At 45.8% G+C, this 144,179-nt stretch overlaps 2 protein-coding genes across 2 annotated transcripts; both read right to left on the bottom strand.

Annotated features, from left to right (window-relative positions):
- Positions 1-52,524: 52,524 nt before the first annotated feature.
- On the bottom strand, positions 52,525-65,676 carry LOC146009181 (glutathione S-transferase omega-1-like). Its single transcript, XM_083149291.1, has 6 exons — positions 65,535-65,676; positions 63,673-63,781; positions 62,926-63,148; positions 60,963-61,064; positions 55,019-55,125; positions 52,525-52,766 (listed from the first exon to the last, which is right to left on the bottom strand). The coding sequence occupies exons 1-6, from the start codon at positions 65,563-65,565 to the stop codon at positions 52,610-52,612; spliced, it is 729 nt and encodes a 242-aa protein (XP_083005417.1). The 5' UTR covers positions 65,566-65,676; the 3' UTR covers positions 52,525-52,609.
- A 26,330-nt stretch (positions 65,677-92,006) lies between these two features.
- LOC146009180 (glutathione S-transferase omega-1-like) lies at positions 92,007-124,839 on the bottom strand. The gene is made up of 6 exons (XM_083149290.1): positions 124,773-124,839; positions 112,334-112,442; positions 108,749-108,971; positions 100,277-100,375; positions 98,074-98,171; positions 92,007-92,664 (listed from the first exon to the last, which is right to left on the bottom strand). The coding sequence occupies exons 1-6, from the start codon at positions 124,801-124,803 to the stop codon at positions 92,484-92,486; spliced, it is 741 nt and encodes a 246-aa protein (XP_083005416.1). The 5' UTR covers positions 124,804-124,839; the 3' UTR covers positions 92,007-92,483.
- Between the last annotated feature and the right edge of the window lie 19,340 nt (positions 124,840-144,179).

Raw genomic sequence — 144,179 nt, 5'->3', positions numbered from 1 at the left:
TGTGTAACATATTGTTAACTAGGGTTGGAGTTGAGGAGGGGGTGAGGCCCAAATTACACCTGGGCCAACCACTCATAATTTCCGCCACTGTGCGGCAGCACCTGTGTGCATTCTGCAAGATGTCTAGAGAAGTGCCATGGGGGTTTTGGGTGCTGTAGAAAAAAAGGAGGGTGGGGGTGGCAGGGGCCTGCCCACTGCCCAGGGCGCAAAAATAATACCCAGATATGGAACTGATAAAATATTTGCATGTGCCCAGCGAGAACCAGATTATTTTTAGATTACATTATTGCACTATATTGATTTATTCCAAGACAGCTTGGAAACATTAACCTCCTACACAGGCACAAGAAGTACTTGATAGCCAGTATAATAATAACACCTCATAACTCTCCTCCTGTGCTTTCAACTGACGTTCTCAGCAGATTCTTTTCTGCCTGAACCGAATCATTTAGAGATCTATCTCTGTTAAAATGGATAAAAGTACATGGATTTTATCCCACGATTACCATGCTCAGGGCCAGATGTACTAAGCTTGAAAAGTGATTTTATCAGAGAGTGATAAACAGCCAGCCAATCAGCTCCTACCTGTGATCTCACAGGCTGTGTTTGAAAAATGTCAGGTAGTAGCTGATTGGCTGGCTGTTTATCACTGTCCATTTTATCACTTTTCAAGTTTAGTACATCTCACCCTCAGTCCTTATACTATAGGACCTAATTCAGTAAGGATGGTATATGCGAAGCTGCTCGCAATACAAATGCAAATAGAGGTGCATACTGCCCCCTGCCTGCATAGTGCCCCCTTCCCGCATACCACTACCTGCCTGCATAGCACCACCCCCAGCCTGCATACCACCCCCTGCCTGCATACCACCCCCTGCCTGCATACCACCCCCTACCTACATGCCACCCCCTGCCTGCATACCACCCCCTGCCTGCATACCACCCCTGCCTGCATACCACCCCCTACCTACATGCCACCCCCTGCCTGCATACCGCCCCCTGCCTGCATACCACCCCCTGCCTGCATACCGCCCCCTGCCTGCATACCACCCCCTGCCTGCATACCACCCCCTGCCTGCATACCGCCCCCTGCCTGCATAGCACCCCCTGCCTGCATACTGCACCCTGCCTGCATACCAACCCCTGCCTTCATAGTGCCTCCAGCCTGCATACCACCCCCTGCCTGCATACCACCCCCAGCCTGCATACCACCCCCTGCCTGCATACCACCCCCTGCCTGCATACCACCCTCTGCCTGCATACCGCCCCCTGCCTGCATACCACCCCCAGCCTGCATACTACCCCCTGCCTGCATACCACCCCCTGCCTGCATACCACCCCCTGCCTGCATACCACCCCCTGCCTGCATACCACCCCATGCCTGCATACCGCCCCCTGCCTGCATACCGCCCCCTGCCTTCATAGCGCCTCCAGCCTGCATACCGCCCCCTGCCTGCATACCTCCCCCTGCCTCCATAGTGCCTCCAGCCTGCATACCGCCCCCTGCCTGCATACCACCCCCTGCCTGCATACTACCCCCTGCCTCCATAGTGCCTCCTGCCTGTATACCACCTCCTGCCTGCATACCACCCCCTGCCTGTATCCTGCCTGTATACCTCCCGCTGACTGCATCCCACCCACAGTCTGCATACCATCCCCTGTCTGCCCCTTGCCGGCATACCACCCCCTGCCTACATACCAACCCCTGCCTTCCTACCACCTTCTACCTGCATACCCAGTGTCTTATTAACCAATAGGCTGATTAGGCTGCAGCCCCCCCCCCCCCCGGTAAAATCTGCCACTGTAGTGAAGCCAGATGCAGTCTGTGAGACTGCACTGGCTTCACTATGACTGGCAGTGACTTCCAATTGGAAGTCCAATCCATTCCCATCCAAGTCCGACCTGCCAGTCACAAAGGCAGTCCCATTGGGAGGTGTTCCCTCCCTCCGGGACACCTTTGTGCAGGCTGCCGTACAAAAACGGCGATTGTGCATGCAAAGTACTTATATCGGTACACGCTGGTCCCGGTGCCATTTGTGTTGTACAGGTGCCGGGACCAAGATTGCTTCTATGGGCTGTTGCCCAACAGCCCATAGTAGCTGGCCGCATGTGCAGTACACATGTTTGTCAGTCCCACAGCACAGGCGCCGGGGATGGGAGGAGAGGAGGTAGCGATAGCGGTGACAGGGGGATGGGGGTGCCGGAATCGCGGTACCCCCACTGTGGCCAGAGCCAGCCCCCTCCCCCAATAAGATACGAGCCGCCACTGGTTAACCCCCATGCAGTAGTGGAGCCTGGACAGCATTCTGCACCTGGACTGCAGCCTTAGAATAGCCCACAAGCAGGATGTAAGAGTTATTCTGTAAATGTGTAATAGAGGTAGAATGCTTAGAACCAGATTCACTAAGCTTCAAAAGTGATAAAATGGAGAGTGATAAACAGCCAGCCAATCAGCTCCTGTCTGCCATGTCACAGACTGTGTTTGAAAAATGTCAGGCAGGAGCTGATTGGCTGGCTGTTTATCACTCTCCATTTTATCACTTTTGAAGCTTAGTGCATCTGGCCCTAAATCTTTACCCGTGTACAAGCAAGTTTGCACCTGCCCTGAGGATCATATCATTTCCCTTTGTCTTAAGACATATGTATTATGAAGAATAATGTTCAATAACTATAAAATAAGGCATAAAAAGTACAGTTTTGAGATATAAATAAAGCTGTGTACACACGGGGGCGATAGGGGCTGAAATCGCTGGAAATATGGTCGCTGGCGACCATATTGGCAGTGATGGGAGTGTGCCCCGGCGATAAATCGCTCCCGTTTTCAGCCCCGTTCTAATCGCTGGTCGCAGGAGCTTGCTCCTGCGACCAGCTGATTACCTCTGCGGCACCGCTGGCAGAGGTTCCCTTTCATCAGCAACCATCTCTGGTCGCTGATGAAAAGGAGACACTGGGCAATATATCTCCCCCGTGTGTATGGCTTAAACGTTTAAACATAGTCTGGGAGCCCCTTGAGGTGAAATATAAGGATATTAGAAACCAGCAAGGAGAATATTATTCCCAATATTATCTCTTTATCTGCAGATAAATTATATACAAGGTAAATGAACGAAAGAAAAATGAGACATAAAGAAGGAAGAATGCAACTGTAAAAATCTATCTGGCTTCCATGCCATTGTGGTGTCACATCATCTACAAAACATCCCTTATTGCTCTCACTAGGTGGCCTTGTGCCAAAATTACTCTTCAATATGTGCGGTAATTCCTCTGCCAATGCTCACTGCAAGATTGCAATTATTGATGTATTTGACAATTTAACAAGTAACCTCTTGAATTGACAAATCTATTTCTTTTTCGTCATATATACACAAATCCATTCAATCAGCAGGATCCAAAATGATTTTCCTCCCATTAATTACAAATGTATACCTTTTTTATGTTACATTTAGTTATTACCAGACAAAAGGGGAATTGTATAACCAGGAATTAAGCCTGTACATCCCTTGTGCTGATAAAATTACCATAACACTTACACAAGCCGACATACAGTACAATATGTGTATGCTGAAATTTGAATTTTTGTTTGCAAAAGGGCAAACAGAAGAAAGAAAAAGCTTTGTGGGCGCACTCTTTATATCATGTATATGTTATTAGTTTAAAACAGAACTTTTATTTGGATCTTCTAAAATAGGGTGACAAAAGCAAAAATGAAAAAAAAAAAACATGAAAAACCAAATGTGGCGAAAATTCTACATAAAAGGAAAACATGTAGTGTGATTGGCTCAATTTCCATTTGGCGCATGACGTCTATGTCATCATTGATATTGGTGCAATGTGACCTTTTCATGTTTTTTGCATTTTTGCTCTTGTCACCCTAGACAATCTTTTTCTCTTTTATTTCTTGAAATATTTGTCAAATCTATTGTTGTCTAGTGGTAGCGCACCTCCTCATTTGTTGAAATAAATATATATCAAACCTCTGGGGGGGTCCGATTTGTCCCTCATATGAGAGGAGAGTCCTGTGTGAGTGACAAACAGCCCAGTCTTTAAGTAGCTCTCTACATTGGTTCCTTTTCACAATTGCTACAATTTATGTTTTTTGCTGTCTGTGCGGATTCTACCACATTCTTTAAGTTAGTATGTGTATGCTACAATAAGGACCTTATTCTGAATGACTCACAAGGCTGCGAGTTTCGCAGCCTTACGAGTCCATGAGACGCCGCCCTCCACCCGCAGTGCTGCCCCCCCTCACATGCAGTACCCCCTGCACGGCTACGAATGGATGATTTACATAATCATCCATTCGCAGACGGGGAAAAATCATCGATGTTCGCCGACCATCGAATGATTTCTCCCGCGCACGCAGTTCAGAGAGACCTATATAGTCACTCTAAACTGCGGGCACCCTATGCGAGGACAGGGCGGGCAGCTGACATCCGGTGATGTCAGCTGTCCGCTCCCCGCATGCCCGTGACGGCCTCATTAGCCTGAGAACGCCCAGCATTCTCATGGGAACGCCCATGAAATTCTGGGCATTACCATATGCTAATGGGGCTGCCCGGCGCCCCCGCCCTTCTCCGCCCCTGCTCGGCGTGTGGGGTGTGTGCACCCGGCGAACCGAATGTTCATGCATGCACCCCACGTCTGCACATGCGCAAAAACACGCCTGTGCATGCGCAGATGCTCAACATCAGTCCTCCGTGCAAACGCATGGAGGACCGAATGGATCTGAATAAGGTCCTAAGTGTATGCATGTTAATAAGGGATAAGGAATGAAAAAACACTATTTTAATTCATATCTCCTCATAGCCGATCAAAAAATCAAGGGTGTCTATGAGGATCCTTGTTGTACTTAATGCAGGTGGCTGTGGAACTTCTAGGACCTCACCTTTATACTTGCCCTTGAGGCATACTTCCCTACTTTGCTGCCACCCCTCCTTGAACTCTGTTTTGGGTGGCAAAGGGAGGCCTCTAGGAAAAGCAGGAGACTTGCCCACCTTCCCAGGGGGCTGGGAGGGCCACTTGTTTTTTGAGACCTCCCTGCCATTCCGGAATGTTAGGTAAATATGCCTTAAAGGGTTGGAAAGTGGGTATTAGTGGCAGCGCCCCAGGCGGGGGGAGCCCCGGTGCCCCGGCGCTCACCCGCTCCGGGGGGAAGGGGGTGGTAAATGCGGTGCTCCGCTCCGTCAGGGGAGGGATTAATGCGGACGCCGGGGGATTAATGCGGCCGCCACTATGCTCTGCTCCGTCTGTGGGGGTTTGGTGGAGGGAGATGCGGGTACGGGAGGGGGTGGGGGTGGTTAGAGCTCCACGGGGGTCAGTGTGGGCTCCAGGGGTGGGGGTAGGCTCACTCACCTGCTTCCTCCTGCTCTCCTCGGTGTCGGGACCCTTCCTCCTGCTGCTGCTTCTGCTGCTCCTCCAGGCAGCTCATTACCGCCCCCTCCAGTGGCCGGCACCCTAGGCAAATGCCTAGAGCTGCCTAGTGGTGGTGCCGGCCCTGATTAGTGGCCGCAGAGGGAGGGGGGCGCAGTAGGTTGAAGTTTTGCCTAGGGTGCTGAGAAGTCTTACACCGGCCCTGACACTACCTCTGTCAGCTTACTCATTGGCAATGACAGGCAACTCTTCTGAGATAAGCAGTTCCCTCTGTAATTCTGCAAGTGTACTTTGGTAAAGAAACGTGCTGGAGACAAGCCCCCAGCACAAAGATGTGAAAGGAATACTATGGCAGTCCCAGGTCTACTCATGCTGTATGCAAGAGATTCTGGAATTATGGCGTCTATTGACCAAGCCCTGGAGTGAGATAAAGTGGACAGCGATACCAGCTCCTAACTGCCATGATACAGGCTGTGTTTGATAAATAACAGTTAGGAGCTGGAGGGCCTTGAAAAGTGATAAAATGGAGAGGGATAAACCACCAACGGTACTTGTTTCCTAGCACGGCCACAATCTTATGGATCGTGTACCTTTAAGTTAAGGTACACGATCCACTCGATGGACCCGATTTCCTTTGAAATCAGGTCCATTTTGCCGGCTAAGTGACAATATCGGGGGCATCGCGTCGGTCGGGACCATTAACATTGGTCCCGACGCGACCGACGCGATGCCCCCGATTTCCCCATAGGCTTCAATGTTAAAATATTTTTTAACATTGAAATCGTGAGGATTGCGTCGGTCTTGTGCCATTATAATGGCACAAGATGAGATGGACAAGATTAAGTCCATCTCACCTTTAAAAAAATGTGAAAAATGTGAAATGGGCCAATATGACCCATTTCACATTATAGATGTCCCCGTCGTCACCCCACGATAGACGCCAACCCGAAGCGTGGCGAGCGCAGCGAGCCCGCGAGGGGCGGCGGTGCGCGTCCTCCGACCTTTTCATTCCCCTACTATCCACTAGGGCGTGGAGTGAGAATAGAATAGTGTGGCGAGCGCAGCGAGCCACCGAGCCCGAAGCGTGGCGAGCGCAGCGAGCCCCGCGAGGGGACGCGGATACCTGCACAGGTAAACGCGTCCCTTCGCGGGCTTCACAGGTATCCGCGTCCCCTCGCGGGGCTCGCTGCGCTCGCCACGCTTCGGGCTCGGTGGCTCGCTGCGCTCGCCACACTATTCTATTCTTACTCCACGCCCTAGTGGATAGTAGGGGAATGAAAAGGTCGGAGGACGCGCACCGCCGCCCCTCGCGGGCTCGCTGCGCTCGCCATGCTTCGGGTTGGCGGCTATCGTGGGGTGGGGTTTACGTCGTTAAATTTGGGGGTCTAGGGAATATTTTACATTGAAACCAATGTAAAATCTGGTCCCAGGGACCCGATTTACATTTCATTCAATAAAAAAATCGGGTCCAAAATCGGGTCGGTCGCGTCGATCGCATCGCATGCGACCAAATCGCATGCGATCGACCCGATTTTTCCGACACGACCACCCCGATGTAAATCGGTGTGGCCGTGCTAGGAAACAAGTACCCCACCAACCAATCATCTCCTGTCATTTTTAAAACAGGCCACGGCATGACAATTAGGAGATGACGCTTTATCATTTTCCATTTTGTCACTTTTAAAGCTTAGTACATCTGACCCTCCAAGGTTTAGGAAATATACCAATTCCACACCACACGTTGCCTTTACAGGTCACAACCCAAAATATAAGCTTGGAACTGTCTGGGACAGAATTTAGTTTATAGGCACTGTATAGTACAGATGCAGTGGTGCCGGTGGCTGGTGATTGCCAACAGTTATTGGTCCTGGACCTTATCAAGGGGCGCACTGCAACCCCTTTGGGGTGTCACCCTCAGGTGGCTGCTCTGTTTGAATGTTCCCCAAGTCCGTCATGCACGGTTTCTGATAAGGGTGGTCCTACAATAGTTACCTGGCAGACTGGCTGCTTTATCTGTAACATTGAGATTTCTATTGAAAGACTTCCATCTCTAAAAGAAGTCCCTAAAACTAGCAATTTTCTTGCATCTAGCATGGAATAGGAGTAAGTGCAGACAATACTGGTGATGACTGGGTATCTTATGGAGTGGTGAGAAAAAGTTGGGGCAATATAAAAAGAAACCTTTATGTGTGTTTCATAGCAAACACACATACAGTAAAGGTTTCTTTTTATACTAAAGTAAGGGGTGCATACCCATACTCACGTCGTCAATGGTGTGTACACTCCTCAAAAGGTATCTTATGTTGTTTGTTTAAAAACATTATTTTATTTACTCACGCAAATAAATATACTAAAAATACATAACATGATAAATACTTCTGAAGCACCGTTTGGAGGGTGGTGGTGACTCGGGTCTTTGGTTAGGACCCCATAGTATGAAACTGGTGTAAACTAATGGTTGGTAAAAGTTAGATCATACCTTAAATCCGTGTCAGCCAACACCACAAACTCCAAATCTCTCTACAAATGGAGAAAGCAATGTGATGTCCTCTGCCAGCAGTTTTTCACAGGGCCCCAGGACAGCTGAAGGAGCGTTGCGGGGCCCCAGATCAGTAGCACATTGGGCAGGGAGAGATACGGAACCACTGCCGCTCAGAGACAGCAGCCTCTCAATCCAGCACTTTGCTGCATTCTGGGCTGTGGAGGTCCAAGGGAGGCAGCAGTCTCTCCTCTTTCCCTCCATTAGTCCTCCCCCCTGGATCTGCCTCCTGGCCAAGGAGGACAAATGCACTCGTCTTCGCGGCACTGTGCATAGTACTGAAATTAATTGAGAGGGGGCATTTCCAAGCCTCCATTCTTTGGCTATGCCCCCTCCTCCCAGTAGTTTGGCCCATCACTGCTCTGAGTGGCCCTTGTTATTTATCCCCTGGCTCTAAACTCCCCTTATGTTGCCTCCATATACAGGTGAGGCATGCCTCCATAAATGTAAAACTTAAATCACATGAATACTGATACAGCTTGTCTGTATCTATTCCATACTATAGCTGCTCTTTAAGAGGGAGATGTACTAAGACTTAAGAGAGTGATAAAATGCAAAGAGTTTAAGTACCAGCCAACCAGTTCCTAACTGTTATGTCACAGGCTGTGTTTGAAAAATGTCAGGAGCTGATTGGTTGGTAGATTATCACTCTCCAAGGCTTAGTACATCAGCCCCATAGTGTGGTTGGGTATAGGTCATTGGGTCGACCAAATTAAAATTGACATGAATTGGGTTGACCACTAAAGGTCAGCAGGGCGTAGGCCAACACATGAAAAAGGTCCACATGGTTAAGATCGACAGGGGGCAAAAGGTCAACACAAGCATTAGGTCGACAATGGGATGGTCGACAGTCATAAGGTCTACATGAATTTTTCAACCTTCAGCGGTCGACTCAATGCATGTCAACCTTTATAGTGTCGACCTAATAACAGTATACTGTGTGGTTAATGTAAAATCATTGACAGAAGGGTATGAGTTTGCACGGAATTAGATATTAACACAGGGTTGCCTACCCACCCGGAATGGCTGGGAGGCTCACGGAAATCGGCTCCCCCTTCCTGCACCCTGGAAAGGTGGGCAACCCTCACGGATACCAGAGGCACACCGAATATCCCTGGCCTCAGCGGTAAATTACCGCGATTTGCGGCTCTTTTGGGAGGGAGGGCTAAAGATGCAAATCGTGTCATTTAGCCCCACCCCCTCCATGAAGACCAACAAGCTGCAGGATTTACAGTACTGCTGGGGCGGGGCTTGATGACTTCTACAGCAGACATCAGGCACCACCCCTGAAGTGCTGCTGATAATCTCCTTTCCGGGCTTCTCCCGGAGAGGAGACTTTAAAAGTAGGCAACCCTGTATTAACAGAATCTGATATCACTACTTTAGATTTTGCAATAAATTGTTAAACATTTTGGTTGTCTACATTCCCACAAATCAGAAGTAGTTTCTTCTTATAATATGTTCCTGGAAGTGTGTAATCAATTATCAGTACAAACCATCATGTGCTTTACCTCCATGACCCTCACACATTATTCATATTTGATCAAAAGTTTTTTACACAAACAGAAATCCTATTAATCTGCATTTAATGAAGGTATTTGAGGTTTCATTGACCCTTATAACAGTGCAGATTTAGGATAACTCTCAGGCTTGCAAAAAAAATACAAATTAAACTAGAGCCGTGAGATCATTTAAAAGTTCATGTATATAAAGGTGTTCCAATGCAGGTATGCCTTTCCATTTTTTAACGAAGATTTTGGTGGTTTCAGGTTTCTCACGCTCAAAAAAACACTTCACAATTTACAAAAACAAAACACATAAGCCACGTAAATGCAATTGTTGTGGTTGCCTCTCATATACTGGTGTAATGACCTGCGACGCAAACAGTACGAGAGGATACTTCCAACTGACACATCATTTGCACTTGCATTTGGGCAGCTTAAGGCAAAACATGATGCTAGTTATATATTATGTTCCTCCTGTTGCATTTGTAGAGTTTAGCAGGAAGTGATACAACTGTGAAGCTTCTGCACTTACTGGGGGCTTCGCTGCCGATGGAGGATTTATATTGCGGAGGCTGCAGCCCTGTCAAGGTAGAATCCTCTCTGCTGGAAGGCATATGAAAAGACGAAGGAGAGTGGAGGGGTAAGGGGAAAGTAACCCTGGCATAAGCTAGGCTCACAGACAGAAAAACACCTCTCCACAGTGGCTCTAGATGCAGCCTACGTCTGTTCCAGTCTCCACATTTAGAGCCTAAAGTGATCCAGGAGAGGTGGTGGAACTCATTTCCCCTGTCACCTACCCCCTCTAACCCCTCGCCCCAGTAGGAGTAGCTATTGCTAGGACTTTCAGGACCCCTCCCCCTGCACACCATAAATTGGTGCCCCACCTCCCTTTCTTTATAAAGGGACAATCAAGGTCATTCCGATCCTCTCGATCCCCCGCACATCTGGCCAGTGTTGAAAATCAGCATATCAGTGTCTGGCAAGTGTTTTCAAATTCAGCAGCGCTTCACGCGCCACCACCTGGCGAATAGCGCTAGTTAGTTCTAAGTCACCGCATGGACCCGCTGACTTAATAAGCAGCGTTGCAGGGACCCCGCTGCCCGCCCTGCGCCTCAGGGACCCTGCTGCCCACCACACGGACCCGCCTGCCTTCCCCCTGCCGCTGACAGCTCCCCAGGGGAGCTGCCGGGGGTCTTTCAAGGGCAAACTGGTCCGACTTGTCCTTAGGACTAGTTGGACTAGTGTATGGGCACCTTTACTGTGTCCCTCCAGCCCCCTCTCACCTTGGGTTCAGCATGCACAGAGCCTGCTCCACTTAGTGGCTCTTCTTCACTACACTTCAGTGACGGTGATGAAATGACAGCGCATGCCAGAAAACTAAGCTGCTGCGGATGGAATGAATGTTGTCTGACAGACACACCAGGAGAGGAGGGTTGCAGGTGAAGAAGAACCATGGAGCCTCCAGGATCTGAGGAAGGCAGCTGCAACTCATCAGTGAAAGTAGAACCACATGTATCATGTATTGATGTGGGAAGTGGAGCCAGAGGCGTAGCTACGGTGGAGCCGGCGGAGCATGTGCTCCAGGCGCTGCAATGTCACCTGGCGCTGGAGCCATGCACTCTGCCACCGGCTCCCCCGCCCTGCTCGCCCGCTCCCCGCTGTTTAAAAGAAAAAAATCTGGCGAGCGCTCTTACTGCGCATGCGCCGAATTGGGACGCCGGTGCCATGGGTTGTGGCGCCATGACGTCACAACGGCGCTCCCTCCTTCCCCTGCTCAGTGGCGGGCTGGGCCGGCCCCGGCTGTTTCGGGAAGTACAGAAGTACCTGTCACCGCACATTTTCCTGTGCGCACACCGCGGCCCGGGTTCCTGTGTGCAGTCAGTGCTGTACACAAAGACACAGCAGATGCCACTGCCACCCGACTCGCCGAACAGACCAGCGGAACTAAGGAGCCAGAAGCAGGCCCATCAAATGAAGCAGCTGCAGCGCCATAAGAAGCAGGGAGATGATAGCACTGCAGGCTTCCAGTGGTAAGGGGAATGAGTGCTTTCTGTTAACTGAGTTAACTTGTTGGTGTTTGCAATTGCGTATGGGCAGTGGCGTAAGTTCATCCCAGGGGCCCGAAGGCAAGATGAATGCCGGTGCCCCCCCCCCCCCCCCAAAAAAAACTCCCATTTTTATACATATACATACACGTATGGGGCTTGGAGGGGCGCTAGCATTCATATTGCCTGCGGACGCCCTGCGAGAGTATCCAGTGCAGCAGAAGGGAAGGGGAAAGTCGGTGGTAGCAGGCAAGAGCCGGGCGCAGTACATGAAGACGCCCGGCGAGGGGAGGGGGAGAGCCAGCGGGGACCAAACAAGAGAGTCCAGCGGTGACCCGGCAGGTTAGAGAGACGCTATATAAAATATGTCTCAACCTCGGCTCACTGGCTGCCACTGCAGCGTCTCTTACCCGGCTCCCAGGTCCTGGCCAGGCTTACTGCTGCATCAGTGGCTCGCTCACCCGCGCTGGATGTGGCCTGCCTCCCTCCTGGCTCATCGTCGCTTTCGCTGGCTCTCACTAGCTCAGGCGGATGTCAGGCCCTTCCACGGAGCAGTGAGCAGCCAGCGACATTACAGGTGACAGGGTGGATCAGGGGAGGGGGGCGCTGCGCGGTGCCGCTTCGCGGCCACTGACTGCAAGGGGTGGGGGGCATCCCCACCAGCACCACTAAATCAAGGGCTGATCAGCGGAACATTGTGACTCGGAGGCAATGGAGCCAGTGCCCCCTTTGAGGCTGGCGCCCGGCGGCACATGACTCCATTGCCTCCGGGAGTTCCGCCACTGCGTATGGGGCTGCACTGTGGTTTTGATGTATTGGTGGGGACTTAGGGGGGGGGGGGTTGTATATATATTTATGGAGCTGGAGGAGGTGTGATGAGGTATATATGATTGGATGTATATATGTTAGGCAGTGTATGTTTGCATATATGTATGGTGAGAGTGTATGTATGTATGTATGTATGAGAGCGACAGGGTGTATGTATGTATGTATGTATGAGAGCGACAGGGTTTATGTATGTATGCATGGGAGCGAAAGGGTTTATGTATGTATGTATGTATGTATGTATGAGAGCAGCAGGGTGTATGTATGTATGTATGAGAGCGAAAGGGTTTATGTATGTATGTATGTATGTATGTATGTATGTATGTATGTATGTATGTATGTATGTATGTATGTATGTATGAGAGTGGTGCTCACAGTGTGTGTGTCAGAAATAAAAGGATATTATGTGTGTAAAAGAGAGCAAGAATGAGAGACACAGAAAAAGGAAAGAAGTGAAGGAATATCAGAGGGAGAAAGAAGGAGACCTATATAAGAAACAATTAATATGGGGGGGGGCGCGAAACATGCCCTTGCTCCGGGCACCATGGCACCTAGCTACATTGCTGAGTGGAGCAGGCTTTTCTGCTGGAATTACTGGGCAGTGTGTTGGAGATTAAATTAGTTCCACCTACCTTTACAGGTGATGAAACTTAACCCCTTTCACAATTGCATTCTGCATGTGACTCACCGGCCTATTTATCATGAATATTCAATGCAATATTAGCACCAGAATCGCATTACCATATGCAAGTACATCAAGGCTAAGAAGAACTCACAAGGACAATGGATTTGAAAGGTGCCTGTTCCTACAACATGCTCAGTGAGCTGACAGGGCTGCTGTGCATGAGTGGTCCCACTGACCACATACTGTATGCACTGGAGACATTTCCATGGAGGATTCCGGTAGAACCCACTACATAGGAGGTGCGTAGGCCCTCTTCAGGTGGCTGGAGCTGTAGGGAGATTCCTAAATTAGTAAATCCGTTAACATAGCACCCTGCATAGAACTGTATGGGGAGTGTGGCTACCATCATCTGTAGCCTGCTTCCATTAGTGCACAGCACTCAGTACCTACATCTCCTGCAGGCTACCACAGGTACTACAAGTACTTGATTCCTATATCATCTGCAACCTGTTGTACTGCAGTCCTAAATCCAGCCTTTCCTGCAGTGTCCATCTATCCTGTTACTGGCATTCACATCACTATTTATATATTCAGACTCTACCAGGAGTTGTAGTTGTAGTAGTTGAAGAACTCAATGTTTTGAGGCTAACCATAAAGTGAATTGAGCTTAACCACAAGGTTAATACAGATCACAATTGTGGTTATCTTCAATTAACTTTGCAGAATTTTCATAACATTAAGGTCTATGGAAAGCGAATAGCCAATCACTGGCTGAGCTCCTCTGGAACTGTAAGGTGTTTGGCTCAGTGGTTTCCCATAGACACGAGTCATCCGGGTCCCCATCATTTGCGCAGAGGAGCGGCATGTGGAAATGATGGGGACCTGGTTCAGACTGGATTGTGTGTGGTTTGTAATTTTATAACCCCTTGGGATGCATACATGGAACGGACATAATCTGCTCTGTAATAGGTGAGTATTTCCTTTTTTGTATTACAGGTGACGTGGATTACTACTGGAGAAGAAGACGTGAAGGGCAACAGAGGATGTAGGTAAGTATGTGTACAGTAAGTGTGAGTGTATGTATGTGGATGTGCAAGAATGATTTATTAAGGTGTAGCGTCACAGAGTGTGTGTATTGTCTAAAGTGCAGTGCTTAAAGTGGTCCTAGAGAGGTGGTGGAACTCATTTTCCCTGACAAGGTCCTCCACCCATTGCACACATTTGGCGCCCAGCCCCAAAAATGGGTGTGGCTTCGCAAGAAATGGGCGTGGTCACTAAATAGCACAATCACATTTGTCATTGCACCATGTGTAGTGTCCCTATTGGAGGAGTCTATGGCTGCCTGTTGCTCCAGTGGCGGTGGGCTCCAGACATGTCTGTCAGTGACTGTAGTGTAGCTCTAGGGGAGGGATGTGAGCAGTGTTCAGGACCTGACCACAGGTGCAGTGCAAGCTCCGCCAGGGGGTGGGACAGGACTGCTTTGCTTTCAGGAGGCAGTCAAAGTTTATCAAGCCAAGACTGTCTGTAGTGCTACCCACCTGCTTCCCCACACGTCACATGATACATCTTTATGGAGCGGGGAGGTGGAGACAATGGTGCGCAGCAGAGAGAAGCCAGCCTGCTGCCCCCCGTCAGGCTGTTCAATCGCTCCTGCGCGACTGTTCAACATTGCTGTGTGCGCAGTGTGCTGTGTCCTGGTAAGGTGGGTGGACGTTCCGGCCCACTTTAACCCCTGCTAAAGTGTAATATTTCTTTTACAGGTGGAACTACAGGTACATATAGGCCTTTTAATGCCCCACATGCTGAATATTGTGGTTCTCCATGTACCAGAATGCAGGGAAGGCTTGCTGGTACCTGTATATACAGCTGTAAAAGACCGTAGTAATTATTTTTTTAACACTTAATGGACTATCACCTCGGCACACACATCCCAGGGGTGACGGGGATAGCAGCCACATGTTTTTAGAACTAGGATTGGTCCAAAAGCCTTGTGCTGGTTGATAAAATACACCAAAGAGCCAGGGTCCGGTTATGCTTGAGAGGAAGACCGCACATCATTGTTTGTAACATTCTCTAGAAATAAAAATAAAAAATGTATTTCACTTAAAGTCACCAGAAATAATGTACAATTTGTGTTTCACCCTTTAAAACTTGCTACATTTTCAAGTTTTGGTACAAAAAAAAAAATTTGATGCAATTTTTATGGCACATCAAAGATCACTATTACATTTGGCCCTAGGTCCCAATTGCCTTCTTCTTCCTAAAGCAAAGAGGTGGAAATGTCCTGCTCGAGCCGACTTATTCTGCTCCTCAGTATAAACTTTCATTACTAGAAATAAGCGGTTAATTGGATTTTCGAAGTAGCTCTCCTGAAACCGGACTATACTGAACTTCTTCTCTGCTTACAAATCCACTGCTGCAACTTGTGGCCCCAACAACAAATAGGCCTCACAATGTTCTGCTACTGTATTCAGCAAAATCAACTAAAGAAAAAATAGCAAACAAAAGCTACTGCATCCTAATATAAGTCAATGCATACAAAGGGGCTTGTGAAGTCCAGGAAAATGTGCTAGAATCCATAGCAAACAGATTTTTAAATTTCACATGAAAAGTGACAATTACGAAGCATCTGATGGTGGCCAGAGGGACACAAATCAACATTTTATTAAGTCAGACTCAAAAAAGGTCCAAACTTATATTAGACACTTTGAAGTTCTGAACACATACAGTCCTGACCTTGGATAGAACAAATTCACTTTAGTACTGAAGCCAGTAGCCAGCCAACGCTGGCAGTAATTACTTCATCAACCGATATTTGAATCAATTTATCCTTTAAAGCAGCAATATGGAAAATGCTAAAAAGTCAAAAAGAGCAAAGGATAAAAAAAAAAAGATCAGGAGCTGTAAAAGTGAATACCTATTTAAAAATCAGAAAACTGGGTCACTGACTATCTGAAATGGCTAAATCAGAATTGAGCATTCAATTTTATTCATTTTTTTTATTGTTATTAAGATAGCGCATAATTAAAACCTTTTAAGGGATATCAGATATTTTGACCCAGCAAAGATGAATTTAACCTTGTCCCACTATACTAATTCATGACTATATTCTCCTCTGCTCCAAAGTAACTCTGATTACAGATACATAACGTAACATTTTCTCATCACCACATTTAATAAATAGCGTTTGATGTCTTCCTTTGAAGTTCTATTCGATTCTGAAAGCTTTCATATTAGTAAATGCGCCAGGCAGTGAAATAGCACTGACTTTGTGCTTCTGTGAACTACCCTTATCTACTTGACACACACAGTAATACATGATGCTATCTGTTGTTTAAATATCCCGCTTCCCTTGCCGAACGGACAGTGTTATCCAGTTACAGCACAATTAATAGACACCGGGAACCGAGAACGATCATTCACTGTCTAATATTAGTATTTTATAGCTTTCACAACCTAATTTCACTTTGATATATCAATTAACTGTCAGCATTTATCCCCCAACCCCTCTTGCTACTTTTACATACTGATGTCCAGAACAAAGTAGTGGGGAATAGAAATTGAATTCCTAATAATTTCTCTTTGGCATTTGGAGGAATACAGTAATGTCAGTAGTTATTCATGTTCTGTTTGCAATACTGAACTTAGTAAACTTTTAAAAATGTTCCTTATTAAAGAGTTATGGGGGCCTACACGCGTAGCGATCCCCGGGCGTTTTCTAAGCAATCTCACTAGAAAATACCCCTACAGATGGAACGCCTCTAAGTCAGCGCTGGGAATCGCCAGATTCCCTACGCTGGTGAGAGCTGGCATCTGAAGGGGTGAGAGCTGGCACCTGAAGGGGACGCGTGAGCATCTCACACGCACGTGCGTCCCCATCAACATGGCGGTGGGGAGCACTTTCCCTGCCCGTCTCTGCTTAAGGGAGAAGGGCAGGGTTAAGCAAGGGTACGGGGAGGTACGGTGGAGCGGCAAGGAGGCAATGGGAGGCGGCGGACTGCTCAGAGGGTATGGGGTGCAAGCATCTCTTGCACGCGTGTGCCCCCTTCCATCTGATGGCGGGTCGATAGAATCACCAGCACCCGCAACAAAAAGAGGCGCTCCATCTGTACAACTCTGGGTGTGTAGGGGCATAGCGATAGCGATGTGCAGCCCGCACGTCGCTATCGCCACGGCACCGCCAACCGGGCTTCATTCCTCCACTACAACAGTGGTGGTATGTTTGAGTTTTGAGAAACGGAAGCTATTCCCGCCCCCAAATGACATCAGACTGTCAATTACTGACATGTACAGCACAGATCAGGGGTATGCTCAAAGTACTGAACATTGGCACCAGAGGTCGGTCGGAACCTGAATAAGGCCCAATATCAGAATCTGCTACCATTCACTTTGAATTATTTATGACCAATGGGTACTTGTGGAGTATCATGGCATCCGATGCGATGCGATGGCATCCGATTTTGCATTGAAATGCATCAGAATGCATTGAAATGTGTATTAAACTTGTGAAATGCCCCCAAATGCCATTTTTCATAGTGCACCACCCCCACTCTCAACGTCAACGACCTTTTCATACCCCCACTATCCACGTCGGCGTGGAGTTGAGAATAGAATAGTGTGGCGAGCGCAGCGAGCCACCGAGCCCGAAGCGTGGCGAGCGCAGCGAGCCCCGCGAGGGGACGCGGATACCCTTCACAGCTATACGCGTCCCCTCGCGGGCTTCACAGGTATCCGCATCCGCTCGCCACGCTTCGGGCTCGGTGGCTCGCTGCGCTCGCCACACTATTCTATTCTCAACTCCACGCCGACGTGGATAGTGGGGGTATGAAAAGGTTGTAGGACACGTACCGCCGCCCCTCGCGGGCTCGCTGCGCTCGCCACGCTTCGGGTTGACGTTGATAGTGGGGGTGGTGCACTATGAAAAATGGCATTTGGGGGCATTTCACAAGTTTAATACACATTTCAATGCATTCTGATGCATTTCAATGCAAAATCGGATGCCATCGCATCGCATCGAATCGGATGCCATCGTATGGCATCTGATGCAATCACATACGATTTTTGAGCTAAAATGCTCAAAAATCGGTAAAACATCATATCGCATCGTATGCCATCGTATGCCACTACATATGGCATACGATGCCATGCGATGGCATACGATTTTTGAGCAAAAATGGTCAAAAATCGGTAAAACATCGTATCGCATCGTATGCCATCGTATGCCACTACATATGGCATACGATGCCATACGATGGGAGCCGTGATACTCCACAAGTACCGACCAATGTTATTATTCTATATCTTAAACACAGCATATTGTCTTAATATAGAGAATTTAAACTAAGATTAATTCTAATCTTCTTACAAATAAAAAAAACACATATAAAGCTAAAAGTACACTACAACATAAAAAGTGAATAGCGAACATAGAAGGAATTTAGCTCCATGGTCTTATCCCTATCAGCACAAAGCTAGGTAGAAATCTATTTTTCTTTTGACTTTTAATAGTAAAAAGATTGCTCCGTTGAAGCATGCATCCCACATTACTTACCAGTCAATGAGTCTACACATATTTAAAAAAAATATTAAATTCTCAAATGTAAGATTTATTTTGTAGCTTATAAAGCAGTTTTGCACATTTTGTTAATGCGAGCATCAAAAGAAATGAATTGATTATAAGAAATGAGCACATTACACATAGGGATTACATAGATGATCAAATCATCCAACGTAAATTGACCTAATAATCCTTTCTAATCATCCCATGTGAGCAAAAATTATAGTTCTCTGGTGTCACCAGTTGTTTCCTAGTATGTGGGCAAGCAGTCAAGTGCGGACTCTAAATCCCTTGATGATACACTGGGCAGTGTTTAAAGTACTTCTCCGTTTGGTGTGAGCTTATTCACATGGCTGGATAATACTCGATGATAGCATACTAGGTATTTGGCATGGTATTTGGATGATCACAGGACAAGGTGACCTGGGCAAAATTTGATTAGAAGAATTGTAATAAGCCCCTTCAGGTACATTATTAGAGTTGCAATTTGTTTTTCAAGTTCTAAAAGCAATGGATACAATAAAAAATAAGGATTGCAGGTGCAGCCAGAATGTGGTCCTGGTGGTCATTTACTGCACCCAAGCACCACAATATTTTATACCTTTGTGCTTTTGGCATGGACCTCTATTGATTTTCTAACCACACATGGCTCTCAAAGGGGTGCTCAGTGGCATGAGCCAGTTGCTGCACTGTAACTTTGCATGCAGCGCCTGTGTAGAAGCCAGCACTACAGCAACAGTGCTCCCTGAGGGGAGTCTGCACCTCCCGGACCCCCGGTACGAAAAAAAAAACAGGGGTTCAGATCATGAGGCTATGCCCACCTCCGCAAAGTCACAAACCTCATTTTGCGATGTGTTTGTTTATAACTTGTGTGTGCCGCACTGGTTGTCATCAAGGAAAGTGACACCCGCAGAGGTGGAACTACCATTGGTGTAGCAGGGGCATTGCACCGGGGCCCCTGAGAACTAAGGTGCCCACTGCTGCCACCCACTGCTCTGCGGCACATTGTGAACTTGGGATGGAGGGGAGAATCTGGGCCCAACTTATATTTTTTCACCTGGGCCAACCACTCACAAGTTCCACCACTGGACGCTCCTGCTCCTATCCAATAACTCCCACACATACCCCCAGGCTTCCAATCACCACCACTTTATTTCCAATTCCCTCAATGTCTTTTCTCTCCCAGAAACCTGACTCACCCCTACCAACATCACATTTCTTACTGCTCTCTCATGTTCCCACAGTCACCAACTTGATGCTCAGAAAGATGTTGGCAGGGGAGTCCGTTCTTTTTTTTTTGCAGCTGCTTCCTCCAGATCCTGCCCAGGGCCGGATTTGTCACTAGGCCCATGATGCATGGGCCTAGGGGTGGCACTCATTATGGGTGGCAGGCTGCCTGTGACCATGGGCGAGCGGGCAGCAGCAAGTGACAAGCAGCGTGGCCCCCCTGTGCCCCCTCCCCTGTCAGCAGATCTGGTCTCCTCCCCTTGACCTGCTGCCACAACAAAGTGGAGACCCAGCAGGGGCACTGTTCCGCCAATGAGGAGACCCATCAGAGGCACTGTGCCGCTGCTCAGGAGACCCCATCAGGCCACGCCATCACCATGGGGAGACCCAGAAGGGGCACTGATTCGCCACTCAGGAGACCCAGCTGTGCCACTGTGCCACCGATGAGGAGACCCAGCAGGGGCACTGCAGCGAGGATCAGGAGACCCAGCAGGGGCAATGAGCTGCCGATGAGGAGATTCAGCCGGGCCACTGCAACACTTCAATGAAGGTGAGGTGCACAATGGGGGAATTGGAGACAGTAAGGTACAGCAGCAGCAGTAGTGTGTGTGGCTGGGGCTTAGTGAGGGGCTGGTGAGGTGTGCAGTTGGATCTGCAACTTCCTGCAAGGAGAGAAAGGGAGTTGGGTGGGGAGGAGCCTGCACTAGAAGTGGAAATAATTGAAGGTAATTATCGAAGGGATAGTAGGTTGGGGAAAAAACTGACGATAATTAAGAATGAAAGATTTCTAATATAGCATCACCTACCAGCCTTATGCCCAAGGCTATGACTTTAAGAAAAGTGATGGTCAGTGGTTCACCCCCGAGTATGGATACGTTTGATTGAAAGAACAAAAGAGAAAAGAAACTCGGGTGGGGTGCACTCTTAATCCCCAATCTGAGACTTGCTAAACTGCTGGAAAAAAGATTTTTATATTTTTTTAGATATTTTTTATATGCCAAGTGAATTAATTAAATTTAATAAAGAATAATATTGTGCAAAAATATTAGGTGGTAATTCATATGTTAATTTATGCTGCTGTGGCGATTTTGTATGAATAAATATCATAAAAATTTTTGATATATTGATTTGAGCAGAGTTTATATACCCTGATGGTAAGACAAAAATAATTGCCTCTCAATAGCGAATTATCTGAAAAAGATTATAATGGGGCTGGTAAAGGGGATTAGCTGACCTTCATATATCCTAAATGCCTTTGTCATACGGGCATTATAGATTTTTTCTCAATTAAATGAGATGAGGATTATAATCATTAGTCAGCAAAATTAAATCCGAAAAACCAAATGAAGTATATACAATACACACCTGCATAGGTTCCCCTCATATTCCGCTGGCTTATATAGAGCTTATAATCAGAAATGCCCTATGATATTATCAGCACAATTGTATCAATTGGAGAAACGTTAGTTGTACAACAATATCCCAATTTGGCAACAATGTATGTATGCAGCAAACAAGCCACTCAATCCTGCACATATATTGCAAAGGATGTCTCTTTCATACATGCAGTATCAATCACTCAAAACCACATTAAGTATGAGAACTCCTCAATGAGGCAATAAACCACAAAAGTGGGAGACACAGTATAGATGGATATAAGAGTAGCTAATTAACAATTAAATGCATGTGAAATCACCTTGGCGGGCTCAAAACAGAGCGGTATATAATTATGAAAGGTGCTTAAATGGTTAATACACCTATACCTTTAAATGGTATCGCTATCTAAAGAGAATTTCACAGAAGCATATGTTGTATTTATAAGAATGCCGCAAATTAATGGATGCAAAGGTACTTGCTAACAACAATTAAGAGCCATGTCAGGGACAGGGGGGATAGCAGGTGCACAGTTTAAGCATGAGAATAAAAAGTGTTAAGACAATCAATCAAAATTGCCTGTAACAGAAGCTGAGCCGGCACCAGAGGCGCACGGCCGCTTTGCAGGCAAGAGTTTTACGTTACCAGCCTCGAATCTCTGGGGCGCAGGGACACACAGGAGCGCTTGTCTCGTATTGACGCTCCAATCTGGTAGCCGCTCCACGTCCCTGACCGCCTGTCTGGACGCACGTTTCACAAAGAAAGCTTGATCACCTGGCAATCCTGCAAGGATTCATTAAAATATGTTAAAATGGGGGAGGTGTCCAAAAATGATGTGCCTAGAGGCAGCCTGACCCCTACATCTGGCCCTGATCCTACCCTCACATCCTACAGCCTCTATACACTTCTCCTTTTGAAAGTCCAATCTATCTAACTGACTGCAGTCCATGTTCCGAACATCGTGGTCATTTACCATCTCCCTAAACTGACTGCCCACTAGCATTTATTGGATCTACAATCTGGCGCAGGCATTCATGAATTTCCATTAAGAAATGTTCCTCACTGATAGGTACATTAAAGTACTGTAATAGGCACATTCGTTCCTTCTGGTGGCAATACAGTATACAGTATACTATTAAAGTGCCACAAATTAGCAAAGTAGTGTAAAGATCATGCAAGTATCAAACTAAAGGGTCCTATACACGGGGCGACACTGCTGTGTGATCTGAGCAATGTAGATCACTCAGCAAGATCTCTCAGCGCACACAGCACTGCACAGCAATGTGTCAGTGATGTGTACTGAGCGATCGGTCAGGGCAAGTGTTCTCCGGTGAGATGTGTCAGCGATGTGTGCTGAGCGATCGGTCAGGGCCAGTGTTCTCCGGTGAGATGTGTCAGCGATGTGTGCTGTGCGATCGGTCAGGGACAGTGTTCTCCGGTGAGAACACTGGCCCTGACCGGCGATTAACTAGATTTATCCAGCATGCTGGATATTAATCGCCGGGTGATAGCGAAATGCAGGGTCGCGCATTGCTATCACTGCGGCCCCTATACAAGGTAACGATCTAGTTAGATCACTTAGAAAATGCCCTGAAATCACCCCATCTGTAGGCCCCTTAAATCACACAAAAAATCCAAATATACATTCGCACTCAAATACATATATATTGTACATTCATTAGAACTTTGTTTTATTATTAATTTATATTCCACTCATTTGGGAGTGGTGTACATCATTGAAGCTTGTGTGCCTTCCATGGGTCCTGTTCTAGAAGCCATCTCTCATATATTACTGGGCATTGTAATATTTAGTAGCTAAGCCCCAGCTGCTGAATATCATCTACATTTTCAGAAAGATGTTCATGTAAGGTACAGACAAATCCTAAAATATAGATTCATCCCTACTGGATATTTCAATTTATTTGTATAATGAGAGCATATTATGCAGCGATGTACATAGAATAGCTATGATTCAAATATTCTCTCGGCAGCGCAGTATAATATGGTAGGACATTATAAATAAGTTATAACAGATTCCCTAAGAGACAGTACACAGACAGACACACCTACAGTAATTGTATGTGACAAAGAAAAAGCACCTGAAGAATGCTAAGCAGATATGGGAAGAACATCCAAACTCTAAACAGTAGCTTCCAATTTTGTGGTGCCACAAATCACAACTTCAATCGTAGTTACACCATACTTGCCTACTTTTGAAAACTAGTTTCAGGGAGATTATAGTTGGTAGTATAATTTTGCACCGCACCCTATTGAGGGGGCGAGTCATGCTGCACCCAAAGGGCGTGTCTAGTTCCATATATGGAGAGATTTTAAAAAGAGATTGTGAACGTGGCACCTAGAAGCGTGGGTGTGTACTGCTACATATGAAATTAATCTTTTAAAATGACTTACAGTATATCCAAATGTAGATGAGCCCCAAAGCAGTAAGTAAGAGCTACTATACTTGGTAAAGTGCCGGGAAATGGTGCTGATAATTCAATATAAATATATCTGTCTCTCATTGCTTTTTCCCCCAAAAAAATGTAACAGTGTAATGTGGGCTAGGTGAAATGAGGGAGATTGCTAGACTAATGAGGGAGAGAGGGAGATTCCTGCTATTTCAGGGAGTCTTCTGTAGGATGCAGGAGGGTAGGCAACTATGCATTATGCTCATCTTTGCCACACCATCCGCCATGTGCACCATTTTTGGCAATTAGCAAGATTTATTTTCCCTGCTCGTGCATCTACTTCACTCGCCCCACGGCTCATAGAAACACATTGAATGGTTAAGGCGCAGCATAGCTATTTTGCACAGCGGGTGCGACATTGGAACACCAAACCTGCACCAGCTGTTGTGGCGCAGCAACGATGAGCGTGGCTATATCCAGTGCGGCGGGGGGAAGGGGGGTGTGCCGAGTGATGTGCCGGAGGGGTGCGATTCGGCCGCCGGGTGCAGACAGCTGCGGGAAACTTACACCTGCTTCTGGCGTCCTCTGCTAGGGGGTGCCGGGTGATGCGGCGGTGAGGGCCACCAAGTCACTCCATGGGGGGGTGATGCGGTGGTGGCCATCGTGTTGCTGGGGGGGGGGGGATTCACCTCCGCTCATCCTCCGGAACTGGGGTGAGCATTATATCTATATACTGGGCAAGTAATCCCCGCACCCCATAACCTAAACCTATATCCAGCATCCTGGAAGAGAGAATGTCCCATCCCGTCAACCGTCCCCCCCGGAGGCCACCTGCTTGTGTTGCCCCCCCCCCTGGCTGAAATATGCCAGCCAGCCAGTGGATGCAAGAACCAATACTATAACCATCAGTGGTGGTTTTTAATTATGGGCTGCAGGACTGCAACCCCCTTATGTAAAATCTGGCACTGTGCTCTTGCCTAAGTGAAGCCATCTGCAGACTGCACTGGCTTCACTGGGACTGGCAGTGACTTCCTATTTGAAGTCTGACCTGCCAATCACCCAAGGCAGTCCCATTGGGAGGTGTTCCCTCTCTTCAGGATGCCTTTATGGGCTGCTTCGGCTGCAGCCCATAGATTCTGCGGTATGTGCATGCCGATACTGCGCATGCACCGGTCCATGTCATCTAATTTGAACAGGTGCCAGGACCATGATTTAGCTTTTATGGGCTGTTGTCGAAGCAGCCCATAGAAGCTGGGGGGGATTCACATGCACTGTACCGAGGACAATAATGCGCATGCACCAGTCCCGGCGGAGGCAGGGTCTAGCAGCGGCAGCGAAGGGAAGGCGGCATCATTGTCAACGGCAGCCACAACCACAGTTGCAGATGCTCACATAAAATCATGCTGACGTCAACGGATGTCAGCTGCCCGCCCACTTCCCGCACAGGGAGCTCATAGATGTGAGACACCAGAGAGATGTCACATCTGCGATCAATGAAGAAATCATTCGATGGTCAGCAACCATCGAATGATTTCATCCCCGCATGCAAGCTGCGAATGGATGTTTATGCTAAACACCCATTTGCAGCCTTGCAGGGAAACTTGGCGTGCAAGGGGCATTTGGTGGACTCGCAAAGCTGTGAAATTCGCAGCTATGTGAGTCAACCAGAATAAGGACCTTTGTCTCAGAATGTACCATTTACTCTCCAATGTTGAACAGTAATGTTAACTAATAATGTTATATCAATTAACTACATTTTAAGCAGGAACAAAAGGGGCATGGCCACAGCTCACAGCGGAATGCCAAGAGTCTATCTTTATGCTGGCCATGGACAGGCAAGAGAGCGGTCCAACAGAAAGCCAGGAGGCTATAATATGGCCGGTCCAGTCCAATAGGCCATTGCCCTTCTGGCTTTTGCCAGAAGTCCCAAATGGCCTTTCCGCCCCTGACTGTAAGTGTGTGAAGGCCTCAGAACCTTTTCTAAAGCTCAGTTGCCCCATTATGTGTTTTTTTGTGTTCTATTACATACAGGCACTGTATAACCACAATACATTATTCCCAAATTGTACCAAACATTCCCGTTTGGTGCACCAAAGGTAGTGTATATGAGCTGCACCATGTGTCCCGCCATACACTTTGGTATTGAATATAAGTTGCAGTCAGAAGATTAAATTCCGACTGGTGAATTGACGTCGGAAACAGACGATATTCTGACGGTTGAAAACATTCTGACAGTCGGAGTTAAGATTGAATACACCCCTATTAGTATGGTTATATAGTAGGTAGAAGGTCATCTTGTGTTCCTCCATAGAAACGCAATTCTGCTGATGAGATCCTGTATGCTTTTGCTCTCGAAACTAATTGTCATTCAATCGGGTATTTATATATTTATTTATTACCAGTTTCTTGTATAGCGGACACATATTCCGCAGCGCTGTACAGAGAATAGTTGAATATTCACATCAGTCCCTGCCCCAGTAGAGCTTACAATCTATGTTCCCTACCACATGTACATGCACACACAGACATTCTAGGGTTAATTTTGTTGGATAGCCAATTAACCTACCAGTATATTTTTGGAGTGTGGGAGGAAACCGGAGTACCCGGAGGAAACCCCTGCAAGTACAGGGAGAATATACAAACTCCACACAGTTAGGATCGAACCCATGACCTCAGTGCTGTGGTCATAACCATTACACCATCCGTACTATGGGTCATTGGGTTGACATGCATTGGGTTGACCACTGAAGGCCGACACCAGAAATAGGTCGACATGGGTAAGGTCTTCAGGGTCGGAAGGTCAACAGACGACAGTCAAAAGCTCAACATGAGTTTTCATGTTTTTTCGTACCGAATGTCGACACAGTCGACAGTGTATCGCAGCACTCGTCATGCTTCGGACATGGTGCCGTGCTGCCCCCGGCACACTATTTCATTGTGTACAGGAAACAGTCATCATAAGAAGAAACGGTACTTATGTAGTATCTGGGCTGCCGATTTTTTGATTGTATGCCTTAAGTTAAGGCATACAATCAGATGCGATGCGATGCGATATCGCATCGCATCGCATCCGATATCGGATGCGATATCGGATGCGATGACCCGATTTTTCCATAGGAATCAATGTTAAAATGGACTGAGTCCATTTTAACATGGAATTCAATGGGAAAAATGGGTCCTTTTCATACCCCTACTATCCAAGTGGGCATGGAGTTGGATATAAACCTGTGGCGAGCGTAGCGAGCCACCGAGCCCAAAGCGTGGCGAGCGAAGCGAGCCCCGCGAGGGGACGGTATTCGTCCCCTCGCGGGGCTCGCTTCGCTCGCCACGCTTCGGGCTCGGTGGCTCGCTACGCTCGCCACAGGTTTATATCCAACTCCATGCCCACTTGGATAGTAGGGGTATGAAAAGGACCCATTTTTCCCATTGAATTCCATGTTAAAATGGACTCAGTCCATTTTAACATTGATTCCTATGGAAAAATCGGGTCATCGCATCGCATCGCATCGCATCGAATCGCATGGTCGCATGCGATGCGATGCGATCTCCCGATCCGACCCGATTTAGAAATCGGCAGCCCAGATACTACATAAGTACCGAAGAAACTACAGAACCAGATGACCCTTGCCGATCCTATGTCACAATCCTTTATAACAGGTGTTCTCAAATCCGGTCCTCGGGACCCCAGACAGTTCTTGTTTTCCTGGACACCTGGCAGGTGCACAGGTGCATTCATTACTCACTGACACATTTGTAAAGATCCACAAGTGGAACTAATTACTTCACTTGTGATTCTGTAAGGAGACCTGGAAAACGTGCATTGTTAGAGGTCATGAGGCCGAGTTTGAGAACCTGTGCTTTATCCTATCTTTCTACTGCACAATAACCTCGCTGGTGGTATGGTGGTCTATCTTTCATTGCTGAGTGCTCAACCATGCTTTTTTAAAGAAGTTAAATAAACTCAAATTAGCCTTGGAACCATCTGTCCTTTAATGTGCCCAAATCACTCCCCCGTCTTCTCTTAGTGCTCAGCCAGGCGACAAGTTTCAGAGAACCTGGGAAGATCTTGGTGTAGAGGGATCAACTCTCACTGTGCACTATTGGAAACTAACTGAACATAAGGAGAATGGAGAGGCATGTGAGGCTGTTCTCTGCAGATGGATGCTTTTTCAATCATTATCTTTGTTTCTTGCACTGCTGTTACAAATTTGGGGATTAAGCCAGTCCTCATTTTGCACACCTGCATCTGGCATGTGTGGCAGGTGGAATATTACTAGTTTGCCAATTTCAATGACTTTTTGGAAAGGTGGCCATTATTGATCTGCTAATTATTGCATGTTAAGTTTATAATTTAGCAATAATGTAGACCTTGGAGTCCCTCAGTGCCAATGGGCCACCTGTGGCTCTGCAGCTGCAGATCTTGGAGCCTCAGCACAGAATGACTTTTGAGAGAAGAGCACAGATTAGGAAGGCTGATTTTGTAGAGATGGGAAACTCTGTAAGGGATTCTTTGACAGAGTGGAGGAACTTGGAAGGAGTGCAGGAGAAGTGGGAAAAATGTAAAAGTGCAATACTAAAAGCAACAGAACTTTTTGTCAAAAGAGTTAGGAAAAACACAAGGAAAAGGAAGCCAGTGTGGTTCGGGAAAGAAGTAGCATGTATTGTGAAAGCAAAAATGTTGGCCTTTAAGAAACATAATGCAGAATAATGAGGACAAAGTGGTGTAGCTTGATAGAAGGAGGCTAAGAAGGTAATCAGATGTGCAAAAGCTCAGGCTGAGGGGAAAATGGCCCAGTCAGTGGATAAAGGAGGGAAAACTTTTTTTAGGTATATAAGTGAAAGGAGAAAACAAAAAGTGGAGTAATTAGATTAAAGACAGAGAGGAAGTCTTCTTGAGGGGGACAATGTAATAGCAGATCATATTAATAGTTATTTCTGCTCAGTATTCACTGCTGAAAGAAAGGGGGAAGGGGCCACAGTTAATTTGCAAGTATAGTCAGAAAAATGAGGGAGAAACAAGTACATTTACAGAGGAAAAAGTCCTAACAGAACTTTCAAAACTGAAAGTGGATAAATCATTGGGGCCAGATGGGATACATCCAAGGATACTAAAAGAGCTTAAAGGCGAGTTGGTAAAACCATTAACAGAATTATTCAACCAGTCACTAGCTACTGGAGTAATCCCAGAGGACTGGAAAACAGCGAATGTAGTCCCGCTGCACAAAAGTGGAAGCAAGGAAGAGGAAAGCAACTATCGACCAGTGAGCCTTACATTAGTAGTAGGGAAATTGATGGAAACACTCTTAAAACAAAGAGTTGTAGAATATCTCAAAACAAGCAATTAACAGGATCAAAAACAGCATGGGTTTACTGGGGGGAAGATCATGTCAAACAAATCTTATTGACTTTTTTGACTGGGTGACTAAAGTAATAGATCAAGGTGGGGCTGTAGATGTAGCTTATCTAGACTTTAGTAAGACTTTTAAAACTGTCCCACATTGCAGACTGTTAAGGTGCCCATACACTAGTAAAGCTGGCCATACACGGTCCGTTTTGCCGGTCCGTTTTTTACTTTTAAAGTACACATCACATCGCTTTGCTTGTGCATGCTCTGTGCATGCAATGTGATGCAATGTGATGCAAACCAAGTACAAAAAGTATGTGCAGCACATACTTTTTGTACTGTACTATGAGATGCGCAGGAGCGCGCATCGCATAGTACAAAACGGAGCCGCAGCAAAACAGAGCGTGTATGGGCTCCTTTAGATTTATCTTCAGATCTGGCTGGTTTGAACAAAAACATGGTTATGGATGAGTGACAGTTTGTCACGTTTTCCAGCATCTCCAAGCAAATGGTCAACTGTCATTTGCTCTCATCCATGACCAGGTTTTTGTTCCAACCAGACAGATCTGCAGATAAATCTACGTGTGTATGGCCACCTTCAAATAAACTTCAAAGCTTGTGATTGGATTCTAAGATAGTTGAATGGATAAGATCTTGGTTGCAGGACAGAAAACAGAGAGTTGTAGTAAATGGAGTACAGTCAAAGGAGGGAAAGGTTACAAGCTGATCTGTACTTGGACCAGTGCTTTTTAATATCTTTATTGGTGATATTGCAAATGGAATTGAGAGTAAATTGTGCCTTTTTGCAGATGACACAAAGGTATGTAACAGAGTAGACACACCAGGAGGTGTAAAACAAATGATTGATGATCTAGGTCAGGCATGTCCAAACTAGATGTTGTAAAACTACAAGTCTCATCATGCCTTGCCACAGTTTTGCTATTAGGGAATGCTAAAACAAATTCAAGGCATGTTGGGATGTGTAGTTTCACAACAGCTGGAGGGCCATAGTTTGGACATGCCTGTTCTAGGTAGATTAGAGGATGATCAAGGTAGATTAGAGGCATTAAACTGGCAACTACAGTTTAATGCCAAAAAATGCAAAATCATGCACTTGGGTCTCAAAAATCCAAAGACTAAATATAGTATAAATGGCACTATAATGAAAACTACTGAGGAAGAGAGGGATCTAGGTGTCACTATTTCAGGGGACTTAAAGGCAGTTAGGCAATGTAACAAAGCAATGAAGAAGGCAAGTCAGATGCTTGGCTGCATAGGGAGAGGTATCAGCAGTAGAAAGAAAGAAGTAATAATGCCACTGTATAGGGCGTGGGGGCGGGGCTACAACGGAGCGGGAGTAGGAGAGGTGTGTGAGCTCCCCAGCAGGGAGGAAATATCCGTCTCCCTGCACTGCGCTAAGCCTGCCCGACTTCCCAGGTGAAAGCCTTACAGAGTGGGGAAGAGGAGGACTGAGTGACGGCGCGTTCACCGGGTCCGGAAGTACCTGAGCCTGGTGTCTTTCCGGCTGAGTGCATCCACTGCCCGGGGGATAGACGCCGAGGTGCCGGCGAGGATTGTTGCCTCTACGCCGTTGGGGTGATTGTGCTGCTGGAGCCGCGTGTTGCTGTGCCGTTGAGCCGTAGGAGACCAGGAGGGAGCACGTGGTAGCAGCCGGGTGAAGGCGCCCCCGTGCTGCATAGTGTCGGGTGAGAGCTGACCGGAGTGGCAGCGTGGGTGGCCTGACCACCTCTACAGTCACGCTGCCGGCAGAATTCCTGTACCAGGCTGGAGAAGAGTTGTTTGCTGCTTACTGGGTCCAACTGGCCGCTGCAGCATGAGAGCCCTGACTGGATGAGTGTTCTGGACCTGCTTGGCAGCCAATAAAAGGACACAACCCTGGAAACTGGTGCAGTATAATTCTGATTTACATAACTCTATTCCTTTCTTAATCACTATTATAACTGCTTGACTCTATATCAGTGCAGCACAATCCCTGTATTGCCGCTGACTAATACTGACGCCCGGAGTATCACCGCCCAGTTATCTGGAAAAAGTGGGCCCAGAACTTAGGCTTTAATTTCAGGAATCACTCAGAGTTTAATTCAGCAAGGGATAATACTTTAAATCCCTAAGCCCTCCTGCTCCAATTTAAAAAAAAAATAACATGGGCAAAACAAATAATGCCACGGCTGCTGCCCGTTTGGAGAAATTCGCCAGATCCCAGACAGGCAACCCCGCACAGACCCCATCTACTACCCCTCAGGCTACCCCGACGAAACATAAAAGTCCTGATAAAGCTGCTGCTCCCACTTTACAGCAGGTACTCGATGCCATCACTAATTCAGAACAGCATCTTTCTGGCCAGATCACAGATCTTCAAGCCGATATTCTGTCTATGAAAGCTGATCTGAAAGCCGTTAATGAGCGTATGGATGAAGCTGAGAAACGTATATCTCTTCTTGAAGATATAAATACACAATGGCTCAAAAAGGTGAACAACTGCACACAGCAGACCTCTGAGCTAAAAGCTAAACTCATAGAGATGGAAGGAAGGCTGAGGCGCAACAACCTTAGGTTTGTGGGCTTGCCAGAACACACTGAGGGATCAGACCCCAAAAAATTTGTTGAAAACTGGCTGAGAGATACAGTAGTAGTAGTAGTAGTACGTTTATTTATAAGGCGCCGCAAAGTGTCCGCAGCGCCGTACATAGCAAACAAAAAAAACAAATTACAAGGTAACATACAGGGTGTGTTGAAAAATACAGTATAAATAGGGGTATAGCTGGTAGAACTAAAATCAGCATCAGTTTAGAAGTAGATGTGGAAATTGTCGAGGAGACTGAAGATGAAGTAGAGGAAGGGAAGAACAGGACAGGAGCACAGGTGAGGTAATGAGGTAGGGTGAGTACGTGAGGAAGGAGGACCCTACTCATAAGAGTTAACATACTAAAAATAGGTGGGTGGACGAACAAAATACAATAGGATAAGTAGGAACGGAGGGGAACGGAGGCAGGATAGGAGGATCAAAAGAGGTTAGGAGGAGGGATAGGCTAGTCGAAAAAAGTGGGTTTTGAGGGAGCGCTTGAAGGAGGTAAGGGAATCAGATAGCCTGATGGGTGGCGGGAGGTTGTTCCAGTGCAGGGGGGCAGCGCGAGAGAAGTCTTGGACACGGGAGTGGGAGGAGGTGATTAAGTGAGAGGTCAGTCGGCGGTCAGCGATGGAGCAAAGAGGACGGGAGGGAGTGTGGATAGAGATCAGTGAAGAGAGGTAGGGAGCTGTGGAGGAGGAGAGAGCCTTGTAGGTGGTGGTGAGGAGTTTAAAGAGAACTCTGAAAGGAATGGGGAGCTAGTGAAGAGATAGACAGAGGGGGGAGGCGGAGGTAGAGCGGCGGGAGAGGAAGATGAGCCTAGCAGCAGCGTTAAGAATGGATTGGAGAGGTGCGAGGCGGGTGAGAGGTAGCCCAGAAAGAAGGATGTTGCAGTAGTCAAGGCGGGAGATGACAAGAGAGTGAATGAGAATTTTGGTCGCGTCAGTGGAGAGGAATGGTCTGATGCGTGAGATGTTGCGTAGGTGAAAGCGGCAAGACTGTGAGAGAGCACGAATGTGGGGAGTGAAAGAGAGGGAGGAGTCAATGATGACACAGAGGCAGCGCGTTTGGTCGGTGGAGGTGATCTCGGTTTTACCAATGCTGATGGAGATAGTGGGAGAAGAGGGGATGTTCGGTGGATGGAAGATTAGAAGTTCAGTTTTAGCCATGTTTAGTTTCAGGAAGCGTTGGGTCATCCAGGCTGAGATGGCCGTGAGGCATTCGGAGACCTTGGACAGGAGTGATGGGGATAAGTCGGGGGAGGAGAGATAGATTAGGGTATCATCAGCATAAAGGTGGTAATGAAAACCATAGGAGCTGATGAGGGTGCCCAGAGAGGTGGTGTAGAGGGAGAAGAGGAGAGGGCCAAGGACTGACCCTTGGGGAACACCGACTGGCTGCGGGGTAGTAGGAGAGGAGGAGCTCGGAGTGGAGACGGAGAAGGAGTGATCGGAGAGGTATGAGGTGAACCAGGAGAAGACCGTGCCAGTGATGCCAAAGGAGCGGAGGGTGTTGAGCAGGAGAGGGTGGTCAACAGTGTCAAAGGCAGCCGACAGATCAAGCTGGATGAGGATAGAGAAGAGGCCTTTGGATTTAGCCGATAGTAGATCGTTAGTGACTTTGGTCAGGGCAGTTTCAGTGGAATGTAAAGGGCGGAACCCGGATTGGAGGGGGTCTAGAATGGAGTTAGCAGTAAGGTGGCTTAGGAGACGATTATAGGTCAGACGTTCTAGGAGCTTGGAGGCAAAAGGGAGGAGGGAGATGGGCCTGTAGTTGGATGGAGGGTTGGGGTCCAGATTTGTTTTTTTGAGAATTGGGGAGACAAGAGCGTGTTTAAAGGAGGAAGGGAAGATCCCATAGGTACAGTCGGTAAAACTACATTTACACCTCAATTTGCGGCTGAACGTGACATAGAGTACCGCCCAGACCTCCCCCTCCAGGGGCACCGCCGAGAACTTTCATTGTAAAATTCCTAAGCTTTGTTGATAGAGACGGTCCCCTGCTGTACAATGGAAACAAGATTTCTGTTTTTCCTGATTTTGCTCTCAAAGTGCAGCGTGAGAGGGCAAGGTTCGGGGAAATAAAGAAAAAATTACGTGAACAGAACTTAAATTACTCCATGATATTTCCCTCTAAACTTCGGGTTGTGGACAATAATTCTACACACTTCTTCTCTACTCCCAATGAGGCAGCTCAATAGCTGGATGCAAAATTTCTGGGAACCAGGCAGATGGCGCATGTGTAGAAATACTTATAGAAAAAATGAATCTGTAGCCTGCTGGGGAGTCTCCCACTCAGGGGTGGCCCTATATGTTTTTTAGCCCCCACATTGCGATTCTTCTTTTGTTTTTGTCAGCTAATTTGTGTAATTTTTTTTGTTTTCTTTTTTCTTCTTTTTTTCTTTCTCTGTTGGGGATGGGGGATAGGTATGCCTATAGGGAGTGGGTATACAGGGTGGGGGGTGGATGGAACCCGCTTGGGGGTATGTAAAATTAGAAGATGTACCATGAATGGAAACTGCCTTGCCTATCACTTTCTAGGCCTTTATATTGTGTAAATAATTGTTCTGTATCCTAAAAAGTGGAATAGAATGCTAGATTGTAACGTACGACTATTGGGAACATATAAACAAACTAAAGGATGGTTAAGCTCTTAGCATGGAACGTTAGGGGTTTAAATAATAAGAATAAACGTTCCCTTGTGATGAATCAGATACAAACCTACGGGGCAGACATAGCCTGTCTATCAGGAACCCACCTTGCCGGTGGGAAACCATTGGCACTTAAGCAGCGTTGGGTAGGATGGGCTTTCCATGCCCCGTTCACAACCTCCTCTCGAGGAGTCTCTATACTTATAAGTCCTTAACTTTTGTGTGTAACCGGGTTGAAGTGGATCAGGGGGGGGGAGGTTTGTCTTTTTGGACTGTGTAATTAACTCTTCCCCACTGGTACTGCTTGCAGTATATAATCCCCCTCCCTTCTCTTATGAGATACTGGTAAAGGCCGTCACCTTTGCGGCAGGTAACCCCTCCGCATCAGTAATTTGCACAGGGGACTTCAATAATACTCTAGATCCGAATATGGATAGATGGAGAAGTAGCTCCGCTACAGTCTCTGGGGGTGGCGGCGCTTTCTCGAATTTCATACGGGACTTAGGTTGGGTTGATATTTGGCGTGAGCGGAACCCAAAGACCCTGCAATACTCCTGCTATTCCCTATCATATAAAACCTTCTCCAGAATTGATTTGATGCTGTCATCTAGGTCCTTTATCCCTTTGGTCAGGAATATAGAGTACAAGCCCCGGGGCATATCAGATCACTCCCCCATAATGATGGAATTTGTAGTTGGACTAGAAAGGGGTCAGGGATTTTGGAAACTAAATCCATATTGGTTACATCAGATGGGACCAGATGACAGCATTGACAACGTCTGGCAGGAATATTGGGTGAACAATAGGGGATCGGCAAATGCCGCTGTGGAGTGGGATGCCTTCAAAGCTTATATGCTTGGTTTATTAAAAAAACGAATAACGGAAATTAGAAAAGTAAGCAGGGAATGATTACAGGCCATGGAAGTAAAATGCCTGGGTCTAGAATCTGAATATATACTAAATAAATCTGAAACAACACGGCAGAGTTGGCAAAATGCCCACCAGTCCTGGCTGGCGGCAATACAGGACAAAAACACAAAACTGATGATATATCGGTCCTGTAAGGCCTACCAAACAGCGGATAAAACAGGGTGATATCTTGCCTATCTGGCAAAAGCCGAAGCTCCTCCCTCCTGTATAGGTCCCATAAAAGATGTACAAGGACAATTGATATCAGACACACCACAGTTGGGGGGGGGGGGATGTTTTCTGATTATTTTAAAGAGCTATATACCTCTGAGTTTAAAATCACCTCAGATGAGTTAAAACAACAGATTGAGGGGATTGGTCTTCCCAATCTCTCTCGATCTGGAAGTCAAGACTTAGAAAAACCGATAGATATTAATGAGGTCCGCCAGGCAATAAAAGAGTTGCCTGGAAGCAAAGCTCCTGGCCTAGACGGAATCCCTGTAGAGGTCTTCAAGAAACATATAGATATAATTGCTCCTCTATTGCATACCACCCTGACTCGCTGCTTTGAGGAAGGTGCGATTCCCGGATCAATGGCCGAGGCAAAGATAGTATTGATACTTAAACAGGGGAAGGAGGCGTGCAATCTCGACTATTACCGCCCAATATCTCTCCTATCCAATGAGGCTAAAATCCTCGCTAAAATTCTTGCAAATAGATTAGCAAAACACATCCTTAAAATTATACACCCCAACCAATCATGATTCATGCCAGACAAATCCACGGCTGCAAACTTGCGTAGATTATACACACATTTGCAGTTACCTATTGAGTCTGAAAGCCAACCTGTAGTTGTGTCTCTTGATGCTACTAAAGCGTTCGATGTCGTGGAGTGGCCATATTTATGGGCCACCCTGAAGGCATTCGGACTCGGTACCAACTTCATTAAGTAGATACAGCTTCTATATAAATGCCCTACCGCCAGGGTATCCCTGAACGGATGGACATCCCCGTACATGTGGCTTCATCATTTTTCTGCAACACTAGGATCCAACACCTGCTGATCCGTATCCCGACCATAGAAGAGGTGCTGACATAGCTGACAGACAGATCAGGCGTGGAGCTGGCTGTGAGTACATATATAAATAATGTTTGTCTGTTATAGCCAGCGAGCCACCTCTCCCCCCACTGTCTTCTACCTTCCCTTCTATATTGTCATATTGTTGTGTTCTTCCTGACCCCACTGCACTGATCTGTCATGTCCCCTTGTCCTGGCACCTCTATCCTCACCTCAATGTCATGTACCTGTCCCCTCTATATGTTGCTGTCATTCCTCTCTTATGTCCCTTTCCTCTCTATACCTGTCATGTCACCTATGTACTGTCCCTGTCACTACTCCATTGTTGCCTACCTGACTCTCTCCATGAGGGAGAAAATGCTCGGTTCCTGGACTTCCCTGGTAATGTATGACTGCCATCACCTGTGGGGAGCTAGGTAATGGATAAGAAAGGTGTCACCACAGGTGATGGCAATCATACATTACCAGGGACGTCCAGGAACAGAGCATTTTCTCCCTGAAGGAGAGGGTCAGGTAGGCAACCCTGCACTACTCTATCCTGCCCCCTCTGTCCTTTCTCTGCTCCATCTTTCCTGGTCTTGACACTGTTCAAACCCTTCGGGTATGCAGTTCACACAATATAAACGAGTGTGGCAGGCGCTTTGAAAAATATTCCTAGGAGAGGTCCATCTCTGGACCGAGGTGAATCTTGGTGTCAATACGTGGAATAATTAAGACTGTAAGAACTAAGGACGATTCCTGAAGGAAGCATAATTGGGATTTTCATTATGGGTCAAGTCATTCCCAATTAGGTGCCATCAATTATTTGTTTTGTAATTTAGTTTTGTGGTAGTGGGTGAATATCACGGGCATCTAGCTGCACCTGCTTTTGAAGCGCCAGAGCCCAACAAATGTTATTTCACTTTACAGAGAATATTTGAACATTCACATCAGTCCTTGCCCCAGTGGAGCTTACAATCTATATTCCCTGGTACAAAGAAAGAAGAAAAAAAGAATTCCCAATTCGGGGCACTCACTCGACTGATTTAATGTATAAGAGATCCTGTAGAGAGTGTCCACCGACAAATTTCAAAATTAAAATTTAACTTTTATTAATATTATCTGAAATTGCTGAAAGCCAGCGAAGTATAAACAGACATATATAGGTGCAGGGAAGGAAATAATGTGGTTAAAATGTATTGCACTGTGTAAGTGTTTTATTCTATTCCATCCTCCAAAAATGTACTGTATTTTACCACTGAAATGAATGGCCAAATGGTATGATTTTTTCTATCTTAGATATAAGGTGTCAGTGGTACACAATAAAAATTGTTCAAGCCAATCCTGTTTCTCTAGTTTAATTTCTATCAGTCAACTTCCAAAATTAAACAGTGTTGCTTTATAGGTTCTATGTGTACACTGAAATACAATCTCTTATATATTTGGCTACATCTGTCACTCAAAGTGTGTGAGTGTGTCTGTAACGCTGGGTGGAGCCTCTGACTCACATGACAGAGAACCAGCCCAGTGAGCCAACAGTGCCAGACACCTCTGCCTCCCCATGTTGCCCAGGAACCTACTCCACAGCCACCAGGTGAGCGCCCCCCCTCCTGCTCCTGATTGGCTGGTGGGCGTGACTAATCCCCAGTTTTGGGGAGGAGCCAAGAATGTAAACACAGTCTCTACTCCTGTCCCAGGAATCCATACAGGCTACGAAGCGGACTGCTCTTTACTGGAGGCGGCGGGTGAATACAATTTCCTTCTACAAATACCCTGTACAGACTTCTACTGGAGAAGGGAACAGGCCAGAGTTAGACCCAATAGGTCAGTATATTGTGTGTATGATTGTAGTATGTAATAAACCTTTACTTTTCTTATGTGTCCGTGTTGTCTTTAACTATTTGTTATGTTGTGGATCTTGTGTCCTTTAATGCCCTGCATGCTGGGACTTGTGGTTCTCCAAGTCCCTGAATTCAGTGCAGGCTTGCTAGGACTTGTAGTTCCACAACAATGCATAATAGTTTAATCTATTTTTTGCAATTCAATCAGCCCGATGCCCACCCCCCTGGGGCACCAGGGACAGCCCCAGGCAGGGTTAACTCTGGAGGGAGGGAACTCTTCATTGGGAGGTCCCCACTTTCCCAGGGTCCATGCCCAGGCAAACCAGCCACAGGGATTAATACTTTGGTTTAGGGAACTTGCATAAAAGTGTCCCCCGGCTGTGGTATTACCCTGCTGGCTGTTTGGGCCCAGTGCTGGTAGCCAAAATAGGGGGGACCCCCACTTAGTTTGTCCCCTGTATTTTAGGGAATCAGAACTGGCCCTTGAGCCTGGTGCATGCCATTTTTTATTTTTACTTTTACACGTTTTTCTGGACTGAACCATGCACAGATCTCACTGATTTATGCTAGGTTCAGTCAAATTTGCCAGCCAGAACCTAGTCTATATGTAGTGTGATTTTGGTAACGTTTACCAAAAATTGCACCTTATTGCATTTGTGAATTGTATACTTTATAATGAGAAAATATCTGGATGCGAATTGAAGTGTGATTAAAAAAAAGATAAGTCAAAATGTACGAATTTCACTGCAAAAAGTGCGATTTTTACTACAATTCGCTTCCTATTACATGTGCGATTTACACAAAACCGGCGTACTCGGCCGTCTTCTCACTAAAACTCTCAAAAGTCTAAAATTCTCATCCTATTACATCTCGCCCAATGTCTTCTAAAACTCCATCTATCCATTTGCAAACCTCTAAGAAAAATATCTGCTGTGCCTTCAATGCTTCTCTGTTCTCCTGCTCCTGTGAATAGAATAACAGCTATCAATATTTATTTCACATTTAAATATCTTGATAAGTTTCAAAAATTAATTATAATATAGCTTTAATATATAGAATAAACAACCACTTGTTAAATTGAGTGAGTCCCATGTACCTAAGTACTGTACAAAGGTGTTGTGACTGATTTATCAAATTTTGACATAAAGGGGGAAATTTACCAATATGAAAAACCTAGTTTTTCGTATTGGTATTTCCCCTACGGCTGCATACGACTGTTTTAGTCGTATGCAAAGTCGTGTTCCGGAGGGGAAATTACAAAGCAGTCAGATACGACTGCTTTGTAACCCTCCGATGGTGTAACCATTCGTATTAGCTGGCCATATATAGGGCCGCTAATACGAATTCGTACAGGCAGTCTGCACGGATCAGTCAGATCCGTGCAGGCTGCAAGGTGTAAAAAAATAGAAAAAATTAAATAAAAAAAAAAAAACGGCGTGGGGTCCCCCCCACAGCTGTAACCAGCACCAGGCTGAAGGAGCCGGGGCCGGTAATTAAAAATCAGGGAACCCGACAAATAGGGGTTCCCCGATTTTTAACAACCAGCCCCAGGCTCCAGGTCCGGGGCTGGTTCCCAAAATACGGGGGACAAAATGACTAGGGGTCCCCCGTATTTTAAGAACCAGCCCCAGGCACAACCAGCCAGCAGGGTAATGTCACAGCCGGGCGACACTTATAATATAAGGTCCCGCGGCCAAAACATTAACCCTACCGACCAGTCAGCCTGGCCAGGGGCCCTGGGGGAGTGGGGACCCCCCCAATGAAGGGGTCCCCCCCCTCCAGGACTTACCTGACCAGGCTGAAGCCTGGTGCTGTGCCCGATGCCCCTGGGCGCTGGGCTTCGGGCTGATTCAAGTGTAAAAAAAAAGATTAAACTATTGTTTTTTACTGTGGCACTACAAGTGCCAGCAAGCCTCCCCAGCAAGCTGGGACTTGGAGAACCACAAGTCCCAGCCTGCTGGGCATTAAAGGTTCAGCTGGCACTTGTAGTTCCACAGTTAAAAAAATAGTACAATAAACACACTGACACACATGAAAAATAAAAGTTTAATACATACAAAGCCCACACATACGAATACTTACCTATCTTCTTTCCGTAGATAGCCCTGGTCCTGTGTCGTCTTCTGGTCCTCCTGTGTCGTCTTCTGGTCCATGTCGACGTCGCTGTCCATGTCGGCGATGGCGTCCCCGTCCGGATCCGCCGAAATCCATGGAGGAAGCTGTGGAAGGAAACCATACTCACCTGTCCCAGCGCAAGGCGGCCAATAGCGGCATTCGGGGCGGAGCCGCACGATATACACAAACACCGTGCGGCTCCCTGCTGTCCGGTCTGGTTTCGGGTGTTCGGTTTGTTTTTTTGCCAAGACAATTACCTGGACTACGTCGCGCTGGGACAGGTGAGTATGGTTTCCTTCCACAGCTTCCTCCATGGATTTCGGCGGATCCGGACGGGGACGCCATCGCTGACATGGACAGCGACGTCGACATGGACCAGAAGACGACACAGGAGGATCAGAAGACGACACAGGACCAGGGCTACCTACGGAAAGAAGATAGGTAAGTATTCGTATGTGTGGGCTTTGTATGTATTAAAGTTTTATTTTTCATGTGTGTCAGTGTGTTTATTGTACTATTTTTTTAACTGTGGAACTACAAGTGCCAGCGGGCCCTTTAATGCACAGCAGGCTGGGACTTGTGGTTCTCCAAGTCCCAGCTTGCTGGGGAGGCTTGCTGGCACTTGTAGTGCCACAGTAAAAAACAATAGTTTAATCTTTTTTTTTACACTTGAATCAGCCCGATGCCCACCGCCCAGGGGCATCGGGGACAGCACCAGGCTTCAGCCTGGTCAGGTAAGTCTTGGAGGGGGGGACCCCTTCATTGGGGGGGTCCCGACTCCCCCAGGGCCCCTGGCCAGGCTGACTGGTCGGTAGGGTTAATGTTTTGGCCGCGGGACCTTATATTATAAGTGTCCCCCGGCTGTGACATTACCCTGCTGGCTGGTTGTGCCTGGGGCTGGTTCTTAAAATACGGGGGACCCCTAGTCATTTTGTCCCCCGTATTTTGGGAACCAGCCCCGGACCTGGAGCCTGGGGCTGGTTGTTAAAAATCGGGGAACCCCTATTTGTCGGGTTCCCTGATTTTTAATTACCGGCTCCTTCAGCCTGGTGCTGGTTTCGGCTGTGGGGGGGACCCCACGCCGTTTTTTTTTTAATTTATTTAATTGTTCTATTTTTTTACACTGAAGTAAATCTGACTGATCCGTGCAGGCTTAAAGCAAATACGACAGGAAAATGGTGTTCTATTTTTCTGTCGTATTTGCGTGGGTGTTTCACACCACTTAGCAGCCGTATTATCAATACGGCTGCTTAGTAAATCAGGAACCACCATTCTTTTGAATGGTGATTTCTGTCGTATCCTATCGATGGTGTAGACATTCGTATTTGTAAATACAAATACGAATGTTCCATCTTTAGGACTACGAATTGTTGTATTTTTGGGATTGTAAATCCCGAAAATACAAATTCTTAAAAAAAAGGTGTATTTCTCCCTACGAATACACCTTTTTTCTACGAATCCATTTTGGTAAATGTCCCCCAAAGCTTCATTCTATAGTATTCTACTACTCTGTACAATGGAGCTCAGGCCTTTGCACAACCCTCTGGCCTGATTGAAGCTACTGTTCTTCCATCACTATGGACATGACTAAGTGCTTGTTCCTAGGGATATGAATAAGTGCTTTGGCCGAAGCATGGATCTTAGATGGGGTCACATGACAGCTCTGAGTCTTCTCATTGGCACTCATATCTTATATAACATGAGTTCATTCATTCACTGCCCATTACCAGTTCTAGATACAGGTATCTTGAGAGTTATATTTTCCTTGTACTGCAGTTTTCTTGTATCTTACACTATACTGTTTGTTTGAACTCTCCCTGCCCTAATTCTCAGCCTATGACCTAATTGCATTTCAAGCTGCCAACCTTCACCTTCTGACTGGTACCTAATTAACACTTCCTACCAGTGGCGTAAGTTCATCCCAGTTGCCTGGAGGCATGATAAATATTTGTGCCCCCCAAATAGCTCAATCAGTAAGGTGTCTGTCTGCAGTAAAACAAGTCTTGGGTTCTAATACGGGTGTGACACTTGCAACAATGATGTTGGGATGGGGAGTCAGCCACAGAAGAGATAAAGATTACTTTTAATTAACTGATTCAAACTCGCAGGGAAGGAGAGGTGCTCCCCTTAGGAGCAGGAGCCCGCCGGCAGATGACTGATAAATAGCATGTAAGGACTCCCGGGGAGAAGCTGGTGGGAAACAAGCCGCGATAGCAGTGGGCGGCCAGGAGATTTTAAAACTCCCATACAAATAAATGGGTGGCCGCTGATTGGCTGAAAGAGCTCTCTCAGCCAATCAATGGCTGCACATTCATGTGAATGAGAGTTTTGAAATCTGCCCACCCAGATCTCTCTCTGTCAGTGGCATGGGAGGATGCAGAGCCTCTCCTGCTCGGCGCTTCCCTGCTATGTAGACTATAGGTGCGTGCCTGCGGTGTGGCACCGCTGGTACACACCTATGGCCCTGATCGGATGTGATACATTGTGGGTGCTAAAAAAGCACGTGCCATGTACTACACTGATGCATCCAATTTCGATAGATCATACACGCTACCCTATGATCTACACTATCCAATCTGATGGGCAGATGAATGCGCATTGGGTCGGATCGATGTCAAACATGTCCGATTTGGCCAATTTTCATCAAATATATCGGCCCGATGCATTGGAATCAGATTAAAAAAGCCCAAATAATACCTGTGTATAGAAACCTATACTGTACACATGACCTGTGATTGCCCACTTTGGAAGGGATTCCGGTTGGATTGCTAAGCAACGTAAAATCGCTGCTTAGCGAGCCATCTAACAGCTCCCACCAGGCGAGCGAATGTCCACCCCAGCCGCTGCGCGTACATTCCTGGCGCATTGCAAATTAATGTTTTGCATAAATATCCATTCCTAAGGGAGCATATTGGTGCGAAATCATTCAATATTTGCCAACCATGGAGTGATTGTGCCACCCGTTTGCAAATATAAGTCAGCCTAGACTGACTTAAATTTGTGGGTGTCTGAGATGCAGATGGGACCGGCGCTGACGTCCTGTGATGTCAGCCTCCCGCCCCCAACAGGCAGCTGCCCGCCTGCATTTGCATGGGGAAGTATTTTCCTGTGTGCACCCACCGTTTCTGTGGGTATGCCCAGAAAACACTGGACGTCCACACAGCAGCCCTGCACATGCGCAGACAACAAACATCAGTCCCTGGTGCGAATACACCGGGGACCGATCAGATCAGAATGACCCCCTTTGTTTCCACCAAGTGAGGCTGTGCACTGGCCTTTTTTCAAGTTTTGAAAATTACAGAATTTGGGGGTGTTGTTTTTTTGTTATTAACCTCAAATACATTAATTTACTTTCCCTTATTTCCAGTCTATTCTGAACACCTCAAAGCTCACAATATTGTTTTGGCCAAAAGGTTGCTCAGATGTAACTGGACGACTAAACTAAGCGACACAATTCTCCAAAGAGCCCACAATGCAAAGAAAGGAGGTGCACAATGGAATTGTCCTTAGGTTGTTGGCCCCTATAGTAGTCCCCCGCAGTAGTGCCCCCATAGCAGCCATAGTAATTGCCCGCATTGCAGGAATAGTAGTGCCCCATAGCCGCAGACAGCATGGGCACATCCGTGCTGTCTGAATTCAACTGCGAGAATGAAGATGGCACCAATCACTGGTTCTTATATAGATCAAGGTCTCGCGAGAATCCGACAGCGGGAAGATGCCGTTCAGCCTCGGTTTGTTTCAGGGAAAATGGCGCCAAGATTTGAGCAGCTCGCGAGTCGCCTTGGATCAGGTAAGTTCGGGGGGGGGGGGGGGGGGGGGTTTCAATTCTCTAGGAACCGAACCAGCTCATCTCTACCAATAAGTGGTGTTTGAGTATCTTTTAGAAAATGTTAGAAATTGGTGTTTTGATTTTTATATTAGCAGGGATAATAATAATAATGTAACTTTATAGATGCTTACTACAGATAGACCCTTGAATGGGAATGTGTGTCATGCAGAATGTGCTTACATTGCTGCCCTCTTATGGATGATTTTGATATGACCAAGTTTACTACCTCAACTTGCTCTAAGCAGCCAACACAAATATAGTCCAAAGTGGTAAAGGTTAAACACAAAGCGCTAAAATTAGAGAGGAAGAAAGGAGAAGAAACAAGTTAGAAAATTAAAAGTAAGTAGAAAAAGAAATAAAAATAAATAAAATATGTACTACCAGAATGTTTACACTGTTTTGTACCTGTTTCGGTGACCGGGTAAATGGAATAGAATATTTTATATTGAATTTATTTGCCATAGTGCAGTGGCAGGGCGCCAAACCTTTTAAGTTAATTTGCCGTAGTGCAGAATTTTTTTTTTTTTTTGCTAAGATGTATTAGCAGTGAGCCGTATTGGGAGGCCGTCCTATCTGTCCCTTACTGTGTACTTGCGGGTCAGTGGCTTCTTCTGCTCCGTGCGGCTTCAGTCTGGCCGCGGCTTCCGCTCTGTGCACGTCTTCCGGTCTATGGCTCCGTACTTCCGGTCTCCGTCCCTTGCTTCCAACGTGTTCTGAGCCTAGGCTTTTAGTAATGGATGTAGAATGTTGGTCCTTGGTTAACTTTATATGAAAAGGTTTCATTAAACTTTATTTAAACTTGTTTAAAAAACGGAACTAATGGGCCTCATACATCAGCAATCACAATTTATGGATTTCCAGATACAGGGATTTTTTGGCCAGATAAATGGATTTTACAATCTATCTGACTTTGCCCACACATTACAGATTTATTTCAGTGATCGGCAGATTTTTCCATCTAACGATTGCATCTTCATATCTGGAAATTGCCCAATCGATTGCTGTTCATAATGTAAATAGATGAAGAAGACGAATTGGGAATGCCCACACATATAAAAAAGATCTGCAGATAATACCAGATTATTAAACATGTTTAAAAACCTGATTAAGCAATCGATTGGCAATTTTGATTGGGATTGCCAAAAGGGGGAGCCCACACATCTAAAATTAATTGTGGCAATCATCTCCATATCTGAAAATTGTCACAATTAATTGCTGATGTATGGGGCCCTTTACTGTCCTGAAATGGAGACTTTTTGCCGGCAACCATGTGTCTCAATAGTTATTGCATAAAAAGAAAAAGAAAAGATAACAGAATTTTAAAATTAGGTTTTAATGTTTTTTTTTTTGTTTTTGTTTCTCCTTTATGGATGTTAGTTTAGACTGAGGATAAAATTAATTTATAAAAAGCTTTTTAAATCTATATCTATAGTCCAAAGTGGCATTACACCATGCTGCAACCTTATTAGTCACACTAGATGTTTGCTGGCATTTGCATTCTTAGTACAGCAGAAATGGATGACTTTACAATATAATATACAATTAAAATGACAGAGGGTTTAAGCATAGCTGCCTACTCTCCTGCATTCCACAGGAGACTCCCTGAAATATCAGCAATCTCCCTGTCTCCCTGACAAGTCTAGCAATATCCCTGATTTCACCTAACCCACAGTATGCAGCTGCTATTTTTTTTTTTTTTTGCGGGGGGACGCTGACAAATCAGATCTATACATTTAAATGGAATCATCTGTGCCATTTCCCTGCATTGTTTATAAGGCCCAATTATCCATATGGCTACATGCATTTTAAATAAGGCTTTCGTGTCCACTTACTTAATATGGAATCACTTGTAAAACACAATGGGGGGAATTTATTAAGATCGAATAGCTAGGAATGCCCGCAATCATAGCCATTCAATGTCAATTACCGGCCGTAAATGATCTTTTGAAAATACGTTTGTTTTATCTGTTTTACGGACGGTAAATTCATTTGTATTTTTTTTTATGAATTAATACACCATCGAAAGAACACAAAACTTATTTCACCATTCACTTGAATGGTGAATCCAAATTTACTATCGGGTCTTATGCTGAATACGGCCGGTAATTAAGCATAAAATACACCTGGGAAATACAACTCAGTTTCCTGGTGTATTTGGCTGAAGCCTGATCAGTCCGATTTGTGCGATATTTCTTAGTGTAAAAAATAGAATAAATAAATAAATCATTTAATCATTTAAAAATCTGAAAAATAAACATTGGGTTTTGTTGTGGAACTACAAGTCACAGCAAGCCTTTCCTACATTTTATGATGCACCTCTCAGATGTTGCAGCACCTGTCTGCGCTTCTAGGTGCCACCTTCACAATCTCCATGAAATGCCTTTTCAAATGTAGGCAAGTATGGGTTTAAGTTGCTTTAACCATTGAATTTTAACCATGTACAGTACTCAAAGATATATTCCAAAAGTGCATCTAAATCTCTCAGGGGTGAATTTATGAAGCTTGGAGAAGTGTTATCTATTTCCATAAAGAACGTTATGAGCAAGGTGATAATGGTTCAGCCAATCAGCTCTTACCTGTCAATTTACATATTGTAGCTGATTGGCTGAACCATTATCACCTTGCTCATAACGTTCTTTATGGGGATAGATAACACTTCTCCAAGCTTCATAAATTCACTCCTCAGTCATATATGAAAAAAGAAGCATGTATGGATATTTTCAGCTAGTGAATATTCCTGCATATATGATGGGAAAAACAGTATAATAAATCTGGAATTTAAGTCTGTAATGACGTCTTAAGATGGCCACGCAGATGGCCCAATCTATAACACTGGCCCATAAGTAATGGCAAAACACCCTGGGCAATGAGCACGTAACTCCCCCTAGGCAAGAGGCAGGTAACACCCCCTGGGCAATGAGCATGTAACTCCCCCTGGGCAACGAGCGTGTAAATCCAGTAGAAAAAGAGTGGTTGAGCGCTAATGAGAATGTGATCAATTGGGTATTACAATTAAAATATGTTTATTTACTATCCTCTTAAACTTTTACTTTGACAAATAAAATATAATAAAATGAGTCGTCATAAAAAAGAGAAATAACATAATATAATATACTATTAAGAATAATACAAATGTTAGCACTTCAGACAAATTGAAGAAAGACAATGAAAGGCTGCTGAAAAGGACATTGGAAGAATATTGATGCTCCGATGATATAATGGTCCCCCAAATTAGTCCATTTCAGCTAGGGTATCCATAAACCTGACTTGGTGTGTATATTGCTGCAAAGTGGTTATTCCCAAATGAGGGAGGTATCCTCACAGGTTTTTGCAAAAGTAGGCAATCCAAGGTTGGGCAAGTAGTGGTGTCCTAATTAACTGTGAGCAGTTTATGAAATTGGCCTCTGCCATCCCGGCAGTAATACCTGGTTTAATGCTGGCAATCATACATTACCCGTGAAATCCAGGAACAGAGCATTTTCTCCCGTATGGAGAGGGTCAGGTAGGCAAGTATGTTAGCTAGTATGTGTGTGCGGGCAAGGGGGACTTTCACTAGCCAGAATGTACAGTATGTGGGGGTGATGGGAGCAGCGGCGTAGCTAGAATTTGTGCGCCCCCCGCCAGTATCGGCAGCGCCGCCGCCCTCCCACCCACCTTCCCAAGTTAAGTTAAAAAAACCCTTACCCCTCCGCGTGCCGCCGCCGCATTCAGGCTCCGTCTCCGTCTTCTCCTGCAGTTCTATAGCGACCATCAGAAAATGGCTGCCCCCTAACAGCAGACAGTTTTTAAGGATGCTAGAGGAGGCCCGTGCCTCCTCTAGCATCCCAAAAAACTGTCTGCTGTTAGGGGGCAGCCATTTTCTCATAGTTATTTTTCATTAGAAGTACTGCAGGAGGAGACGGAGCCAGGACAAGATCTGCGCTGCGGCCGGGAGTCAAGACCCTGAATGCGGCGGCGCTGGCGGCGGCATGCGGAGGGGTAAGGGGGCGTTGTTAAATATAGTTGTAACTATAGCCCCGCAGATCAGTGCCCACAGCCCCTTAGCGCCTCCCCGCCACCGTGGGGGCTGCGGGGCTATAGTTACGCCACTGGATGGGAGGCAAAACGGGAAGGGTGTGGGGGGACTGATTGGTTATTTTGTTCCATAATATATTATGTGGCATAGTACATTACACTTAAGGCCACAAACCCCGTGTGTGTGGCCACACCCCCTTTTGTGTGACCATGCCCCCTTTTCTGGCGCTGAGTTCACTCTTTACTTTTCCATACCCCAATTCAAAATTTCCTGGCTAGCCCTTCCTCGTAACCCAATGACTCTAAACTCTTAATTATTTTTGTAGCTTGTCTCTGAATCACTTTAATGTTGAAAGATGTATTTTTTTGGAAAGGTGGCCAGAACTGTACACTGTACTCTAGATGAGGCCATAACAACAACATATACAGAGGGAAAATCACACTGTCTTCCCTTGTGTCTATGCCCCATTTTATGAATGCTAATACCATATTGGCCTTTGCTGCTGCTCCATGACATTGAACACTGCTGCTAAATCTACTGTCAATGAGCACCCCAATATATTTTTCCATTTACGCTTCCTCTAGATCAGGCTTGCCTACCCTCCCGGGTCCTTCTCCCAGCCCCCCGGGAAGGTGGGCAAGTCTCCCACATTCTGCTAATTGCCCCCGATCCCCCCTTGCCCGCTGGTGTAATTACCTGAAATCACGGGTCCGCGGAGAGGGGACGGGGCTAAAATGACGCAATGGCTGCATTTTGCGTCATTTAAGCCCTCTCCGCGGCCTGCGAATCACAGAGTTTTCCGGCATGGGGGGGGGGGGGGGTGAAGTGATGTCAGACTTGCTCCCGCCCCCCTGACGTGTTGCCTCTCCGAGCTTCTCCCGGAGAGGTGAAATTAAAAGTTGTCAAGCATGCTCTAGATTGACCCCCATTTAATTTATAGATTGCACACTTTTTTAATGGTCTCAAAATGCATAATTATCTATGGTGAGCTTTGCCTCAAAACTTGCTATTCACATTGCCTCACTGTAAATTGCTTAATTACAAGAAAAGAGCCAATAGAATATACACAAGCAGAATGCACATCATCGGATTAGATGTATCACTCTAATAATAAAATAACCAATGTTGGAGGTAACAAATGACAGATGAAAGAAATTAGCCAATGAGCCAATAGTAATAGAAGTTACAGTCTGTGAAGGTACAGGGATACCGTTTATCTACTGTAATAGGCAAAGCCAGATGACATCATAATGTACTGTTCCCCACATTGACTTTTATCGATAGGGGCGAAAATTATACATTTATTTTTTAATGTACGCAAAGAAAAATTCGAATTACTTGGTTCTTTGTGTATTAGCAAGATTGGAAGTGTAATGAAAACGATCAGCTCTACAATGCATTGTTATTGTGATAGGTATACAGTGGTAATCTGTTCAATGACCACTAGATGGCAAAATAATCTCATCATGCAAATTCTTACAGCAACCACAGAATCAATAGAGAAAAGAAAACTCCATGTAAATCGCTATACTATACTTCACAAATTCCAGCACTAGAAGTTTGAAGAGTTGGGTTAGGGTAAGTGGGGGGTAGTGGTTAGGCTGTGGGGGGTAGTGGTTAGGCTGTGGGGGGTCACTATAAAAGGAGGTTAGGAAGGATAAGGCACAGGCAGAACTACCATTGGTGCAGCAGGTGCATTGCACCAGGGTCCCTAAGGACTAAGGCGCCCACTGCTGCCAACCACTGCTGTGTGGCATATTGTGAACTTGGTTTGGACTAGAGGTGGGAGGCCTAAATTATATTTTTGCACCTGGGACAACCACTCACAAATTCTGTCAATGATTAGGCACTAAGGGGTAGATGAATGAAGCAGTGATAAGGGAGGAGAAGTGGCCCATGGCAACCAATCAGCACTGAACTAACATCTATAATTTGCATATATAAAATTATACAGAGCAGCTGATTGGTTGCCATGGGCCACTCCTCCTCTGGCTCACTTCTTATCACTGCTTCATACATCTACCCCTAAAGCTGGCTATAAACTAGAATGACCTACATATGACCTGATCAATCGCACGATTCGGGCCTGATATCGGTCTAATGTATGGCCACCTTAAGAGTCCTGTTTATTTGGTCCTGCTGTCCAACCTCCTCAAGTAGCACGTGGGGTTTTGGGAGGTCAATCGCACAGGATCACAAGATAGTGATAGTTCATTTAGATGGGTGGCCCCACTGGATGTGATGTGGGTATCCCTATTAGATCCCAGGGGGTGTGCTACCACAGGACAAGTTGCCCTGAAGAAGAACTGCGAAGTGTACGCCGGCCTCCACAGCCGTGCAGACGTTCGCTTAGCCTCCTTCCACTGTCTGACTGTTTGATTTCCAGTCCTTTTAAGGACTCTAATGTTTTTTGTAAACGTGTACTTGTGTTCAACTGTCATACACCTTGCACATTGGCGGTAAACACGGCGACCTGACAACGGTCACCGTGCATATCCCAGCGCACGGGTACACGGGCATCCACACCTGTGGTTCACCCGATCACCCAGCGTATCTCACCTTTATATCAGTACCGCAACATTGATTCCGTCTATACTTATAGTAAAACTGTGTCCACTACTGGCCTGAGTACCTGTAACAGTGTTATATACTCTGATATCACTGCAGGACAAGAGAGCAGAGGTTATTGTCAGTTTGCTTATGTGTGTTACCACAGATTGAATCGTTAAATGCAGCACACACCAGGCGATTTCTGCCGGCTGCTGTAAGGGGAAACACACCCACCTATCACCGTATTGGTCTGCCAATAAGACCTATACGCTACATAGCGAGAACACCAGAATTGCAACCACATCGCAACATTGTATGACACTAGCCCCTCACCCTGCAGATCTCTGTGCCCTGAGTACCTGCAACAGTGTTATATACTCTGATACCCCCGCAGGATAAGAGAATAGAGGTTATTGTCAATTTGTCAATGTGTGTTAGGTGATCCCTACAGATTGAATTGTTAACGCAGCACACACCAGGCGATATCTGCCGGCCGCTATAAGGAGAAACACACCCACCTATCACTGTGTTGGTCTGCCATTAAGACCTATATGCTACATAGTGAGAACACCAGAATTGCAAATTATATTGCAACATTGTATGTACTTTTCCCTATGGGTTTCTCCAGCAACATTCCCCCTGTGTGTCTCTCTCTCCAGCACTATTCCCATATGTTTCCAGGACCATTCCCCCTGTGTGTCTTCAGCACTATTGTCCTGTGTGTTCAATACTTTCCCCTATGTGTTTCTCCAGCATCATTCCCCCTGTGTGTCTCCAAAACCACAACCCTGTGTGTTTCCAACACCATTCCCTCTGTGTGTCTCCTGCAATACACCGTTGCATATCTCCAGCACCACACTCTGTGTTTCTCCAGCGCCATGCCTCCTGTGTGTCTCCAGCGCCATGCCTCCTGTGTGTCTCCAGCGCCATGCCTCCTGTGTGTCTCCAGCGCCATGCCTCCTGTGTGTCTCCAGCACCATGCCTCCTGTGTGTCTCCAGCACCATGCCTCCTGTGTGTCTCCAGCACCATGTCCCCTGATATGCCAGTTTTGCTCAGCATCCAAAACTGGTTCCCTAACAGGCCACTTGGAGGAAGTCTATTGGCATTAATAATTAACTTGTATTTCACATTTCATATTATGCCCTCAATAGGCCCTTGATTTTAGATGGTCCTATAGCATGTGTGTCAAGTATATTTTTTTATGACTGACAGACTAGTGGTAGCCAACCACGGTCCTCGAGAGCTACCAACAGTTCACATTTTCCAGACAACTTAGCTGCTGCAAAGGTGCACTCATTACTAGCTGAAACATTTTCAGAGCCACAGGTGGAGCTAATTACTTCTGTGAGGAGATCTGGAAAACATTAACTGTTGATAGCTCTCGAGGACTGGAGTTGGCTACCCCAGGACTAGACTGTGCTCAATGCCATATATGGGAAAACAAGCACTGTTCCTTTCATCAATAAATAATGGTAAGAATGCAACTATCACCTAAGCAAACTGTGGAAACAATTTATTGTCTGAATAATGATCATGAAAATGCAGCCAATCAGTGTTTAGGATTCCATGCATGAAGTGCCTCACTGTTGTCACTTGTTACTAGCAAGGCTCGGACTGGCCTGGCAGGGAACTGGGGGATTCACCAGTAGGCCCCAGTGTTTAATGACCCACTTTTAGGTAAGTGGGGCCTAGCACAAACCTTTAATGTAGTAGTGGATGACCGGGTCGCTGAATTTTTTTTTCTGAATAGTGCGCAGCTCCCTCCATGGAATCTCCCCTCCCAGTAACACACTCACTGACGTATTTGCAGGTGCCGGGGGGGGGGGGGATGTGTTGCCAATTCTCCAGCCCATAGCGGTGACAGAGCACCCCATGTCCCCACATGACTGGTGTCGCCTCCTCTCTGATGGCCACCTGCAGCCTTGGCACCACAACCAGAGGCAGACTGAGTTAGTCGAGTGTCGAAAAAGCAGCAGTAGCTGCTGTGACAGGTGGCAACTGCGGGCTAGGAGCAAGAAGAGGAGCAGTGCAGGCGGCTGGGTGGCCTGATGTCATGAGGTCCGCTGCGTCATGACGTCACACACACTGCCCCCTTCCCCCTGGTGATAAAGTCTGTGTTCTCCAGTAATCACTTCAACACACAAACATTTGCTTCTTCTTATTTATAAGTAATGTATTTTATTATTTAAAAAAATCAGATGGTTTTAAATAAAAAAAAGGAAAGCATACTGGTGATCTAATCAAGTCCATAATCAACAGCTCCCAGATCGTTCTCAGCGAATAGTTTGAAGAAGGTTACGAGAACATCTGGTTTAGTCAAGGTGGCCTTCACAGCTGGGTCCTGCAGCATGAGTTTATACCAGGCATTGAGGTTTGGTGTCTTCTCCAAATACCTACAGGAAGGAAGGAACCAAAAAATGAGTAACCATTTACATAAAAGGGACCCGTCCCGCATTATCCCAAAAAGTGCTCCAATCAAATAAGTGTTTTTTGTTTTTTTCTACAATCATTGGCATATCTATAATTGGTAAAAGGTGTCAGGTGGATTCAATGGGCTCACGCACTAGACACCCTACACCCATTTAATTATACTCATCTCTCCAACGGTCTGGCGCTGGCTTTGCAGCTGCAAAATTCACTGGGAAGATGGGCACCGCTTGTAATTTGACTGGTGAATGAGTAATAGAGGTTTCCCTGGGATTACGGCACTGGTACCATTTTCCCGAATTCGTATTTCCCCGATGGCATAGTCGGCCATATGCCATCGTATTCGTATTTAACGGCTCTTTGGGCTACCGGCGTAATTACGTTTTATTTTTCTGATGTGTCAGTGTGGTTATTTTGGTTCTGCTATGGAACTAAGAGTCCCAGTGTGCCCAGTAATGTCCCGAATGCTGGGACTTGTGGTTCTCCAAGTCCAAGTATGCTAGGGAGGCTTGCTGGGTTCCACAGCAGGACCCGATAGTGAATTGTTCTTTTTTTTACACTAGGATCAGCTCGGTGCCCACTGCCCTGGGGCCCCGGGCTTAAGCCTGAACAGGGTTAATCCTGGAGGGGGGACCTCTTTATTAGGGGTTAATGCTTCGGCTGGGGGAACCAATAGGGTACTTGTGTATTATCACGGCGCCGACGATGTTGATCTTAGTACATTGCATGCATCGCTTTCTACCGATTTCTAATTGTACAAGCACCCTGTTGGGTGCTTACAATGTTAAATGCACCCCCATTGTCAAAGCCACCCCACTGTCAACGCCAACCCGAAGCGTGGTGAGCGCAGCGAGCCCGCCAGGGGAGTCGGTACGCGTCCTCCGACCTTTTCATACCCCCACTATCCACGTCGGCGTGGAGTTGATTTTAGATAGTGTGGCGAGTGCAGCGGGCCCCGCGAGGGGACGCGGATGACTTTACATGTATTTCGCGTCCCCTCGCGGGGCTCGCTGCGCTTCGGGCTCGTGTTCCGCTATCTAAAATCAACTCCACGCCGACGTGGATAGTTGGTGTATCAAGAGGTCGGAGAACGTGTACCGCCGCCCCTCGCAGGCTCACTGCGCTCGCCATGCTTTGGGTTGGCGTTGATAGTGGGGGTCGCATTGATAATGGGGGGCATTTAACATTCTGGGGGCATTTAACATTGTGTTCATCAGGGTGCTTGTACAATTAAAAATCGCATGCGACCGCATCGCATGCCATTTGCTGGCATGCGATGCGATATTTAATTGTACATTTACCCCTTTTCACCCGAAAATCGCATCGCCTACCCTATTTAGTGGTATGCAATGCGATGCGATGGGCGCCGTGATAATACACAAGTACCACCAATACTGTAGATATGGTTTTCCCCAGCTGGCTGGTTGGGCCAAGTGCTGGTTCCCAGAATACGGGGGACCCCTATTCATTTTTGTTCCCTGAATGTTTAAGACCAGGACCGCCTCTTTGAGCCCGGGGCTGGTTACAGTCGTGGGGGAAGAGGGGGTGTTTAAATACTTATTTAATTATTTTATTTTTTTTAACTGAGGCCTGCACGGATCTGACTGATCCACGCAGTTTGAAGCCAAATACTGTACGCTTGGAAAATGAGGAGTATTTTCCAGGCGTATTTTCGATGCAATTACCGGCCATATATCACATACGGCCAGTTAGTTAATTAGCAATCACCATTCAACTGAATATGATTCCTACTCGTATTCTTTTGATGAAGTATGCATTCGTATTCAGAAATATGAATATGAATGTGCCATGAATACTAATGCCCATATATCGGCCATTGTAATTTCGAAAATACAAATTTACGGCCATGAAGGGGTATGAATGGTTCCGAATAGGCGTATTTGTAGCCCTTTGTATTTTAGTAAATTTCTCCAAATGCCTATAAATGCATATATCATCCTCCAGAGGGAGCCACTCTGTCAGATGGGAACAGACGGGAACGCGCGTGCGCCTCACTCGCTCGCACGTCCCATTGCTGAGAATGGGGCACGCAAGCCCCATTCTGGCGGATGGCGAGGGCGGCACAGGGAGTGCTGGAAGGTGCTCTCCTGAAAGCGGCTCCATCTGTATAACTGATTCACCCCATGTGACATGAGCAAATACAAGTCTGGATATTGTGGTGACACTGTACTGTATGTTATATATTGTATTCTCTTACTCTTTCACACCAAAAACAATGAACCTCTCGAACCAAGGCCAGATCATGTAGTCGGTCATAGACACAGATTTTCCAGTGAAGAAGGGAGTCTTCCTTTTAGCGAACAGCTGAAATAGACATCAGACAGGGAAGTCAGGATAGTGCATAATTCATATAGCAATATCTACATTAGATAATAAAGTGTCAATATTAAACAGTAGGACATGTTATCTAGATTATACTATAAAGTGATTGTTCATAGTGACAAGAGCACACAGCATAGCACGTGACCTACTTACTGTCTCCTACCGATTATCACCTACTCATGGTCACTTACCTATTGCAGGGTTGCCAACCCTCCCGGAATGGCCGGGAGTCTCACGAAAATCGTTCCCCCCCCCCGGAAAGGTGGGCAACCCTCCCGGATTCCGGTGGACACCCCCCCCCCCCCCCGCATGTCCCCGGTAGCATAAGCTATAAAATGCCACGATTCATGCCTTTTTCGGCGGAAGGGACGGGGCTAAATATGCAAATCGGCCCCGCCCACAGAAGTGCTGCTGACATTCTCCTCTCCGGGGTTCTTCCGGAGGGGAGACTGTAAAAGTCGGCAACCCTGACCTATTGTGTATTTTGGCTTCCTGCTATAGCTGTTTTCTGAGTCACTATTACATTTATAGCTATATAAATACATTATAAAAGAAAACAATATTTTAGGAGAGTCAGAGCGGGGAGTCAGGAGGATGAGGAAGTCCTGTGCTCCCATGACAAGTGCAAAGGGCAGGGCCATAGTGGACAATGCTCATCCAATGCCCAGGAGAGAGAGAGTGGGGCAGCCTGCAGTGAGAGGGATGCAAACAGGTCCAGGAAAATCAAAAGGTCAACAAGCAGTATGGGGATCCTGGATGGAAGTGCCGTGATATCGCCAAGTGTAAAACACTAACGGTGCCCATACACGGTACAATTATTGAATACAAATTTGACTAGATCACATCACAACGCATACGGTTTGAAATGCAATAAGATGCAATCTAGTACAAAAAGTGAACATACTTTTTGTCGTGTGCGATGTGCTGTGCACGGGAGCGCGCATCGCACCGGTTAAAATGTACCGTGTATGGCAGGGCTGGGCAATAGTGGCCCTCCAGCTGTTGATGAACTACACATCCCAGGATGCTTTGCATTAGTTTTGCTATGTGGCCATGCTGAAACTGATGCAAGGCATGCTGGTATGTGTAGTTCATCAACATCTGGAGGGCCGTTATTGCCCAGCCCTGGTGGATGGGCACCTTTAATGTTAAGTACTGGCTGAATTCTTATCTGTAAGGTGCTAGTTCCTATTTAAACTGAGCTAGGGAGGGGGGAAATTTACAGCTGAGTCCGCCCCCAGAGTGATCCGCTGCATCTCCTGTGCAGACTCTTCCGGTCGGCAAACAGGACTAACTATGAATGTAGATGTAGTAGGAGGAGTAAGTAGATGCATACCCTCCAACATGACCCATTCCATTAGGTACAAAATGCTCTGTTCCTGGACTTCCCTGCCAGTGACAGTTACAGATGTGAGCCTGCAGCACAGTCCAATATTCAAAAAGGGGAGCCACACCAGCTGCCATCCCAAACATCACTGAGAGTTGATGTGACCCCCCCCCCTCTTTGAATATTGGACTGTGCTGTAGGCTCACATCTGTAACTGTCACTGGCAGGGAAGTCCAGGAACAAAGCATTTTGTACCTAATGGGATGGGTCATGTTGGAGGGTATGCCTATACATAGTATTTACATACTGCAACCTATTGTACGTCATGTGCTGGTGTGGAAGTATAGCACTATAAAGTTGAACTGTTTTAAATTTATAAATAAAACAATAAGTTTAAGCTTAAATAATGTCTGAAATAATATCATTTTCTGCTTTTGATTCACTTGCAACCAAAACACCTTCAGCGGCCATTTTGCTGGTGTGCACTTATGTACTGTAGAAAACAGCAAGAATAAATTCTGACATTCTCCCGGGTACAATAGGTTTTCTTCTAATTTAATTGGGTTTTGAAGGGCTATTAGCACGCATAATACATACGGGACCTTATTCTGGTCCGTGCATAGCAGCTGCTCGTCCGCACGGGGACCGATGTTATGCGTATGCGCAGCAATATTTCTGCACATGTGCATAAGTCAGGTGCGTGCTTCCACGGGAAACAGCCTGTTCGCCGGGTGCATGCACCCAAGATTGCGGGCGGAGGGCGGTGGCAGATAGTCACGCCCATGGGTATTTCATGGGAGTTCCCATGGAAATCGCCCAGGGACATGGGCGCCGGGGGGGGCAGGCAGCTGGTATCACCGAATGTCAGCTGCCGGCCCATTTCCTTCAGAATGTCCATGCAGATCTATGGTTACCTCAGAGTATCCTTAGTTGTGTGTGGGCCTTCCACATCATTCTATGGTCGGCGACCATTGAATGATGTGGCTGTTCCCCCAGAGCCTACGACTGGATGTTTATGTTAAACATCCATTCGCTGCCCATGCATACGAACGCGGTGTGTGGGGGGGGGGGCGTGCGTATAGACATTTGCAGGGCGCCGTCTGGTGGACTCACAAGGCTGCAAATTTGCAGCCTTATGAATCAACCAGAATAACCCTATAGCAGCCTATAGCAGTTTCCCCAGTCTTATAAATGAATCACTCCACAATCTGGAGGCATACATACATATGTGGGCTTAGCCAATATTAATTCAGTAGCTAGTAGCAACCAGAGACACAACAGAGGCAATCTGTAGGCACACTACAACCTTACTAATATTAGTACAGAGCACAAAGTACTATAGCTGTCCACACATCGCCCTTATTCAGATTCAGAGCCAGATTAAGTTCTAAATGGGCCTGGAGCTGAAAATGATCAAGGGCCTATTATGCACAATAATGTGGGGGGCGTGACCAGTGTTCTGGTTGGGTGGTCTGCTCATGGGTGTGTCTTTATTTGTGTAAATGCTTTCAACTAATTATATATGCCTGGAAAAGGCAGGGGGCTGGCATAAGAAAAATGCATGGAGATATATTGGCAGGTGCCCTCCAAAGGTACACCCGCAGGATGCCGATGTCCTCAGATACTTGCGGGGTGAGGCGGCACTCCAGTCATAAAAAAAATACTGAAAGCCGAAACTTGGTAGACAACATTTCAGCACCTTTTATGTGGTCACCTAAAGTTACCACACCGTATACCCCTTATACAAATCATGTAACACAATAGTAACCCCCTTATACTGTACTTGCCTCTTACATATTATGACATATGGAATGAGCCAAAATTCACACCGATTGAGCCAAAATTCACACTATGGCAAACAGATTGAGTCAAAATTCACGTTATGCCACACAGATTAAGGCAAAATTCACATTTTGCCACATGGATTGAGCCAAAATGCACACTATACCAGGCATGTCCAAACAGTGGCCCTCCTGCTGTTGTGAAACTACATGTCCCAGCATGCCTTGACATAGTTTTAGCATTCCCTAATAGCAAAACTGTGGAAATGCATGGTGGGACTTGTAGTTTTACAACAGCTGGAGGGTCATAGTTTGGACATGCCTGCACTATACCAAACAGATTGAGCAAAAATGCACAATATGCTCCATAAACAGGGGCATTTGGCGCGCATTAAAAATTGACACCATAATGCCCATTACATGTTAAGCCACACACCATAATGTCCATTAGGTATTATGCCAAACACCATAATGCCTATCAAAAATGATGCTACATAAGTGTTGCTTACCTACATGTTCATTGCCAGGGGTTCGATGCTCATTGCCAGGGGTTCCATGCTCGTTGCCATGTGGGATTACATGCTCATTGCCAAGGGGGAATACATGCTCGCGGTAACTGGGGGACAGCCACCGCGGGGCAGAAATGACAGCCATTGACAGCAGGGCCAGATTAAAGCAGGGGCAAAAGGGGTCAGTACCCATGGGCCCCCTCTAGCTAGGGGCCCCCTGTGGTTGGCATGTATTTTTAACAAAAACATTATTATTATTTTTTTTAGCTAAAGGTTTGGTGCATGGGAGTGGGGTAGTGCTGCAGCTTCACCTATCTGCCAATGTGACATTGATTAATGGTGCTGAGCATCGGGAGCCAAGGCACACTGATTGCACAAGTGTGCAGTGCATTTCTGGGAGTTGACACAAGTCCCATGACACTTTGCACAAGAAGGCAGAGGCTGAGAGGTTTATGCTGAGCTCTGATTGGTGGAGCTCATTACATGCTTCTCAGGCCTATGGAGGACAGCAGCAGCAGCCTAGTCATGGGAGGGTTTTTAATCAGAGGCACTGACACTGTGAGGTCTCCTACAGTCCTACAGAGTAAGCAGTTACCCATTGACCAAGTTTATACTGTCTTTACTCTGTGTTTTGACAGTATAATATTCTCTCATGCAATTTGTGGCCAATAATGACAAGTGCAAGGGGGTCCCCCTTTCTAAAGTGCCCCGGGCCCCCCGAAGGCTTAATCTGGCACTGATTGACAGCCGGGCAGAGAGCAGGGGGCTGCCCGGCTGTATTCAGAGCACTGCATGTCCCGGCTATTTGAAATAATACCCCTTTCACACCAGAAAATGCAGGGACTTACCCGGGAATATGATCCCAGGATCATGCAAGGACATTCTCGGACTGGCCCCTTTTACACCAGCCTAATCCCTGCATTTTCTGGTGTGAGGGGGAGAGAAAACCACCGCCGCCCCCTTTAAACAAACAGCTATATCTTCGGAACCAACTGACCCATTTAAATGTAGGCTTCGAATGATTTTGGTCCCATGAAACTGGGCCGTTTGGTTCCAGAGAATTCTGACCTCAAACAACATGAACAGCCATGAAATTACATTTAGAAAAAAAAAATTTGGTTTACCCACAATATCTCTAGAACCAATGAACCCATATGGACCAGGTATCAGATTGAAGGCCCAGCGATTTGGGTTCGACTGAGATCAACCTCGAGCTTCTGTAATGCCGGAGTGGGAACTGACAGCCGTTGGAACCGGGTGGAGGTCGGAATTAGCAGGTCCCATGTTATCCTATGGGGACAACGTTCCAGGTTTGCCTGGCGGTATCTCTGGTTCCCGGGGGACTAGCGACACGGGGCTGGGCTCGTTGGAAAGCCCTGACCCTCAGCTACAAAATGGGCCTATTTGGAGAGTGGGCCTGGAGCTGTAGCTCCATCAGGCCCATTGTTAATCCGGCTCTGTTCAGATTTGATTGCAGTACAAATTTGTTTGGGAAATGGGCAAAACCATGTGCACTGCAGGTGGGGCAGATGTAACATGTGCAGAGAGAGTTAAATGTGGGTGGGGTGTGTTGAAACTGAAATCTAAATTGCAGTGTAAAAATAATGCAGCCAGTATTTACCCTGCACAGAAACAAAATAACTCACACAAATGTAACTCTCTCCGCACATGTTACGTAGTGCACATGGTTTTGCCCATTTTCCAAACTAATTTGTACTGCGATCAGATCTGAATAAAGGCCAGTGTGTAAATAATACTATAATACCGCTTTCACACTGCCTAATCGTTTTAAAAACCGGTATTTTGAAACGGTATTTAAAACGGGTCTGAGCCTTCACATTGCAGTAAGTTACCATTTTAACTACCATTCACATCAGTCAACCCGTTGACTGAATTTTCTGAACAAGTTTCAAGGCAGAATGCAGGGGACAGCCTATCACAGGTCTGTAATCTGTTGATTTGACTAAATACCGTTTCAGAGCCATTCTCACTGCATAAAAAACTGCTCTGAAACGTGTAGGACTCTGCTTTTTAAACGTTTTGAAATACCGGTTATCTTTAACTACTAAATGAACTCTGGCGCTTTCCCACTGCAGCCTTAAACGTTCTAAAATGGAAAAAAAAACGGCAATGTACCGTTTAACAAGTGCAGTGTGAAAGGGGTATTAGTAATCCATATAGATAATGGTAAAATGTGGTTACCTCTTCAAGTTTTGTGAATTTCTCCGAAAACTGTGCCTTTAGTTCAGATGTGTCCTCCTTACTGTTCGTTGCAAACAAAATCTTGTACAACAGAGTTATAATCTGTATAAAAACAGGATACTAATTTAGTACTTCGCAATAAGCCTGCCTTACATGTACCATTATATGCTGGGTAATGCTCATGCATGTGCCAAAATAGGTGTGAAAATTGGCAAGCATTTGTATTCATCATAATGACCTGTAATATTTACCTTATATAGGAAATATAATCTTTTTAAGGCATTTTTAGACAATTATTCTGCATATATATCATAGAGATGTTGCCACTCAAAGGGTTAAATACAAAACAGGTTAAACCTACAATATAAAAAAGGACCCCCCTTCCCCCCCCCCCCCCCCCTCAGTTTCTCTATCCCCTGCCTTTGACTCTCAAGTCAACACCCATCTCCTTTATCTTCCCCACTGAATTTTATTTGTATCTTTTTTTCGTGTGTGTGTGTGTGTGTGTGTGTGTGTGTGTTTTGAGAGTTTTTACACCATCTTTTGCTACACCACCTGCAGCAACCACAGATTTCTTCTTGACACCCCTTTTTTTTTATAGCATCTGCCGATATCGGTTATCCACCTTCAGCACCTTTCCCCTTCACAGTCACACCACCAGCTTCTATTACCAATGGAATCACAGCCCCTTTTTGACAGCACACTCCACTAACTTTGATGCATTACTTCTACATTGCGCCTTCACTCCAAGCACGATTCCTCTACACCCTGTATCATAGTGAAAGATTCCTCAACTACCTGTATCATACCCTGCCTTTATTCCAGAACCTCCTGCATACAGTATGTAAACCAAGGTTATTTTAGACCTTTGTTAATAATGTCTCAAGGCTCCATCCATGCCAGTGATCGGTTAAGGTGCCCATACCCAGGTACGACTTGTCTGAGGCACAAGTCGGACCTGTATTCCCCGACCACTCCCCGGGAGGGCTCCATCCGACTTGGCACTTGATGTGTCATTTTTAACATCCGATATATCGCATGATATTTATCGCATGTAAAATTGCTCCCGGGGAGCTCCCAGGATTCGGCACGAAAAGCCGGCGGTCGGGATCCCGGCGTTCAAAATCCTGACACCGGAATCCCAAACGCCGAAATCCCGACAAGGGGGGGGACGTGGATCGGACCCCCTTGCGGGCTCGCTGCGCTCGCCACGCAGCGGGCCCGGTGCCTCGCTACGTTCGGCACACTAATTTATTCTCCCTCCGAGGGTGTCGTGGACACCCACAGGGGGGGGGGGGGGAGAAAGTGTCAGGATTTCGGCGTTCGGGATTCCAGCGCCAGGATTTTGAACGCTGGGATCCCGACCGCCGGGATTTAAACTGCATCCCAGCTCCCATTCGAGGTAAATCGGATAAAATATTTTGCAGGATCTAAAGAGCACCCGTGATGGTCCGCAGATGGTCCGATTCCAATTTATTTGCTGCACAAAAATTAAATCCAGTCATTTGGCAAACCCCTCTGATTTGACCAATTTTCCTCTGATATTCCGGGCCGATCCATCAGAATCAGATAAAAATAGACCAAATCTGACTGTTTATGGGGCCTTTACACAGCTGCACAAGCAGCACCAACAGACTTTTCAGACAGTGCAGTTTCTTTATTGCTTGTGTTAAAACTTAAAATAACACATCCAATAGATGCCCCCCTTCCAAAAAAAAAAAAATGATATTACCATCTATAATCTCACTGAAAATATCATCCTTCTGATGTTACGTACCGAATTTTGTCTCTATAGCTATATTACATGTGAATCTTAATTTTCTAAAATTTCTTGGGCTAAGATTACAAAGAATAGTACATTTACCTGTTGTGTATATGATGTGTATATCTTGTTTGTAATTTTATGAAAACAAAATTGTATTAAAAAAAAATAAAAACCCACATAACTCCCAGTAAGTCTTACCGTGGAGAAAAACTCCAGTAGAATTTTTTCTTGTGCCTTTATATAAGGGTCTGTGGGAGTCAGCTTAGGGCCAGGAAAAGCTTCGTCCAGGTAGTCACAGACAATTGCAGATTCATATATTATTTTACCATCAGAAGTTTCCAGTGAAGGTACCGCACCCAGAGGGCTTTTTTCCAGAAACCATTCCGGTTTGTTCTTTAAATTAATATTCACAATTTCATGCCTAAAATTCAAATAATGTTTTTAAATTTTTTTTGCCCATGTCTAAAATAAAAATAAATTGTTATAGCCAAACCACTTGTTGCATATGTGCTCCCTTCATTCCACCTACAGTATTTGGATTTAAAGGAGTTCCTTTTTATTTTCTAAACCCACTGTGGATCACGTAGCAGTATAATTAAAACAAGCATTTCTGTGATTCGTAGGGCTAAATTTACTAAAGGTCGAATTTGGTCTGTTGGGCATCTTTCCATTGGTTTTGCAATCTGCCCAGTTACTAATAGCCAAACCCACGGAAAACTCGACCAAATGGCCGACTTTAGAACACATTAGTACATCGCCTCTTATTACCATAAAAAATAATTATGCAATTATGCAGATCATCCTACATAACCCTTGAAGTTAACTTTGCTTTAGAAACATTCAAAATTAAAATGTGCATTTGATGTGACCCAGAGCAGGTTTCAAAAGCACGGAACGAGAACAATCTAACATCTATATCAATGGCATATGCAGATAATGGCTTACTTTATTCCCTTGGCACTGAGGACAAGCCTGGCTCTCTGGGCAAAGGGGCAGAATCTCATGCTGTAAATTCGAATGACCCCTTTTGGTACTGGCCCCGGGACATTACTGCCTGAAATAATAAATAGCTTTCATTCAGTATGTACATTACACACATAGCAGAGGTAAGATATAAATCACTATTACTATTATATATGGCCGTTAGAGATTAATATCACATGGATCAAAAGTTACAATTAAGCTTTCACCACTATTCAGTGTGAACCTCTGGAAGATCCTGTCATACATACGGGTGTATCAATAAGTAACTGTAAGAATGAAGACAAAAAAAATTCACACATTTTTTTATTTCTTTTTCAAAATAATCTCCTTTCATGGCAATACACTTTTCCCAACGTCACTGCCATTTCTTTAAACCCTCCAAAAACACGATTTGTCAAACTCACGTAGGCTTCTGTATGGACGGTGGCCTTCTTGTTTGAGTTGAATTTTTTCCCCACGAGCCACGTTTTCAGGTTAGGGAACAGAAAGAAGTCGCAGGGAGCTAAGTCGGGCGAGTACGGTGGATGCGGCAACAATTCATAGCACAATTATGCAATTTGGGCCCAACAATGCGGATGGGGGAGCTGGTGCATTGTCATGGTGTAAACAAAAACCTAACCTATGAATCAATCTAAAATTTGGTATGGCGTGGTTTGATAGATGGTAGTACACGATAGTAATACCAACTTTCCTCAGCAACGCCACCTGTCTTCAAACACAGGTACTTATTGATCCACCCTTGTATGTACTAATATTCCTGGCAGTTACGGCTGCATTCTCAGAATGAGAGCCATGTGATCAAAGCACGGGTATTAGCTGGGGATGATGAAGTGCACCGGGCAGCCATAACTGCTGCAGTAATCAGTATGCCAGTGTACACCACACTGAGGCCAGCTCAGCTTTCACTAAGGGCCAAATGTATCAAGCTTCAAAAAGTGATAAACAACCAGCCAATCAGGTCCTATCTGTCATTTTTCAAACCCAGCCTGTGATATGGGAGTTGGGAGCTGATTGGCTGGCTGGCTGTCTATCACTTTTATCACTTTTTGAAGCTTAAAACATCTGTATTTAGCACAGCAAGAGCTACAAAATGATAGGCGCCAGAGCAAAACACTGAGCAGGTACCCTAATATACTGTATATACAGTAAGTTATCATCATAGTAAATATCAGGACCAAAGGCTTCACAGTAACGGCAACTTTAATTGGGACCATAACGTCTTAAGATCATTATATAGATAAAAACAAAACAACAAAACTTTCTAAATATATATAAATCAGTTTCTGTTTACTAAATAATTATGGATCGGGACTCTAGAAGATTATCATAGAATAACCCCATACTGTACTGTGTAGAGCAGGGGTGGCCAAACCGGTCCTCAAGATCTACCAACAGTTCATGTTTTCCAGACAACCTGTGGATCTACAAGAGGAATTAATGCAGCATGTTTGAAAATGTTACAGTTAGTAATGACTACAGCTGTGTACCAGCTAGGTGGTGTGGGGAATGTGACAGTTAGTAATGACTACAGCTGTGTACCAGCTAGGTGGTGTGGGGAATGTGACAGTTAGTAATGACTACAGCTGTGCAGCAGCTAGGTGATCTGGAAAACGTGGACTTTTGGTAGATCTCGAGGACCGGTTCGGCCACCCCTGGTGTAGACTAGTATGCAATTAAAGTTATTCAGGGATAATAATAAACCATAGGTGATGATACACAAGAAATGCAATATCATTCTGCTTCTCTTCTCCTTACCCAAGCATCTCTCCTCTTTCTAGCAATTATTGCAGTCACACACAAGCTCAGCCCTACAGCACACTTACCCTTCCCCAAACTTCTCTGTGAGCTGGTCATTTCTGGAGACTGCTTCCACCAAGGATCCTGTAATACAGCAGAAGCACAGAGATTACTGGCACATGCTACTAATACACCTCAGCAGTTCTCTGTATACAATCACAGGCCAAGCCTGACATACCAGAGGAGGGGGTGTAAGTAATGTATGCTGAGTAACTGGATTCCCTACAGCTTATATAGATCTGCCTGTATAGGACCAACCCCTCCCAACTAATGATCAACCAGAAACACAGCTTTGCTTGCTATGCATGACTGGCAAACAGATAGTATAGACTGACATGTACTGTAGGTAATAGTATATTATGTCATGGTGATAATATGTTAACCAAGGGCGTAACTTCCATTGTAGGGGTTGCAGCTGCTATGGGGCCCTCTGCTGAGGGGGTCCTATCTTCCCTGTGTAAGTAACATGTGCTATATACTTTTATCACCACTGGTTTGTATATAGGAGCCCTACAAACTTTTGCAATGGAGCCTACAAACATATAGATACACCCCTAACACTATTAAGTCCCCCCCCATACGATAGTCGGACTTGTCTAAAGGACAAGTCAGACCCAATTTTCCTTGAGCTCCCCCCGCAAGCTCCCTGGAGGTGCTCATTTATGATTTGACACTTAATGTGCCATTTTTACATTTAATAAATCGGGAAGCGGTCATCTATTAGAATGAACTTAGGTCTTCAGTCATTAGGTCGACCCCACTAGGTCGACTGGCAGGAAGGTCGACCTGACTTAAGGTCGACATGGGCCAAGGTCGACATGACTTAAGGTCGCATTTGCATAAAGGTCGACATGAGGAAGGTCGACTGGTCATAAGGTCGACATGGGGTTTTTCACTGTTTTTTGAGCCGACATGTGCCGACAGGCGGTATTTCATGCCCTACCATCCACTAGGGCGTGGAGGAGGTTATTAAAGCTGTGGCGAGCGAAGCGAGCCTCCGTGCCCGATGCATTGCGAGCGATGCGAGGCTCCGATTCTCATTGCCAACTGTGTCCATGTCGACTGTGTCGACATCCGGATAAAAAAAACAGTGAAAAACCCACGTCGACCTTATGACCAGTCGACCTTCCTCATGTCGACCTTTATGCAAATTCGACCTTAAGTCATGTCGACCTTGGCCCATGTCGACCTTAAGTCAGGTCGACCTTCCTGCCAGTCGACCTAGTGGGGTCGACCTAATGACTGTAGACCTAAGTTCATTCTGATAGATGTACCGATTCCAATAAATCACATGCGATTTTGTTGCATGTACTTCCAGGGAGCTGCAGGAGGGAGGCAGGAGAATTAAAAAAATGGGTGGCTGCTGCTATTGCTGACCCATTGCTTTGTATAGTTAAAAAAAAAAATATCCTGCTCGCTGCTCGCTGGGGATGCAGTATGGGGGATGGGAGTGTTTCTCCTGTCCGGCGCTTCCTTGCTCTGCAGATAGATGTGTGTCAGCACTGCTGGCACACACCTACGGATCGCACACGATGTGACGGTACATCGCAACGTGCCGGTGACGGGCTGCACATATGACATCATAATGTTTTATCATATTCGCATATGCGCATGTGCAGGCCACGGGGGGTGGGGGGGGCAGGTTGGAGGTGGCCAGGGGGCAGTCACTGAAGGTACCCAAGAGAACACTGGCTTCCGAAGGCGGCAAAGACTGACTTAGATTTGTGAGCACTGTAGAAATCATTTGATGGCAACCATGGAATGATTTTGGTCGCGCATGATAGCCTGCGAATGGATGTATATGCAAATCATCCATTCGAAGTGCGGCAGGGATATTTGCAATATTTTGCATTCGTTTGCCCAGTGAACGGTGTTACAAGGCTCGCTAAGCAGCAAACTAACGCTGCTTAGCTAGCTGACCAGAATGACTTCCTTAGTCCACTGTCTAAGTGTGTGCTGTTGAAGAACCAATACTGGCTATATACTGTATACAGCAGTGGGAAAGTCGAGTAAGCTAAATGGGATATGGTCATTAGGTCGACCCTATGAGGTTCGGCTGTGGGGAGGGAGGGTTTGGTGTAGGCTGTAGGCTGCAGGGATTAGGTGTAGGCTGTAGGCAGCGGTGGTTAGGTGTATTCTGTATGGGTAGGGGTTTGGATGGTTAGAGTTAGGCTGCAGATAATAAGGGTTAGGAGGAAGGAGGGGACAATTCTTACCCTAGAACTGTTGGGTGCATGGCTGTTGGGATGCCTGGATCAGTATTCTGACTGCGGCATTCTCGGTGCTGGGATCCTATATACAACTTATCAGCGTCTCTAAAACTCTACAGAATTATTGTCGGATCTGGCTGGTTGGAACGAAAAAACTGGTAATATCTGAAAGACGTTTTGTCAGTTTTCCAGCATTTTGAAGCACATGTTGTAATTTTATCTGATTTATTACCAGGTTTTTGATCCAACAAGCCAGATTGGACAATAGATTTGTAGATGGCTAGCGTTGTTTCCTCCCTACACACTTCCATGTGCTACATGAGCTGGTCACTTTTCCATCAGATGGTCCCCAGGATATTGTGCAGGCTTGGTGTGATATGTTGGCCATGCACACTGGGGGGTATCGGTACATCTGTCAGAATGAACTTAGGTCTACAGTCATTAGGTCGACCCCATTAGGTCGACTGGCAGGAAGGTCGACCTGATTTAAGGTTGACATGGGCCAAGGTCGACATGACTTAAGGTCGAATTTGTATAAAGGTCGACATGATGAAGGTCGACTGGTCATAAGGTCGACATGGGGTTTTCACTGTTTTTTTTTAGCCGAATGTCGACACAGTCGACATGGACACAGTTGGCAATGAGAATCGGACCCTCGCATCGCTTGCTTCGCTCGCAATGCATCGGGCACGGTGGCACGCTTCGCTCGCCAAAGCTTTAATATCCTCCTCCACGCCCTAGTGGATGTTAGGGCATGAAATACCGTCTGTCGGCACATGTCGGCTCAAAAAACAGTAAAAAAAAACCCATGTCGACCTTATGACCAGTCGACCTTCCTCATGTTGACATTTATGCAAATTCGACCTTAAGTCATGTCGACCTTGGCCCATGTCGACCTTAAGTCAGGTCGACCTTCCTGCCAGTCGACCTAGTGGGGTCGACCTAATGACTGTAGACCTAAGTTCATTCTAATAGATGACCGCTTCCCCACTGGGGGGGTAGATTTATTATGCTCGGTGAAGTGATAAAGTTTCAGTTTTTTTATCACCGGCCAATCAGTTCCTATCTGTCATTTTTCAAACCAAGCCTGTAACTTCACAGGTAGGAGATGATTGGCCAGTGATAAAGACCAGACACTTTATCACTTCACCGAGCTTAATAAATCTGCCCCTGAAGGTGTAATGGTTAGCATTACTGCCTCACAGCACTGAGGTCATGGGTTCCATTCCCACCATGGCTCTGTGCGGAGTTTGTATATTCTCCCCGTACTTGCGAGGGTTTCCTCCATGTACTCCGGTTTCCCCCCACAATCCAAAAATATACTGGTAGGTCAATTGGCTTCCAACAAAAATTAACCCTAGAATGTCTGTGTGTGCATGTGGTATGGAATATAGATTATAAGCTCCACTGGGGCAGGGACTGATGTGAATGTTCAAATACTGTATACTATGTAAAGCGCTGCAGAATATGTGTGCGGTATATAAGAAACTTTTAATAAATACATAAGGCATAGTTAGTTGTAAGGCCAGAATAAAGCCCAAATTCCCGCAGGTTCTCTATAACCAATGGTAGATAATTAACATAGTCTGTCATACCTACCAAGAGGTCATCCGCATATAAAGATATAATATTACTTCTCGGGCCCTCCCTCTCACCCCCACTGCCTAATAACGCCCTTAATTTACACGCAATCGGTTCTATGGCGACCGCGAACAGTAGGGGCGAAAGGGGGCACCCTTGTCGAGTGCCTCTTAAATGCGGGGCTGAATCACATATATATCCTTTAACTGAGATTCTTGCCCATGGGGATTGATATAGCAAGAAAACCCAGTTGATAAACCTAGGGCCAAGCCCGAATGCAGACAGAACATGCCTTAAATAAAGCCATTCCACTGAATAAAAAGCTTTATTTGCATCAAATGATGAAATCGCGACATTTCTGCCCACGGAGTCGGCCAGCTGAAGGTACATAAATACTCTACGCAGGTTGATTGCTGTAGATTTCCCACTCATAAAACCGGTTTGGTCCGAATGAACAATCTTTCTGATCACCCTAATCTGGTTGCCAGAATCTTGGCATAGATCTTAGCGTCTGTCGTGATCAAGGTGATTGGCCTATAGGAATCTACTAGGGAGGGGTCCTTACCACTTTTTGGAATGACAGTAATGATAGTCTCCGTCATTGATCTGGATAATTTACCTTCCAATTCCATCTCCTGAAAATATTGTAACATTTTTGGGGCTAAGATGTCCCCAAATTTTTTGTAAAGCTTCCAGGCAATCCATCTATCCTGGGGGCTTTACCAGCCGATAAGGATTTAATTGCTGCTTCCACCTCCTCAATTGAAAAGGGGGAGTCCAGTAAGCTCCTATCTTCAATGGAGATGGAAGGAAGCTCAATACTATTCAAATAATGTTCTATATACCTACTCCCATAGTTAAGTTTTGATTTATAAACTTCACTAACCTCAGCAATTTCCGGAGTGGTTGTCTGCATAACCCCTACACCCATATCGATTTTATTCATTATACATCTATACAGCTCATCATAATTTGTAGATGTTCCACCCACCCCCGCTGAGCCGCTAGCCACTCTAATCTGGATGCTTCCGTTTGCTCATGCAAATATCTCTGCTCCATTATGAACACCAAGGCGCTTCGTAACAGTTCCGCTTAGCTTGTGCAATTTTTTTTAATAAATACTCCTCAAAGAAAGGCTTTAGAGGTATCCCAGACCACTGTTGAGCTGGCAGAGTCCATATTTCCCCCAAAGAAACCATCTACCATCACCTGTACTTCCTCAATATTATCGGTCTGATCAAGCCATGAGGGTTGATGTCTCCAATATGTAAAACCCACCCGAGGATCTGAGTTTATTTGCATCAGCACAGGTGAGTGGTCTGAGATTCCCCGAGCCTTATACTCTCTCCGAGAGATATTCTTAAGCACATTTCTAAAGACAAAGATAATATCAATTCTTGAAAATGTATTATACAGGGGAGAATAAAAAGAGTATTGATTCACATTAGGATATCTTTCTCTCCAAAGGTTCCACCAGTCTATTTCAGTTATAAATTCGGCCAAACCAGTTTTTTTATTTACCCCGCCTTCTTGCTGTTCCACCTATCGATACTGGAATTCATCACCGCATTAAAGTCACCTAGACAGACAATATGGCTGTCCGGTCGAGCAGTTACAAAGTTAACCGCCTGACGCAGTACCTCAAAGGAGAAGGGGGGAGGAATATATACAGCCAAAATATGTTTAAAATAAGGTTGGATAAACATTTATTGGTTAAAAACATCCACGGGTATGAATAAGTAACAATCTGTCTTTAAAATATCAGAACATACTATACAACAAGGGATTATCTACTATAAACATAGGTTGAACTAGATGGACGCAAGTCTTTATTCAGCCTCACCTACTATGTAACTATGTAAGGCATGGGAGAAGGTTGCCGGGTGGGGCAGAGGATGCCTGGTTATTATCATAGACACCCTCATCCTGCAGCTGTGCTCCTACAGAGAGAGACATGATTTTATATATATATATATATATATATATATAATGGGAAGGAAACAAATGGCGGCACTCGTAGGTGAAAAAACTTGATTTTCAAATACGTGCAAAAGATGTCCGACGTTTCAGGGATGTCCCCCGTTTTCAAGGTGCAGAACACAACAACAGTGACATGTGTAAGATCTCTTACCTTTATGGGGCTAGAGAAGGCTGAGGCGGGAGCCTGTCCCCCACGTCCATGGCCGGCGTCTAGCAGGAAGCAGCTGGGCCAAGGTCGACCCTATGAAGTTCGGCTGTGGGGAGGGAGGGTTTGGTGTAGGCTGTAGGCTGTAGGCTGCGGTGATTAGGTGTAGGCTGTAGGCCGCGGTGGTTAGGTGTATTCTGTATGGGTAGGGGTTTGGATGGTTAGGGTTAGGCTGCAGAAAATAAAGGTTAGGGAGAGGCAGGGGACAATACTTACCCTAGAACTGTTAGGTGCATGGCTGTTGGGATGCCTGGATCAGTATTCTGACTGCGGCATTCTCGGTGCTGGGATCCTATATACAACTTATCAGCGTCTCTAAAACTCTACAGAATTATTGTCGGATCTGGCTGGTTGGAACGAAAAAACTGGTAATATCTGAAAGACGGTTTGTCAGTTTTCCAGCATTTTGAAGCACATGTTGTAATTTTATCTGATTTATTACCAGGTTTTTGATCCAACAAGCCAGATTGGACAATAGATTTGTAGATGGCTAGCGTTGTTTCCTCCCTACACACTTCCATGTGCTACATGAGCTGGTCACTTTTCCATCAGATGGTCCCCAGGATATTGTGCAGGCTTGGTGTGATATGTTGGCCATGCACACTGGGGGGATGAACTTAGGTCTACAGTCATTAGGTCGACCCCATTAGGTCGACTGGCAGGAAGGTCGACCTGATTTAAGGTCGACATGGGCCAAGGTTGACATGACTTAAGGTCGAATTTGCATAAAGGTCGACATGATGAAGGTCGACTGGTCATAAGGTCGACATGGGGTTTTCACTGGTTTTTTAGCCGAATGTCGACACCGTCGACATGGATACAGTTGGCAATGAGAATCGTACCCTCGCATCGCTCGCTTCGCTCGCAATGCATCGGGCACGGTGGCACGCTTCGCTCGCCAAAGCTTTAATAACCTCCTCCACGCCCTAGTGGATGGTAGGGCATGAAATACCGCCTGTCGGCACATGTCGGCTCAAAAAACAGTGAAAAACCACCATGTCGACCTTATGACCAGTCGACCTTCCTCATGTCGACATTTATGCAAATTCGACCTTAAGTCATGTCGACCATGGCCCATGTCGACCTTAAGTCAGGTCGACCTTCCTGCCAGTCGACCTAGTGGGGTCAACCTAATGACTGTAGACCTAAGTTCATTCTAATAGATGATCGCTTACCCACTGGGGGGGTAGATTTATTATGCTCGGTGAAGTGATAAAGTTTCAGTTTTTTTTATCACCGGCCAATCAGTTCCTATCTGTCATTTTTCAAACCAAGCCTGTAACTTCACAGGTAGGAGATGATTGGTTGGTGATAAAGACCAGACACTTTATCACTTCATCGAGCTTAATAAATCTGCCCCTGAAGGTGTAATGGTTAGCATTACTGCCTCACAGCACTGAGATCATGGGTTCCATTCCCACCATGGCTCTGACTGTGCGGAGTTTGTATATTCTCCCTGTACTTGCGAGGGTTTCCTCCATGTACTCCGGTTTCCCCCCACAATCCAAAAATATACTGGTAGGTCAATTGGCTTCCAACAAAAATTAACCCTAGAATGTCTGTGTGTGCATGTGGTATGGAATATAGATTATAAGCTCCACTGGGGCAGGGACTGATGTGAATGTTCAAATACTGTATACTATGTAAAGCGCTGCAGAATATGTGTGCGGTATATAAGAAACTTTTAATAAATACATAAGGCATAGTTAGTTGTAAGGCCAGAATAAAGCCCAAATTCCCGCAGGTTCTCTATAACCAATGGTAGATAATTAACATAGTCTGTCATACCTACCAAGAGGTCATCCGCATATAAAGATATAATATTACTTCTCGGGCCCTCCCTCTCACCCCCACTGCCTAATAACGCCCTTAATTTACACGCAATCGGTTCTATGGCGACCGCGAACAGTAGGGGCGAAAGGGGGCACCCTTGTCGAGTGCCTCTTAAATGCGGGGCTGAATCACATATATATCCTTTAACTGAGATTCTTGCCCATGGGGATTGATATAGCAAGAAAACCCAGTTGATAAACCTAGGGCCAAGCCCGAATGCAGACAGAACATGCCTTAAATAAAGCCATTCCACTGAATAAAAAGCTTTATTTGCATCAAATGATGAAATCGCGACATTTCTGCCCACGGAGTCGGCCAGCTGAAGGTACATAAATACTCTACGCAGGTTGATTGCTGTAGATTTCCCACTCATAAAACCGGTTTGGTCCGAATGAACAATCTTTCTGATCACCCTAATCTGGTTGCCAGAATCTTGGCATAGATCTTAGCGTCTGTCGTGATCAAGGTGATTGGCCTATAGGAATCTACTAGGGAGGGGTCCTTACCACTTTTTGGAATGACAGTAATGATAGCCTCTGTCATTGATCTGGATAATTTACCTTCCAATTCCATCTCCTGAAAATATTGTAACATTTTTGGGGCTAAGATGTCCCCAAATTTTTTGTAAAGCTTCCAGGCAATCCATCTATCCCGGGGGCTTTACCCGCCGATAAGGATTTAATTGCTGCTTCCACCTCCTCAATTGAAAAGGGGGAGTCCAGTAAGCTCCTATCTTCAATGGAGATGGAAGGAAGCTCAATACTATTCAAATAATTTTCTATATACCTACTCCCATAGTTAAGTTTTGATTTATAAACTTCACTAAAGTGACCCCGAAAGGCCTCAGCAATTTCCGGAGTGGTTGTCTGCATAACCCCTACACCCATATCGATTTTATTCATTATACATCTATACAGCTCATCATAATTTGTAGATGTTCCACCCACCCCCGCTGAGCCACTAGCCACTCTAATCTGGATGCTTCCGTTTGCTCATGCAAATATCTCTGCTCCATTATGAACACCAAATACTCCTCAAAGAAAGGCTTTAGAGGTATCCCAGACCACTGTTGAGCTGGCAGAGTCCATATTTCCCCCAAAGAAACCATCTACCATCACCTGTACTTCCTCAATATTATCGGTCTGATCAAGCCATGAGGGTTGATGTCTCCAATATGTAAAACCCACCCGAGGATCTGAGTTTATTTGCATCAGTCGAGGTGAGTGGTCTGAGATTCCCCGAGCCTTATACTCTATCCGAGAGATATTCTAAGCACATTTCTAAAGACAAAGATAATATCAATTCTTGAGAATGTATTATACAGGGGAGAATAAAAAGAGTATTGATTCACATTAGGATATCTTTCTCTCCAAAGGTTCCACCAGTCTATTTCAGTTATAAATTCTGCCAAACCATGTTTTTTATTTACCCCGCCTTCTTGCTGTTCCACCTATCGATACTGGAATTCATCACCGCATTAAAGTCACCTAGACAGACAATATGGCTGTCCGGTCGAGCAGTTACAAAGTTAACCGCCTGACGCAGTACCTCAAAGGAGAAGAGGGGAGGAATATATACAGCCAAAATATGTTTAAAATAAGGTTGGATAAACATTTATTGGTTAAAAACATCCACGGGTATAAATAAGTAACAATCTGTCTTTAAAATATCAGAACATACTATACAACAAGGGATTATCTACTATAAACATAGGTTGAACTAGATGGACGCAAGTCTTTATTCAGCCTCACCTACTATGTAACTATGTAAGGCATGGGAGAAGGTTGCCGGGTGGGGCAGAGGATGCCTGATTATTATCATAGGCACCCTCATCCTGCAGCTGTGCTCCTACAAAGAGACATGATTTTTTATATATATATATATATATATATATATATATATATAATGCTGCACAAGGTCCGGCACTCCTTATTTCTCCCATACACTTATGCCCAGGTGCTCATCAGCGGGGAAACGATGAATCGCTGCCACATACGTACACCAACCAAGAAAGAGATGTCACTCCGGGACTTTTGTAGAAAGTGCAAAAAACTTTACTGTAGAATGCCCATGTTGGCATTCTACAGTAAAGTTTTTTGCACTTTCTACAAAAGTCCCGGAGTGACATCTCTTTCTTGGTTGGTGTATATATATATATATATATATATAATGGGAAGGAAACAAATGGCGGCACTCGTAGACTGACGGTGAAAAAACTTGATTTTATAACATCATCAAATACATGCAAAAGATGTCCGACGTTTCTGGGATGTCCCCCGTTTTTAAGGTGCAGAACACAACAACAGTGACATGTGTAAGATCTCTTACCTTTATGGGGCTAGAGAAGGCTGAGGCGGGAGCCTGTCCCCCACGTCCATGGCCGGCGTCTAGCAGGAAGCAGCTGGTGCTGCACTTCCGGCTCTTCCACCGGGAACACGCGACCCGGGTTACCTAGGCAACCTGCGTGTGTATAAAAAATATGACAGTGAAAATCTATAAACTCCACACAGACATAGGCATTCATCCACACTCACACCACTTATCTAAGAAATAAAGACGCGTACAACTGAATGGGCTTAAAGGGGACGGCTTATTTATTTTGAGCAGGGGCGGCCTATTTGAATCTAACTAAAATTTATGTCCCTGCTCTAACTAAGGTGGCGGGCAAAGAACGGCATGCAAAATAATTAACATTGCTGGAAAATAACAAAGTAATAAAAATAACAAACTCCGGATCTAAGGGCCACCTGCCCTTAATTGCCAAGGACCGGCCACCTGCCAGCGTCCAAGACAACGGCTCAATTACGAAGCGGACTTTTCAAAAGGGGCCAATTGCCCTTAAGGTCAGGGGGTTGACCTTCTGCTTCTGCCCCTGACCTCGCAAATATCACTAAGGCAGAGCTCACCACTCTGCCCGAGTCATCAAAAAATTGGGCCACCTGCCCTAAACTACAAATGTCCGCAAGAATTTACGCTATCCGAAGTAGATGATCGTTAAGGTCCAGATGCGGGCCCACCTGGATCGGTGATGCCCACATCTCGACATCAACGACCAGCTAAGTGTAAATACAGCTCTAATTTAACTACCGTTCTTTCCGCCATATCAGTTCAGCTTGAACTGACCCGCCACCAACCTAATTCCAAATACTCCCTCAACTAAACCTCTAAACTTCTCAATGCGTCTATTAAATTCTGAAAAAACAAATCCATCCCGACTAAAGAGAGATGCACCCCGTCCGGCCTGTACAGGGTCTCGTTCCTAAAGGATATGGCCTCGTGCCTGACGACCACTCCGCCCTCCGTTACTATAGCCCTGCCGACTACTGAATTGATCCGCCTACGTACCAAATCAATGGCACCCGGATTGAGTGCATCTCTCCAAACCCTCCTAGGTATAATCTCTGACCAGAAGAAACGGCAAAATCTCCATTCTCTGATCAGGTCCAGCAATAAATTCCTAATCTCAAATCGTATATTGAGACCGGAATTATGCGTGAGGTCGTTGCCCCCCAAGTGGATGATGACAAAAAGTGGGTAACCAAACGCCCTAACTGACTCATCCAAAAGACCCCTCAACGCGGACCACCTCATACCTCTACGCCCCAGCCAACGGATAAATCGCGTCTCAGGGAAACGTTCCGTATCCGTGGTTACCTGGGACAAGGACAACCAATAAATAAATGAATGCCCCACCATCCAAATCATATTGGTGTCCAAGCGTTGACCTGTAAGTTGAAATGATATATACTGTTAGAAAATTTGAAATAAATGCAAACATCTGGCAAAACTTTAAAGGGGGGCCCGGGAGATTCCCTTAAAGGTGATTTTGAAGTTCTATATTAAATTGTTGATAACTAATCGGACTGTGATTTGGGTGATCTATTTAAGACTAATTGATTATTTGACCCACTTGAATTATGTATAATCTCTACTTGTTGTTTCTTATTCTATGGTGGGGAAGGGGGGGGGGGGGGGGGTGGGTCACCCGATTTGACTTGAGGCAAAAAACACAAATCTTCCACCAGTTGGCTAGAGCCTAATTTAAGACTGGTGATAACACAAAAAATTCCTCAAGGCCCCTCAAACACTAAAGCGTGTTTGGGCGAGCGGCTACTCCTCAAATGGGCTCACTGGACTATGTCGGCCTGATGTATCGCTTAAATGCACCAGACCGCCATCTTCCGAGTGCTCGTATGTCGACCTGAGACCAACCCGCCGCAGCGGCTGCCGAAGCGGCGCCGATACGAAAAGAGTGTGTCCCAAAGTCGGCTGGAGAAAGACCCTGATGCAATATACAGCGCCTGAAAACCGACCTGAACTGGAAGTTAGTAAGGGGGGACCCGTCGATGTGCATCAGCCAGGCCCCGGGCAATAGGGGCCGCAACTCCACGTAAGCCAGAGCCGCCGCCACCGGACAGATCCGGCGATCGCCACTCCGACCCAAATGGACCCACTGCCCCCTGCCCGCTACATCAGTCTTTGAGCGCTGTATCTTGCACCATAAACCGTCGTGGTGCACGTCGACATGGCCGAACAGCATAGGCGAGGGAGATGCCCTGGTTGCGGACACCAGTTCGCCTACTCTGAACGCCCCATGGAAAGCCATGGCAAAGGCCAGCCTGAAAAGTCGAACCTCGTAATCGTTTGAGCAAATTACTCTTAGGGACCTCGAGATTCGACGCAACAGGCCGGCATCAATCGGCCGTCGCCTGTCGGGCAAAACCGGCCTGGCTCTGGCCCATCCCTTTAGCATCCTGGAAAGCATGAAAGACTTGGTGATGTCTCTCTTCCCACCAAGACGCAAAAAGAATGATATGCCTGCCAGAGAGCGTCCAACAAAACTTCTGGACTTACCCTCTGTGTACAGGTTCCATACATAGGCATTAATAAGACGCTTGGAGCTCTTACCTGTGCCACCCTGTTCAAGCATGAACTCGCTCCAGCGCTCCCATGAGGCCAGATAAGCTCTAAATGTAGCTGGCGCTAGCGACCGCAGGGCCAGCTCCTCTACCCCTCCAGAGGCACCTGCCATAAAAAAGATGGACATTGTTCACCATACTTCTGGGCTAAAGGCACAAGTTGCCTGAATCTTACCCATTCGAAACGGGACAATGCATCCGCTACTTCATTGAGAACGCCTGGGACGTGCTTGGCTCGCAACGTAATGTTGTTCGCCAAGCACATCATCACCATCCGTGCTAAAATACGCAAAACTGGGAGAGAGGTTGACCTTAGTTGTGTAATGGATTGGACCACCCCTAGGTTATCGCACCAAAAGACAACCTCCTTGTTTCCCAGTTCTGCGCCCCAGAGCTCTAAGGCGACCATTATTGGAAATATTTCCAATAATAGCATATTCTTGGTCATGCCGTCTCGTGCCCAAGATTCGGGCCAGGCCTCTGCGCACCAACGTCCCGCATAAAATGCGCCGAATCCGGAAGATCCTGCAGCATCTGTATATAATTCCAACTCCGCATTTGCAACGGCTGGAGCTTGCCATATGCATATGCCGTTGAAATTATCCAGAAACATTTCCCACACTTTCAGATCCCTCTTCATTTCTGAAGATAGACGTAGAAAATGGTGGGGTTTGCGAATCCCGACAGTCGCTCGTTGAAGTTTTCTACAAAATATTTTGCCCATGGGTATAACTCTACATGCGAAATTAAACAGGCCCAATAAAGATTGAGCCTGTCTAAGTGTTAACTTAGCAGCCGCGATGGCATAACATATTTCGTCATGTAACCGGCGTACTTTATCTAGAGGAAGCTTACACAGACCTAGTTCGGAATCAATTTTAATTCCGAGGTACACCAAATCAGTAGTGGGTCCCTCGGTTTTTTCCCCTGCCACGGGAACCCCGAAATCTCTAAATAAATCAAGCGCTGCTTCTAGTAACCTAAGGCACAGGTCAGAATTTGGAGGACCCACTAAAAGAAAGTCATCCAAATAATGAGTAATGCTGTCAACTCCCGACACTTCCTGCAGGCACCACTGCAAAAATGTGCTAAAGCGCTCAAAATAAGCACATGAAATGGAGCAACCCATGGGCAAACATTTATCTATGTAAAAACCCCCATTCAATTTAAATCCCATGTACTGAAATGCGTTCTTATGCAAAGGTAATAGTCTAAAAGCGGATTCAACATCCAATTTGCACATGAGGGCACCAGGACCAATTTTCCGAATGATGTCTATAGCATCCTCAAATAAACAATAATTAACTGTGCATAAATCGTCATTGATGGCGTCATTGACAGACGACCCTCTAGGACAAGAAAGATGCTGAATCAGCCTGAACTTCCCTTTAACTTTTTTGGGAACCACCCCAATAGGGGACAAAATTAGTCCCTCGACTGGTGGTGTTGAAAACGGGCCTGCCATGCGACCTAGTTTTATCTCGGCTTCAACTTTTTGTGATATTATGTCAGGATGTTCCATGGCGGAGCGTAAGTTTCCCTTACTTCCCGTACTAATTGGAGCGGAAACAGGTAATTGAAAACCTTCTGAAAATCCGGACTGCAAAAATCTTGCTCCATCTTTGTCCGGATACCGTTCCAGCCATGGTAACATCCTGACCAATACTATTGGAGTTGGGGCTCTATCCAACGACAGGTGCCGCTGGACCGCGGCTTTGTTTTGTCGTGGACTGAGCCCCACCTCCCCCTCCAGTTGGTGGTTTAGTGCAATCCTTGATTGCGTGTGGACCTCCGCATCTGATACAAAGGTGCCGAAAACGACACCGATTTCCCAGGCTGCATTGCCCATTATTAAATGAGTAGCACCTACCATGACCATGCTTCGTATTACTTCCCTTATTAATATTATTGTAAGGCCTACTCCCATACTGTCTTACCCACCCCTTATTTTCTGGAGCCCTAATAGGTGTAGCTGATTCGGCAACCTCTCCGTATAACTCTACGTCTTTTTTACCAAAATCGTACACCTCCCGGCCATGTTGCTTCCTCCTAAACTCTTCGTCATAGACCCGCCATCCGGGTCCGACGTAAGAGGTGTAGAGTTTATGAATAAGGAACTGGTATCTCACCAGGTTCACATACTCATCTGGATGTGTCTCTAAATAATAGGCCGCAAAAATAAGTATGCCTCTCACCCAATTATTATAAGTACGAAAGGCATCCTCGCTAGCGGGTCCTTTCTTCCTTGCGGCTAGGAGGGCCCGCCTATCTTTGCTTGTTAAAGCAAAGATATCTACATAGCGCCCTTTTCTGATCCTATCCCTAGCCCTAGGACGCAAACCCCGCTTAACAGCGGTGTTTGCGCATTGCACCGCATCAGACTCAACCGATACATTAGAGGACCCGGAGCTATGGGACCTATATTCTCTACGCCTCTTTCGCCTTCGTCTCCTCGCGACGCCGTCCGAAGATGACTTATCCTCGGAAGACGTCGATGCCAATGAGGAATCAGAGGTTTCATTTCTGCGCCGTCTCTTACGAGACTTTGCAGACCTTTTCCGCTTAGCTTTCTTCCCTACCGATGAATCCTCTGACCCCCCACTGTTAGACCCTGCATTATCATCCTCTGACCAGTCAGGATCATTCGTGGACTCACCAGTATCAGATGATGCCGCCCTCCTTCTTCTACGTTCACCTCCTCCTCGACTTGACGATGGTCCTTCCATGGCTTGTTCCGCGGAATCTTGACCTGTCAATAGAGGTTCGTTAACAACCCCCATCACAGGTGGGACATTCGGCGATACCCTTTCAGCAGAGGAAATGGCATTTCCCCCTCGCGCCGCAGTAATAGTCGGGGCTATCGCTTTGGCTATGAGGTCAGATACTGACTCCAAAGTTGCCGAAGGGGCAGTTTCCCCCTGCCCACCTGGCCCGGTGGTTAACAGAGGAGCCACTGCCGACACCACCGCTGCGCATATAGATGTAAGCGCCGATGTGTCTAATGACACGGTGTTACCCTCTGTGTTCCTCCCTGCAACCGCGTCCGCATATGAGCGACCCGGTTGCGTCCTGGCCCCTTGTGGCGCCATATTGGTCTCCCTAGCCTTCTCCGCGACCAACCTTCTCCTCGCTGCCCGTCTGGATCTGGCGTTAGAATTTCTAACCCCCTCTACAGGATTCCTTTCGGAATCACTTTGTTGGTCCCCGTCGCTACCCTCGCCTTCTTTGCTTGAAACAGCAAAGGGAGCTTGCTCTTGTGGACCGGATTCGCTGCTTTGCGAATCCACTTCACCTGAGTTAGTGCTTGAGGATACGGATTCGGCCGAATCCTCGCTATTATCCTGCCACGTAGCTACGGCCGCTTTAAACATTTCAAATTCGGCATCAGTTAACTTATGCCTCATGTCCTCAATAAATTGCCCCCTGAGGTTGCCATTATAATTAATACCACTAGATGGCGCTGCTGCCACATTCCTATTATTTCCTTTTTTATGGGACCTCCTGTTATTCCCCTTTTCTACAGCAGAGGGCGCTCCAGGCATAGAAGTGCCTGCAACACCCTCAGCAGCATCTCCGGCTGCACCCCTGCGGCCATTTCTAGCTCTGGCGGCCATTACACGCCCAGTGCTCATAGGCACTGCACCCCCCTTTTTTCCTTTATTTGACTTTACTACCCTGCCTGCCTGACGTGCGGATGCGGGGCCGGAGTGACTCCTGGCACCCGCATCCCTCACTGCACCCCCTTTTTTGCCTTTATTTGGCGCTCCGGTCCCCCGACCGTCGCGCCATGCCTCTGCTACCCTGCCTGCCTGACGTGCGGATGCGGGGCCGGAGTGACTCCTGGCACCCGCATCCCTCTTAGCTGATGCGGCGGATGCCTCAGGCCTAGCGCCTGAGCTCCGCCGCGCGACGCTGTGTGACACGGCGGGGACGGGAGCCGGCACATCACCTCTAGCCGCCCGCCCCCCCGCGCGTGACTGGCGTGAGCGGGTTGCCGGAGGGATTCCTGAGCCTCCGGCAGCACCGCCACGCCGCCCTGTCCTGCCCTGCACGATGCTGGTAACCGACGGAGCGGGCGGTCGCGCCTGCGCTCCGGCCGACCTCCTTCTAGGAGAAGGGGATAGCCCCCTCTCACAGCCTCTGGATGGAGGCCTGGCTCTGAGCCTGCTCGACTCCCCAGGCTCACCCAGCGCAGCGTACCTAGCGGGAGCCCCCGCAGTGCGCTTAGGCCTTAGTGACATATTCAAAGCTAAATCAGTGTTAGGTTATATATAGCAAGAGGGAAAGATTTTGTAGTGGTGAAGATAGTTTAGCAGTGAGATTATAGATAACTGGGGTGAAAGAGAAAAAAGATAGATAGAGAGAGTATAAGAAATGTTAGATCTCTACACAGGCTAATAATTGTTCTGTACTCAACAGTCCAAACGTTTCCTGAAGCAAGAGGCAGAATCTTCTGGAAGCAAGAACATCACCCCATCAATCTCCACCTCTGACCTCAACCAGCCTATCCTGAACCGTCATTCAAATCAGCCAACCCGTCAATCAAGATAAGCCGAACCCCCGGGGCCCAGATCAAGTGTGTGAGCTAAGGATTCCTGCCAATAGCCAGATGAGTTTATGCTGTTTTCAGTCAGACAAGCTGGCTTCTACAGTCTAACAGTGACATATAAAAAAGTACTTTAAAATGCAGCATATTCAATCGCCTGTGCCGCACAGACTCCATTTGAATGACTGAGAAAGAAATAGCACATTGACTTTGAACTATGTTTAGAGATTGAGAAAGAAATAGCACATTGACTTGCTCACATGCCCATGCACCAAGGGGTTCGTGGGTTAAACCATTAGGCCCTTTAGGGAACGGGCAGCGATGCATCCTTCTACCATCAAAGTAGCCCTGGCCAATAAATCCAAAGGAAAGGGTCCGAACACCCAGTGGCCAGGCATTTCGCCGAAATGGATCATACTTTGAGTGACCTCAAACATCTAATTATCGAACATATACCTGCCCAGCTGAGAGGAGGAGACAGGGACACCAGACTTCTTCAATCCGAAGCAAGGTGGATCTTCAGACTAAAGACCACCCACCCACAAGGGCTGAATGAAAGAATGCCTTGGAACGTTTTCTTAAAATAACAACAGGTTTATCGACAGTAATGTCTGTGTCCATAGGCTAGTTGATCATTCAGGAGCAACACTAATAATAGTTCTACTTAGTACAAATTAGTCCCCGGCACATAGGTTTGAGTTTAGCTTGTCATTGACCCACAGACATAAACTCTGTGGTTTAAATAATATAACAGTCGTTTTTTCTCCACCAGAGGAGTTAACTGTCTTGCATGTGACCTTCCACAGTGTTATAGCCACTGTCAACTATAGACGCATGTCGACCATGCAAACATGACATCTCTAAACATAGTTCAAAGTCAATGTGCTATTTCTTTCTCAGTCATTCAAATGGAGTCTGTGCGGCACAGGCGATTGAATATGCTGCTTTTTAAAGTACTTTTTTATATGTCACTGTTTAGATTTTCACTGTCATATCTTTTATACACACGCAAGTTGCCTAGGTAACCTGGGTCGCGTGTTCCCGGTGGAAGAGCCGGACGTGCAGCACCAGCTGCTTCCTGCTAGATGCCAGCCACGGACGTGGGGGATGGGCTCCCACCTCAGCCTTCTCTAGCCCCATAAAGGTAAGAGATCTTACACATGTCACTGTTGTTGTGTTCTGCACCTTGAAAAAGGGGGACATCCCCGAAACGTCGGACATCTTTTGCACGTATTTGATGATACACCATTTGTTTCTTTCCCATTATCTCAAGTATTGGAAGGCACCGGAGCAATTCATTCTAAAGGGACTGAGTGCCGGTCCGCCCCACAACCTATATATATATATATATATATATATATATATATATATATACTGGTCTCTTCACACTAAGTCATGTGGTATTTAAGGGAAATGTAAAGGAGACTCATGGCATAAAAGGGGCATTTAGAACACAGGCATATAGGAGCCTGATGTCACAAAGGGGACATGCGAAGGAGCATGTGCAGGAGTCTGACAGCATATAGTGGGCATGTGGAGGGGTCTGTTGGCATTTATTGGACATGTGGTGGGACTTGAGGCCATATATTGGGCACATGGATTAGTCTGATGGCATACAGTAGGAGCAAGTTTCATCTTTGCTCCTTTGTCCATGGCTAGCCATGGCTCGCCATGGCTATTCTATTGTTCTCAGCTGCAATACAATACGTATTGCAGCTGAGAACAATAGAATAGCCATGGCTAGCCATGGCCAAAGGAGCAAAGATGAAACTTGCTCCTACTGTATATTGGGCATACAGTATAGAGGATTTGCCAGCATGAGCCAGAATCTCTCTGGGGCATCATGTGACCCCCAACTGGCACACTAGCCAGCATGAGCTAGAATCTCTCTGGTGCATCATGTGACCCCCAACTGCCAAACTAGCCAGCATGAGCCAGAATCTCTCTGGGGCATGATGTGACCCCCAACTGTCACACTAGCCAGCATGAACCAGAATCTTTCTGGGGCATCATTTGACCTCCAACTGTCACACTAGCCAGCATGAACCAGAATCTTTCTGGGACATCATGTGACCTCCAACTGTCACACTAGCCAGAAGAGGACATGTTAGATCCACCCAAGGTTGTGCATTATTGTAGCACGGTAGTCCACATAGATACAATGGCACTCTACATAGTTGGGGTATTGCATGTTGTTTGAATATTTTTGTGTTTTTTATTGTTATTTACTCTTTTTTTGCATTTAAAAAGAAAGTACATTAGGGAGTAAAGAAAAAAAGAAAAAAAATTACAAATGTATATAGAAAGGATTCAGTCACCTTATATAAAGCTCGAGAGAAAACATTTGCCTACATGAGTCTACAGTTATGTCAGTACATGGGACTCGGGGACTTATTCCGATATGTATGCAATGTCGATGTTCACAAAACTGAGCAATTATTCAAAATGGACCCTGCTGGAAAACACACCCAGGCACCTTAGTGAGGATTCATTGCAGAGTGATTGACAGAACACAGTCATATACTCATATACACTACACAAAATGCAATGGGGATTCCTAGCAATTGGTGCTCACAATTTACAACACACAAAAGGAAAATATAATAATAATTCACAATGCACAAGATCATTCATATATTTAAACACCCAAAAGGACATCTATGCGCACCTCTACCTATCAAAATAAGGAGCAGACTCGCTTGGGCTTGCTTTTCATAATAATGGTACAAGTAAAATAAATTGCAAATAGTATAAAACTTTTTCAACACAAAAAAGTATATGTTAGGATCCAGGGAGTGAACCCCGCAGCTGTGACCGCTGTTTAGAACAGGCACGTGAGACCCTACTCTCCCTCAGAACAGCCAGATCCTGCTGTGCTAGGTTTCACCTATAGCAGCCAGGTTCAAAGGGGCAAATTAGGTCTGCCCCAACTCCAGTGCCGCCAGGTCTTATGTGGGGCAAGGATCTGTAATTGCCTGAGAGCAGGCAAGAGGAGATCTAACTAAAGGAACTACCTACAAAAAAGTCACAAAACAATCTGCGACCTTGTAACAAAACAGAATAAACAGCGAACTTGTTGCACAACTGAAGATACCACGACCTAATTGCAAACACAATAATATGCGACCTCGTTGCAAACACAAGATTGTGCACCACACAATCTCATGGGGATCTAGACCCCTAAACACACAATATAATACACCACGCCAATATACAATAATAATACACCGCACTAAAAAGGGACGGCGACAACCCATAGAATAGGGAGACACAGACTCCTGAAAGTAGCTGACAGAAGTCGTCCGCAGGTGGCCACGGTGAGGTACCACAGAACGACGTGGAAGGGCGATGACCGGCAGGCAATGCTCCAGGAGGAACAAACCTGCAGCACAAACAGCTGCTATCACCGGTGTCTGCTCTCAGGCCTGGCTTCCTTAAAAGGAAGTCCCTGGCCAGTGAGAAGCAGCCCAACAGACCAGCCCTCCAGCTCTAATGTATTCATCTGGTGCTGGGTGTCCATACAGGGGCCCAGGACTAAAAAGTCATGCTGCCCAGTGTCCTCCGGTTGCTAGGCAACGGGATGGAAAGCTCCCCTGGCGGCGGAAGTGACGTGCCAGGCCGGATCCAACTTCAGCCACGATCTCCCAGGGGGACCCACCAGCGCCTGCAGGTATTGGATGCCGGGGAACCACAGCGGCAGCCCGGATTCTGACAGTATATATAACCTTGCTCCCCTTCAAATCAGTAAATTGGAAGATTTAAAATGGCAAACTTTATTCTAAATGTATAAATAAGGAATATAATACTAGTAACAGTAGCATAAAATAGGTGAACAATTATTAAGTACTGGAAAACAGACAGGCTGCGCTAGTCCTTAGAGATGTTTTCAAATCACAATAGTAGTACGGTGCAGCTTCTCTAATAAACCGATCCCACGGATAGAATTTTGTATGCAAAAGAATAAGAGACAATGAGCAGTATATTCAGGTAAAATTTATAAAGAAATAGCAGCTCACGTACATATTAGGTAAAAGATAAACAGCCTGCCAGCATGTATACACAAGGAGCAGCAGGTGGATGTCTCTTCTAAGTACTTTTAATAATTATGGGGCCTATACATGGGGCAATTTCAGAGCATTTTTTAACGATCTCACTAGATTGCTTAGAAAATGCCCTTACATCTGCCCCATGTGTCGCTATCGCCTGATGATTAATATCCAGCATGCTGGCTAAATCTAGTTAATCCAGGGTTGCCTACCCTCCCGGAATGGCCAGGAGGCTCCCGAATATCAGGTCCCCCTATCATTAGAAGAGAGAAGAACAGGTAATACAGTATACAGTACAATACATTTTTACTGCATCCAATAAAATCTAATACTACATTAAGTACAGAGAGGTATAGACTTGGTTTGTAGTAAATATTAATATAAGTATACAAGTATATATACTGTACTGCAACTTGCTGCATTTTTCTTAGAGCACTGTGACTCAGCTCATATACATTGTGTGCGATGTATTTGCCTCTTATCAAACGGTTTCTTTCTGTAAACAAATCATTGAAATGTTGGGGAGAGGTAGCAAACCAGTTTCCCGACAGCAGTAGTTCTGCCTGTATAAGACCAACCCCTCCCAACTAATGATCAACCAGAAACACACCTTCACATGTTATGCATGACTGACAAACATATAGACTGACACGTACTTAATAGTATATGAATATCATGGTAATAATATATTTAACAATGACGTAACTTCTATTGGTGCAGCTGCTATGGGGCCCTCTTCTGAGGGGGCCCCATCTTCCCTGTGTAAGTTACATGTGTTATATACATGTATCACCATTGTCATACCCTCCAACATGACCCATTCCATTAGGTACAAAATGCTCTGTTTCTGGACTTCCGTGCCAGTGGCAGTTGCAGATGTGATCCTGCAGCACAGTTCAATATTCAAAAAGGGGAGCCACACCTACTGCCACCCAAACATCACTGTCTTGGACTCACTGACAGTTGATGTAACCCCCCTCTTTGAATTTTGGACTGTGCTGGAGCCCCACCCGAAAAGAGCATTTGGTACCTAATGGAATGGGTCATGTTGGAGGGTATGCATTGGCTGGTATATAGGAGCCCTTACATACTTTCGCAAAGAGGCCTACAAACCGTGACACCCCTAATGTTAACTCTATTAACACCCACATACACTAGTCTGACTGATCCTAAGGACGAGTCGGACCCAATTCCCCTTGGAGCTCCCCCAGCCGGTCCCCGGAAGTGTTCATGTGTGATTTGGCACTTGATGTGCCATTTTTACATGCAATAAATCTTGAAAAAGTCTTTGGTTGTCAAGGAGACGAAACACATCATCACTTCCGTCAACGCTGCTTCCAGAAATTCCGTCCACTCGCTGGAAGCAGACTTCCGCCCCGGCTCTGGTCTGATGCTCTGCCTATCAACTTCCTTCTCCATGCCATCTGCGTCTGCATGACGGATCCACAGAGGAACAGTCAAATGTCACCACCAACATCCCCACAGTGTGGCATGCAGTGGCTTCCCTGTGAAGGGTGAGCATTGCCTCTGTTTTTTCCTGCTGCTACAGATAAAGAAACCCACATCCCTACAGCAAGCCTGCTTTATTAATTACTGATGCCAGCAAGATTCTTCAGTGTCAAGGTGCAGACACATCAACGGGATAAGGACTGCAATAATTGTAAGGTATACTCTGTAAGCTTATAAACATATTGACAGATTGCTGCTATTTTAAAACCTTACCACTCCAGGGGCCAGATGTACTAAGAGTGAAAAGTGATAAAATAGAGTGTGATAAACCACCAGCCAATCAGCTCCTACCTGCCATGTCCCAGGCAGGGTTTGAAAAATAACAGGTACGACCTGATTGGCTGGTTGTTTATCACTTTCCATTTTATCACTTTTCAAGGCTTAGTACATCTCACCCCAGACCACAGCCACAAGCACCAGTTTTTCTGCTAACCTTTGAGACATTTATCTGGATAATATAGGCGGTTTTATCACCTGACTGATTCTCTAATCAATTTCTCAGCTGGGACGTCACGCTAGCTAACTAATCTATTTATATCCATCCAAACTTGAATAATACTATTGTGGATGAGACATTATCAGCCAATTGAAAACATAATTGGTAGATATGTGTCTATAATTGTGTGTGTGTATATATATATATATATATATATATATATATATATATATATATTCTTTATTAGTATTATATTTTATGTTTTTGTATACTTAATGTATTTTTATGATATTCTTATGAAAAATGTTATTACCATACCCATGTTTCTTGCATCTACATCAGGCATTCCCAAACACGGTCCTCAAGGCACACCAACAGTGCAGGTTTTGTAGATATCCAGGCTTGAGCACAGGTGACTTCATTAGTATCTGAGGGATTCTGATTAAACCAACTGTGCTGAAGACTGGATATCACTAAAACCTGCACTGTTGGTGTGCCTTGAGGACCGTGGTTGGGAATGCCTGATCTACATGATCAGCGTGAGGTTCTTAAATACAAATTGTACAGCCCATCGGCACCGTGTATTATGCTTGTTTTTTGTTTACTCTTCATCCTGTTCAGTCTTGGCAAACTCAAATGCACATGCAGCATATGGGTTTAGAACATACCTGTAGTTGCCTCCCTTTCTGCATACTGCAGGAGACTCCCTGAAATAGCAGCAACCTCCCTCTCTCCCTCATTAGTGTAGCAATCTCCCTCATCATCTAAATTTGGATATAAGTCATTTAAAAAAAATCCTTTCATATGTAGCAGTACACACCCACGCTTCTAGGTGCAACGTTCACAATCTCTTTTCCCAATCTCTCCGTATATATGGACATGCCCTTTGGGGGAGCAACTATACTAACTATAATCTCCCTGAAACTAGTTTTAAAAAGTAGGCAAGTATGGTTTAGATCTATATTTATTTTTCCTATTTATTTTTCATTTATATATTTTCCCAACAGCGCAGGGATCACAGTGTGGTTAGTTCCTAATAGAGATGAGCGTGCTCGGATTACTGAACGGCAGGGATCCGAACTGCGATCCGAGCACCGTTTGGTGTTTCCCGTCAAGCTCGGATAGTGCCATTTATACTATACAGTATTTAGTCTTTGGATTTTTGAGACCCATGTGCATTATTTTACATTTTTTAGCATTAAACTGTAGTTGCCATGCTCTTGACCATTCCTCTAATCTACCTATCATCAATCATTTGTTTTACCCCTCCTGGTGTGTCTACCCTGTTGCATACCTTTGTGTCATCTGCAAAAAATGCACATTTTACCCTCAATTCCATTTGCAATATCACCAATAAAGACATTAAAAAGCACTGGTCCATGTACAGATCCCTGGGGTACTCCACTGGTAAACTATCACTCCTGTGATCCCACTCTCTGTTGTCTGTCTCCTCGCACCCACTGCAGTTATGCTCATGCTGTTTTGTTCCAACAAATAAATAAACCCATTTGTGTGCTTTTATTAATACACTGTTTCTAGAGTTACCATACTCTTTGGCTTTTAATTTTAAATTAAACTCCTTTCCCTTGCAGCTCCCATTCCATGATCTATGTAGATCGATCCTACCTTAAGTCCTTTGGCAATGGTGTGTGCTGTTTTCTTTGATGTCAAAAACTACAACCAAAACTACCAGCAAGAAGGGAAAGTACCAGCAGGGCCCAGGACTACAGCTCTTTGGAACAAATGAGACTGGGGACAGTTAGCCGGCATGCAAGGGGAAGGTTCAGACTGATTTATAGAAGGACGGGATCCCGGTGGTCAGTATACAAACATTGTAATTCCACCTGCCAGTATGCCAACAGGAGGGTCCCAAAAAAGCCCCCATGCGGGCTCAATTGCTTGCTGCACTGGCATGGACTACAGCCCATAGAAGCCGAATTGGGTGGTTCGGCAAGGCAGGGTGGTTGAGCATACCGCTTAATTCATGACTGGATATGTCGTTTTATTCATTCCAAAATATATGCACAATGTGGCAGAAGCTAATTAAGGATTAACTCAAGCTAGATGTGATTAATACCTTGGCGATTATTATTATTTTTTACTGTGTATGTATTATATTTATCTTGATAGATTTCTTATAATAAAAAATAAATACAATTATATATCAACACAGTGCGCTCTCTCCACCGATTATGAGGCTGTTGCAGAGTCTGCAAAGTGAGTGTAAAGTACTTGGAATGCAGGAAGGATAGGTTTCTGAGCATATGCCATACATACCCAGAGATGTGCCCACCTCTGCATTGGCAGAATATGCACATGGTCTTCATTATCACTAGTATATACTGTCACCTATTATAGAGCAGGTGTAATAAGATGTGCCACTTGACAGGGCTATACAGTATGTGCTTGTATCGGAGACATTTACAGTATGCACATTACCACTTTAGCGATACCAAAATTCTATATACATATTTTTTTCTTTAAAAACAGCTTAGGTGTGGATTTCCTATAGATTTAGATGTATGGAAGTTTTCGTGCTACTGTATGTGGCATTATTGGAAAAAGCGGTAGGGGTTTTGGTATCTTGAGTTGGGTACACACTTGGCGATATATCCATTAGCGATATCATGTTCATATTGCCCAGGGTCAATATCATTAATGATGCATGCGGCTGCAGGTCGTTAATGCACAACTCCCCCCAAATCATCTGTATATGCAGCACAATCTGACAAGATCTTAAGTTACTGAGGGGTAGACTTATTAAGCTCGGTGAAGTGATAAACTGTCTGTTTTTTATCACTGGCCAATCAGCTGCTACCTGGGAAGTTACAGGCTTGGTTTGAAACATGACAGGTAGGAGCTGATTGGCCGGTGATAAAAACCAGACAGTTTATCGCTTCACCGAGCTTAATAAATCTACCCCTGTGTGCACAGTGTCGGTGATGGTCACTGACCGAAATCGGTCAGTGTGTACAGTATGCACTATATATTCCCACGGCCGCCAATATAGTTTTAATTGCCAAGTATGTACCCAGCAGTATTCATATTGTACATGTTATTTAGTATGGTATTTGGTCAGTCACAGCAATTTCTGCCCCAGTGGAACTTAAAATCTATATTCCGACCCATGCTCTGTGATCAAGAAGGTTTGTCCAGAAGTTGACTTGAAGTGCAGATTTTATTAAAGAAAACTGTATACAGGAGATCGAAAATAAACTGTAGTCAATATGATAAGGTAGCAATCTCTCCTGGGCTAAATACTATATGGCAATATGATGCTCCAATAACAGTGGGAGACTTAAGGCCCTAATACACCAGACCGTAAGGTATTTTTTGTTATAAACCAGTTAGCCTAAAAGTATGTTTTTAGGATTATGGGAGGAAATCAGAGCACCCAAAGGATTCTCACCCAAATACAGGAGAGAACAAACAAACTCTACAGTGTTATCTTCTTGGTTGGATTCAGATCTAAGACCTCAGTGCTGGGAGGAAGTCATGCCAACTATTATCAGATTAGCTTTCCTATTTATTGTATAGAAGTGCACTCATTGGCTCCTAGTACAGGATTTCACCAGAATTGGATCAATACTTAAAAATATTTATTACATTACAACAACCTTCAAAAATGAAGTGCTTTGGGTGAAATCACAAATAGAAAACTTTACCGATCCAAAGTCTTCTAATACAAAAACAGGTACAAAGTAGGCCAATCACATTTTAGGCACTGGTGATTTTGAATCAAGGCCATAATCAGCAGCTTCTACGCTATTCTGAGAGTACAGTTTGAAGAAGTTTAAGAAATCTTCTGGTGAAGTATAGATCTCCTTCACGGCTGGGTCCTGCATCATGAGCTTGTGCCAGGCATAGAGGTGAGGGGCCTTCTCCAAATATCTACACAAGGAGGAAAAACAAAGTGTAAGTAACTTTGTCCATACAGCTCAACCCGATGTTTTTAAAAAAATATATGGCTCCCGAGGCATTTTCCCCCAATAGAAACGGCCCTTGGCCCCAAAAAGGTTCCCCACCCCTGCTCTAGTGAGTCCTCTAGCGTTTGGTATGTGCAGGAAGGAACCTCTTCCACTGTCAGAGAGAGGTGTGATGCTGTGGGGCGGAGCGTGGCACAATCCAGAGGCGTAACTACTTTTTTTGCGCCCCCCCGCCGGACATTTTGGGCGCCCCCCCCCCCCCGAAATATTAACCCCCTACTTACCCATCCCCATTGCCGCCGGCGCTTCTACCTCTAACCCGACACGCAGATCTGTGTCCGGTGACGGGCAGTCCCCGGCTCCGGCTGCAGTGCTAATATAATAACAGACACTCGGAAAATGGCTGCCCCCATACAGCATTATGGGGGCAGCCATTTTCCGAGTGTCTCTTATTATATTAGCACTGCAGCCGGAGCCGGGGACTGCCCGTCACCCGACACATATCTGCGTGTCGGGTTAGAGGCAGCGGCGCCGGTGGCAATGGGGTAAGGAGGGGGAGGGCAGGAGTCGGGAGCCGGGACCAGGTGGTAACTATAGTCCCGCAGACCCCCCAGGCGCCCACACCTGCCTAGCGCCTCCCCGCCACCGCGGGGGCTGCGGGACTATAGTTACGCCACTGGCACAATCTCACTGCCGCTTATATGGGATAGGGTCGGTTGGTCGACCAAAAGATGGTCGACAGTCATTAGGTCAACACCACTAGGTCCATATACTGCAAGGTCGACATGGGTCTAGGTTGACAAGGGACAAGGTCGACAGGGGTTTTTTCACTGTTTTTTTGAGCCGACATGTACCAAAAGGCGGTAATTCATGCCCTACCATCCACTAGGGCGTGGTGAAAGAACAAAATAGTGTGCCGAGCGCGGCAGGGCACCGTGCCCGAAGCATAGCGAGCGCAGCGAGCCATTCGAGGGGACACGGTGCACGTAATCCGGTGTCCATGTCGACATTCGGGTAAAAAAACAGTGCAAAACCCCATGTCGACCTTTTGACTGTCGACCTAGACCATGTCAACCTAGTGGCGTCGACCATCTTTAGGTCAACCCAATGATCCCATTCCTCTTATACCGGAGAGTATCAGACTGCACAGCTTTGCAGTCTGTCACAACCACGAGCGCGAGTTACTGCCAAGTACCCAGCGCATTACCTATAATTACCTAGGATCTGCTGCATAGTCTCTGGCATTATTTAGGAAAAGAGAAAAGATATGTCCTTACAAGGTGCACCGAAGAAAATAATAAAATTTAACTTGTATTATGTATAGGATAAAAGGCTGCGAAAAATATATAAAAAACACAATACTGACATACAAAGGTGGGGTTATACACAATTAAAACTAAGGTGGCAGGCAGATGTTGCTAACAATATTTTGTGTGATAAATGGTGTTTTGGTGTGTCACTTTTTAACAGTTGATGGCTACACCGTTTCTATGCAGAAATGTGGGTCTGCAGAACCCACACGTTGCTGCAAGATTTAGGAGGTGCCAAGAAAGGGAGTGGGTCAAGTAACCTCTTAAAACTCCGCGTATTTATAGTACTGCAATTTAAGTGGAAAAAAATGAGCGCTAGTTGGAATGAGAGTATTATTTAAAAGAAGTAAGAATGGTGTTTAAAAGAGTAAAGAGAAGACACAGGAAGAGGGAGAAGAGAATAAGAAGAAGAAGGTAAAAGAATGCAACGGCACCTGAAAAGAAAAAAAGGTTAATGAAAAAATGCTTACGCTCCTTTGCAGGAGTGTTTAGTATAGGAAGTCCGTGGGGAGCCCTGTCTCTTGCCCTACCTCTACCAAACTCATGCGTTCAGGCTGCAGCGAGTATGGAGCTGGCGGCGGTGATGGTATGAGCCGCGTCTATGTGCGCTCCGTTGCTGCAGCGCGTCAGCGTGTCGCGGCGTGCTTGGATGGAATTCTTTGCCGGACTTGAGCAGGGTGGCGGGGTGCAGACGGCCGGGTCTCCTCTTCTCCACGGGCAGCAGGAGGTACTGGGCAGGATGCCTCTAGTTTCTCTCAAATAGGGGCGTGCACTGTATATCCGATGGTCACTCTGAGGAAGCTAATCTGCGAAGCGCGGCACGCAACAATCTGCCTGCGCACCGCTAGCCGGCACGGCTAGCGGTGCGCAGGCAGATTGTTGCTATTTATTATTTTTCTTATATGCATTTTGATTGACTGTGTGCCCACTTAGCAGCTTTGTCTTACCAGTCCTTTTAAGGGCTGAGACCTGTCTGCAATTGTGCTCTTTATTTAACTCTATGTGCAGACTTAATATCGCACACTGAGGGAGCACCTGTATCTGACACCCTCACAGGGTGGATATCCTTGCCTGCTAATAGGCATAGGAATACCCTTAATATCTGCAGAGTGACCATCGGATATACAGTGCACGCCCCTATTTGAGAGAAACTAGAGGCATCCTGCCCAGTACCTCAAGGGTGCATTTATATACGTGCATCTTATTTAATTGCAGTACTATAAATACGCAGAGTTTTAAGAGGTTACTTGACCCACTCCCTTTCTTGGCACCCCCTAAATCTTGCAGCAACGTGTGGGTTCTGCAGACCCACATTTCTGCATAGAAACGGTGTAGCCATCAACTGTTAAAAAGGGACACACCAAAACACCATTTATCACACAAAATATTGTTAGCAACATCTGCCTGCCACCTTAGTTTTAATTGTGTATAACCCCACCTTTGTATGTCAGTATTGTGTTTTTTATATATTTTTCGCAGCCTTTTATCCTATACATAATAAAAGTTAAATTTTATTCTTTTCTTCGGGGCACCTTGTAATGACATATCTTTTCTCTTTTCCTAAATATTGTCTCCAATCCGTGTCCTATGGTAGCACACCCCTATCAAGAGATATCGATATCCTAATATTCAGACCAAGGGGTCCTTCATCTAACTTATAGCAGTCTTGTGCAACTGACCCAACCCAAACCCCCTTCTAGTCTCTGGCATTGCCTTGCTGCGTGTGTGCAGAATCTCCTGCAGCTGCAGAACCTCTTATATTATTATTTTTCTACAACTGTTATCTTGTATTAATAAACCAAACTCCTGATTAAATTCTTCTGTGTGGATTAACATCACCAAAACACTGCAACACTGCCAACATTAGGCACAAGAGAATGGTTTTAAATTCTGCAGCACAGAGCATTTATAAGAGTGGCATGTAAGTTTTGGGAATGGATCATGAGCTACAGTATTTCATGCGGCACATGACTGTGGCCAAGCAAATAGCATCAGCAGGTCATTCAGAACAAGGCCCAATCCAGACGCAGCTCCACTAGTGCTTGTGTGGGTGCAAAAGGACAGGAGCTGTGTGTTTGCTCACAAGACCGAGGGTGACATTCTATGGGATGAGATGTGTGTTTTTTGGCGAATATTAGTAAAAAAAATGGCGACATCGCATTTTTCCTTGAAATCGCATACTTAATAGGATGCGCTAAGGGACGGATATCGCATATTATGTGCGATAACTCATGCGGACCGAAAGTGTGGGAAAAAAATCGCATTTTTATCGCATCCAGATGTTTTCGTACAGAAAAGTATATAAATCGCTTATTTAATGGGATGCGTTTTCGTAAATCGCACTTTTAAGGTGTCTAAGGTGCACTTTTTTCAGACCAGGTTTTGTTGGGCGATTTGGCCCAGAACTCACTTTGGTCAAGTGCACAAATGGTTGATTTCAACACAGGTGCACTCAATTTCACTCAGAAACACCCCTACATAAACCCCAACATCATTAAGGATACCTGTGAGGGTTTGAGACATGGAGATTTTGCAGAGTGGTTTGGAGTTGCTGATTTGTGATGTGGCCCATTTGGAGGAGCTGCGCAGGAGGGAGGAAGCTGCGCACCAGATCCAGGTAGCCCCCCGACTACTGCGTACCCCACGTATGTATCGTGCTCGGCTGTACCTGGACTCCCTCTCGGATCAACAGGTTGTGGGGATGTTTAGGCTGAACCGCAATAACCTGTTGGACTTACATGAGCAGGTGAGAGATGATTTGGACCCTTTCGAGGGAGGCAACTATGCAGTGTCTGGGCTGCAGAAATTCATGTGTACCCTCTACTATTTGGCCACAGGCTCCACTCAGTCTGTGACCTCATCTCATGGTCCTTGGGGGTATCACAGCCCACTTTCTCTAAGCATTTTTCTCAAGTGTTACTTGATTTAAAGAAGTTGTGGCGCACATACATCAGATTCCCACGTTCTGAGTTGGAGTGGCAGAACCACAAGGTGGCTTTCTATAGACTATCAGCATTCCCTCACGTGCTGGGAGCTACAGACTGCACACACATTGGGATTAGGGCACCGCACGTGCGGGGATACGTCTATGTCAATCGGCGTGGGCGGCACTCTTTGAACGTACAGGTGGTATGTGATGCTCATCTCAAAATCCTAAGTGTAGTAGCAGGCTTCCCTGGGATCTGCCATGACGCCTATATTCTGAGGCACTCAGCCCTCTGCAACCGATTCAACCAACAACAAATGTACCCCTCCAACTCCATGCCAGTGTCTTCCTCCTCCTCACCTCCATCTTCCTCCACCTCTGACATGTGGCCCTCCTGCAGCTGCTCTGGGGTATGGAATAGGTCCTGGGTATAGGATGGGGATGCCAGCGTATCCTCCACCTCCTCCTGCTGGGGCCGGTCCGCCAGGGCCTGGTATGGGGCTGGTCCACCAGGGCCTGGTATGGGGCTGGCCTTGCTGTGGCCATGCTGCCTGCCACTCCCTGTAATGGAGGACGACCTCAGCAGTCCTCTGCTGCCTCTCCCACTGGCTCCTCTTGGCTGGCTGCTGCCACTGCTCCCTCTGCCACTGCTCACTCTGCTGCTCCTCACTCTGCCACCAACACCTCTTCCTCTGCTCACACTGCCACTGCTCCTCTCCATGCTCCTTACTTCCTATCAAAGAGTGAAATGGCGCCAGTGCCCCTTTATATAGGGGGTGTGATGCATGATGGAGGGGACAGAGGTGGGCCAATAGGTTAGGGGGTTCTTAGTCATGCGGAGACAGTCTTGTAAATAGCACTCCTGTTGGTCCAAAACTCGCACATGACCGGCGGAAGAAATCACACTTTTATGTGTCATAAAATCGCACCACTTTGCCGCAAATCGCACTACATCGCACTTTTCAGCCTCCAAATCGCATCCCATTAAATATGCGATTTATTACTAAAAAATGCGATTTCAGAAAGTGCGAACAGCGGCGATGTGGAGCGAGATAAAAAAATGCGCTTTTATCTCATACCATAGAATGTCACCCCAAGTGTTCTGAATTGAGTTCAGGTGATTTGTGTGTATTCTTACCCATCAACATCAGACATGCCCAGCCAGGGACAGATCATGTAGTCAATCATAGACACAGACTCTCCACTGAAGTAGCGAGTCTTCCTTTTAGCCAACAGCTGGGGGAAAAGGAAATCAAATACAAAGGTTAGTGAACTGGGAAATCTTAAACTTGGTATCAAGCCTAAAGAATATGATCCAATAAGGTGGAATAGTTGTCTGAAGCAACCACCTTCTAACTTAATTATCTAGCAATCTTTGAAATGACAAGAAGCCAACCGGATTATAATAGTCATTGGTGCTCGAAGCACATTGCATTAGGTTGTGTACCGCCAGGGGAAAAAAAAAATATATAAAAACATGCCGGCATCAGTCACCACCACTACCCCCACTCCACACACACACACACACACACACACACACACACACAAGCTGGGTTCCAACAACCCTACCCCCTCTACACACACACACACACACACACACACACACGACAGGTTAGGACACACCTAGATTCTGAAAGTTACAGTAAAAAGGACAAAAACTGAAACACACACTTATTTACAAACCAATAATCGGAGATGTCACTTATTACATAGTGTAGGACATATATGCTTTATGTATATTTTCTCATGATCCTGGCAATTACCAGGAAGATGTGTGCTAACCTTAGTCTTAACCAGATTGAGTAATTTGCCTTGAATGCACTTTTTTTTCTTCAGCAGAAAAATGGACGTTGTCCAGGTAAAAATCAATTACAGGCGATTTGTGATAAGAATGCCACTTTTATTGTTCCTATATATGCAAGGCCTAGATTTTTCACTTAATAGCCTGCTGTGTCTGTCTGAATGGCAAACCTGTTACATTACATACATCATTTTTAAATACGCACTCAATAAAAGCATACTGCCGGGGTGCTTTGAAATGTTAATATTTGAGTAAAACACTGCTATTCCATGTTTATAAAGAGTGTGGAGAGCTACCTCCTTCTTGATGTCCAAGGGTAACACATACATATGATTGGTTGCCCTGAGGAAGATCTGCGAAGCGTACACCGGCACCACTAACCATGCAGGTGTCTCCCATGTGCCGCCTCACTTGTCATCTGTGTTGTATATTAATCCTTCTAAGGACTCTAATGTGTTAATGTGTTGAATAACTGCTTTCATAAATACCTTAAAATTGTTGGGGTAGCAATACAATACGGTATATGAATCTGGGCGGTGATTCACTAACCCCATTTTGCGGAGCCACTGACAATTATTTCTGAAATCGTCCCTATATAATAAAGGAACTATTATTGCTGAATTAGCATGATATGAGCATAGATTATGTATTGTTAAGGTCACTTTGCATTGCTTGACTCAAGCCACTGACTAAAGCATACATTTATAATTCACAAGAGAAGCTGAGAATAGCAACATATTGACTCATTCGAGATGAATTAACAGTTAGTTACAAAACTGACACACAGCGACACAAACTACATCATTTGAATCAAGGTACAGAACTGACTCTTTGGTCTGTAGGATTTATTTCTTGTTTTGAAATTGACTACACACAAATTTCATTGTGTTTAAAAATCCATGTGAAAACATACCTTTCCTCCCACATAAATATTTGGATAAACAGTCATTATTGCAAAGGGAAGGATTTATAAGGATTCACATTGAATGATAGGATCAAACCATACACAAGGAGACAGACACATGGTGACCCCGCACATGCATTTTTGATATGCACTGTATTCACTTTTGTCGATGTTTTATGTTCTATGTAGCTTGTCATATTTCGCAGTTTTAATGTAAACCAAATAAAAGGTATATTTTAGGTATTTTTATTTTGGTGCACCACACAGTGACAAACTACTTCCTGTCCTACTCTAAATTCTACTTACCTTTGTCCGTGGTAGCACACCCCTGCATTGATATCAATAACTCTAAATACTATCTATACCTAGCAGCGGGTCACCCTGATGTAATCATCGAAACTCTCATGGTCTTGTGCGACGGACCCCCAAATCAATTCCGTCTTACATATATTTGTGGTCAGGATGCTGGCAGTCAGACTACCAAATACCAAAAGTGGGTTCCTGACAATAAGTATAGGGGTTAGGTTAAGGCTGTGGGAAGGGGGTAGTATTAAAATACTTATTGGGATTAGTCAGGAGCCACTGTCTTTATACCTAATTTTAAATGACATTTGTTTTTAATTATTATTTTTTTACCTCTTCAAAATTTGTAAATTTCTCCAGAAACTGCGCATTCAAATCGGAATCTTCATTATTCTTCTTTTCCAGCATAATCTTCAACAGCACAGGTGTAATCTGTACACAAATATATGTTAGAATAGGACAGATCACAGACGTGTGTTCTGGGTATTAAACCACAAAAGCAGACAATGTAAACCTGTGTGGGGGTGGGCAGAGGCGTAGGGAGGGCGGAGCATGAGCTCCGGGCGCCGAGACATGAAAGGGCGTCGGAGCCGTACTCCCCTCTCCCTCCCCCACCGTCTCCCTTTTTCAGCACACTCCAGTAATCAGGCAGCAGCAGCCCACCCTCACATCTATGGAGCTGGCGGTAGCGTTAGGGTTGGAGCAGTGCTTCCCCGCCAGCAGCAGTGGCTTTGCACTAACCCCCTAGCGGCTGTGCAGCAGTAACAGGGAGCAGAAGTGCTTCCAAATCATCAGAATCAGTGGCTGTGCACCAGTAACCTCTCGGTGCCTGAGGCATTGGAAGCTGGAAGAAGGAGTCAGCAGCGGCGTGCAGTAACCCCCCACGCGGCGCCATGCCAGTCAGCGGTAGGATGCTCATTTTTTTATTTTGTGGTGCAGCAGTGATAGTTGTCACAGTGTGTCCAGAAAGGGGACTAGGCAGGATGGATATTTGTATAAATGGATGCAGTTTGTGGTTGTGCATGTATGAGAGAGGTATTGTACTGTATGTAGTATACATGTTGGCAGTGTATGTATTGATGTATGTACGTTATGTATGTGTGTGTGTGTGTGTGTGTGTGTGTGTGTATTTATGGAGGCAGTGTATTTATGTATGTAAGCAGTATATGTTGTATAGTGTGTGTATGTGTGTGTGTATGTATGGAGGCAGTATATTGTATGTATGTACTGTATGAGGCAATGGATTTATGGATGGATGTACTGTATCTCCTGCATGCAGGGAAACCAGCAGGTGTGGACCCACATGGTGCCCATAGCCCGGGCACAGCCACATTGGCGCCCCTGTACATGCCTGTCAGCAGATCAGTTATCACAGAGATCTTTAGAAGTTTTTGGATGTCATTGTTGCCAATTGCTGTAGATTCAGCAGCAGGCTGATGTTTAATATATGTGCCTTTTTCCACTGTCACTGCATTTTATTCAAATGTGCTGTGTTGTGTCTCCCTTCCCTACCTCCCAAATCTCTCTATTCCCTCCCTGCAGCCCTTCATCTCTCTATCACCTCCCTGTCGCCCATTATCTTATTTTGTCACTAAGGGCGGGATGTATATCCTCTCCCTACTGTTCTGCTTCTCTCTATCCCCTCCCTACAGTTCTGCGCTTCTCTCTATCCTCTCCCTTCAGTTCTGCGTCTCTCTCTATCCTCTCCCTACAGTTCTGTGTCTCTCTCTATCCTCTCCCTACAGTTCTGCGTCTCTATCCTCTCCCTACAGTTCTGCGTCTCTCTCTATCCTATCCCTACAGTTCTACATCTCTCTCTTATCCTCTCCCTACTGTTCTACTTCTCTATCCTCTCCCAACAGTTCTGCGCTTCTCTCTATCCTCTCCCTTCAGTTATGCTTCTCTCTCTATCCTCTCCCTACAGTTCTGTGTCTCTCTGTATCCTCTCCCTACAGTTCTGCTTCTCTCTATCCTCTCCCTACAGTTCTGCGCTTCTCTCTATCCTCTCCCTACAGGCCTGTGTCTCTCTATCCTCTCCCTACAGTTCTACATCTCTCTCTATCCTGTCCCTACAGTTCTACATCTCTCTCTATCCTGTCCCTACAGTTCTACATCTCTCTCTATCCTCTCCCTACAGTTATGTGTCTCTCTCTATCCTCTCCCTACTGTTCTGCTTCTCTCTATCCTCTTCCTACAGTTCTGCTTCTCTCTATCCTCTCCCTACAGTTCTGTGTCTCTCTATCCTCTCCCTACAGTTCTGCGTCTCTCTATCCTCTCCCTACAGTTCTGCGTTTCTCTCTATCCTCTCCCTACAGTTATAAATCTCTCTCTATCCTCTCCCTACAGTTCTACATCTCTCTCTATCCTCTCCCTACTGTTCTGCTTCTCTCTATCCTCTCCCTACAGTTCTGCGTCTCTCTATCCTCTCCCTACAGTTCTGCGTCTCTCTAGCCTCTCCCTACAGGTCTGTGTCTCTCTCTATCCTCTCCCTACAGTTCTGCGTCTCTCTATCCTCTCCCTACAGTTCTGCGTCTCTCTATCCTCTCCCTACAGTTCTGCATTTCCCTATCCTCTCCCTGCCGTTCTGTGTCGCTTTCTATCCTCCCTACTGCCCTGCAACTCTCTATCCCCTCCCTACCACCCTAAGCTTCACCTCTCTACTGTTCTGCATCACTATAGCCAGAAGCTAATGATTATTCTGAAGTAGGTGGTGAAGGGTTGATCCTGATGTGCTGGTATTATTATGTGGGGGCATATGTGTTTTTTTTTTAAGTTGGTAATTAGCAGTGTGTGTGTGTTGGGGGGGGGGCAGTTAGCAGAAGCTTTGCCTAGGGTGCCAAGAATCCTTGCACCGGCCCTGGGTGGGGAGGGAGTCCCCCTTGGCAATGAGCAAATTCAGTCCCCATTGGCAATGAGCAAATTCAGTCCCCCTTGGCATCAAGCATGAAGCCCCTGGTATCGAGCATGAAGTTCCTAGCAATGAGCATGTAGGTAAGTGGCAATTATGTGTCAGATGTGTAATGGGCATTACGGTTGGTTATATAGTATGTAATGGGCATTACGGTTTGTAATATAGTATGTATTGGGCATCATGTGTGGCCTTATGGGCATTACGGCATGTGGCTTTATGTGTTATGGGTATTACAAAGTTCGGTAAAATGTGCAATGGGCATTATGGTGTGTGGTATAATGTTAGGCCACGCCCCCTTTTTGCAGCGCAAGAGCCCTGCCTACTACAAATTGGGAGGGGTGCGAAACATTCCCTTGCTCCGGGCACCTAGTTACACCACTGGGGGTGGGGGAATACTAATACTAATAGCCAACATCCTTACTCCTGGCATTTTCCTGATGAGACTGGAACCACCAATCCACGAGGGGGTTTCTGAGTACCCAAAAATCCCCCCAGGAATCTATGGGCCCTGGACTGAAAGCTGAGGGTCTCCTCTTTCCATGGGTACAAGAATTTTAAAAATCGGCCCTGGGGAACCGGAGATATATGACTTCAAAGCAGTGGTCCCCATCCAAGCCTGTTAATTGCTCTTCCTAGTCAGATATTTCAGTTTCTGTCTGACTTAGAGTTTTTCTGAGAATATATTCCAAAATCTGGGACTCTCCCCCTTTGAGGCACACTAGTAGTTTGTCTCTACTGTGCCCAGGACTAGATATATCAGCCTTCCAGCAGCTGGTTACTGCTCCAGCTATACACACCTGGTATGTAGTTTTATATTATCGTTGGCAGATTGCTCTGCCTCCTAAACTCTGATCCCCTAGTCCCCAATACCATTTGGTATGTGGGATTCTCTAGTTGTTAATTCCATAAAAGCTAAGAAATCTAGTTCCGGGAACTGGAGATATCTGCAGTCAAGCAAGCTGTCCTCCCACCAGAAAATTATGAATAATAAGCCCACTCCTTTATACACCCCTCCTCTGTGCATTAAACATCCTCTACCACCCTGGAAGTTATGTATCAGGGCCCCTTCATTCAGCCCAATGCCCCCTTCTCCCACCATCTGTGCAGTAAAGGGGTAATAAGTGGAAATTACTGATCCAGGCCCTACATGCTGAGCGGTTGATATAATACCCCCTACCACCCGCGGGACATCAAAGCTTCCGCTCATAGCACCCCCCACCCCTACCGCTGGAGGATAGGTAAGGGCCCCAATACATTTCTATGCCCAGGGGTCTACACTGCATATATATTATATTATATATATATATATGTATATATTATTATTATTATTATTATTATTATTATTTATATACACTTGGTCTATCTATAATACTTTAACTGACCGGAATATACTGGGTCACCTAAGTGTCCATCTCCGTGCTTTGCTCCGCCTCTCTCTGGAAACTCCCTTCTGAAAATCCTGCGTTTGCCCCTGTCCCCACACACTGTGTTTATCAACCCCTCAAAAACTGTAATCCCAAAAGAGAAACATTTCAGATATGCAGGGTTGGTGTGTAGCCTGGAACTTTGGCTGAGTGTTTGTTTAATGTTTCCTGCTGCTTATAATGGGGCCTAATTTTGAACTGTTTGCTCCCCTGCACATTCACATGGGGGAGCAATGTTTGCCCTCTGGGCATGTGCATTTGCATACACTGGGTGTGAATGGCATCCCAATTGCACCTACCAGTGTGGGCGGTGGAGATGGGCTGTGCACATCGGATGGCCAGCATTTTTATGGGTGTTCCCATGAAAACACTTGGCGTTCCCATGGAAATTAGGCAGAGACGCGGATGTCAGCTGTCCGCCCTGTTCCCATACAGGGAGAAATCAAAGCTAAGACACTACTATGTTGATTGGCAAGCATGTCTCCAACTTGCCTTGAAATTTGAACCCCTTGGGTTACTGCCCCCAGCCCATCAGACCGGTGTCATAAGGAGGACCCAATTGGGAATTCCAAAACTGCATCCCACCAGGAGATTTGCAAATGCAGCCACCACAGGAGTGATATCCTCACCTGGGGAGACAGATGGATGACCTTGTGCATCTGCAGGTGAGACTCTGACCATTTGCTCAAGAGATCCAGTTGATAGGTTCTTGTATGGAACCTTCCATACCGAATTGCCTTGAAGGAGGCCAGCATCTTGCCCAACAACCGGACACACAAATAGACAGATAACTGGCGATGACAGAGCACCTCCCTCACCAGAGTTTGAAGATCTGTGACCTTTGCAGGGGGCAAGAACTTTCTTTTTTCTACTGTGTCCAGGATCATACCCAGGAACTGTAGCCGCTGAGATGGAACCAGCTGGGATTTTGGTAGATTTAAGACCCATTCATGGTGTGAAAGAACTTGAATTGCAAGACTTTATCAGGAGGTCGTCCATATAAGGGACTATGTTGACCCTCCTGAGTAAGAACATCATCTCCGCCATCACCTTTGTGAATATGTCCAGGGCCATGGACAGTCCGAATAGTAATGCCTGGAACTGGTAGTGTTCGTCCAAGACTGTGAATCTCAGGCAAGTCTGATGAGGAGGCCAAATGGGACATTAGGAATTCGCCTTCTTCCAATCCCGATATCACCACTTTGAGTGAATCCATCTTGAATTTGAATACCCTTAAGTAGATGTTCAGAGACTTCATATTCAGGATAAGCCTCACCAAGCGCTCTGTTTTTGGTACCACAAACAGGTTGGAATAATAACTCAGACCCCTTTGTTGGAGTGGGACTGACACAATCACCTGTGATTTTACCAATTTTAGTAAGGCCTGACTAAGGACAATCTGAGCTTCCACCACTGCCGGCAAGTGGGGAGGTGGAGGTTTGTCGAACTCCAGCCTGACCCAGGAATCCAGGCACGAGGTCTCCCACACCAGGCTGAAGAGCAACAAGCTTGCCCTCACCTCGGGATTGTCATGGAGAGGTAGAACTGTCAGGGTATGTGCATGTGAACAAGTTTTAAATTCACCTTTCTGTTAAGATATAGGTCAAGATTATCCAACTCATTCAAAATATTAGTGCAGTGGAAATCTGTAGGTGTGTGCTACATAAATAACTGTAAAGATGAAAGGACTGCTCATTGCCGACCTTGGCATTCTTTGACTGTATCCAGTTGTGCAGTGCCAGTCCCTCTTTTATTGAATACAGAACGGCAAAGAAAGAAAAGCAGTCATATTCCCATTGTTGCCCCCGCTGAGTGAAAGCCTGCAGGAGATTCCAGTGCACCAGGAGTTAATTACTGCAGTGCATCGCACGTGCACGCTTGTCATCAGCCGCTATGTCGCAGAAAAGTGTGTAGCGTGCGGCGTCCACACAATGAGATGCGCGCCCCCTGGGCATCCCATCACACAGTACAAAAAGTATGTGCTGCACATACTTTTTATACTGCTTTTGGATTGCATCACACACACATTGCATGCAAAACGCATGCCATGCGATCTAGCCGATAATGCATGCGATTCTAGGGCTAGAATCCAAATGGATTTATCGCTTAAAGACCCTCTTACTACTAGGACTTTATGAAAATTTGGGCTTGAGCTCATTCCTGTAATACATTTTCATAAGGGGTGCAGTATATGTCTTTTGATTATACAGTAGGTCTTCTCTAATTGCATGTTCTTTATTGATTATGGCTCTTTAGGTATTGCTATAGAAAATCATTCCATTTATAAAGAAGAAACTTCATGGGTCATTTTCCAACTGACCACCAGAGGTCACTGAACCATTGTATTCTCCCAGTTACTAGAGCAGTACTAATGTAACCAGCATGAGCATAGTGGATCCAAATGTATCTTTCTTGTATGTACAATGTATGTGTTGTGTAATAAAAATATCTGGTACTTGTGTACAATCACGGCTCCCATCGCATGCCATATGTAGTGGCATGCGATGGCATGCGATGCGATTTTACTGTGTTTTTATGCATTTTTGTTAAAAATCGCATGCAATGTCATTTTTTACTGAAATTATGGACATGAGTTGAAATCATGTAAAATGCACCCCAAATGTCATTTCTCACACAGTACCACCTACACTATCAACGCCAACCCGAAGCGTGGCGAGCGCAGCGAGCCCGCGAGGGGCGGCGGTACACGTCCTACGACCTTTTCATACCCCCACTATCCACGTCGGCGTGGAGTTGAGAATAGAAAGTGTGGCGAGCGCAGCGAGCCACCGAGCCCGAAGCGTGGCGAGCCCCGCGAGGAGACACAGATACCTTCACAGGTATCCGTGTCCCCCGCGGGCTTCACAGGTATCCGCATCCGCTCGCCACGCTTCGGGCTCGGTGGCTCGCTGCGCTCGCCACAATTTCTATTCTCAACTCCACGCCGACGTGGATAGTGGGGGTATGAAAAGGTCGTAGGACGCGTACCGCCGCCCCTTGTGGGCTCGCTGCGCTCGCCACGCTTCGGGTTGGCGTTGATAGTGGGGGTGGTACAGTGTGAAAAATGACATTTGGGGTGCATTTTACATGATTTCAACTCATGTCCATAATTTCAGTGAAAAATGACATCGCATCACATCAGATCGCATGCGATCGCATCAGATCGCATGCGATGCGATTTTTCCGTATACAATGCCAATCGTGGGAGCCGTGATTGTACACAAGTACCAAATATCTTTGTTTATGTACACAGATTTAACACTGTTAGACACTGTACACTATGTATTTTTTTGCATTTAATACTGTTTTGCAACTTTGTAATCACCTTGCTAGATGCTCCAATCACTGTCCTGATGGCTGATCTCCCCCAGGTGTGTTCTGAGGAGGAGTTTGCCAATCAGCTTACACATGTGTTGAGGCTATATTATGTATTTCACTTGTCCATTTTTTATCCTGATGAAGAGATTAAAACTCTCGAAACGTTAATGTAAGCAGGCGCCTGTCTCCTTTATTTGAAAGTCACCAGAGTGCCGCCCTACCACAACGATTAACCCGCACTCAGCTGAGTGATTATTTATTCTGAAGAAATCCGATGGGTGCGGGTTAATCGTTGTCTACATTACCTGTTTCTTCCTTGCACCGCGGTAACCTACATTGGAAGGAAGAATGCCAGCATATCGCAGGATATATATATATACACACTTTTTTATAATATTTTTTTTTTATTGTTTGCTCATATTTTGATTTTCTATTTTTAATTTTTTCTGATCCACCTCGCAGAAATTTGCATCCATATATACTGTATGTGCACTAAACACTTTTTATTGATTGTAATTGTGTGTCTGTCAATGTTTATACGTCTATATGTCTAAACTAAATATTTTATAAAGGATCATGCATTATTGACTGAATTCTGTACTTATAGCCCAACAACCCTGTTTCTTTTAATATTAGCGCAGAGAACTATAAATTAATTTTGGAAATAATAGAGGTACACAAGAAAACTTTGGAGCACCCCTGCTGTTGAGACTGATTTTTTTTTATGGTATATTCTAGGTGTTAAAAAGGGGGGGTTCAAAGTAATAAGATGCCACAGGAAGCCATTTGTATTTCAAACTTGTGCATTTTGAACTTTTGGTATCGTTCTAGACACTGACACACCCTCATACCCCCACTTAAATAAAATGTAGGTGAACTTTTACAGGCAGAAGCACCTGTGAGCAACAAGTCACTGAATACAGAAATGATTGACTTTCTAATTCAAATCTCCTGGATAACATAACAGATTCCACAACCATACAGTAAGCACAGAAGAACATGGAATGTTCACAGATACATCAACATGATTTCTTCTCATAGTAAATATTTATATTATCTCCAATTGTATCTGTAGCTGTACCACCCTAATATCAATCCCCCCTCCCCCCCCCCCCCCTTCCCGGTAAAATTAAAGCTCCCAGTCATTCCTACCTTGAAGAAATGATTCAGTAGAATCTTCTCTTGTGCCTTCGTATAAGGGTCTGCTGGAGTCAGCTTAGTCCCAGGGAAAGTGACGTCCAGGTAGTCACACACAATGGGAGATTCATAGACTATTTTGCCATCAGAGGTTTCAATGGAAGGGACCATACCCAGAGGGCTTTTCTCAAAAAACCAGTCAGGCTTGTTCTTTAAATTAATGTTCACGACTTCATGTCTAAACAAAGACAAATATGAAAACTGTAGGACCCTCCACGCACCAGTAGTGTAGTAAATGTACCACAAAGTGGATAAATATAAGTAAAACTAACTATATGACTGCTTGGAATCCAGACCCCTGATGAAGTCCTTATGGCGAAACGCATTGGGTTTCTTGTTCTTAGCCAAGAACTGACTGCATAATGGATTGGCGCGACTCTTGTTTTAAATTTAGTTTCAATAAATATATTATTCTACTGCAAAATTATATGAAATTATTCCACTAAAATGTATTAGGGTGTGATATAAGATCTACAGGCATTAGATAGACAGTTATGCGGTTTTATTGGGGTGTCATGTTGTACGTTTAATCACCTGTGACCACAATACATGTAAACTTGTAGCCTTGCTTCGCTCACTGTGGCCAAGTTTGTTGACCATTGTCCGGTCAGTCTAGTGCTCGTCTAAGTAGACACGGCCTGTCCACTGACTGGAACCCGATTTATCAGTAGCTGTGTCATTTCTAAAGCTTAGTGGACTAAGGGCCTGATTCAGATCTGGTCTCTAGGCTGCGTATACTCGCAGCCTAGTGAACAGGTCAGCGCCGCCCCACTGAACACCCATAAAATGCTGGGCATTCCCCTGCTGCCACCCCCAGACGTCCCTGTCCAGAGCGAATGGCTCTTTCGCTCCTGAGGTTTGCATATGCGCATATTCACGCATGTGCAGACCATAAACATCGGATAAGGTGCCGAATTCAGACCCACGCAAAATGGTCTGAATCACCCTCTAACATTATTGTGCACACCTGTGATTCATTCATTGTGTCTTCAGGCTGGTCGTGAACACTGGAACGATGAACAATATATTGTTCGGTCATCTGAAAGAATGAGCAGGGTGTATAAACTGTGGGGCAGATTTATTAAGCTCGGTGAAGTGATAATGTGGCTGGTACTTTATCACCGGCCAATCAGCTTTTAACTGTGAAGTTACAGGCTTGGTTTGAAAAAGGACAGGTAGGAGCTGATTGGAACTTTATCACTTCACAAGCTTAATAAATCTACCCCTATATTATTTGTCTGGAGTTTAAGGGAAATAGTTGACAACATTGCGTCACTTGAACATATTTGCGCGTGTGCAGTCCCCGACAACAAATGGCTTTGGCAAGTTACACACTCGCCGAAGCCGTTCATTGTGGGGGAGGGCTGGGGCTGTAAGCCATAGGGACGCTCAGAGTTTATGGGTACACAGGCGGGCTGATGCAGGCTGACATCACCCGACCACCCCGTCTTCGGCATAGCTCTTGCAAACCAAAAAAAAGTCAATTTTCACTGACTTCTAGTTGCAATGGCAAGAGAATCATTACGTGGTCGGCGACCATCAAATCATTTCTCTGCCTAGCGGAGACATGCGAGTGGGTGTGTTCTCGTTACACATTCCCTCGCATGTTATCAATGGGAATCAGCAGCGTCTTAGGTGCTCTGTAAGCTGCAAACATCGCAGCTTACTGAGTAAACATGAATCAGGGCCAGATTAAACCTTTGGGGGGCCTGGGTCACTTTCGTTAGGGGCCCCCTCCCATTTGTCATTACTGGCCACAAGCTGCATGGGAGAATATTACACTGTCAAAACACAAAGTAAAGGCAGTATAAACTTGGTCAATGGGTAACTGCAGGGGTGGGGGGGGGATTAATATTATACCACATGAAAAGCCTGTGTTTGTCCCTCTGTACCTTACTCTGTAGGAGCCCTGGCAGGCTCAGTGCTGCCCCTGATTAAAACCCTCCAATAACGAGGCCGCTGCTGTCCTCCATGGGCCTGAGAAGCATGTGATGAGCTCCACCAAGCAAAGCTTAGCACAAGCCCATAGTCTGATGTGTAGCCAGCTTTAGGTTCAATACATTTAAAAAATCAAATTTTCAGGTGGCAGTTTGTGGGTTACAGCCATTTCAAATGGCTACTACATGTAGTGGTAGTTTGGTGAAGCAGTTTTCATGACCTATTAAAAATGTATAGTATGGTGTGGACAACTCCTTCACACATGAAAGTAATGTGGAAGATCTGGTCCAGGTTTTAGAGCAGCTGCAGCAAGAAAAACTGAGGTGATCAAAGTTGGGCTGATTAAGTATCTGTAGCTTCCTAATAAAGTGTTTGCAGGGCAGAGGGTCATTACTCTTGATGGTGAAAATAGCTGCCCAAGTGATAGGCCGGGGTGTGAGTTACGGCAGGTACCACTAGAGCTTTCTGAATAGTTTGCACTGTGCTGTGAAAATGCTGGAGTTTTCTGAAGAGTTTTACTGTGCTGTGCTGCAGTGCTGTAACCATACTTTCTTATGCTGATTACCTGGTATGCTGTGCCCTGCTACAAAATAAAGACCAAGATTTCATCTTTATCCACTGTATGCGATTCCTTTTTGACACACAATACATTATTATAATATATATATATATATATATATATATATATATATATATAAAATGGGAGCTAAAGGACTTGCAAGTGGAACTATATGAATTGGAACAGTCAGTGCAATTATCTAAAACATAAGTTCACAAAAAAGGCAGCCCATTCTATATGGCTTCAGGTTTTCATTAACTGCAGAGGAATGTTCCAACACATGGCTGCAAACATAGAACATTGATCGTTCTAGCTGTACATGTTATCAGTGCTGCAAGTAGAATTTTTTTCTTGCTGGTACTGATAGCCTCCACCAAAAATGGGCATGGCCATGTGTCCTGAGGGGGCGTGGTCACACAATGCTAGAGGAGTGACTAAATGACAATAGTGGTGTGGTATCAGGAGACAGGGAATGAGAAACAGGGAATGACTGGGGGTGGGTTGGTTCTTGCTTGGTGGAGAGCTGGCCGCTTGTGCTTACAATTGTGGAACCTGCTCTTCATGCTTTCGGCATACAGCACCAATCATAATGCTGGGTGGGTCGGGCTGCAGATGCATTATATTTAAACTTAAATTAAAAATAGAATTGACAGTGGGTAAGGGGGCAAGTGGTACTGCGTACCTGCAACATATTTCTTACAGGTACCACGCCGTACCCCCTTACTTTTAACACTGCATGTTATTAAGTACAGAGCTCAGACACTGGGACTTGTAGTAATCTCAACAGCAGAGTCCTCATGGCATTACAGAGAGAAATGTAAAGGTGGTTGGTAGTTGGGTGGTGGTGGTGTGTGTGTGGGGGGGGGGGGGCAGGATGGACAGCGCATAATATGCCACATATTTCCTACCAAGTGCCACCTGCAGAGATTTCCCTGCTTTCACTAGGCAGCTTTAGAAAGGACTGATTAGAATTACTTTGTAGATATAGGAAGAAAACAAATCATGTGCTACTTTATGAATAAGGTGCATAGATTATTACTTACTTGATGCCCTTGGCAAGGAGGACAAGCACAGCACTCTGGGAATAGGGACAGAATCTCATGCTGTAAAGGCGGATAACTCCTTCCGGTACGGGCCCTGGGGCATCACTACCTGAAAATAAAAGCATTTATTCAGTATATACACATACCTCCCAACTTTTCAGATCCTGCAAAAAGGGGCAAAGGCACATGCCCGAAATTAGGGGGCGTGGATTGATGCAAAGGGGGAATGGCCTATAATTGCGTTGTCCCTTGCGTTGTCCCATTTTGCCGCTGTGGGGGCATGGCCCAGAGGCTCTGGGAGCCTCTAGCCATGCTCCCAGCCCCTCTGGCTGTGGGAATGTGCACAGCGTTTATTTAGCGCTTTGGGGCATACTTGCCCACTTTCAGATAATGTCTGGGAAACTCTTGAAATTCAGGTGACTATCCTGGCTTCCCATACCACCACCATCTAGCTGCTCACCTCCCCCACTTACAGAGCATAAGTGGATGTTACGAGTGGACCCAGTGAAGCGGATCATGTTGAAATAATTTATCGTTTCCCTGCCCCCTGCTCTACAGTATCGGCTTTAATACTATATTGTACACACACAACCTGCCTCTTCCTGCAGCCCCACAGCTTACTATTAAGAGGGGGCCCAGATGGCAGTATCTTGTTCACCTTTAGTAGCCACGTCTGGAGGGGGCGAATTAAGTCCGCCCCAACTCTGGTGCCACCAGGTCTTCCGTGGGACAATGCACCAGAAATTGTTATGTAAGAGACAAAAGGCGAACTAACTAGGGAGCCTAACTGAAAATTAGAACTGAAACTGAAAAGCGACTTGCCGAATATAACTAACACCACGGTACTTGTGTAGTTTCACGGCGCCAGCATGGCGTCTGAGTCCCCTTGCGGGGCTTGCTTCGCTCGCCCACGCTGCGGGCTCGTTGGCTCACTACGCTCGCCACGCTATTTAATATCAACTCCATGCCAACGTGGATAGTGGGGGTATGAACTATCCACGTTGGCATGGAGTTAAGTTACTTCATTTGAGATAGTTTGGCGAGCGTACAACCCGGAAGTAGCATGGCACCATGCTGGCGCCGTGAAACTACACAAGAACCAACACCACTAAAAGTCGCATACACAAGATACACCTCACCAAAAAGCACACCACACAACAGTACAAACAACACAGAATAACACTGAGAATACCAGACAAAGGTAAAGTACTGAACTGCGGCACTCTCTGATAGAACCAGAGGGGTAAAAAACTAATGACCAGGCCTAGGATGGTAACAAGAAATATACCAGGAATAGAGAAAAGTAACCAGGTCTCCAAATGTACTTATGGCACCGGTATAAGGAACAGCTGGACTGGTTAAGAACATCCAGGAGACAGGGCACCAGAAACAAACAGGAGCTGGTAAGGAGCTGAGAGCTGGCAGGCAGATAGCTCAAAACTGAAGCTGCTGAGTGGAAACAGGAATACAGGAACCAGGAACAAGCTGACAAGAGGCAGGTGGATAACTGTAGCAGAAGCTACAACTAGCATCGGCGGGGCTGTGCTGGACTGAATCCCTTAGGGGTCAGGTGACCAATTACCTGGGAAAGCCCCCAGTCCTAATGCTGCCAGCTGAGACCGAAATAATGAGCTAAGTAACCAACAGTCTTGTGCATAGAGCAACACACACAGGATTGAGTTGCAAAGGCACAGACTCACCACCGGAGTCCAGCAGAGAGTCCATTACTAGAAACAGACTCTTGGAAAGCTCTTAGAAACTGACATGCAAACTCAAAGGAGACATGAGCCACCGTGGTGGCTCATGACAGCATGCATGTTTCGGTTTGGAAACTCACATTTAATAACTGCAGAATAAGAATTCACTGCTTGATGTGGGTTATTAGACAGCTGTGTCATACACTCCAACATGACCCATTGCATTCGGTACACAATGCTCTGTTCCTGGACGTCCCTGGTAATGTATGATTGTCATCACCTGTGTTGAAACACCCTTCTCTTCAATTACCTAGTTCCACACAGGTGCTGACAATCATCAGTGCCAGATTAAGGTCTAAATGGGCCTGGAGCTGAAAATTATCAAGGGCCTATTATGCGCAATAATAAGGGTTGTGGCACTATTTCTTAAATGAAACACCGCCAAAATCCCTTCTGTTAGTAAGGGACAACAGATTAAAACACAGCAACAATATTTTTGGAGTACGCAAACCAATATGCATATGGTACACCAAGATCAATAATTAATACAATCAGAAAAAAATCTGGAGAGGATCTTCAGGTATCCATTGTTGGATGTATTCTCAATAAAAATACACAATCCTTTAAAAAGGTACCTGGCGCATTTTATTTAAAAAGGTACCCAATGCATTTAGTCAAAACAACTTTATCAGGGGTAGCACCGATCAATGGATCGTGAAACAATGATCCAGAATTGAGAACATGCTTTTATCGCTGTATATTAAGAGTCTAGACAGTCTACATATAACAGTAGCCATACCTAATTTTTTAGGGAGTTTTGATTGTATATAATAAGATAACCTCTTCTAAGGTGAGAACCAGTGATCAGGACACTCAGAAAATAGCAGCCTTCTCATCCATTAGCTGAGAGAAGGCCCTCACAGGATGCAGGGAGCAGGGCCGGCGCCACCACTAGGCAGCTCTAGGCATTCGCCGGCACCTGGAGGGTGGCAGTTCGCCCCTCACCCCCAGCGAACTGTGTAAAAAAATTGCTGCCCCGGCATCCCTGCAGTGCTGGGGCGGTTAGGGGTGTCCGTGCCGTAGGGGTACCTGCGGCGCCGTCATGTGTATAAAGCTGGCTGCGGCCGGCGGGGTCTCTGTAGCGAATAGCAAATAACTAGCGCTATGCGTGCGGCGGTGCGGGAAGCGCTAGTTATTTGCTATTCACTACAGGGACGCTGCCGGCCGCAGCCAGCTTTATACACATGACGGCGCCGCAGGTACCCCTACGGCACGGACACCCCTGACCGCCCCAGCACTGCAGGGACGCCGGGTCAGCAATTTTTTTACACAGGTACCACCCCCCCCCCTCCCTCGCCCCGGCACCGGGGCGCCCCCACCCCGACTCGCCTGGAGCGCTCCGGTGCCTTGCACTGGCCCTGGCAGGGAGATATATTGCCGGGTGCCCTCCAAAGGTGCACCCGCAGGACGCTGTTGTCCTAAGATACTTGCGGGGTGAGGCGGCACTCCAGTCATAAAAAAAATACTGAAAGCCAAAACTTGGTAGACAACATTTCGGCACCTTTTATGTGGTCACCTAAGTTTACCACACCATATACCCCTTATACAAATCATGCAACACAATAGTAACCCTCTTATACTGTACTTGCCTCTTTATGCCACATGGATTGAGCCAAAATACACACTATACAAAACAGATTGAGCCAAAATTCACAATATGCTCCACAAACAGGGAGCATTTAAAAATTTACACCATAGTTAAGCCACACATCATAATTTCCATTATGTATTATGCCAAACACCATAATACCAATTAAAAATTATGCTACATAAGTGCTGCTTACCTACATGCTCATTGCCAGGGGTTCCATGCTCATTGCCAGGGGTTCCATGCTCGTTGACATGTGGGATTACATGCTCATTGCCATGGGGGAATACATGCTCGCGGTAACTGGAGGACAGCCACCGCAGTGACAGCCATTGACATCTGGACAGAGAGCGAGGGGCTGCCCGGCTGTATTAAGAGCACTGAAGGTCCCGGCTATTTGAAATACTACCCCTTTCACACCAGAAAATGCAGGAATTTACCCCGGAATATGGTCTCAGGATCATGCAGGGACATTCCCGGGCTGGCCCCTTTTACAGCAGCCTAGTCTCTGGATGTTCTGGTGTGAAAGGGGAGAGAAAACCACCACCCCTCCTTTAACCGGCTATATTGTTTAACCGGTTATATTTTTGGATCCAACTGACCCATTTAAATAAGACCGTATCAGTATAATATAAGAACTTTTAAGTGGGATTTGAATGGTTTTGGTCCCATGAAATTGAGCCATTTAGTTCCAGAGAAATCTGCCCTCAAAGAAAATGAACAGCCATGAAATTTCATTTCAGAAAAAAAAGTGGTTTACCTGCAATATCTCTGGAATCAATTAACCCATATAAACTAGCCTGGTATCAGGCTAGTTCATTTGGGACTTGGGTTAGAATGAGTTCAACCACAAGCTTCTGTGATGCCAGGGGGGTTGAAATGGCAGCCATCGGGACTGGGTGGGGGTTGAATTAGCGGATCCCATGTTATCCTATGGGGAAAATGTTCCAGCTTTCCCCAGCGGTATCTCTGGTTCCCGGGGGCGAGCGACGCGGGGCTGGGCTCGTTGGAAAGCCCCAGTCCTCATCTACAAAATGGGCCTATTTGTAGAGTGGGCCTAGAGCTACAGCTCCATCAGGTCCATTGTTAATCCGGCCCTGGCAATCATACATTACCAGGGAAGTCCAGGAGCAGAGCATTGTGTACCGAATGCAATGGGTCATGTTGGAGGGTATGCTGTGTGTGCTCCTCTGTGTGGCCTGGGTTCCTGGCTGGTACTGGTTGATAGATCTACAGGGTGACATTCTATGGGATGAGATAATCTGACTTTGGCGATGTATTTCGCAAAAACGTCCGAAATCGCTTTTTTTTTTATTTTCGCATATTTAATGAGGTGCGAAAATGTGAAAAAAGTGCGATTTTGGCCAACAAGTTGGACACACTGGAAATGCGATGGCTGCTTTTCGCAGCACATCGCATCCAGATGTGTTAACATTAAAAAGTATACAAATCGCATATTTAATGGTATGCGATTTGTATAAACTGTGTCTATAATTCGCCCAAAAATCAGACCAGGTTCTGATGGGGGAATTAGCAAGAACCCTGCACAGATCGCAATGATCTGTGCAGGGTTCTGGTGAAAAAAAAAGTTTAAACAGTTAAAATAAAAAAAAAAAACAGCGCCGGGTCCCCTGCCAGAGCATAACCAGCCCCGATACTCATTGAGCCGGTGCTGGTGACATAAAATCAAGGTCCCCGACTAATAGGGGTCCCCTTGATTTAATGAAACCAGCACCAGGCTCAAGGTCCAGCGCTGGTTCCCGAAATACGGGGGACAAAATGACTAGGGGTCCCCCGTATTTTAAGAACCAGCACCGGACCCAACCAGCCAGCAGGGTAATGCCACAGCCGGGGGACACTTATTATATAATGTCCCGCGGCCAAAGCATGGGCAGGGGTCCTGGGGAAGTGGGGACCCCCCCAATGAAGGGGTCCCCCCCCTCCAGGACTTACCAGCCCATGCTGAAAGTCCGGGGCTGTCCCCGATGCCCCTGGGCGGTGGGCATCGGGCTGATGCAAAGTGTAAAAAATAGAATAAAAACTATTGTTTTCTACTGTAGAACTATGAGTCCCAGCAAGCCTACCCCACATGCTGGGACTTGGAGAACCACAAGTCCCAGCATAAGGGCATTAAAGGGCCCGCTGGCACTTGTAGTTCTACAATACAAAAAATAGTTAAATAAAACACACTGACACCCTGAAAAATAAAAGTTTAATACACACATAACACACACACACTGATACTTACCTACCTTGAGCCCGTAGGTCGGTCCCTGGATCCTGGGTCCGGGGTCCGGGGCTCCTGGACAGAAGAGTCCGGTTCCGGGGCCTTGGTCCTGGTTCCGGGGCTGGTCCGGGGTCCTGGGCTCCAGGGCTGATGTCTCCGGGGTCCAGGATCCGAAGTAGTCCAAAAGGGGTTCCTAAGGAAGGAAATCCTACTCACCTGGTCCTCGGCGACGACCTCGGCATCCTCTCCGGCAGACGCGCTGCTCCCGGCTGGTACCCGCTCACGGACTGGAGAGGCGCAGAGATGTTTCATCTTCCGCGCCTTTCCTCCGAATGATTCTATTGGCCGCCTAGCGGCCAATCAGGAGCCGAGAAAGTCGGTGTGTGTGTTATGTGTGTATTAAACTTTTATTTTTCAGGGTGTCAGTGTGTTTTATTTAACTATTTGGTACTTGTGAGTTATCTGGACGCCCGATTTTTTGATTGTATGCCTTAAGTTAAGGCATACAATCAGATACGATGCGATGCGATATCGCATCGCATCGCATCGCATCGCATGCGACCATCGGATGAGATGACCCGATTTTTCCATAGGAATCAATGTTAAAATGATTCCTATGGAAAAAGGGGTCCTTTTCATACCCCTACTATCCAAGTGGGCATGGAGTTGGATATAAACCTGTGGCGAGCGTAGCGAGCCACCGAGCCCGAAGCGTGGCGAGCGAAGCGAGCCCCGCGAGGGGACGGTATTCCGTGTCCCCTCGCGGGGCTCGCTACGCTCGCCACGCTTCGGGCTCGGTGGCTCGCTACGCTCGCCACAGGTTTATATCCAACTCCATGCCCACTTGGATAGTAGGGGTATGAAAAGGACCCCTTTTTCCCATTGAATTCCATGTTAAAATGGACTCAGTCCATTTTAACATTGATTCCTATGGAAAAATCGGGTCATCGCATCGCATCGCATCCGATGGTCGCATGCGATGCGATGCGATGTGCCCGATCCGACCCGATTTTGAAATCGGGCGTCCGGATAACTCACAAGTACCAACTATTTTTTGTACTGTAGAACTACAAGTGCCAGCGGGCCCTTTAATGCCCCGCATGCTGGGACTTGTGGTTCTCCAAGTCCCAGCATGCGGGGTAGGCTTGCTGGGACTCATAGTTCTACAGTAGAAATCAATAGTTTTTATTCTTTTTTTTTACACTTTGCATCAGCCCGATGCCCACCGCCCAGGGGCATCAGGGACAGCCCCGGACTTTCAGCATGGGCTGGTAAGTCCTGGAGGGGGGGGGCCCTTCATTGGGGGGGTCCCCACTTCCCCAGGAACCCTGCCCATGCTGACCAGCCAGGGGGATAATGCTTTGGCCGCGGGACCTTATATAATAAGTGTCCCCCGGTTGTGGCATTACCCTGCTGGCTGGTTGGGTCTGGTGCTGGTTCTTAAAATACGGGGGACCCCTAGTCATATTGTCCCCCGTATTTCGGGAACCAGCACCGGACCTTGAGCCTGGTGCTGGTTTCATTAAATCAAGGGGACCCCTATTTGTCGGGGACCCTGATTTTATGTCACCAGCACCGGCTCAATGAGCCCGGGGCTGGTTATGCTCTGGCGGGGGACCCCGCGCTGGTTTTTTTAATTTTAAATTGCGATTTCCTGCAAACGTGCGATTTTCATACATGAAAATCGCACATTTTCAGGACTAAAGAAATCGCACCAACTCGCACCTATTCGCACTATTTGGCCCGTTTTTCGCATCTCATTAAATATGCGAAAAACGGGCCAATCTTGCGATTTTTTAAAAGTGCGATGTGGTGCGATATAAAAACATGCGCATTTATCTCAATCCATAGAATGTCACCCACAGTGTCTAGATCGCAGATTCTCAATCTCGGGCCTCAAGACCCCACACAGTGCATATTTTGCAGGTCTCCTCACAGAATCACAAGTAAAATAATTAGCTCCACCTTTGGAACTTTCAAAATGTGTCAATGAGTAACGAGTGCACATGCACACCTGCCGGGAAAAATGTAAAATGTAAAATGTGAAAAGTTTGAGAACCCCTGGTCTAGATAGACAGTCAATAGGTCTACCCCAAATGGTCGACCGGGTCAAAAAGGTAAACAATTGACAAAGTCAACATAAGTTTTTCATTATTATTTTATTTAACAGTCTTGTTTTTATTTCACTATCCATATCGGCATACAGAGAAGCATAGCAAGCCATGCAAGGGTACATGTTACACTATTTGGGGGTCAATTTTGACAGTTGTCGAAATGGACACCAAATTAATAAAAAACAAAAAACGGTACGGTAAAACGTACGCAAACTTAGTGAAATCGCATCGCATTGCATCGCATGCCGTTATGGTATGGCATGCGATGCGATGCGATTTTGGCACTTATAATGGCATTTAATGTACTATAGCATTAAATGACATACAATGTAATTTATTAAGGCCCCCCCCCCCCCCCAGTATCGACGTGACCCCGAAGCGTGCCGGTACACGTACGACCGACCTTTTCATACCCCCACTATCCACGTTGGCGTGGAGTTGATTTTATATAGTGTGGCGAGCACAGCGAGCCACCGTGCCCGAAGCGTGGCGAGCGCAGCGAGCCCCGCGACGGGAAGTGTATTATGTTACATGTATAACGTGTCCTCTCAAGGGGCTCGCCACACTTTGGGCTCGGTGGCTTGCTGCGCTCGTGGATAGTGGGGGTATGAAAAGGTCGGTCGGACGTGTACCGCTGTGATCGCCACGCTTCGGGAAGATGTGGATAGTGGGGGGGGGCAAAATAAATGACATTATATGTCATTTTACCATTAGATGGCATTATTCTAGGTTCCATCAGAACCGATATCTCATTGCATCGCATGCCATACAATAATGGCATGCGATGCGATGCGATTTTTTATCGCATCATATCTTTTTAATGGATTCACTGACACAGAGCAGTGAATACATTAGATAGGAAAATCGCATCGCATGCCATACAATATGGCATGCAATGCGATGCGATTTCACTACCGTGAATAGCCCTCTACGCAAATGGAGTAGTGGGCGCCGTGCTAATACACAAGTACCCAAAAAACCCTCATGGCAACCTTTTCACGGGTCTACCTTCTTCATGTCAACCTTTTGACCAGGTCAATCTTTTGATTGTCTATATAATAATCAACACCTTTTCCTGTCATGTGACTGTAGTAAGTATGTAGTGCAATGAAGTTTGTGCTCTGTAACAATGAACGTAAGGGCGAGATTGTAAAATAAGAACATAGAAGCCACCCGGAATGCGGTCATTTGGTCTACAGCATGATGGTCGACAGTCATTAGGTCGACACAATTAGGTCGATATGGGAAAAAGTCGACATGGTTCTAGGTCGAAAGGTCATTACTTCAACAGGTCATTAGTTTGACAGTGTCTAGGTCTACAGCCAAAAGGTCGACATGGGTTTTTTATTTATTTTTTTAGCCAACATGTGCCGACAGGCGGCATTTCATGCCCTACCATCCACTAGGGCGTTGTGGGAAAATAAAATAGAGTGACGAGAGTAGCGAGGCCCCGTGCCCGAAGCCTTGCGAGCGATGCGAGGGGATGAGGTGCACTTTAAACTGTGTCCATGTCGACTGTGTTGACATTCACGTAAAAAAACTGTGAAAAACCCCATGTCAACCTTTTGACTGTTGACCTAGACACTGTTGAACTATTTACCCAGTCGAACTAATGACCTGTCAAACGAACAATCTATCGACCTAGAACCATGTCGACCTTTTCCCATGTCGAATTAATCGTGTTGACCTAATGACAGTCGACCATCATGCTGTAGACCAAATGATCCCAACCCATATGTTGTACTCCCAGTATGTCTCTGTGCTAGGTGGCACCAGCAGCCCCACTGGATGCTAGAGCTCTAAGCAGATGCCCAGTAGTATCAACAGGGGCGGGCTGGGCCGGGGGGCAGAGTGCCATATGCCCCCCGGGCCGCTTACCCACCCACTGGCTGCGGGCCGTGCTGCGGCTGGATCAGCTTCTCCAGCCCTCCTGCACTGGCCGCGGCTTACAGAACACGGCCGCGGCTACAGGAAAATGGCCGCCGGCCCCCTGCACTGAGGACATGTTCTCAGTGCAGGAGGCCGGCGGCCATTTTCCTGTAGCCGCGGCCGTGTTCTGGAAGCCGCGGCCAGCGCAGGAGGGCTGGAGAAGCTGATCCAGCCGCAGCACGGCCCGCAGCTAGCGAGTGGGTAAGCGCTCTCCCCCCCCCCTCCCTCACCCCAGCATATGTGTTTCTGTCACTGTGGGGGCATATCTGGCACTGTGTGGGGGCATATCTGGCACTGTGTGGGGGCATATCTGGCACTGTGTGGGGGCATATCTGGCACTGTGTGGGGGCATATCTGGCACTGTGTGGGGGCATATGTGTATCTGGCACTGTGGGGGGCATATATGTATTTGGCACTGTGGGGGCATATGTGTATCTGGCACAGTGGGGCATATGTGTATTTGGCACTGTGGGGGCATATGTGTATCTGGCACTGTGGGGGCATATGTGTATTTGGCACTGTGGGGGCATATGTGTATCTGGCACTGTGGGGCATATGTGTATTTGGCACTGTGGGGGCATATCTGGCACTGTGGGGGCATATGTGTATCTGGCACTGTGGGGGCATATGTGTATCTGGCACTGTGGGGACATATGTGTATCTGGCACTGTGGGGGCATATGTGTCTGGCACTGTGGGGGCATATGTGTATTTGGCACTGTGGGGGCATATGTGTCTCTGGCACTGTGGGGGCATATGTGTCTCTGGCACTGTGGGGGCATATCTGGCACTGTGGGGGCATATGTGTCTTTGGCACTGTGGGGGAATATGTGTCTCTGGCACTGAGGGGGCATATGTGTCTCTGGCACTGTGGGGGCATATGTGTCTCTGGCACTGTGGGGGCATATCTGGCACTGTGGGGGCATATGTGTCTTTGGCACTGTGGGGGAATATGTGTCTCTGGCACTGTGGGGGCATATGTGTCTCTGGCACTGTGGGGGCATATGTGTCTCTGGCACTCTGGGGGCATATCTGGCACTGTGGAGGAATATGCGTATTTGGCACTGTGGCAGAATATCTGGCACTGTGGCGGCATTTGTGTCTGGCACTGTGGGGGCATATGTGTATTTGGTACTGTGGCGGAATATCTTGCACTGTGGGGGCATATCTGGCACTGTGGACATCACATTGTGCGGTGTAATGGGCATCATGGTATGGGGCGTAATGGACATTACGGTGTGGGGAGCATTGGGTAATTGCCATCACAGTATGGGGTGTAATGGGCATCAAGGTGTGCAGCATAATGTGTAATTAGCATCACAGTGTGCGGTGTATTGAGTAATTAGCATCGCAGTGTTGGGCGTAATGTGTAACTGGCATCATGGTGTTCAGCATAATGTGTAATTGGCATTACGGCATGTGGCTTTATGTGTAATGGGTATTACAAGGTTCGCTAAAATGTGCAATCTGCAGGTACACAATACAATCATGGTACAGGCAACGCCCCTTATGATAGGCCACGCCCCTAATTTTTCGGCGCGCCTACGGCGCGCAAAAGCATTCCTTCCGACGGTGACTTGGCTGATTATGGGCCAGTGCTCTGGACTTGCCCCCTAGGCTAAAAGTTGCCAGCCAGCCCCTGAGTATCAATAGCCTTTCATAGAAAGGTTAACAGGACAGTGGGGGAGATGTATCAAAGCTAGGAGAGAAATTAACTGCCAAGAGATAAAGTACCAACCAATCAGCTCCTAACTGCAAGAGATGTGTGTGCGTGGTGCGCAATCAGCAGCAGCTGGCACAGGGTTGTCAGACCCTTAGATTAAAGAAGATTAAAGAAAGAGAGTGTGGCAGCGCTGGCTGTACCAATAAATTGGACCAGATGGTTCTCAAAAAATGTATAACAATTTAATAGTTAAGAAAATTAAAACACAAATAAAGTATAACAATTCATATGTGAATCATTAGACTAAAGTCCAATTTTGCACTATTAAAAACATATATCACCGGGATATTTTTGCTTGGGACCGATAAGTATTTCAATTGTCAATATTGAAATACTGACAATTGGATTCATATTACCATCCTGGTTGGTCTGGTCGATGTTTTGTTATCCAAACTGGGGTGACACAGCAGTCCTGAGTTTGCCCTATATTTAGTATATTTATTAGTACAGATGTTTTTTGTGAGGGACGTCTGTGGGTGGATTTGGACAGGTCACCACAATTTCAGAGATGGTGTCAGCAAACTGATTTCTGAACAGCTCAACGCGTTTCCCTGGAAAATGTACCTCCGGCTTCCTCAGGAGCAAGTAACTGCCATGTTACAGGCTCTGGGGCAGATGTATTGATGCTGGTGAAGAGAAAGTAGAAGGTGAAAACACCTTCCACTCTCTCTTCACAAGGCTTAAAACATCTGAACCCGTGTTTGAAAATTGACAGTTATGAGCTCATTGGTACTTTTGGTACCTAATTTTGAGGACGGAGGAAGACAATGGTGCGGGCTAGAGGAGCGCCCAAATATGTTGGGGGTATGGCCTACACTTGCAATGCTCCTGTGAGGTCACACCCCCGGTTTCGCCACTGAATAGATGCTGTGCGCATGCACTGGTGATGGGGGGGGGACTCTCAACTGCCCCTCTCCCCAACGCGGGACACTGCTGGCCCCGGGCAGGGCGCAGGAATGTCCCCAAAAAATGGGACAGTTGGGAGGTATGATCTCCCCTAAAGTCTATCAACTATCATTCTATTGCCCATATGTAAGCTTTATGTCAAGGTCAGGTCCCATAAACACAAGATTACCTCTACACCCACATAACACACACTTACCCTTCCCCAAACTCCACTGCGATCGGCTCATTTTTGCAGAGAGACTGTCAGTGCTGCCAGCTATATATCCTGCATTACAGGGAGCAGAGAGATTAATGACACAGCAGCTCTCTGTGTACATTGTAACCAGTGGGACATACCAGTGAGGAAGCCCAGGGGCGCTGTATGCTGTATGCCCTCCCCCCATTCCCAATAATCATCTGCCAAGCAGCACTGACGCAAACATCCCTGGCAGTAGCTACGGGTGGTCCGACAGTCGGGATCACGACAATCATTAGCCCGACGTCGGGATCCCGACTAGCCGGACCCAGACAGCATGGTGAGTGCAACTAAGCCCTTTGCAGGCTTCCTGCACTCGCCACCCTGCGGGCACCGTGGCTCGCTACGCTTGCCACCTATTCTATTATCCCTCTATTCCCCACGAGGGAAAATAGCAGATGGCCGTCGGGAACACGGCTGTCGGTGTTTTGACAGTCGGGATCCCGACGTTGGGTAAATGCCTGTCGGGATCCCGACTGTTGGGACCCCGTCCAGCCCCCGCAGCTACAGGGGCTGGGCTATCTGAGCTGTCATTCCATGCAACACAATATTCAAGCATTTTTTAGATTCCAGTGATCGCGAAAACCTAAAAAAAATTGTGGGTCCCTTGGACCCCTCACTTACAAAAATTCTGGGTCTCAACGGGCCAAAGCCTCCTCTACCCTTCCCCCCAGCATGGCACATACAGAAGCCTCCTCTCTCCCACATGGCATATACCCTGAGCCGAGGGCAGAGCCGAGCCTATTTTTTCTGATAAGCAAACATAGATATGGGCGCTCCTCACTGTGGCTATTGTGGATCGGGGGGAGGGGGGAGTATCATTTGGCCCACTCACACATAAAGCAAGATAGATATATAGTAGAAAAGGCAATACTAAAATAGGGACAGCGCGTGCCAAATATGTACACCGTAATGCCTATCACACTCCCATTACATATTATACAACATGCCATAATGCCCATTACACATTTTGTCACACACCGTAATACCTATTACATATAATGCCACACTCTGTATAGCCTCTTACATATTATGCCACATAAGTTCCGCTTACCTACAGTACATGCTCCCTGCCATGGGGTTTAACATGTTCTCTGCCATGGGGTTGAATATGCTCTCTGCCATGGGGTTTAACATGCTCTCTCCCATGGGGTTTAACCTGACCTCCAGTTTCTGGTCTCAGCAGACCCAGAGCTGGCATCTAATAATAATCACCGCACTGAAGCAGCAGTATAGGAGCAAGCAGCGTTCCAGTGCTACTGGTGGCAGTCATAATATAAAGAGGGAAGTCCACCATGCTTCAGGTACAGTGCCTCGCAATGCTCGGCACACTATTATAATTTCACTCTATGTCCACTTGGATAGTAAAGTATGAACCAAATCGATCTGTGACATTCGGCACCCAAAAAATGTGAAAAACTTATGACGACTATGTGACCATCGACCACGCTCCCATCACTCCAACCCCGGCATCTTACTTCCGGTACTGTTGATCTAGATGTGGTCAACTATCATTTGGAGTCTAACTAGATGTGTTCAAATAAGGGTGGTCAACCATCACATGGTCAATCTAGACATCGTGCCTGTAAATCCGTCAACCAGATACCCGTTAACAATGCGCATTCCTGTTAGAGATGTCCCCCGTCCTCTGTACATACAGAATTATGTAAATTGTCTCTCTATTGGGTTATGCAGTGGAACTCTCCCCATGCTGTGGGATGTAGCATGCTCTCCCCAAGTGTGTGGGTCATTCACAGACTTGCATGTGTGCGGGATTTCACTCCGTCTGGTCGGCGGCTATCTGATTGCAGGTGTATGCCAATTTGTACAACAGCGATCAAGTCTGAATCAAGCCCTTAGTTTGGGAAACCCTGCCATAGAGGTCTGATAGAATTAAATCATAACAGCAAAGAAGACGAACGATAGAAGCAATCATAGGCGCTAGAAATAAAACATGAGAAATAGATACAATGGGGGAAATTTACTAAGATCCCTGTTTACGGCCGATCCACGGTACAAGTGGATACGGTGAGGATCGGCCATAACCAGACTATATGGCAAATTTACTAAGCTACCGTGTACTCCTAATTCATATTTTCCGATGTCCTAGCCATTAATATTTGGCGGCTGTATTTAACGGCCTCCAAATATGTACGATGCAGCAGCATCACACGGATCACTGAGATATGTCGGATGCTGCCCTGTGTCATAAATAAATTAAATAAGTAATCTTTGAAAAAGTGTGTGGTCCCACATCCGGTTATAACTAGAGATGTGCACCGGCCACTTTTCGGGTTTTGGGTTCTGATTACCTTGAGGGGTACTTCTTTACTTTCACGGCGCCACTAGATAGGACAGATAGGATACTAGATAGGATACGATTTTGTATGCGATTTGACATAAGATATCGCATAAGATATAGGATAAGATTTACTATCCATTTCATTACCCCACTATCCACTAGGGCGTGGAGTTGATTTTATATAGCGTGGCGAGCGCAGCGAGCCACCGAGCCCGAAGCGTGGCGAGCGCAGCGAGCCCCGCGAGGGGACACGGAATGTATTTTATGGAATTGCATGCAAATGGCATGCAATATTGGGGACTTGCTTTGAAACAACATCCGTTTCTCCTCGCGGGGCTCGCTGCACTCGCCACGCTTCGGGCTCGGTGGCTCGCTGCGCTCGCCACGCTATATAAAATCAACTCCACGCCCTAGTGGATAGTGGGGTAATGAAATGGATAGTAAATCTTATCCTATATCTTATGTGATATCTTATGTCAAATCGCATACAAAATCGTATCCTATCTAGTATCCTATCTGTCCTATCTAGTGGCGCCGTGAAAGTAAAGAAGTACCCCTTGAGGTTTTGGGTTCTAATGGGTTTTGGCAAAACACCTCCTAAGTGTTTTGTGTTTGGATTTTTTGGGGTTTTGGGTTCTGATTTTTTTTGTTAAAAAAGCATAAAAACTGCTAAAATCGCAAGAATTGGGTGGTTTTTTTTGCTCCTACGCTATATTAGCCTCAATAACATTAATTTCCACTCATTTCCAGTCTATTCTGAACACCTCACACCTCACAATATTGTTTTTAGGGCAAAAGGTTGCACCGAGGTAGCTGGATAACTATGCTAAGCCACACAAGTGTGCGGCACAAACACGTGGCTCATGTAAGAGTGGCACTGCAGCGGAGTTATGTCACAGAACAGCGACACTGGAGTGCAATTAATATATGTCAGTGGGTATTCACCAGCAGGCAGTTATACAGATACAGCAGTATTAGGCAGTGAGCCCCAGACCACACAGGTAGATATACAGCAGTATTTATTGGGCAGTGAGCCCCAGACCAGACGGTAGATACGGCAGTATTAGCCAGTGAGCCACAGACCAGACAGGTACGGCAGTATTAGGCAGTGAGCCCCAGACCACAAAGGTAGATGTACGGCAGTATTTATTAGGCAGTGAGCCCCAGACCACACAGGTACGGCAGTATTAGGCAGTGAGCCCCAGACCACAAAGGTAGATATACGGCAGTATTTATTAGGCAGTGAGCCCCAGACCACACAGGTAGATACTGTAAGATATACGTCACTATTTATTAGGCAGTGAGCCCCAGACCAGACAGTAGATACAGCAGTATTAGGCAGTGAGCCCCAGACCACACAGGTAGATATACGGCAGTATTTATTAGGCAGTGAGCCCCAGACCAGACGGTAGATACGGCAGTATTAGGCAGTGAGCTCCAGACCATACAGGTAGATATACAGCAGTATTTTATTTATTAGGCAGTGAGCCCCAGACCAGACGGTAGATACGGCAGTATTAGCCCCTTCACGACATTTGACGTATATATACGTCATGGTCGGGAAGTACTTCCCGACACATGACGTATATATACGTCATGACTTCTAACTGTCACTGCGTCTAGAGACGCAGTGACAGTTAGGTGATGTCTGCTGTCCCTGACAGCAGACATCCCCCCTCGCCGCCCAGGGGGGGCAGGGGTGCCCCCCCGGTCGGCGATCGCTGTGATTGGCTGTTCAAATCTGAACAGCCATTCACAGCGTTTCCTGTGTTACCGGCGGCTAAGCCGCTCGGTAACACAGGGATTCACTGGTGATCGGTGCTGTCAAGTACAGCACCGATCACCACCGATGTGCAGCCCCCCCTCGACCCCGCCGGGCACTCACCCGGCAGCAGCAGCGGCTCCCCCGGCTCCCCCGGAGCGTCTGGAGCGCACGCAGCGCTGCCCTCCTCCCCCCTCCCCCCGCAGCAGCAGCAGCAGCATCAAGCTGCAGAAAAAGTAAAAAAATAAACATATGCACTGAAAAATATATTTATATATATATATATATATATACACACATATATATATATATATGTGTGTGTATATATATATATGTATATATATATATATATATATATATATATATATACACACATATATATATATGTGTGTGTGTGTGTGTGTGTGTATATACTGCACCGATTACCACCGATCGCCAGCCCCCCCCCCCCCTCCCACCCGGCAGCCCCCCTCCCTCCCACCCACCCGGCTGCCGCAGCGCCAGCACCCCTCCCACCCCCCAGCCAGCCGCAGCGCCAGCCCCCCTCCCAAAGCTGGTGACTAAAATGGGGTCACTTGTGGGGGGGTTCCACTGTATTGGTGCTTCGGGGGTCTTGCTAATGCGACATAGCACCCACCATTCATTCCACCACCAAAAATCACTCCTTCCCTTCTGAGTCCTGCCATGCACCCAACTGGTATTTTTTGGTCACACGTGAGGCATTGCCGTACTCGGGAGAAATTGGGGCACAGATTTTGGGGTGCTTTGTCTCCTTCATTCCTTGTGAAAATAAAAAATTTTGAGCCAGAACTGCATTTTTCTGTAAAAAAATACATTTTTTTACACAAAAATGCAGATCTGGCTCAAAATTTTTCATTTTCACAAGGAATGAAGGAGACAAAGCACCCCAAAATCTGTGCCCCAATTTCTCCCGAGTACGGCAATGCCTCACGTGTGACCAAAAAATACCAGTTGGGTGCATGGCAGGACTCAGAAGGGAAGGAGTGATTTTTGGATTTTGCAGCACAGATTCTGGTTGAATGACCCCCGAAACACCCATACAGTGGAACCCCCCCACAAGTGACCCCATTTTGCAAACTACACCCTTCAGGGAATTCATCAAGGGGTATAGTGTACATTTCAAACCCCCCGGGGTTTCACCAATTTTGATACAACTGAGCTGTGAAAATGAAAAATTAATTTTTTTCATTTTCACTGCCCAGTTGTACCACAATTGGTGAAACCCCTGGGGGTTTGAAATGTACACTATACCCCTAGATGAATTCCCTGAAGGGTGTAGTTTGCAAAATGGGGTCACTTGTGGGGGGGTACCTAACTTTTAGCATCTTATGGTGCCTAGAAACCTACATGGTGCCTAAAAAATAATCTCATAAAAAGGAGGCTCCAAAATCAAGTAGGTGCTCCTTCTATTATGAAGCCTGTGGTTTGGTCACCGTGCACACTAGGGCCACATATAGGATATTTATGAAAACCAAAGAATTGGGGGAATCAATTTTTAGTCACATTTCTCTAGTAAAATCTACTGTGTTCCTTAGAAAAATGTATTAAAATTGCAAATCTGCAAAAAAAATGAAATTTGGAAATTTCACCTACACTTTCTTTTAATTCCTGTGAAACACCTAAAGGGTTAACAAACTTCCAAAATGCTGTTTTGAATACTGTGAGGGGTGCAGTTTTTGAAATGGCATCAATTATGGGGGTGTCTCACATACAAGTCACTCAAAGTCACATCATAACTGACCTGGTCCCTAAAAAAATCAGAGTTTGAAATTTTCTTGAAAATTTGAGAATTTGCTATTCATATTTGAAGCCTCCTAGTGTCCAAAAAAATGAAAATGAGGTTGAAATAATGATGGCAACATAAAGTAGACATATGGTCTATGTTAGTTATTCACTATTTTGAGTGGTAAGATTATTTGTCTCACAAGCAGAAAATTTAACATTTTGCAAATCGCAAAATTTTCCATTTTTTTACGACATTTTGGTATTTTTCACAAAAAAACACAGACTGTATCGACGAAAATTTACCACTAACTTGAAGTACAATGTGTCACGAGAAAACAATCTCAAAATCACTGGGATAAGTAAAAGCAAAAAAAAGTTATCCCCACTTAAGTGATACATGCCAGACATGCCAGCCCCCCTCCCAAAGCTGGTGACTAAAATGGGGTCACTTGTGGGGGGGTTCCACTGTATTGGTGCTTCGGGGGTCTTGCTAATGCGACATAGCACCCACCATTCATTCCACCACCAAAAATCACTCCTTCCCTTCTGAGTCCTGCCATGCACCCAACTGGTATTTTTTGGTCACACGTGAGGCATTGCCGTACTCGGGAGAAATTGGGGCACAGATTTTGGGGTGCTTTGTCTCCTTCATTCCTTGTGAAAATAAAAAATTTTGAGCCAGAACTGCATTTTTCTGTAAAAAAATACATTTTTTTACACAAAAATGCAGATCTGGCTCAAAATTTTTCATTTTCACAAGGAATGAAGGAGACAAAGCACCCCAAAATCTGTGCCCCAATTTCTCCCGAGTACGGCAATGCCTCACGTGTGACCAAAAAATACCAGTTGGGTGCATGGCAGGACTCAGAAGGGAAGGAGTGATTTTTGGATTTTGCAGCACAGATTCTGGTTGAATGACCCCCGAAACACCCATACAGTGGAACCCCCCCACAAGTGACCCCATTTTGCAAACTACACCCTTCAGGGAATTCATCAAGGGGTATAGTGTACATTTCAAACCCCCCGGGGTTTCACCAATTTTGATACAACTGAGCTGTGAAAATGAAAAATTAATTTTTTTCATTTTCACTGCCCAGTTGTACCACAATTGGTGAAACCCCTGGGGGTTTGAAATGTACACTATACCCCTAGATGAATTCCCTGAAGGGTGTAGTTTGCAAAATGGGGTCACTTGTGGGGGGGTACCTAACTTTTAGCATCTTATGGTGCCTAGAAACCTACATGGTGCCTAAAAAATAATCTCATAAAAAGGAGGCTCCAAAATCAAGTAGGTGCTCCTTCTATTATGAAGCCTGTGGTTTGGTCACCGTGCACACTAGGGCCACATATAGGATATTTATGAAAACCAAAGAATTGGGGGAATCAATTTTTAGTCACATTTCTCTAGTAAAATCTACTGTGTTCCTTAGAAAAATGTATTAAAATTGCAAATCTGCAAAAAAAATGAAATTTGGAAATTTCACCTACACTTTCTTTTAATTCCTGTGAAACACCTAAAGGGTTAACAAACTTCCAAAATGCTGTTTTGAATACTGTGAGGGGTGCAGTTTTTGAAATGGCATCAATTATGGGGGTGTCTCACATACAAGTCACTCAAAGTCACATCATAACTGACCTGGTCCCTAAAAAAATCAGAGTTTGAAATTTTCTTGAAAATTTGAGAATTTGCTATTCATATTTGAAGCCTCCTAGTGTCCAAAAAAATGAAAATGAGGTTGAAATAATGATGGCAACATAAAGTAGACATATGGTCTATGTTAGTTATTCACTATTTTGAGTGGTAAGATTATTTGTCTCACAAGCAGAAAATTTAACATTTTGCAAATCGCAAAATTTTCCATTTTTTTACGACATTTTGGTATTTTTCACAAAAAAACACAGACTGTATCGACGAAAATTTACCACTAACTTGAAGTACAATGTGTCACGAGAAAACAATCTCAAAATCACTGGGATAAGTAAAAGCAAAAAAAAGTTATCCCCACTTAAGTGATACATGCCAGATTTGAAAAAAAGGGCTCTGTCAGGAAGGCAAAAACTGGCTCTGTCATGAAGGGGTTAGGCAGTGAGCCCCAGACCACACAGGTAGATAGATATACGGCAGTATTTTATTTATGAGGCAGTGAGCCCCAGACCACACAGGCAGATATACGGCAGTATTTTATTTATTAGGCAGTGAGCCCCAGACCACACAGGTAGATATACGGCAGTATTTTATTTATTAGGCAGTGAGCCCCAGACCAGATGGTAGATACGGCAGTATTAGGCAGTGAGCCACAGACCAGACAGGTACGGCAGTATTAGGCAGTAAGCCCAAGACCACAAAGGTAGATATATGGCAGTATTTATTAGGCAGTGAGCCCCAGACCACACAGGTAGATATACGGCAGTATTTATTAGGCAGTGAGCCCCAGACCAGACGGGAGATATGGCAGTACTAGGCACCAGACAGGTAGATAAGACAGTACTACTAGGCACAAGACAAGTAGATAGATACGTCAGCAATACTACTATTGTGCACCAGCAGAATTTATAATAATTAATTATTAGGTACTGCTTGGCAGTGGCACACGTCAGTGCACCAGCAGCATGTAATTATTTTTTACAGTCCCACACAGCACAAGTATTATTTTTGAATTAAATTAGATATACCTGTAGCAGCCTAGTATGTACTAGGTAGGTACACTAGGTAGGCAGTAGCACTGGCAGTGGCAACAGTGGACTGAGTAACTAAATAATACTGGCAGATTCAGTGCAGGCAGCACCAGTGGACTATATATATTATTTAATATAATTAATTAATTATTAATATATAATAAATGGCACAGCACCAGAGGTATGCCCCAGCACAGAGGAGACAGTAGTACTACAGGCAGGTACACAGTTAGACTGTTCACCTAAGCAGAGGAGAACAGAGTACACAGCAGCACTGAGGGAGACAGCCCCAGCAAATAAAATAATTAATTACAGCACAGCAGCACACCAGAGGTAGACCGCACAGAGGAGACAGTAGTACTACAAGTACACAGTTAGACTACACAGCAGCACTGAGAGACAGCACCAGCGATTGCAAAAGCTCAAGGTCAAGCTCAAGTTTAAGCCCCAGCAGCAGCACCAACACACCCTCTCCCAACCCACTACTTGACTGGAGTGAAGATGGCGGGCGCGGCAGCCGCTTATAAAGCCTCGCGAAATCCGACGCCGGGAGATGACGTTCTAATCATGCGGATGGACCGAGTCAGGCGGGAATCTCAGAGCGCTGCTCGGAATCGGGCTCGGAATGATGACGTCCGTGGGGGCTCGGATCTCTGAAATCCGAGCCCGCACATCTCTAGTTATAACCAGCCCCGTGCTCATTGAGCCGGTCCTGGTCGCAGAAATACAGGGGAAAAGAGAGTTGGGCCCCCCTGTATTTCCATAACCAGCACCAGGCTCATGGGCCAGTCCTGGTTGCCAAAACATGGGGAACAAACTAAGTAGGGTTCCACCGTATTTTATAAACCAGCACCGGTGCCCAAACAGCCAGCAGGCTAATGCCACAGCCGAGGGAGACTTTTTATACAAGCTCCACCAGCCAAAGCAATTATCTGTATCTGGTCAGCCTGGGCTGGGACCCTAGGGGAATGGGGACCCCCCAATAAAGGCCCCCCCCCCTCCAAGGAACCCCCAGTCCGGGCTGAAGCAAGGGACTGTGACAGGTGCCCCTGGCAGTGGGCACCGGGCTGATAGCATTGTTTGAAAATAGGAATGAAATACTATTGGGTTATGCAGTGGAACTACAAGTCCCAGCAAGCCTCCTCTCACATGCAGGGACTTGGTGAATGACAAGTCCCAGCATGTGGGGCATTAAAGGGCCCGCTGAGTCTTGTAGTTTTACAACATAACAAATAGCCAAGTAAAAGACAGAGACACCCTGAAAAATAAAGGTTTATTATACACTACAATCATCCATAAATACTTACCTATAGGGTCCATCGTAGGCCAGTCCACTTCTCCTTTAGAATCCATAGGGTGAAAGGAAATTATACTCATCATGTCCTCCGGTGGAGATCGCATTCTCTTCGGTGCAATGTAGGCATCCAGGAAGTTAAAAAAAACAAACCGAGGGTCCCGACACCATACGAACTGGAGGGGCCGCAGGTGTGTTTACAATTTCGGCTCCTCCCCCCAACTGAGAGATTTCTCAGTGACGTCATACACCGGGTCCTTCCCCAACCAATAAGGAGCAGGCTCCGTGGCTGATTGGGTGTTCGTGGCTCCATAGAAGCCCATGTTAAAGTTTAACATGGGCATCTATGGGTGGTTCCCACCATAGACGCCCATGTTAAAATTTTAATTTGGACTCACCATTCACTCATATTCTTTCAATAGTGTATTCATTCATAAAATGAAATCTGAATGAATATACCATTCCTAAAAGAATACGAATATCTGTATACTGGCCTTAGTCAGGGCCGGCGCCACCACTAGGCAAATCTAGGCGGCATTTTGTGCCGCCCGGTTACCTGTCCTACGGCGCTGTGTATTTAAATCTGGCGGCAGAGGCAGCGGGGGTCCCTGCAGTCCATTAAAAATCACGAGCGCTATCCGCCGGGCTATGCGGAAGCGCTTCTAGTGTGAAAACTCTGGCAGCACGGCGCACGCTGATCTCAGCCAATCAGCGTGCTGCCAGTGTTTTCACACTAGAAGCGCTTCCGCATAGCCCGGCGGATAGCGCTCGTGATTTCTAATGGACTGCAGGGACCCCCGCTGCCTCCGCCGCCAGATTTAAAAACACAGCGCCGCAGGACAGGTACCCCCCCCGGCACCGGGGGGCCCCCACCCCGACTCGCCTGGGGCGCTCCGGTGCCTTGCACCGGCCCTGGCCTTAGTAAAGTCGGACAATACGAATTTACTGCCGTATTTGACAATGAATGGCTATGAATACGACTATTCGTAGCCATTCGATCTTAGTCAATTTCCCTCAGTAAGTTCCTCGTGATGTTGGAGGTATAAATATCCCTATAGGAATTTGCTTATCAGTCAAGCAGGTGATCTCCGTAGTGTATACAAGAAAATAAAAATAAAAATAAATAAACTTTGTGTAATAAAGTCACAAGAAAATTCTATAACAAATGTGCATAAGCCAAAGTAAAAGCAAATATTGTTGGTGAAAAAAACTGTAAACAAGAAGGGTGTTTGGAGGATCCTGAGTTTTTTTTTGGGGAGTGCAGCTAATGGAAGAAAACCTAGGGCTTGTTACTATATACTGTAGCCCTACAATTATATAGTAAAGGGAAATATGGTAACCATCCTAAAGCTCTTCTCTTCAGTATTGTGAATATAGTAGCTAAAATAGAGAAAATTAATATCACGTTCCTTTGATTTGAAGGTCTTATGGATCGAATGGCTTGGATTCCGCTTCCTCCTGATTTTTAGTCCTCAATTGTTTCAGACAGTGGCGTAGCTACGTTTTGGGCGCCCCCCCCGCCGTTAGGGGGGGGGCGCCCCCCCTCGCCGATGCCCCGCCAAGCACCCCTACCCCCCTTCCCTGCCGCCCCGCCGCCTCACCGCCTATGCAAACACCCCCCCAATCCCCCACAGCCTTACCTATCGCGCTGGTCCCGGCGGCTCCGTTCTTCTGCTGAACTGTGTTTCAGAGAACTGTGTGCTATATGGGGGCGGCCATTTTGTGGTGGTCCTCAGCAGAAGAACGGAGCCGCCGGGACATGCGCGATAGGTAAGTGACAGTCTGCGGGGGATTGGGGGGGGGTTTAACTATAGCACCGCAGCCCCCGGCGCCCCCACATGCACAGCGCCCCCCCGCGGTGGCGGGGGCTGCGGTGCTATAGTTACGCCGCTGGTTTCAGATATACATACATGATAGAGAAAGAAAAAAAGAGCACAATTGTGTAATCATGATAAACTGAATTCTCGAATTTCTACATGGACATCCGGGAGGTGGGCGTACCCCAACTTACTCCATGAGATTCATGTTAACATATATAAAGGTATCTTTAAACTTTTGTGGGTAAGATGATGCATACCCCACTCACTTCTAGAATAAATTCTTATAAGCACATCAAGGTATCTTTATTCTGGTATAGCGTACCAGTACTCATGTCGTTCAGTGATTTTGCCATGCACATCAAGGTATCTTTAATGCTTCATATCAAATGGTTCCACGTATTCCAAATATATTTTTTAATTTAAATTCACAATATAACATTTTCATCAATGTAAGAGAGAAGAGCAAGTGGTTTCTGGTTTTGTTCCATTTAATAAGAAGCTCTATGCCTAAATCTGGATAAGCATAGGCCTGCTAAAAAGAGAATGCTTACCTTCTGTCTCTGGTAGATTGGAATGCTGTCACTGTACCAACATGCTTTGAGATCCTCTGAACTCTTCCTCAGGGTGAAGTGACCAGCTTTGCATGGTCTTCCTTTATATAGTTGATTCCGCTCCACTACCAGCTCTGGTCCGCCCATTGGAAGTGTCCCGTTCTTTAGTGAGTTTCTCCACAGTGGGCTTTATCTTTTTAAACTGTTTCTCCTATTGGGGCATCTCGTGTCTCTCTCTCCCCTGTTTATTTATTGTCCTGCAGCCGCACTTTTGGTCTGTTAACAGCCGCTATGTTTTCCTCCACGTGCGCGACTGAAGTGCTCTGATGTCACCGGCAGTTCTCCTTCGTGCAGGCCGCATGTGAGCTCCCGCTGTTGAATTCAGTGGTTCAATGCTTGATGCTCCAATAGGGATTATGACCGTATTTTCTATTTTCTGAAAGTAGGGGTACATGTAAAATATTTCTAAAGCGGCTTTATGTAAATTGGAGTATAATTTAATTATATTGTGTTCTTTATATATACTATATATAAAGAACACAAAAATGTATATTTAAACATTTAGAGGATATAAATGTTAAAAATAATCAACATGTTTTGTAAAAAAATCAGTAATAGAATTATTTCAAATCAAGGTCTTCTTTCTATAAAAACCATCTAAGTTCAAAGTCCTGGTTTAAACCTCCAGGTGCAAGAGTTTTTAGCTTATATATTGATTTAATCTCTGCCACAGCTGATTTTTTTTCCACGTGCTTATCCTTCCATGTTGAGATTATGTTTTTTATTCCTACAAATTTCTTGATGTCTTGTGTTGAGCAACTGTGTGTCTCTTTAAAGTGATTAGAAATATGATGAGTCATTACTCCTTTTCTGATATTCCTTAAATGCTCAGCCACCCTTGTTTTGAGTAGTCTTGTTGTTCTGCTTTTATAATGCAGGCCATTGTTGCATTCAATTAGGTATGTCACATTCTTGCTGTGGCATGTGAAGAAGTTATCTATCTTGATTTTACCATTATTCACTTCCACTTCTGCTGTTTTTGAAGGGTTGTTAGGCATTTGTCTACATCCAATACGAATACCACACCTGTGGAATCCTTTTGTCTGTGTTTTACTCTTTTTCTCAGCAGTTAGAGTATTTCTCACAAGTTTGTCTTTTAAATTGTCTGATTTTCGATAGAAGAAATGTAGTTTTGATGGAATGAGGTCTTTTAGAAGCGGATCTTTCTGTAAAAGGTGCCAATTCCTTCTGAAGATTTTTTCAACTTCCTTATGTTGGTTGTCGAATTTGGAAATTAATGAAAATTGATGTTTGTGATTACTTCCTTCTACTGGTGCCTTTATTTTATTTTGAAAATATTGGGTTTTCTGGTCTTTCCTCCGAATCTCCTCCATAATGGTTGTCAGATGTTCCTCCTTGTACCCTTTCTCCTTAAATTGTAGTATTAGCTGCTTCAATTTCTCCTAATATGGAGAAATAGGGTTTTTGGGACTCTTTGTAGCCAAGGTTTGTGATGTTGGCTGTACTTCACTATAAAAGTGTTAACGTCAGTAGGCTTATTGTATGTTCTTGTTTGTACAGTCTCATCCTCAATATAAACAGTAACCTCAAGGAAATTTATTTCCGGTTTGCTTGTGATGAAAGTGAAATTGATGTTCCTATTGTTGATGTTCAATGATTCTATAACTGATTTCAACATTTATTCACTCCCTTTCAGATTAAAAGGACATCATTTATATATCATTTCTATAGCACTACTGTGTAGTGAGTTGTGCATAATACTGGTAAATAAACCTTCTATTGTTGACAACTACCCTTGTGTTACAACAATAGAACAACATATTTCCGGTATTATCACGGCGCCTGATTTAAATTAAATCGCATACAATATCGCGTACGATTTAGAGGCCGATTTGCTGCCAATTCCATCCGCGATTCGATTTAGCGGCCGATTTTCGCCCGATTTTCCTCTATTTCCTGCCGATTTGCATGCTATTCCACGCTTCGGGATAATTTTCCGCTGCACTCGTGATGCTTCAGGCTGACTTGGATAGTGGGGGTGTGCATGCGATTTTTCATGCGATTTGCGGCCGATTTCGCGGGCTCTGTGATAATACACAGGTACCATATTTCCCCCTTTTGAGTGTAATCTAAATCAATGCATATGATAGATCAAAAATATTTTTCATATATGATTATACATGTTATTGTTTATTTAGCTATCTAATTATCTGTATACTTATATATTTTTCTTATTATTTAGAAAGATCTCTCTAAATAATATTATCACATATATATAAAAGTAAAATCCTTTTAAAAGTAAAAAAATAAATAAAATATAATCATTGATTAAAAGTTTAATGTTTACAGATTTTAAATTTGATTACAGACTTATGCACATTTTGTTATAGAATTTTCTTGTGACTTTATTACACAATGTTTATTTAATTTTTTTCTTGTATACACTACAGAGATCACCTGCTCGACTGAAAAGCAAAATCCTATAGGGAAATCTCTGGGATATTTATACTTCCAACATCACGAGGAACACATTGTATCTATTTCTCATGTGTTATTTCTATATTATTGCTTCCATCGATGCTGCCCCCTAGCACCACCACGAGGACCGCCTCTGAGCCAGTACCCATCAGCATAGATCACAGCAGAAGCAGCACCAAGTACTCTTTTGTGATTATTATTTTGGTGCCCTCGCTAGCAAGAGCATGGACACCTCCATCCCTATATTTTCAATAGGTATAATGGGTGCTGAAGGTATGTGGGCAAAAAAAGGGGCACACAATAATTATTATGACCTGGCAGGCCCCTAGTCATTCCGAATTCCCTAGGCATTTGCCCAGTTTGCCTATGCCTAGGGCCGGCTCTGACTATGACATACAGTATTTTGAAGGAGAGAATATATGTGAGATGTGAGAATATACAGCATACTGGGCCAGATGCACTAATCTTCAAAAGTGATAAAATGGAGAGTGATAAACAGCCAGCCAATCAGCTCCTACCTGCCATGTCACAGACTGTGTTTGGAAAAGGTCAGGCAGGAGCTGATTGGCTGGTTGTTTATCACTTTCCATTTGATCACTTTGGAAGCTTAGTGCATCTGTCCCACTGTCTTTTTTTCCATCTGTCACTGTGAGTCAGCATAATCACTCAGCACGATTACTGTATGTATACTGTATGGGACCTACTGCACTGTGACTGCTTCCTTTTTCTTAGCAAACCTACAGCTGTGTATACATACCCTCCAACATGGCCCATTCCATTAGGTACAAAATGCTCTGTTCCTGGACTTCCCTGCCAGTGGCAGTTACAGAGGTTGGACTCCAGCACAGTCCAACATTCGGTACTTGTTTCCTAGCAGGGCACCCAATTTCAGTAGTAACGGTACCGTAGTGAAATCGCATTGCATCGCATGACGTTAAAGTGGCATGCGATGAGTGTGTTGCGATTTCAGTACCGCTCCCGTTCCTGCTCCCTGTCAGATTCTCTCAGAAATTATTCTGAGGTGATTTTCTGACAATACTGGAAGCATCCCTCAGAGCTGCTGGTTAACTTTTGCTGATCTATATAAAGTTTTGCAAATGGCTGCATCAATGAATATCTGTAGCTTGCCTCAGACGGAGGAAGAGGCTATACAGTTTTTACAAGAGCACAAACTCCTTCCGCTGGCGCAAAATTGCGCGAATGGGCTCGTAATGCGCCTCTCAGGGAAGGAGTCTATGTGGCGGTGCCATGTGAAAGTGTGCCGGCTGAAGGTGAGCCTCAGAGCGGCCCACTGGTTTCCAGGGTGCCGCTTATCGTTTGTGACCTTGGTGCGTTTCATTTACTCCTGGGCACAGGAGCTCACCTCCATAGAGTATTGTGGGCAGCAGTTTCACATTTCTAAGAAAACTGCGGTCCTGTACAACCGCTGTATGCAGGAGGCTTGCACCATGGACATTATGGCACAGCCACAGCGGCGGATCGGTGGACCTGGCCACATTGTGGAGGTAGATAAGATATTATTTGTTAAGCGCAAAAGTAACAATCGGCCGGATTTTACCACAGCAGGGGATTTTCGGTGGAATATGTAGGGAAACCGGACTTTGTTTCCTGAAAATGGTGCCCAGGCGTGATGCCACCACATTGATGGACTGTATAATTGAGACTATAGAGCCGGGCACCACTATCTATACGGACTGCTGGAGGGCATACAGCACTCAACAGCTGAACTGGCAGGATACCAACATTTCAAAGTGAATCATCGCTACAATTTCATTGACCCGGCCACAGGGGTTCATACCCAGAATGTGGAGAGATTGTGGGGCGCATGTAAATGGCGCAATAAGCGCCAAAGAGGCACAGCGCGACATGAGCTCCAATCCTATCTACAAGAATTCATGTGGAGAAAGACATTGGGAGCAGATGACCCATTCCACCGCATACTCCAAGCACTTAAACTCCTCTCTAAGGATGATTGAGTGTGATTTTATTTCTTGATTTTTAAGCATTAATGTTGTTGTTTTTAAAGTTCATATATTCTTATTATTCTCATTAATTATTGTAATCAATGTTCTTAATTATTTATGCTTCTTCACTGAAATTATTAAAGTAAATTACAGTTATTCTTTAATACATGTCGTCATTACTGTGCCAGCTGTATGATATTGCAGGTGTGAATGTGTTCCTAAAACACCACCACTATCGATGCCCCCCCCCCCCGAAGCGTGGCAGGTCCACTGACCTTTTCATACCACCACTATCCACATCGGCATGGAGTTGACTTTATATAGTGTGGCGAGCGCAGCGAGCCACTGAGCCTGAAGCGTGGCGAGAGCAGCGATCCCCGCGAGGGGACGCGGAATACATGTAAATTAATCTGCGTCCACTCACCACGCTTCGGGCTCAGTGGCTCACTGCGCTCGCCACACTATATACAATATATACTATATACAATGAAATATCGCATTGCATCGGATCACACCCTGTCTAGGGTGCCCTCCGATCCCATGCGATATTTCATTGTATAAGCACTCCTGTGCACTTAATATGGACATTGCATCGCACAGCACTATACATGTTGTGCGATCCGATGCGAGTTCACTACGGAGAATAGCCCAGTACGCTAAATGCGTACTGGGCGCCCTGCCAGGAAACAAGTACCCAAAATTCAAAGAGGGGGGTCACATCAACTGTCAGTGAGTCCAGGACAGTGACTGTGCTGCAACTGCAACTGGTAAGGAAGTCCATGAACAAAGCATTTTGTGCCTAATGGAATGGGCCATGTTGGAGGGTATGTGGCTATTACATTGTATGTGCAGCCATAGGTTGTTTATACACATTTCTAGATTTATTGCACTTAATCTGACTCATGTATTCTATTTTGTGTAGTAATGCACTGCATATCTCCCAACATGGGTCACACATTGCTCTGTTTCTGGAATTCCCTCCTAATTTATGATTACCATCACTTGTGTAGAAGCGCTTTTCTTACCCATTAACCTGTTCAAAACAGGTGATGGCAATCATACATTGAGAGGGAAGTCCAGGAGCAGAGCATTGTGTCCCTCCTGAAGAGGGTGATGTTGGGAGGTATGCACTGTAATTTGGCCTACTGTGTACATGTATTTATTTAGAACAATTTTATGCAGCTATTGTTCAATATCTGAAATAGAGTGGAGAGCAAATAATGTCATAAGTAATTACTCAGTATTTGCAGAATTGTCTCGACTAAACAGAATTTCACAGTACGGATGGTGTAATGGTTAGCATTACTGCCTCACAGTGCTGAGGTCATGGGTTCCATTCCCACCATGGCTCTAACTGTGCGGAGTTTGTATATTCTACCCGTACTTGTGTGGGATTCCTCCGGTTACCTCCCACAATCCAAAAATATACTGGTAGGCTAATTGGGTCCCACCAAATTAACCCTAGAATGTCTGTGTGTGCGTGTACATGTGGTAGGGAATATAGATTGTAAACTCTACTGGGGCAGGGACTGATGTGAGTGTTCAAATATTCTCTGTAAAGCGCTGCGGAATATGTGTGCGCTATATAAGAAACTGTTAATAAATAAATAATTACTGTACAGTTGTTGTAAAGTATAGTTAGACTAGTTAAAAACCCATCCATATGGCGGCTTCTGCAATGTACTTTCACTTTGACAGGAGTCATGTGGTCCATTGAGTTACCTTTAGTGATGAGTGGTGGTACTTCACCTCAAAGAGGTGAGGAGGAGTAGTTAGCCTTTTATATATACAGATAATTGGGGGTTGCTGTGTTAGGCCACGCCACTCTCCCCCAGGACGTGCCCATGCTCCCGCGGCTCTGGGGAGAGAGGCATGGCCTTGATTCAAAAAGGATGTGCTGGATCATGGCTGGTGGGGGCCCACACAAGTAAAATTGCTGGCAAAGCCCCCCTCCCATATAGAACACACACTACCTTCAAGCTTCTGGAGTGCCACCTTTGGCATGGCGGGGTGGTGTGAGATTAGCCATGCAGGGCGTGGAGTGGCCGCCTGTGTAGCTAGGATTCCAGATATTTTCTCAGTCAGCTGAGTGCCCATGTGACACAGGGGCTCCTGTGCTCAGGATTGTACCTTGGTCCATGAACTTAGCAGCTGCGGATCAGTCTGAGGAGTGGAGAGACCAGTGCAATAACCGGACTGGTGCTATGTGTCCTTGATGGATACTCATAAGTCTCCAGGCCTCCTAGCTTGCTCCTTGCTGCTCTTGTGTGTTTTCTGGGTGGTGTGGCAACATCTGGTTCCGGCGCCAGCAGCGGGATGATCAGTGTGTTTTATGGACCCTGTGTGATTGTGCTATTGGACAGCTGCACTGCTATATGGTGCAGCTTCAACTCCCAAATACCTGACCGCCTGAATACCTGAGTGCCCCTAACACCTGAGTACCCAAACACGCCCGAGCACCCCGACTCCCAAATGCCTAAACACATCCGAGCGTGAACAAACTCAAAAATACCGAACTTCTCGAATACCCGAGCGCCCAAACACAACCGAATATCTGAGCGCCAAAACACCCGAGCATACCCAAGCACCCCAACCCCAAATACCTGAATGCCTGAGCACACCAGAGCAACCCAACTCCCAAATACTTGAGCGCCTGAACGTGCCTGAGCACACAAACTCCCAAAATATCTGCCCGAATACCCGAGCACCTGAGTCCCACAGATCTTTAGCTGCATCTTCTGATCTTCCCTGCAG

This window comes from Crinia signifera, chromosome 6 (assembly GCF_055691185.1).
Source record: "Crinia signifera chromosome 6, ASM5569118v1, whole genome shotgun sequence".
Classification (NCBI taxonomy): domain Eukaryota; kingdom Metazoa; phylum Chordata; class Amphibia; order Anura; family Myobatrachidae; genus Crinia; species Crinia signifera.
Note: the sequence above shows the minus strand (reverse complement) of the source record. Positions and strands in the feature narration are given on the sequence as shown.

Excerpts from the sequence above, each read along its gene's own strand:
- LOC146009181 (XM_083149291.1), bottom strand. The coding sequence starts at position 65,565 with ATGACCAGCTCACAGAGAAGTTTGGGGAAGG. Across the intron at positions 63,782-65,534 it reads ACAGAGAAGTTTGGGGAAGG|GCAGTAATGTCCCGGGGCCA; the intron begins GTAAGTGTGCTG and ends TTATTATTTCAG. Across the intron at positions 55,126-60,962 it reads AATTCACAAAACTTGAAGAG|CTGTTCGCTAAAAGGAAGAC; the intron begins GTAACCACATTT and ends TGTCTATTTCAG.
- LOC146009180 (XM_083149290.1), bottom strand. The coding sequence starts at position 124,803 with ATGAGCCGATCGCAGTGGAGTTTGGGGAAGG. Across the intron at positions 112,443-124,772 it reads GCAGTGGAGTTTGGGGAAGG|GTAGTGATGCCCCAGGGCCC; the intron begins GTAAGTGTGTGT and ends TTTTATTTTCAG. Across the intron at positions 92,665-98,073 it reads GGCATGTCTGATGTTGATGG|ATATTTGGAGAAGGCCCCTC; the intron begins GTAAGAATACAC and ends CTCCTTGTGTAG.